The sequence below is a fragment of the Melospiza melodia genome, chromosome 25 (genome assembly GCF_035770615.1).
Source record: "Melospiza melodia melodia isolate bMelMel2 chromosome 25, bMelMel2.pri, whole genome shotgun sequence".
NCBI classification, from domain to species: Eukaryota; Metazoa; Chordata; class Aves; order Passeriformes; family Passerellidae; genus Melospiza; species Melospiza melodia.
This window is the reverse complement of record NC_086218.1, coordinates 4,894,075-5,026,394: the sequence shown is the minus strand read 5'-3', so window position 1 is coordinate 5,026,394 and position 132,320 is coordinate 4,894,075. Positions and strand designations below refer to the sequence as shown.

The 132,320-nt window shown below is 56.2% G+C and overlaps 1 long non-coding RNA gene and 1 pseudogene across 1 annotated transcript; both read left to right on the top strand.

The window, feature by feature from the left end:
- Window positions 1-13,396: 13,396 nt before the first annotated feature.
- LOC134429437 (Fc receptor-like protein 4) lies at window positions 13,397-69,195 on the top strand (annotated as a pseudogene).
- A 32,676-nt stretch (window positions 69,196-101,871) lies between these two features.
- On the top strand, window positions 101,872-102,485 carry LOC134429438 (uncharacterized). The gene is made up of 3 exons (XR_010030589.1): window positions 101,872-101,958; window positions 102,346-102,367; window positions 102,458-102,485. It is a non-coding gene; the product is annotated as an uncharacterized LOC134429438 (long non-coding RNA).
- Window positions 102,486-132,320: the final 29,835 nt, after the last annotated feature.

Here is a 132,320-nt window from a genome sequence, read left to right as displayed (position 1 = left end):
ATTCACAGCCACTGCTGGGGACAGAGGGGACACATTGGGGTCATCCTGACCTGCAGGAGTCCTGAACACCCTGGTGACCCTGTGTGACCCCACCTGTGACCCAGAGCGAGCCAGGTGTCACCTCCAGGGCCAGCTCTGGGCTGAGTGCCTGTAACATGTGGTGCCCGTCCTGTCCCAGCTGGTTGGTGGCCACGCACTGGTAGGTGCCCGAATGTCCCACATCGATGTCCCTGAGCTCCAGGAGGGGACCCTGGGCCACCTCCTGCCCATTGTGCAGCCAGGTGAAGGTGACAGGGGCTGAGCCCACCTGCACTGAGCAGCGTAGGGTCACGTTGTCACCTGCATGCACCTGGTGTGCCAGGGGGCCGGGAGTGATGGTGGCATTGGCAACGGGCACTGCGGGGACAGAGACAGGGCTGGCACCTGGCGAGGTGGGATGGGGATGCGGTGGGTGGGGTCATCCCCAGCCTGATGGTCCCGCTCACCCAGGATGGTGACATTCAGGGGGTCACTCTCGGCCACGCTGTTCCCGTCACTGACCCGGCACTGGTACTGGCCGCTGTCATTGTCCCCAACGTGGAGCAGCTCCAGGTGGGGGCCGGTGCCCAGCAGTGCCCCCGAGCCCTCCCGGTGCCAGGAGAAGGACAGGGGACCTGTCCCTACAGCCACCTCACAGCTCAGCACCAGGCTGTCCCCGAGTGCCCCCTGTCCCCCAGGGGGCTGCGCTGACAGGGACACCCCCGAGGGCGGGACCCCTGCGGGAGAGTGGGACACCAGGGGACAGTGAGGGACCCGGGGGGTGTCAGGGAGGGGCAGGGGAATTCCAGTGAGGGAGAGGGGGTGCCGAGATTGGGGGAGGGGGGCTTAGAAAGGAACCCCGAGAGATGATAAGGGGGTCAGGGAGGGAACACCTGGAGAGGGAGGTGGGCAACTCCAGGACGGGTATGGAGACCATGGGGGGGGATGGTGAGACTTGAGCAATGTGCAGAGACCTCAGAGAGGGGTGGAGGGACCCAGGGATGAGGGAGGGGACCCAACGAAGGATGGAGGGAAACAGAAGCCAGGAATGGGGGGAGCTTAGGAGCGGCCCGGGGCAGGGATGGCAGGACACAGAAAATGCACCAGGGAAGGATGAGGGTACCCATGTACGGGCTGGGGGTCCCGAGGAGAGACCCGAGAAAGGCCGGGGGGGGGGGGGGGAGGGAGGGATCTGGAAAAGGTTGGGTGCCCCAGAGCAGGCGTCAGGGAGGGCTGGGAGATGCCAGGCAGTGTGGGGGTCCCGAGGCATCTGTGGGGGCTCCCCGTGCCCATCCCCGCACTCACTGCACACCGTGACGAGGAGCCAGTTGCTGCTCTTCTGCACTGACCCTCCCTGGGAGTGCACCTCACAGCCATAATTCCCCGAGTGGGAGACCCTAACAGCGGGCACGAGCAGCTGCGGGGACCCCTGTGGGTCCCCCACCACCTGCCCATCCTGACAGAACACGTGCAGGAGGGGGGCTCGGGGCCGCAGGGGGCTGGGGGTGCTGAGGCACCTGAGATTCATGGGGGACTACTCTTCAGTGAGCTCGCGGGGACCCTCCAGCTCTGGGACCGAGAAGAGCTCAGGGAAGGAGAGGAGAGGTGAGGACTGTGAGTCTGAGTGCACTGGGAAGTGGCTTTGGGGTTGTCAAGATATTGGAGTTGCAGCCGTGTGGGTGCTCACCATGCACTGTCACTGTCACTGCTGCTGACTGTGACTGCCAAGACCCCACCAAGCCCTCACATCTGTAGTGGCCGCTGTGGTGCAGCTGCAGAGGTGAAAGGGACAGCACACTCCCCTTGAGGGACCCCCTGAGATCTTCTCCTCCCGGTAAAATCGCACCCTGGTGAGATGGTTTTCCTGCCGGCACTGGCAGCGCAGTGCCAAGGTGTCCCCCTCCAGCAGTGCCCGCGCTGGCACCTGCAGCACCAGCTGGTCTGTGGGACAGGAAGGTCACATCTCACTGATGAGACTGTTCTGAGGTGGGTGCCCATAGCACTGGGGACATCTGGGTGCTCTGGGGTGCTCATGGGTGCACTGGGATGTCCCTGTGTGCAGGGGACTGGCTCTTGTCACACGAGGGGTGTGAGGCCATCCATGGAATGGAGCCCACCCTTACCGCTCTGGGGACCCAATGATCATTCAAGGCCTCCCCTCACCATCTAAGACTGTCAAGGGGGGGCTGCGCCCAGTGCCGGGTCTGTCACATGTGTAGGTGCCACTCTCGGTGACACTGAGGCGGTTGTGTCCCTCCTGCCACCAACGCTGCCCATCCTCGTACCAGGTGGTGGCACCGGCAGTCGCCAAGCCCTGGCAGGTCAATGTCACCCGGTCCCACAGCACCGCCGGCCTCCAGGGGGGCTCCACCAGGAGCTGGGTAATCTGGGCACCTGCAGAGGACACCAGCCTGCCAGAGCCACTGTGGGGGTTGGCACAGCAGGGTGAGAACATGGCATCCCCTGAGGACTCACCAGTGATGCCGAGGGTCTGGGCTGGAAGGGAGAAGGGACAGGGCTCAGTGGGGGTGTCACCATGGGGACAGAGGCACATGGGGTACAGGGTGTGGGGGCTGTCCACGAACTGTCCCCATGGGGCCAGATGCTCTTGTGGGAAAGTGTGTGGGTGGTCCCCAGAAGTCTGGACAGGCAGGGGGACATGTCTGTGTCACAGCCACCCGTGCACCACATCCCTGTGGCACAGACACCTTGGGAACCGGGAGGCCGAGGCCACCCCAGGCTGAGGCAGAACATGGGGACACTGAGAACACCCCAGGTACGAGGACACCATGGACACAGCCCATGCTGGCCCAGGTCACCCCCACCAGCTCATGATCCCATCCCCGTGATCCCATCCCCATGGCCACATCCTCATGGTTCTTGTCCCGGCATTCCAGTTCCCTTGTCCCTTTCCCCGGAGCTGCCTGAGCCAAAGGTGCCAGTCCCCACATCCCCATCCCCAAATTCCTGCCCCTGTTCCTGTCCCCAAAGCCACCCTACATCCCCAGCCCTACCCAGGTCCATTGTGTGTAACATGGACTGGCTCTTCTGGCCTTGGGGACCTCAGGGGACCCCACAGCCTCCCTGTGCCCCCTTCCCTCCCCATCCCCAGGGTATCATGCCTGTGCCCAGGGCACTCACCCCACAGGAGCAGCGCCACCTTCCTGGCCATCCCGGTGTCCCCAGCCATGTGCACTGGCTGTCACTCGCTGCTGTGGCCACCGCTCCCCTGGGTGGCGGCTCTTCGGATGAAGGGGAATGAAGCGAGGTGACGTCTCGACCTCATTCGTAGGTGGCCCTTGATGGGGGCAGGGTGGGGACATGCTGGGGATAGGCTGGGGACATGGGTAGGTGGGACAAAATGGGTCATGGGGTTCCCAGGAGTTGGGAATTTGGTGGTTTTGGGGAGGCAGGAATGGGGTCACTGGTAAATGGGGTCCTGAGGAGGGGGGATATCCAGCAATGGGGGTGCCATTGGAATGAACGTCTCCATACCTGGGGGGACTCAGGGATGGGAGTCCCAGGGGAATGTGGGCTCCAAGGATTTCAGTTCATGGGATGGGAGAATGGAGGGTCCTAGGAAGATTTCAGGGGATGGAATGAACGGGAAGGGGTTCCTTGGGAATGGGGTGCTGGGCCATGGAGATGCTAGGGAATGTCAGTGTTGGGAGGGGGGCTGCAGAGAGAGTGGGACATAAGGAATGGAGGTCCCATGTTTCCGTTCCCAGGGAAATGGGGGAGCCAGGGGTGGGCAGTGGCTGGGTGAGCCCATGGGTTGCAGCTCCTTCCCTGGGTGCTTCAGATTTTGGGGTGACCCAGAGCCAGCACCAGCCCCACATGGTGCCGGTTTCCAGGGTGTCACCCCAGACAGATTCTGAGCTGCTCTGGGTCTGTGTCCCCCAGCCTCCAGTGATTTTTCCCTCTCTTTATTCCATTTCCATCATTTTACCCCTCAATTTCACAACTCCCCAGTTTGTGCCTTGGTGGTCCTTGGGGGCATCTGGAGCAGGGAACAGGCTGGGGGAAGCCCAGGGTGGGGGAAGCCCAGGGTGGGGGAAGCAGGGGTGAGGGGTCTTCAGGGAGGGCTGGGGAGGCTGTGGGGGATGGGGGAGTACAGCTTTTACCGCCCAACACTTGCACTTTCTGTCTCCTGCAGAAGAAGAAAAAGGCCATTTGACACCTTTGTCACATGGGGGGGAATGGTTCTGTCCTTAGGGGGCACATCCAGGGGGCTCCTGTCCTGAGGGGATCCTGTCCCAGGGGGAACACATGCTGGGGAAGAGGGTCCTGTCCTGGAGCTTGGCGGCTCCGGAGGGGTCCAGACTTCGCCATTCTTGCTTGTCCTCTGCTGGATCGGAGCCAGCAAGAGCAGCTGGGGAATGGAACCCTGAGCAGGAAGGAGGCCCCAAACTCCTGCTCCTTGAAGCCAGTGGCCATCCAAGGGTGGGGCCCAGCCATGGCCCAGCCCCACTGCACAGGGATGGCCATTGCCCAGCCCTGCTCTGCCCAGCCCCAGGTGGCAGCCAGGACCTGAGGGTCCCCCCTGCCCCCTTGGCTTTGATTCTGGCAGCTTTAGAGCTGCAGCAGAGGTGAGAATTCTGTGGGGTCGGAAAAGGCCTGCCTGTGGTTTGCTCAGCCCTGCAAGAAGCACAAAGCCCAAAGGGAGCCCAAGCAGTGGCTCTGTGAAAGCCTTTGATGGTTTTCAGAGCAGGGCTGGCTGGAAACCCTCCCGGCAGGGGCAGCTTGGGAGAACCAGCCTGGAAATGCAGCAATTGATCCTTTGTTCGTCTTTGTAAGGGACAGAGAGAACCACAAAACTACTGCAAATGGCACAACAATATGCCAACAACCTGCCTGGGAACCTCTTTCTTGAATAAAATCTGCAGCCTTGAGGAACCTCATGGAAAGAATGCTTGGATTCCGACTTTGCCCACAAAAATAGAGAGAAAAGTGTGGATGTATCGGTCAGTGGCTCTACCCATGGCCATGGTGGGGCTTGGTGGAATGCTCCTGTGTGGATTCCAGGTGGCCCCAAAGCTGCTCCATCCTTGCCCTCCTCACCTGAGTGAAAGGCTGAGGGTTTGCAGGAATTGTGGTGTAAAGCCACCAGAGGTGCTGCTGTGCACTCAAAACCTGCCTGGGGTCAGGTGCTGCCTTCCTTCCATAGGGGATCATGGAGAGCAGTCACGGGTGTTGCGCAGGGTGTGTGCCTGGCCCTGGGACACTGCTACGCTGCCAGCGGGCACTGGGATCCAACCTGCTGCCTTAGCGGATTCTGCCCGCTGCCCGTGGTGGTGCCGGGAGTGATTGGTGCCCATGAGTTTGCAAAAGGAGTGATTTCCCCTCCTCCCCCCTGCCCGAGGCCGCCATGGCCCCTGAGGGGATGGAGCTGGACCGGGGCGCCCCCTGCTGGCCGGGAGTGCTCCCTGCAGCGCCCCCTGCTGGCCGCGGTTATAACTGCCAGAAAAACCAACAGCGCTGAGTGGGAGGGAATGTTCTGATTTTGTGTTGTTCATTCTATTCTGCTTTATAAATTTCAGAATAAGGAGCTGTTATTCCTTTCCTTGCACTATTGCCTTGAAGCCCCATGATTTTTGAAATTTAAAAAATTTTAGAGATAGGTTTTCTTTCTATTCCAGGAATGCTTCCAATTTCCTTTGCAGCTATTTTTCATTTAAATTAGTTGTCAAATCCTTTCTTCCAGACTGGATGGGACCGACACCTTTTAGAGCAGGCATGGTCAGGGACTTGGCCACCTTTTAAGCCTGCTGGGCCACCAAGGGCCCTTTAACCAAATGGCACTTCTGGTCATGTGATTGCTCAGGAGATGGCTTTGTCAGAGGGCACACTGTCCCCAGTGTGCCATGGCTGACAGACCGGTGGACAGACAGGGCCCTCTCTCACCAAAAGCAGGGCCTGACCCACCCCTGCCAAACACAGGTGCTGCAAAGTATCTCCAGATATTAAACTTTTCCTGTCTCTGACAACCCAACCTGTGCCATGGCCTGATCCCAACTGCCCTGTGAAAGGCAGAGGCTCAGCAACACCAACAGTGCCTTTGTGCCATCATCTTGTGGGAAACAGGGCAGAGGAGGTATTTGGGACAGGGGACAAGAGAATCCAGAGCCTCCTGAAGGCCACTTCGGCAGTCAGAGCAAGGAAGGTCCTGGGCCTTGCCAGGTTCCTCTTGTGGTGGAAACATGCTGGGGACAGTGTCTGGGATTTGTTCCTTTAGTGGCTTTCCCTGAAAATCGTTCCTTGTGCGACAATTTATACTCTCAACAATGTAGCTGTTGCTGTTGGTTTTATTCTCTCTCATTGCTGTTGGGATCTTTGTGCCTCCACGGGGAGTGGGAGGGGCAGTTTATTCTGACAGCACACACATGAGTGTGTGCCTATGGGTGGGGACCCCCAGTGCCCCCCAGATTCCCCCAGTGTCACAGCACATTCCCATAGATGTCACCAGGTTCCTGCAGTCGCCCCTGGGGTCCCCGCAGCTCTGCGTAGGTCACCTGGGGATCCTGGAGGGTGGTGGCATGGGGGGACGCTGCAAGAGACACGGGCTGTCGGATCTGGGTGGGGTGACACTCGTGGGTGACGTGTCCCTCTGCTTGTGTCCCCCCCGTACTCAACCCCTGCCCTCTTGGTGACCACGATGTGTGTGTACAGCACCTCCCCCTCCTCTGGGGGGGTCAGGGGATCTGGGGGGGCCCTGAGGGAACACAGGGGATGTGGGGAAGGGAATGGGAGGGTTTGGGAGATTGGGATAAAAAAAAGAGAGTGTGGTTTGATCCCCCCACTCACCTTTCCTGCTGCTTCCTGGCAGCTGCAGAGGAAAGAGGGGAGGGGTGACTGTGGGGTCCCCAGGGCTCTAAATCCTCTCAGGATTCCCGAACTCCCATGGGACCCTCAATTTCTCACAGGACGGCCAAGCTTCTCTGAAGCCCTCAAGAATTCATGAACTTCTCCAGCGCCCCCGAATAAACTCAGCCTCGAGAACCCAAAGCCCGGATGGGATAGAGACCCACAGATAACCCCCAGGGCCCCTGAAAGAACCCCCAACATCCCTGCAGGACCCTCCAGTGTCCCCCCAAACCTTCCAGGACCCCCAGGCAAGGTCACATCTCTGGGGCTGTGGGTGCTGCCCTATCGTTCCCCAACTCTGGGGGCCTCTACAGCTCCCTAGGACCCCCTGTCCCCACCCGTGGCACCCACAAGGTGCCACTGGTACCAGGCCACAATGACACCCACAAGCAGGAGCAGGAAAAAGAGGGCCCCACTGACCCCTGCGGCCACTGCAAGAAACAGACTCTGATGTGTCCCCCATTCCCCCATGGGTCCTGCATTCCTGGTGACCTTGTGTGATCCACACAGTGTTACAGTGTCCCTGTAACACTGTGTTTTCACCGTCAATTCCAGCTCAGGGCTGAGTGCCTGGAACACGCGGTGCCCGTCCTGTCCCAGCTGGTTGGTGGCCACGCACTGGTAGGTTCCCGAATGTCCCACATCGATGTGCCTGAGCTCCAGGAGGGGACCCTGGGCCACCTCCTGCCCGTTGTGCAGCCTGGTGAAGGTGACAGGGGCTGAGCCCACCTGCACCATGCAGCGCAGGGTCACGTTGTCACCTGGGTGCACCTGGTGTGACAGGGGATGATGGCTGATGGTGGCATTGGCCACGGGCACTGTGGGAACACAGACAGGGTTGAGGCCATAGGGAGGGGTTGGCAGCCAGTGAGGGGGGATAGGGACAATGGGGATGGGGGTGATGGGGAATGTTGGGGATAGGGTCACATCAGGGATGGGTGAGGGGACTGAGGCAAAGGTGGGGGCACACAAGAAAGGGGAACATGGACGTCCCCAGCCATGGAACCCGAGGCATCTGTGGGGGCTCCCCATGCCCATCCCCGCACTCACTGTGCACAGTGATGTGGAGCCGGGTGCTGCTCTTCTGCATGGCCCCACCCTTGGAGTGCACTTGGCAGCTGTAATTCCCATAGTGGGAGACCCCCACGGTGGGAACCAGCAGCTGCAGGGACCCCTGCAGGCCCCCCACCACCTTCCCGTCCCTATAGAACACATGCAGGAGGGGGGCTTGGGGCCGCAGGGGGTTGGGGGCTCTGAGGCAGCTGAGAGTCAGGGGGGACCCCTCAGTGGGCTGGGAGGCCCCCCCCCAGCACTGGGACCATGAAGAGCTCAGGGAAGGAGAGGGGAGGTGAGGACTGTGACTCTGAGTCCATTGGGAAGTGGCTTTGGGGGTGTCAGAAGATTGAAGTTGCAGCCGTGGGGGTGCTCACCACGCACTGTCACTGTCACTGGTGCCGACTGTGCCCACGGTGACACTTTGGAGTCCACCCAGCCCCTGCAACTGTGGGGGCCACTGTGGTGCAGCTGCAGGGGGGACAGTGACAGCTCGGTCCCATTGAGGGACCTCCCCACTTCCTTGTCCCAATTGTAGAATTGCACTCCAGTGACCGGCATGTCCCGCCAGCGCCGGCAGCGCAGTGTCACTGTACACCCCTTCAGCAGCTCTCACGACGACACCTGCAGAACCAACTGGGCTGCCAGACACGGGGGTCCTGTCACATTGGGGGTCCCATTTTCATGGGGATCCCCCCATGGGATCACACTCAGAGCACCAGGGATGTCCAATTCCAACATGGGTTCCCCCACACTGGGATGATCTGGGATGCTCACCATGCACTGTCCCTGTCACCGGTGCGGACTCCTCCCACTCCAAATATCCCGCCTGGCTCTTGCAGTTTTATTGGCCACTGTGGTTCAGCTGCAGAGGGGAGAGGGACAGCTCAGTCCCATTGTGGAGCCCTTCCAGTTCCTTCCCCTCACGGTAGAAGGACACCGAAGTGACCGGGTTGTTCCATCGACCCCGGCAGCGCAGTGTCACCGTGTCCCCCTCCAGTAGTGCCTGTGCTGGCACCTGTAGCACCAGGCAGTCTGGGGGACAGAGAGGGCCTCTCAGACCTGATGGCACTGGGATCTCCCTATTGTGTCACAACCAGTGCATCAGGGGTTCCCAATTACCACATATTTTACCCAACTCTGGGATGGTCTGTGACGTCCCCAGAGCAGGGGACAGGCTCTGGTCACACAGGAGGTGACCCATGGAACAGAGCACACCCAGAGCCCTTGAGGTCTCTGTGGGTGCCAGGCTGGGGACACCCAAACCCCACACACCGTCTAAAAAGTTCACAGGTGGGCTGAGCCCAGTGCCGGGACTGTCACACCCGTAGGTGCCACTCTGGCTGACAGTGACGTGGTCCTGTCCCTGCTGCCCCCAACACCACCCATCCTTGTACCAGGTGATGACTTTGGCAGTCCCCAAGCCCTGGCAGGTCAGTGTCACCCGGTCCCATAGCACCGCCGGCCTCCAGAGGGGCTCCACCAGGAGCTGGGTGATCTGGGCACCTGTGGGTGACAGGACACAAGCCTGCCAAGCCCAATGTGGGGCTGGGGACAGCGGGGTCAGGCCATGGCATCCCCTGAGGACTCGCCAGCGAGGTTGAGGGTCTGGGCTGGAAGGGAGAAGGGACAAGGCTCAGTGGGGATGGCACCATGGGGACAGCATTTCTTGCGGGAAAGTGTGTGTGGGTGGTTCCCAAACAATTTTGAGTGGAGGGGGACATGCATGTGTCACAACAACCCGTGCCCCACATGGCTGTGGCACAGACATCTTGGGAACAGGGACACTGAGGCCACCCTGGGCTGAGGAAGAACATGGGGACACCGTGGACACCCTGGGCACAAGGACACCATGGACACAGCCCATGCTGGCCCAGGTCACCCCCACCAGCTCATGATTCCATCCCCATGATCCCATCCCCATGGACACATCCTCACTGTTCTTGTCTCCTTCTGTCCCTGCATCCCAGTTCCCTTGTCCCTATGCCCAGAGCTGCCTGAGCCCAAAGGTGCCAGTCCCCACATTCCTGTCCCCACATCCCCATCCCCAAATTCCTTCCTCCCTGTTCCTGTCCCCAAAGGCACCCTATATCCCTAGTTCCACCCAGGTCTGTGTGTAACATGGACTGGCACTGCTGGCTTTGGGGACTTCAAGGGACCCCATAGGCCCCCTGTTCCCCTCCCCTCCCTATACCTGGCGTGTCAGGCCCGTGCCCGCGGCACTCACCCCACAGGAGCAGCACCACCTTGCCGGCCATCCTGGTGTCCCCAGCCATGTGCACTGGCTGTCACTCGCTGCTGTGCCCACCGCTCCCCTGGCTGGCGGCTCTTTGGATGAAGGGGAAGGCAGAGAGGTCACATCTCAACCTTATGCATAGGTGGCCCTTGGTGGGGGCAGAGTGGGGACAGGCTGGGGACACGGCGGGGACAAGGCTGCATAGTCTGAGGACATTATGGGGGATGGTGTTGCCAGGAGTGGGGGGCTCAAGGGATATGGGGAACCAAGGATGGGTGTCCAGGAGAATAGGGCACCAGGGGAATTGGGTCTCCGTGCCTGGGTGGTTCCAGGGCTGGAGGTGGTGTGGAAACATGTTTCCCAGGGATTTGGGGTCATGGCATGTGGGTACCAGGGTTTGGGGTTCAGAGGGAAAAGGAGATCCTCAGGAACAGGGTTTCTGGGGGAAGAAGTAGCCCATGGGATGGCATGAAGGCAATGGGGGTGCTGGGCAAATGCACTCCTGGGATGGGGGTCTTCAGGGACAAGAGACCAAGGCAATGGGGGTCCCATGGTTGGGTTCTCAGGAGAATGGGGGTGCCAGGGATGGGCAATGGCTGGGTGGGCACAGGGGTCAAAGCTGCTTCCGGGATTGCCTCAGATTTTGGGGTGACTCAGAACCCAGCACATTCCCCACAGTGCTCGTGGCCAGGGGGGCAACCCAGGGTTGTCCTGGGAGGTTCTCAATCTCTGCCCCACACACTCCTGGGCTTTTTCCTGTCACTCCCATTTCCTGGCTCAGCGACCTCAGCAAACATGTGATGACCATTTGGCTGAGACAAAATTACACATCCATAGAATAAAGGCAAGAATCTTTTCCCACACCATTATTTTCCCAATACAAAATAAATCAAACTCACAAGGTATAAAATTAGCTGGTTTATAGAATACTTTGAATCATTGCTTTCCCAACAAGTCACTCACAATGAAAACACAAACAAATCACAAAGAAATGAGATTTTTTTTTCTCCCTGTAGGAGCCCCTTGCTGCATCCAACAGCAGCATTTGCTTGTGGATACCACAGAGTGCGTGGAATCTTCCTGAGTATCCAACAGCACCATGGGATTGTTCCCTGCCTGCTTGGCAGTAACCCAGCCCCTAAGGAAGCCTTTTGTTGAGCCATATTTAGGAATTATCCCAATTTATCTCATTCCCACCCTGAAACTTAAGTGACTTCCCATGGATTCAGCTCCCAAAAGGGGAGAAGCTCTGTCCATCCGTGGGACAGTGCACAGGAATCTGTGGAAATGCCCCTGTGTGTCTCAGGGTCTGATTCCCTGGTAAATCCACTCCAGCCTGCCCTGAATTCCCCTGCCTGGGCATTCCCTGCTCCTGCTGTGACATCCCTGTTCCCCAGCCCCTTGTGTGCAGCTCCTGCTCAATATTTCCACAATTCCCCTCTCTTCTGATGTGCATATCCAGAATGAAAACATTCTTTCGTGAAGGTCCCAAAGGGCTGCAGGTTTTGTTCAAGTAGGAGGGTCCAGGTCAGGTTGTTAAGCAGATTGTTGTTGTCTTTGCAGTAGCTCTGGGGCTCTCTCAGTCCCTTGCCGAGAGGGAAAAAATGATCAATTGCTGCATTTCTGGACTGGTTCCCACACAGCTGCCTTTGCATGGGGAGTTTCCAGTCAGCCCTGCTCTGAAAACCACCAAAGGCCCTCACAGAGCCACTGCTTGGGCTTCCTTTGTGATTTTGTGCTTCTTGCAGGGCTGAGCAAACCTCAGGCAGGCCTTTCCCCCCCCACAGAATTCTCACCTCTGCAGCAGCTCTAAAGCTGCCAGAATCAAAGCCAAGGGGGCAGGGGGGACCCTCAGGTGCTGGCTGCCACCTGGGGCTGGCCAGAGCAGGGCTGGGCAATGGCCATCCCTGTGCAGTGGGGCTGGGCCATCGCTGGGCCACAGCCTTGCATGGACAGGGGTCCCCAGGATGTGCCACCCCTGGGACAGGCACCCGGCAAGGAATGTGCAGGGACATTTCTGAAACTGCCACCCATGGGGACAGGACACCCCATGCCAGGATGTGTCACCCCCTGGACTGGTTTCCCCCAGGTCATCCCCACAACAGGGATCTCACAGGGCAGGATCCTCCTGGATGTGCCCTCCCAGGGCAGACACTGCCTCCCTTTGCCCTCTGACTCTCAGCACAAACAGCCTCTTCCTTTTTGTCCAGGAAAAAGAAAATGAAAGTGTTAAGGGGGCAGAGCCCAGCACCTCCAATCCCCACAGCCTCCCCACCCCTCCCTGCTCTCCTTACTCCCCATTATCCCCCTCCCCTGGCTGCCTCCAATGCGTTCCCTGCTCAGGTGATTCCTGGGATTGCTGAGCCAGGGACTGGGGTTGAGGGGACATGGCATAAAAATGAGGAAAATAAGGAAGAAAACAGAAATAAAGAAAGAAAAATTCAAGGGCAGGGGAGGGCACAGAAGCAGAGCTACCCAGGACCCCCATGTGATACCTGCACAGGAAACGAGCATGCCAAGGGGGCAGCACCTGGCCTCGGGTCACCCCAAAATCTGAGGCACCCAGGGAAGGAGCTGTGACCCCCATGCCCCCCCAGCCACTGCCCACCCTGACACCCCCATTCCTCTGGGACCCCAATCATGGAAATCTGATTTCCTTTTGTCCCTCCTTCCCTAAAACCCCTTCCCTGGACTGCAGTTCCTCACAATCTCCTACCCCAAAGAACCCCATCGTGGTAATTCCAGTCCCTGGGAGCCTCATTCCCTTGGGGACATTGATTCCACCAGGGTCCCCATTCTCACAGGGTTATCCTTTCCCCTGGCACCTCCATTCCTCGGTCCCCATCCCATGATCACAAATCCCTGGAGGCCACATTGTTCTGGCACCCTCATTCCCAAGTTTGAGTCCATCCATCCACTGGGAACCCCATTCCCATGGGACCCCATACCTGGGCACCCCATTCCTCTGGAGACCTATTTCTGGCTCCCTACACCACCTCAGGCTCCAAATTCTGGCCCCACCATGTCCCACCATCACCCCCATGTCCCACAAGGGCCCCACCCTGCCCCCATCCTGTCCCCAGCCTGCCCCCCCACCAAGGGCCACCTACATGTGGGTACGGACGTGACCTCGCTTCCTTCCCCTTCATCCAAAGAGCCACCAGCCAGGGGAGCGGTGGCCACAGCAGCGAGTGACAGCCAGTGCACATGGCTGGGGACACCGGGATGGCCGGGAAGGTGGCGCTGCTCCTGTGGGGTGAGTGCCCTGGACACAGCCCTGACACCCTGGGGATGGGCGCTGGTGAGGCAGAGACTGGTGGGGAGGGGGCATAGGGGGGCTGCAGGGTCCCCTGAGGTCCCAAAAGGCCACAGAGCCAGAGCATGAGGTGACCAAGGCTGTGGAGACAGGAGAGGGGGGACAATATTGGGGGGACAGGGATCTGGGGAACTATCATGGGGCTGGTGGTGGTGACCACTGCAACCACTGCTGAGTCTCCATTTCTGGGTGTCCAATGTGTCCCCATATCCTAACTGAGCAGGGGCTAGCCGGTGTGTCTCTGTCCCCAAGGGGTACTTGCCACACTATGACAGTTTATGGACAGCCCCCACACCCAGTCCCTCACTTCCAATGTCCCTGTGATGCCACCGTCACCCAGCCCTGTCCCTTCTCCCTTCCAGCCCAGACCCTCGGCCTCGCTGGTGAGTCATCGGGGGATGCCATGGCCCTTCCTGCTGTTCCCAGCCCCACACTGGCCCTGGCAGGCTGGTGTCCCCTGTCACCCACAGGTGCCCAGACCACCCAGCTCCTGGTGGAGCCCCCCTGGAGGCCGGCAGTGCTGTGGGACCGGGTGACACTGACCTGCCAGGGCTCGGGGACTGCCCAGGCCACCACCTGGTACAAGGACGGGCGACGCTGGGGGCAGCAGGGACCAGACCACTTCACTGTCACCGAGAGTGGCACCTACACGTGTGACAGAGCCGGCACTGGGCTCAGCTCCCCCATGACAGTCTCAAATGGTGAGAGGGGTTTGGTTGTCTCCAGCCTGGCACCTGCAGGGACCTCAAGGTCTCTGGGAGTGCTCTGCTCCATGGGTCACCTCCTGGTGTGACCAGAGCCCATCCCTTGTACACGGGGAGATCCCAGAGCATCTCAGAGTGGAGGGACCCCAGTTCTGGATTCAGGGAACCCTGCTGCACTGGATGTGTTCCAGTTCGAGGGTCCTTGAGAAAACTGAATGCCACAGGTGTCCTAAGACTCCCATGTTCCACAGCCCGACTGGTGCTGCAGGTGCCGGTGCAGGAGCTGCTGGAGGGGGACACGGTGAAACTGCGCTGCCGGCGCTGGGAGAATATGTTGGTCACTGGGGTGCGATTCTACCATGGGGACAAGGAGGTGGAGAGGGCCCTCAGTGGGACCGAGCTGTCCCTGTCCCCTCTGCAGCTGAACCACAGCGGCCGCTACAGCTGCAGGGGCCAGGTGGACTCCAAGGTGGCACCGTGGGCACACTCGGCTTCAGTGACAGTGACAGTGCATGGTGAGCACCCCACAGCCACCACCCTGACACCCTCACAGCCCCTCCCTAGGGACTCAGGCTCACAAATCTCCCTCCCCTCTCCTTCCCAGAGCTCTTCTCAGTGCCGGTGCTGGAGAGTCCCCCTTACCTTACTGTGGGATCCCCCCTCACTCTCAGCTGCCTCAGCACCCCCAGCCCCCTGCGGCCCAGAGCCCCCCTCCTGCACGTGTTCTACTGGGATGGGCAGGTGGTGGGGGGCCCGCAGGGGTCCCCGCAGCTGCTGGTGCCCGCCGTGGGTTTGTCGCACTCGGGGAATTACAGCTGCCAGGTGCAATCCAAGGGTGGGGCCGTGCGGAAGAGCAGCGCCCGGCTCCGCCTCATGGTGTGCAGTGAGTGTGGGGATGGGCACGGGGAGCCCCTACAGCCTGCTCAGGCACCCCTGCCCCATCTGGGGATCCGCATAACTACCCGGGTCCCCTAACCTTTTCTGGGTACCTCACCAGATCCCCTAGCTCTATGTGGCAACCCCCATCTTTCTGGTAATCTTTTTCCACATCCCCTCATTCCTGCTTGGATCACCCTCTGTGTCCCCCCATTCCTCACTGGGATCCCTTCATCTGTCCCTGATTCAACCTCAGCCCTCTCTGATCTCCCTCCATGGTCGTCAGGTCTCACCATTCCCTCCCTGGTTTTACATACTCTTCCTGGTGTCTCCCCATCTTCCTCTCCAGGTTACTCATCCTTGAGCCCTCCATCATTCCTTGGGGTCCTGTTCCAAGCCCCCCTCCTATCTCTGTGCCTCCTTTTCCTCACTGGGGTCCCACTTCCCCTCTCCCATCCCTCCCCACCACGGGTCTCTCACTGTTCCCTGAGGTCCCCCCATCCAAGGGGTCCCACCCTTGGGGGTGTCCCTGTCAGTGCAGCCCCCAGGGGACAGGTGGCATGCAGGGACTGACTGGTCCTGAGCTACGTGATGGCTGCGGGTCCCCTGTCCTTCTCCTGGCAGTGGGAGGGCTTGGGGGCACTGCTGGGAACTGGCCCTTGCCTGGAACTGTGCCATCCTGGGGACAATGACAGCGGCCAGTACCGGTGCCGGGTCAGCGACAGGGACAGCGTGGCCGAGAGTGACCCCCTGAATGTCACCATCCTGGGCAAGCAGGACCCTCGGACTGGGGGTGACCCCTCCTATGGCACCCCCATCCCACCTGCCAAGTGCCAGCCCTGTCTCTGTCCCCACAGTGCCCGTGGCCAATGCCACCATCACCCCTGGTGCCCTGTCACACCAGGTACATGCCGGTGACCCCATGACCCTGCGCTGCTCAGTGCAGATGGGCTCAGCCCCTGTCACCTTCACCTGGCTGCACAACGGACAGGAGGTGGCCCGGGGTCCCCTTCTGGAGCTTGGAGCTGTTGATGTGGGACATTCGGGAACCTACCAGTGCGTGGCCACCAACCAGCTGGGACAGGACGGGCACCGCGTGTTCCGGGCACTCAGCCCAGAGCTGGTCCTGGCTGTGACAGCGCGGGGACACAGGGACACAGGTGGGGTCACACTTGGTCACACGGGGGGTGCAGGACCCCTGGGCTTCTGGGTGACACCAATGTGTCCCTCTCTGTCCCCAGCAGTGGCTGTAGGGCTCAGTGGGTCCCTGCTGTTCCTGCTCCTGCTCCTGGCTGTCATCGGGGGCTGCTACCAGTGGCACTGCTGTGGTGGGTCACAATGCGGGGGGATGGGGTTCCCAGGGATTGGGGTGAAGACCCCCCAGCGTATGGGGGCCATAGAGTGTCACCAACAGCTCCTGACTTGGGAGAAACTGAGCCTGTAGAGACCTCAGCTTGGGGTCCTGGGTGATTTGGGGAGGTTGTGTGGGGTTGTGCAGGGAAGTTGGGGGTTCTGTCAGGGGTTTTGGGGGAGTTCTTGGGACTCTGAGGTCTCAGTGGTTTGAAAGGTTGGTTTAAGGTATTTTGGGACTTTCAAAGATGCTTGAGGGTCCCAGGGACAGTCAGGGGTCCCGATGGTGTTCAGAAGCCCTGAAAACCCCAGAGTCACCCCTCATGCTTTTCTTTTGCAGCCCTCAGGAAACAGCAAGAAAGGTGAGTGAAGGACTCCAGGTTTGAACCTCCATTTTACCCCCACAACAAAACCCTCCCATGCCCACAGACGCCCACTTATCCCTGCAGGCCTCCCCCAGAGCCCGCGGCCCCCCCAGAGGTGGGGGAGGTGCTGTACAGTGATGTCGTGAGCACCAAGAAGGCAGGTGGTGAGTACAGATGGGACACGGGGGACATCACCCATGGGTATCACCCACAATCCAGGTCCCACAACCGGCATCTCTCACAGGGGCCCCCCGCGCCACATCCCCCCAGGTGACCTATGCAGAGCTGCCAGGACCCCACAGGAGGCAGCAGGACACCAGTGACATCTGCGAGAACGTGCTGTGACACTGAGGGCACAGGGGGCACTGGGGTCCCTGTCCAAGGGCATCCCCAGCTCCCATGGGTGCCCATCATGCCCAGGGAGTGGCCATGAGTGGGGGCTCCCATGTGGGGCTGCCAGGCTCCCTGTTCAAGTGCTCCCAGTGCTCCCAGTACCCCCAGGGGCTCCTCATTTCCTCCTCTGCTACCAGGAGGCACAGGACCCTTGTCCCTTTTACTGGACCCAAATATCAGCTTTTTGATTAAACCAGAAGAAACGGTTTTTGTTTGTTTAGCTCTGCCCTGTTTGGCTCAGGAAGGAGGAGGGTCCCACCTGGTTGGTGAACCAATACTTCTCAGTTTTCAAGATTCAGAATTCAAAGGGTCACAAAAGGAACAATTTCCAGGGAAAGCACCCAACAAGGAACAAACCCCAGAGGTTGCCTCTGGCACGATTCCTCCACCAGGAGGAACCTGGCAGGTCCCAGAACTTCACTGCTCTGATGGCCAAAGTGGCATTTAGGAGCCTCTGGATTCTCTTGTGCCCTGTCCCAAACCCCTCCTCTGCTGTGTTTGCCCAACAATGATGTCAGAAAGGCCCTGTGGGGGTTCCAGAGCCTCCCCCTTTTCCAGGGCAGTCAGGATCAGGCCATGGCACAGGGTGGGGGGTCAGAGACAGGAAAAGTTTGATGTCTGGAGACATTTTGGAACACCTATGTCTGGCAGGGGTGGGCCAGACCTTGCTTTTGCTGAGACAGGGCCCCATCTGTCCATCAGCCTGTCATCCATGGCACACTGCAGACACTGTGACACTCTGCCAAAGCAAGCTTCTGAGTGGCCAGGAGACCACTGTGTCACCATGTGCCAGCTGGGGAGAGGGCGCTTGGTGGCCCAACTAGCTTAAAGGGCAGAGCATGAGGTTGCCTAGTTCCTGACCCTGTTGAGGTCTCTGTCCCATCCACACTGGAACCCAGGATTTGACCACTCGTTTAAATGAGAAATATTTGCCAAGGAACGTGGGAATCTTCCTGGAATGGAAAGAAGACCCATGCCTAAAACTTATATTAATTTCAAAAATGATGGGTCTTCCAGGCCAAAGTTGGAGAATGAATACCAGCTCTTTACTGGGAAATTTATAAACCTGAAGAGAACAAACAACACAAACCCAGAACTTTCCCTCCTGCTCAGCACTGTTGGTTTTTGTAGCAGTTATAACCGCAGCCAGCAGGGGGCGCAGCAGGGAGCACTCCCGGCCAGCAGGGGGCGCCCCGGTCCAGCTCCATCCCCTCAGGGGCCATGGCGGCCTCGGACGGGAGGGAGGAGGGGAAATCGCTCCTTTTGCAAACTCACGGGCACCAATTGGTCCCGGCACCACCACCGGCAGCGGGCAGAAGCCGCCAAGGCAGCAGGTTGGATCCCAGTGCCCACTGGCAGTGTAGCTGTGTCCCGGGGTCAGGCACGTGCCCTGCACAACACCCGCAACCACTGTCTATGATCCCGGAGGGAAGGAAGGCAGCGCCTGACATGTCTCAGGTCCACAACATCACTTCTGATTGCTTTACAGCCTTTCATTCCCTTTTCCTCCTTCAGCCTGGGCACAGCAGCTCTGGGAATGTTGAATTTCCCTGGGATGCTGAGGAAAGCTCGTGCTCGGTGCTGACTCTGCCAGGGCTCCTCAGGCGGCTGCAGAGTGCATTTGGATTTCCTGCTCCTCCTGGGCCCCTGCTGGTTCTGACACAGCCGCTGCAGGACAGGAAGAGGAGAGCAGAGGCACAGCCCTGAGGGCTCTGCAGCTGCAGCTGGAGCACAGAGATAGCCAGGGCTGGGAGCTGTGCCTTGAGAGGGCAAAATGGGGCTAAATTGGAGCTGTTTGGGCCAATGCCCCTGTTCTGCTCCAGACGCTGCAGACCCTTCAGGAGGTGTTGTAATTATTGTTGGGATTCCTGAAGGTCTGCTGTGTTTCTAAAGCATCCCAGTGCACAAACAGAGGGCTCCGCTGTGTCTCCCAGGGATTTTGGAATTCTGTGGCTGAGGCGGGAGCGGCTGGAGCAGGTGGCCCACAGGAGCAGCACCTGGCCATGCAGGTAGAGTAGGAGTTCCAGGAATTTCGCAGGGTGCTCAGGTGAGGCCCATGGGGGCTGGGCCATGGTGGGACACAACTTGCCATTCCTGCTCCCTCCAGATTTTGAGACAGAGCAGTGACACCCATAAGTCTCCGAAACCCCACAGGGTCTAGGCGCAGCCTCAAAGGAGTCCCAGCCCAGGCCTTGGGGATGATTTGGATACTCCCGGGCTCGTTCCTGACAAACGGCAGTGCTCCAGGAGCAATCAGCACATCCCGAAGGAGCAGCCTGGGGCTGCTGGAGCCCGAGTGCTGTAGGCAAGGATGGCGTGAGGGATCCGGGCCCCGCTCAGCGGGCGCTGCCCCAGGAATATCTCATCCAGCAGGAGCTCGGCAGCCTCTGCCGGTGTCGGCCCCGGGGCTGTCGGGGGGCGCGGCCGGAGGGGCCGGGGGGCAGCGGGTGGGAGGGGCTGGGATGGAGGGACCAGGACCCCACTGGGGAGCTCCAAGCGTGGAGGGAGGGAAACGGCGGAGGGGAGATCCCGGGACAGGGGGGAGCAGAGACCCTGCGGTGGGGTCTGTGGAAAGGAGGGACAGCAATGGTGGTCCTGGAGCACCAGGAAGGGGTCCAGCTGCCATCGTGCTGCGAGTGCCGGGACGGTCACAGGGTGTCTGAATCGACTGTGGCAGCGTGTCCAAAGCCACTGTCGCGATGTGTCGGGACTGAGCGTTGCCAGGGTAAGGCCCCCACAGCTCCGGGAAGTGGAGCGGTACCCTGGAAGGTGTGCAGCAGGGGTGGGGCAGAGCCCTGTCTATTCTCTGCGCCCTGTGCGGGTGAGGAGGGCAGGGATGGAGCAGCTTTGGGAACACCTGGAATCCAGACAGGGTCCCTTCCCACCACGGCCGCGGGTTAAAACCCCTGCTTGACATTTCCATCCTTTTCTCTCTTGTCTAAAGAATGAGCCAGAACCCAAAAATACTTTTTGGGATGTTCTAAAGGGCTGCAGGTTTGAGACAGGAAGGAGGAGGAGGGTCCTGGTCAGACTGTTGAGCAGATGGTTGTTGTCTTTGCAGGATTTTTGGGTCTCTTCCAGTCCCTTGCCTAGAAGGACAAAATGATCAATTGCTGCATTTCAGGACTGGTTCCCCCACAGCTGCCTTTGTAGGGGAGTTTCCAGTCAGTCCTGCTCTGAAAACCACCAAAGGCCGCCTCAGAGCCACTGCTTGGGCTCCCTTTGAGGTTTGTGCTTCTTGCAGGGCTGAGCAAACCACAGGCAGGCCTTTTTCCCCCACAGAATTCTCATCTTCGCCATATGTGAAAAACATGTTCTCTCTCCCGTGAAAATTTTTGAAGTTTAAAAAAGGACAATAGGAGGCAAGGACCATAGAACAAAGAGTAAAGGTTGTTATGGGCGGGTGCATTTTGGCACTCAGCCAAGAGCACACTGTTCTCTTCGGTGATACCTCTTAGATACCTTTTCCCTTACATCAGCCTGTTGCATATTCATCTACACTTTGTCATGGTTTTGGCCTGGCACAGAGCCAGTGCCCCCATGAGTATACCTTCTCCCTGGTGTCTGCTGTGAGAGTTGACCAGGAATAAGCAAAGCAGGCTCCAGCTTGAACATAAAGAAAACTTTATTACCTAAAGTACAAGAAAAGAAAAAAAAAAAAAAACAAAACTATAAGATAAAAAATTGAAAGCCTTACAAAAATCACTTTCCTCCTTCCCACCACCAAAATTTCCCAATCCGATACATTCCCCCAAATCACCAACTGCCCAGTCTGGCACCACCCTTTAGAATACTCAAACTTCAGTCCATGAAGAGGAGAGGAGTCTTTCTTGCACCATAGGCTTCCCCTGGAAACACGTTCAAACCTCGTGTGCTTCCATGTCACTCGGAACCCCCTGGAAAATCCTTTTGCCATTTGTGACATCTTCCTTCCATGCCCAGTGCTCTCACCACTGTGCATGGACCAGAGTCGCTTTTAGGGTTGTCTTTTAAGGATGCCTTGTCTCACTCCAAAAAGGCACAGTCTTTGCTTTGGGACATCTGTCCCCCCCATTTTTTTCCAACCACCTGGGGCCGAGGGGTACCCACAATGAACCCTCCTGGTTCTGAGGCACTGCCTCCCCCTAAGTGCAGTCTCTGTGTCACAGGAATATAACGAAGTCTATGGCTACACAAGAAAAGTCCAGCCAAAAGGCCACTCCAATCATCTCTCTCTCCACTCAGCCAGCCTTCTCCACGTCTTTTGGGCCAGGTCCTTGGTTATCTCATCTCTCATCTCTCTTCTTATCCAGCTCTGAGGAGGATCAGCATTTTTGCAAGGTCCCAGTCATGAAAGAAAGGGGTTAAAAATTCAGTCTCTGAATTTTTCCTGAGAGTTTCTCTTGGGACTTCGAGGCAAAGAGGTCGGATCTCCCTCCCCCGTCCAGCTGCTGCTGCTGGGCGGGGGAGGGGCAGCCATGTGATAGGCCTGGGGCTGGACAGAGATGGGGGGGGTGAGGAGGCCCTTGAGGATGGAAGGGTGGCGGAGCACCAAGAGACATCGGGCAGCCAGCCCCCCCCCACCAGGAGAGAGAGAGGGAGAGCCGGCGACGGAATGTGATAGCAGCCGGCCCAGGAGGAGAAGGGAGGAGTGTGGTGAGAAGGTGCCTGGCAGGGCAGTGTGGGAGTGCTGGAGCTCTCCAAGAGAATGAAATTTTTAACCCTTTCCTTACATGATTGAGACCTTGCAAAAATGCTGATCCTCCTGGAGCTAAATAAGAAGAGAGATAAGAGATGAGGTAACAAAGACTAGGCCCGAGTGAAGTGGAAAAGACTGGCTGAGTGTAGGGAGAGATGACGGAGTGGCCTTTTGGCTAGACTTTTCTTGTGTAGCCATAGACTGGACCATTCTTATTCCTTTGACACAGAGACTGCATTTAGAGGGAGGCAGTGCCTCAGAACCAGGAGGATTCAGTGTGGGTACCCCTCGGCCCCAGGGGGTGAAAAAAATTGGTGGGGACAGATGTCCCAAAAGAGAGACGGTGCCTTTTTTTGGAGTAAGACAAGGCATACTTAAAAGACAACCCTAAAAGCAGCTCTAGTCCATGCACAGGGGTGAGCGCACTGGGCATGGAAAGAAGATGTCACCATGGCAAAAGGACTTTCCAGGCGGTGCTGAGTGACATGGAAGCACATGAGGTTTCAGCGTGTTTACAGGAGAAGCCTATGGTGCAAGAAGGACTACTCTCCTCTTCATGAACTGAAGATGCCGTACTGGGAGTTAGTGATTTTGGAGAATGTATTGCATTAGGAAATTTGGTGGGGGGGGAGGAGGAAAGTGCTTTTGTAAGGTTTACATTTTTTTTTTCCGTTATAGTTTTTTTCCTCTTCTTTTATTGTAGTTTAGTTAATAAAGTTTTCTTTATTCAAAGCTGGAGCTTGCTTTGCTTATTCCTTGTCACATCTCACAGCGGACACCAGAGAGAAGGTATTCTGGTAAGAACACGAGCTTTGTGCCAAGCCTAAACCATGACATTTGGTGAGAGGGACAAAGTGATCAATTGCTGCATTTCCGGACTGGTTGCATGACAGAGGCCCTGCACGGGGCCTTTCCAGCCAGCCCCACTCTTAAAACCATCAAAGGCCCTCACAGAGCCGTTGCTTGGGCTCCCTTTGGGGTTTGTGCTTCTTGCAGGGCTGAACAAACCACAGGCAGGCCTTTTTCCCCCACAGAATTCTCACCTCTGCAGCAGCTCTAAAGCTGTCAGAATCAAAGCCAAGGGGGCAGGAGGGACCCTCTGGTCCTGGCTACTACCTGGGGCTGGCCAGAGCAGGGCTGGGCAATGGCCATCCCTGTGCAGTGGGGCTGGGCCATGGCTGGGCCCCACCCTTGGATGGCCACTGGCTTCAAGGAGCAGGAGTTTGGGAGCTCCTTCCTGCCCGGGGCTCCATTCTCCAGCTGCCCTTGCTGGCTCAGATCCTGCAGGGGACGAGCAAGAATGGGGAAGTCTGGAAACACCAGGAGCTGCCATCCCCCAGGACAGGAGCCCCTTGTCCAGCATGTGTCCCCCCTGGGACAGGATCCCCCCAGGACAGGAGCCCCCTGTATTTGCCCCCCCCCAGGGCAGAACCCTCCTCCCATGTGACACTCAGCACAAACGGCCTCTTCCTTTTGCTACAGGAGAGACAAAGTGAAAGTGTAGGCAGGGGGAAAGCTGACTCCTCCATCCCCCACAGCCTCCCCAGCCCTCCCTGCAGACCCCAGACCCCTGCTTCCCCCACCCTGGCTTCCCCCAAATCATTCCCTGCTCAGGAGCTCCCCAGGATCATCAAGGCATGAACTGGGAGGTCATGAAATTGAGGGATAAAAGGAAGGAAATGGAAATGAAGAATGGGAAATGCCCCTGGAGATTGTGCTGGCACAGACCCAGAGCACCTCTGAATCCCCTCTTGTTGCCCCCCCAAATCACGGGCAACCCAGCAGGCAGCTCTAGCCCCTGAGTCTTCCCAAAATCTGAGGCACCCAGGGAAGGAGCTGTGACCCACATGCACATCCTGTCACAGTCCATCCCTGGCAAACTCATTCCCCTGGGAAGCTGACCATGGGACCCCCATTCCTTCTCTCTCCCCTTCCCTGGGACCCCCATACTAGAGCTGTCATTGCCCAGGATCTCCATGGCCCAGGACCCCATTCCCAAGGAACCCTCTCCCATTTATTCCTTCCCCTGAAATCCCCCTTTCTACTGGGACCTTAATTCTCCCAGGTCCCCAGATTCCCCCTGCACCCCATCCCTGGCACAAAAATCCCCTGATGAAGGATTTATTACTAATAAATTTATTACAATTAAAATTTTTTCTATATACCCTTTTAAATTTTTAATCACTTTACCTTTCTCCTAGTCTCATTTCAAAACAAATAAGAAATAAATACTTTCTGATAAATGCACTAATAATTAACCAACACTAAACCCACAACATTAATTATTACATTAACTGAAATATCTCAAATTAGCAAACGAAAACCATGAAAACCAAATCCCTGAAGCCCATCTTCCCCTGGGACTCCCATCCCTGAGTCCCCCCAGCCCTGGGGACCCCCATTCCCATGGCACCCCAACCCCCGTGACTCCCCCTCCTCATGACCCCAATTCCCCATAGACCCATTTCCTGGACCCCCATTCCCCTGGACACCCATCCCTGGCTCCCCAAACCCCCTGAGCCCCCCTGCTCCTGGGAAGCCCATGTCCCACTGACCCAGAGACAGCCTTGTCCCCAGCATGTCCCCACCCTGCCCAGAGCCTGTCACCAGCTTATGGCCACCCTGCCCCCACTAGGTGCCACCTACACATGGGGACGAGATGTGACCTCGCTTCCTTCCCCTTCATCCGAAGAGCCGCCACCCAGGGGAGCGGTGGCCACAGCAGTGAGTGACAGCCAGTGCACATGGCTGGGGACACTGGGATGGCCGGGAAGGTGGCACTGCTCCTGTGGGGTGAGTGCCCTGGGCACAGGCCGCACTGATAGTACCCTGGGGATGGGCGCTGGTGAGGCAGAGAGTGGTGGGGAGGGGGCACAGGGGAGCTGCAGGGTTCCCTGAGGTTCCCAATGCCAGCAGAGCCAGAGCATGAAGTGACCGGGGTCATGGGGTGGCCGTGGGGACAGGAGAAGGTGAACAGGGCTGGAGGGATAGGAATGTGGGCAGAGGCATCCTGGGGCTAGGGCAGCTGTGGGGACAGGGACACAGGGATGCAGGGATGCAGGGACAGGGAGAAGAAGACAAGCACAATGTGCATGGGCCATGGAGACAGAGGCCATGGGGCTGGCGGGGGAGACATGTGCTAGCACAGTGTCTCCATCGGGACATCTGTGCCACACCAATTCTCTCAGGGGGACAGTTCAGGGGCAGCCCCTATGCCCATTCCACAGTGAGTGTGGCATAACTGTCCCCATGGTGCCACACTCACTGAGCCCTGTCCCTTCTCCCTTCCAGCCCAGACCCTTGGCCTCGCTGGTGAGTCCTCGGGGGATGCCATGGCCCAACCCCGCTGTCCCCAGCCCCACACTGGCCCTGGCAGACTGGTGACCTATGTCACCTGCAGGTGCCCAGACCACTCAGCTCCTGGTGGAGCCCCCCTGGAGGCCGGCGGTGCTGTGGGACCGGGTGACACTGACCTGCCAGTGCTCAGGGAACACTCGTGTCACCACCTGGTACAAGGACGGGCAGCGCTGGAGGCAGGAGAGACACACCCGCCTCACTGTCACTGAGAAAGGCAACTACATGTGTGAGAGACCCGGCACTGGGCTCAGCCATCCTGTGACAGTCTCAGATGGTGAGGGAAGTTTGGGTGTCCCTATCCTGGCACCAACATTGACCCCGGCGCTCTGGGTGGGCTCTGCTCCATGGGTGACACACCTCCTGTGTGACCAGAGCCTGTCCCCTACTCTGGGGGCATCCCAGAGCATCCCAGTGCTGGCAGACCCTTTTTGTGGATTTGGGGATCCCTGGTGTGCTGTGTGTGAGCCAATATGGGGGTTGCGATGGCATTGGGACCCGCCAGGTCCCCGCAGTGTTACAGGACCCCCGTGTCCCACAGCCCCATTGGTGCTGCAGGTGCCGGCACAGGCACTGCTGGAGGGGGACACGGTGACACTGCGCTGCCGGTGCTGGTGGGACAACCCGGTCAGCTCAGTGTCCTTCTACCACGAGGAGAAGAAACTTCAGGAGCTCCGCGATGGGACTGAGCTGTCCCTGTCCCCTCTGCAGCTGCAACACAGTGGCTGCTACAGCTGCAGGGACTGGGTGAAATCCACGGTATCACGAGGATGGGAGAAGTCAGAATCAGTGACAGTGACAGTGCATGGTGAGCATTCCACAACTGTCACTCCAACCCCCCCACAGCCCGTCCCTAGGTACTCGGGCTTGCAAATCTCCCTCCCCTCTCCTTTCCAGAGCTTTTTATGGCGCCGGTGCTGGAAGTTCACTCTGAGCCCACCAATGGTTCCCCCCTGACTCTCAGCTGCCTCAGCACCCCCAGCCCCCTGCGGCCCCGAGTCCCCCTCCTGCACCTGTTCTACCTGGACAGGCAAGTACTGGGGGACCACAGAGGTCCCCACAGCTGCTGGTGCCCGCTGTGGGGGTCTCCCACTCGGGGAATTACAGCTGCGAGGTGCGCTCCAAGGGGGGGACCGTGCGGAAGAGCAGCACCCGGCTCCGTGTCACGGTGCGCAGTGAGTGCGGGGATGGGCACGGGGAGCCCTCACTGCCTCCTCGGGTGCCCCGCCTGGGTACCTCCATTACTACCCCATTCCCCCCATCCCTCACTGCGTCCATTCACCCATCTCTGAGTCAACCCCACCCCTCTCTGCTGTTTCCCCGCAGTCCCCAAGTCCCACCATACCCTCTCTGGGTCTCCATACCCGCACTGGGGTCCTCCCATCTCCCGCTCCATGTGTCCCATCATTAAACCCCCCATCCTTCCTTTGGGTACCTATCCAAGCCCCTCCCCCCCCGCAGCTCTGCACCTCCTCTTGTCTCCCTCACCGGGATCTCCCTGCCCCTCCCTGACCTCCCCCCAAGTCCCTCAATGTCCCTGGTGTCACCCCCTCCCGCAGGGGTTCTGCCCTCGGGGGTGTCTCTGTCAGCACAGCCTTGTGCTGAGCTGCACGGTGGCCACAGGGACAGGTCACTTGTCCATTTCCTGGTACCCGGGAGGGCTCAGGGGCACCACTTGGCACGGGCCCCACCTGGAGCTGCACCACACTGGGGACAATGGCAGCGGCCACTGCCAGTGCGGGGACAGCATGGCTGAGAGTGTCCCCCTGAATGTCAGTGTCCTTTGTGAGCGGGACCCTCAGACTTGGGTGACCCCACCCATCGCACCCCCATCCACCTCACCAGGTGCCCTCAGCCCTGCCTGTGTCCCCACAGTGCCCGTGGCCAATGCCACCATCACCCTCAGTCCCCTGTCACACCTGGTGCGCTCAGGAGACAACGTGACCCTGCGCTGCTTGATGCAGGTGGGCTCAGCCCCTGTCACCTTCACCTGGCTGCACAATGGGCAGGCGGTGGCCCAGGGTCCCCTCCTGGAGCTCAGGGACATCGATGTGGGACATTCGGGCACCTACCAGTGCATGGCCACCAACCAGCTGGTGGGACATGATGGGCTCGGTGTGTTCTGGGCACTCAGCCCTGAGCTGGCCCTGGAGGTGACAACTGGCTCACCCTGGATCACAGGTGAGGTTAGAGGTGGGGTTACCAGGGAGTCCAGGACCCCTGGGGTGATGTGCGATCCTGATATGTCCCCCTCTGTTTCTTGCAGTGGCCGCAGGGGTCGGTTGGGCCCTTTTGTTCCTGCCCCTGCTCGTGAATGTCATTGTGGCCTGGCACCAGTGGCACTGTGTGGGTGGGTGACAATGGGGGGATAAAGGTTGTGGAGAGAGGTGGGAACGCGCCCAAGAAGGGGGGCCATAGGGCGGCACACAGAGCCCCTAAAGTGGGAGAGGCTGAGCCCACAATGACCATTGCTCAGAGCCCTGGGGAGCTGTTGGAGGGTCCTGCAGGGATGGTGGGGGTCCTATCAGGGGTCCCCCTTTCTGCCAGGCTCATGGTTCTGGGGGCTCAGGGTGTTGGTGCATGTGGGGTGGTTCAGGGATATTAGTGGGGGCATCAGGGATACTGGGGTGCCTGGGGAGAATTGTGTGTCTGGTGGTGGTTCAGCATTGCCAAGGGTGGATGGGGGCCCCTGGGTCTCCAAAGTCACCCCTCCAGTTTTCCTTTGCAGATGCCAGGAAGCACCAGCAAAGGTGAGTGCAGCCTCCAGCCATGATACGCCTTTTACCCAAACTCCCAGCACCTCCCATCCCCTTCCACACACCTCCTTATTCCCACAGGGCCCACCCAGACCCCCTGGCATGCACAGTGGAGGATCCTCAGGAGACGTACACGGAGCTGCAAAGGCAACTGTGGGAATGCAGTAACATCTATGACAATCTGCACCAAAAGTTGTGATGCTCTGGGAAGCGGGAGGCACTGGGTGACACTGGGGGTGCTCCCTCCATGGCTCCTGTGGTTGCCCATCCTTCCAAGGGAGGTGGTCATGGCCCAGGGGGAGGCTACACACAGGGAACCCTCTACTCCCCATTTCCTCTCCCAGTACCCCCAAGGGCTCCCACATCCCTTTGCTCGTACCTGCAGGGGCTCCCCAGCCCCATCCAAGTGCCCAAGTACCCTCAGGGACTGCCCCATTCTCTCCCCACAGTGCTTGCAGTACACCCAGGGCTTCCCCATTCCCCCTCCCACTACCCTTGTCCCATCCCGCTGTTAATGGGGAAGTCGGGGAGGATTCTTGCTGAAAGGTTTCTCGGGTGAAAATGAAGCACAAAAGTGGCAATATTATATCTGAGAACTGTTTATTGATAAAGGAGGGTAAGTGTTCTTACTGAATGTGGAGAGAAGGGAGTAGAAAGGGACAAGGATAGAGGGAGAAACAGAAGACAGAGACAGCGTTACCACAAGGAGCCCGGGTGCTCTGTGGGCATCAGCTCGGCAGATTGAGTGTGCGTGCTGCAAGCCAGGGTTAGCCCACATGGCTTTTGTGATTGTCTGGGCGTGATTTCCAAGGACGGCACCTGCGTGTCTCTGGCATGGGCGAGCGATGGCTGCAGGCTGGCTGCTGCGGGCTGGTGCTGCGGCACTGGTGGCTCTGGGCTGGCTGTCGCGGGCTGGGGCTGCGGTGGGCAGGTGCAGCAGGCTCGGTGCTGTGGGCAGCAGGGGAAACGCGGCAGAGGCAGCGGGTGGGTGCAGGCAGCATCCGCTCCATTGGGGAGCAATGAAGGAATGTCCTGGACGAGCAGGAATGAGCTGCCTCATGGAAGCAGCACAGGAAAGAATGGATAGAGGCAGGGGAGAAGGACCACCGGAGGAAAACGCAAGGGAGGGGATTGTCGATGATATTTTTACCGGATGTCCAGGAGGAATGATGCATCTGACCCCACCTTCTCAGAAGGCTTATTAAGTACTTTATTATACTATATTATTCTATATTATATAACATTACATCTAAACTGAATCTGCCAAGCACTCAACTGCACTCCACTGAACACAATCTCATGACTGTCTGTCGACAGTCCCCACACACACACACCTGGATTCAAATGGTCAGTGAATCAAAACACTCACACCAGAATCCAATCACAAATTCCCTTCAGGTAAACAATCTTCCACAATGCATTCCGCATGTGAACAGCACAGGAGCAGAAAATGAGATGAGAATTGTTTGGATCATTCTTTGCTTCTCTCACTGCTTCTCCCAGGTTCAGAGAATGTGAATCCCACAGGGGAGGAAGGCCAAACTGACCCTCTGTGCAAGCCCCTGATCCCTGCAAGAAACCCAAAGCAAAACATTCCTGTTGTGTCACAGTTTGCTGCTTTTATTTGCAAAGGCTCCTCCCACAGCCTGATTTCTGGGGCATTTTTTCATAGATATTTTTCCTCAGGCATCTGTCCCACCAGCCAGTGGGGGTCACTCACAGCCCGATCACTGCAGCTTTCTCTCCCCTGATTGTCTGTTGTGTGAAGCCTTGCCAGGGACAGGGTTCCTAGCACATGTACAATGACAGAGTCATTTTTCACCTCAGGTATAGCATATGTTGAGACATAAATCAAAATCAGATTTGATCCTCTTAACCCCAGTGTGCTTAGTGGCTCTGCAATCCCCATCCCAGTGCGCCACTAAGGTGGCTTACTGGTGCCCATCCCAGTTCCAAGGGGGCACAGGATCTGGTTCCCTGCTCCTGGCACAAAAATGCAGCTCTTTGGTTAAACTGGCAGAAATGGAGTTTCTTTGTTCAGCTCTGTCAAGGAAGCTGAACAAGGTGGGAACCTCCCTTGGAATGGAAAATACAATCCCCTTCTCTCTGAACTATTAACACTTTGAAATTACAGGGCTTTTAGGTAAAGATGTGGGAACAGGAATAACAGTTCTTTACTGGCATATATTCACAGAAACAAGTTAATGGAAGTTGACTTTTACTGGATATTATATGAATTGATATTACATTATTGATTATACTGTTGAATAAATATTGCGATGTTGTTCAGATAGTGAAAAGTATTGTGGAGTGGCTGATGTTGTTGTGATGGCCATCCAAGGGTGGGGCCCAGCCATGGCCCAGCCCCACTGCACAGGGATGGCCATTGCCCAGCCCTGCTCTGGCCAGACCCAGGTGGCAGCCAGGGCTCGAAGGTCCCCCCTGCCCCCTTGGATTTGATTCTGGCAGCTTTAGAGCTGCAGCAGAGGTGAGAATTCTGTGGGGGCAGAAAAGGCCTGCCTGTGTTTTGCTCAGCTCTGCAAGAAGCACACAACCCAAAAGGAGCTCAAGCAGTGGCTCTGTGAGGGCCTTTGATGGTTTTCAGAGCAGGGCTGGCTGGAAATCCTGCCCTCCAGGGGAGGCTGTGGGAGATCCCATCTAGAAATGCAGCAATTGATCATTTGTTCATCTTGGTAAGAGAGTGAGAGACCTCCAGCACTACTGCAAGTCCCACAACAATCTGCTCCACAAGCTCACCTGGACCCTCCTTCTTGAACAAAACCTGCAGCCTTCTGGAACCTCATGGAAACAATGTTTGGGCTCAGGCTGTGGCCATCAAAAAAGAGGGAAATGTTTGGAAATGTCGCACAGGGGCTATTGCCCTGGCTGTGGCAGAGCTCTGGGGAGTGACCTTGTGTGGATTCCAGGTGTCCCCAAAGATGCTCCTTCCCTGCCCGCCTCGCCTAACTGAAAGCCTGAGGGTTTGCAGGAATTGTTGTGTAAAGCCACCAGAGGGGCTGTTGTGGACCCAAGACCTGCCTGGGGTCAGGTGCTGCCTTCCTTCCATTCAGGATCATGGATAGCAGTCACAGGTGTTGCGCAGGGCATGTGCCTGACCCCGGGACACTGCTACGCTGCCAGTGGGCACTGGGATCCAACTTGCTGCCTTGGCAGCTTCTGTCCACTGCTGGTGGTGGTGCCGGGAGCGATTGGTGCCCGTGAGATTGCAAAAGGAGCGATTTCCCCTCCTCCCTCCCGTCCGAGGCCGCCATGGTCCCTGAGGGGGTGGAGCTGGACCGGGGCGCCCCCTGCTGGTTGGGAGTGCTCCCTGCAGCGCCCCCTGCTGGCCGCGGTTATAACTGCCACAAAAAGAAACAGTGCTGAGCGGGAGGGAAAGTTCTGGGTTTGTGTTGTTTGTTCTGTCGTGGTTTATAAACTTCCCAGAAAACAGCTGTTATTCCTTTTCCTACACTTTTGCCTGATATCCCCAAAATCTTGGAAATTAAAAAGGAGGTTTAGAGATGGGTCTTCTTATTCCAGGAAGGTTCCTACTTTCCTTGGTAGATATTTCTCATTTAAATGAGTTGCCAGCTGCTGGGTTCCAGTATGGATGGGACAGACACCCGAAGAGGAGACTCGGTCAGGCACTTGCCCACCTCATGCTCTGCCTTTTAAGCCAGCTGGGACACCAAGGGCCCTCTTCCCAGGCGGCACTTCTGGTCACCCGGCCACTCAGGAGCTGGCTTTGGCAGAGCGTCACACTGTCCCCAGTGTGCCACAGCTGACAGACTGATGGACAAATGGAGCCCTGTCTCACCAAAAGCAAGGCCTGACTCATCCCTGCCACACATAGCTGTTCAAAAATGCCTCCAGACATGAAATTTTTCCTGTGTCTGGCACCCCACCCTGTGCCATGGCCTGATCCTGGGTGTCCTGGAAAACGGGGAGGCTCTGGAACCCCCACAGGGACTTTGTGTTATCCTGATGTGGGGAACATGGAAGAGAATATGTTTGGGACAGGGGAGAAGAAAATCTAGAGCCTCTTGAAGCCCGATTTGGCCATCAGAGCAAGGAAGGTCCAGAGCCCTTCCAGGTTCATCTGGTGGAGGAAACATGCTGGGGGAAATGTCTGGGATTTGTTCCTTATTGGTGACTTTCCCTGGAAATCGTTCTTTGTGTGGACTTGGACTCTGAGCCTTGTTTCTGTTGCTGTTGGTCTTATTCTCTCTGGTTGCTGTTTCAGGAAACTGTACTTCTCTCAGCCCTTTGGGACCTTTGTGCCGCCATGCGGAAGGAGAGGTGCAGTTTTTAGTTGCAGCACACACAAGTGTGAGTGCCCATGGGTGGGGACCTCCAGTGCCCCCCAGTTCCCCCCAGTGTCACAGCACATTCCCGTAGATGTCACCGGGTTCCAGTGGTCACCCCTGGGGTCTCCGCGGCTCCGCGTAGGTCACCTGGGCATCCTGGAGGGTGGTGGCACGGGGGGACGCTGCGAGAGACACGGGCTGTGGGATCTGGGTGGGGTGACACTCATGGGTGAGGTGTCCCTCTGCGTGTCTCCCCCGTGTACTCACCCCCTGCCCTCTTGGGGACCACGACGTGGGTGTACAGCACCTCCCCCTCCTCTGGGGGGATCCGGGGATCCAGAGGGGCCCTGAGGGAATAAAGGGGATGTGAGGGAGGGGAATGGAAGGTCTTCGGGGTCAGGGTAAAATGAGAGAGTGTGGTTAGAGCCCCCCACTCACCGTTCCTGCTGCTTCCTGGCAGCTGCAGAGGAAAGAGGGGCGGGGTGACTGTGAGGTCCCAGAGGCCTGACCCCGCTCAGGATGTCTGAACTCCTATGGGACCCTCAATTCCCCTCAGGACCCCCAAACATCCCTGAAACCCTCCAGAATTCAGGAACATCCCCAGTGCCCTCGACCAACTCAGCCTTAAGAACCCAAAGCCTGGCAGGGACAGAGACATTGTGATACACCTGGGGCTCCTTAAAGATCTCCCAACATCTCTGCAGGACCCTCCAGTGTCTTCCCAAACCATTCAGGACCCCCAGACATGGTCACAATTCTGGGGCTGGGGGTGCTGCCCTATCGCTTCTCAACTCTGGGAGCCTCTACAGCTCCCTGGGATCCGCGTCCCCCCATTGTCACCAACCCACACGGTGCCACCGGTGCCAGGTCACAATGACACCCACAAGCCGGAGCAGGATGAAAAGGACCTCACCGACCCCTGTGGCCATTGCAAGAAACAGAGGGGGACACATCAGGATCACCCATTAGCCCAGGAGACCGGCACTCCCTGGTGATCCCCTGTGACCCCACATGTGACCCAGGGTGAGCCAGGTGTCACCTCCAGGGCCAGCTCAGGGCTGAGTGCCCGGAACACGCGGTGCCCGTCCTGTCCCAGCTGGTTGGTGGCCATGCACTGGTAGGTGCCCGAATGTCCAACATCGATGTCCCCGAGCTCCAGGAGGGGACCCTGGGTCACCTCCTGCCCGTTGTGCAGCCAGGTGAAGGTGACAGGGGCTGAGCCCATCTGCACCGAGCAGCGCAGGGTCACGTTGTCACCTGCACACACCTGGTGTTACAGGGGACCGGGAGTGATGGTGGCATTGGCCATGGGCACTGTGGGACAGAGTGGCACCTGGTGAGGTGAGAAGGGGGTGCCGTGGGTAGGGTCACCCCCAACCCGAGGGTCCCTCTCACTCAGGACGGTGACATTCAGGGGGTCACTCTCGGCCACGCTGTCCCCGTTGCCAACTCAGCACCAGTACTGGCTGCTGTCATTGTCCCCAACATGTCCCAGCTCCAGGTGGGGGCCGGTGGCCAGAAGTGCCCCTGAGCTCTCCCAGTGCCAGGAGAAGGACAGGAGGCCTATCCTCATGGCCACCTCTCAGGTCAGCACCAGGCTGTCTCCCAGTGTCACCTGTCTCCCGGGGAACTGCGCTGACAGGGACACCCCCAAGAGTGGGACACTTGTGGATGGACACAGAAGGGATTGGGGGACCCAGGAAGGATGGGAGACAGAGAAGGGAATGGAAGGGATTGGAGGGAAGCAGAGAGGATCCCAGTGAGCAGAAGGGGACCCTGGGAGTCATGTTGGGACCTAGGGACAATGGTGAGACCGCATGGGAAGGTGCAGAAACCAAGGGATGGGGAACCACAAGAGAGACTGAGGAGTCTCAGGGAATGATTTGGGGTTTATAGATAGGCTGGAGGACCCATGGAAGGAAGGGAGAGCTGAGGGTGGAGCAGAGACCTTGGGAAGGGTGGGGAATCAAGGGAGGGATGGGAAGGACAAAGAGAGGGATGAGGGATCAGGAGGGGGAACCGGGCAGTCACGGGGGAAACCAAGAGGGACTTGGGAAATTTTGGGTGACTCAGGGAGGAGAAAAGGGAGGGATGAAGGATTCAGGCAGTGATAGGAAATCCTTGGAGGATGTTTGGCTTCCCTGTCCCCATCGTTGCACTCACTGTGTACTGTCACTGTAACCCTCTTTGACACACTCCACTTTGACACCACTTTGCTCACCCGGCCCTCACAGTGCTAGTTGCTGCTGTGGTGCAGCTGCAGAGGGGACAGGGACAGCTCGGTGCCATCACGGAGCCCCTGCAGTTTCTTCCCCTCAGGGTAAAATGACACCGAGATGACCGTGTTGTTCCGCCAGCTCCGGCAGCGCAGTGTCACCGTGTCCCCCTCCAGCAGCATCTCTGCTGGCACCTGCAGCACCAGCCCGTCTAGGGGACAGCGGGGTCCTGTCATACCTGATGGCACTGGGTTGCCCCCATAGGGTGCACCAGGAGTCCCCAGTTCCAACAAAGTGCTCCCCCACAGTGGGATGTTCTGGGATGTCCCCAGAGCAGAGGACAGGCTCTGGCCACACAGGAGGAGACCCATGGAACGGAGCCCACCCAGAGCCCTCGGGGTCCCTGCAGGTGCCAGCTAGGGACACCTGAAGCCCCCTCACCATCCAAGACTCTCACAGCAGGCCTACGCCCGGTGCCGGGTCTGTCACAGGTGTAGGTGCCACTCTTTGTGACAGTGAGGCGGTCAGGTCCCTGCTGCCTCAGCGCCGTCCATCCTTATACCAGGTGGTGGCACTGGCGGTCTCTGAGCCCTGGTAGGTCAGTGTCACCCGGTCCCACCACAGAGCCGGCCTGCAGGAGCTGGGTGGTCTGGGCACCTGCGGGTGACAGGGGACACCAGGATGCCAGGGCCAGTGTGGGGCTGGGCACAGCAGGGTGGGGCCATGGCATCCCCCGAGGACTCACCAGCAAGGCCGAGGGTCTGGGCTGGAAGAGAGAAGGGACAGGGCTCAGTGGGAGTGGAACTGCAGGGAGAAGAGCAGAGGGGCAAGGGGTGTGAGGGCTCTCCTCAAACTGTCCCTCTGGGGACAGCAGTTCTTGTGGGAAAGTGTGTCTGGGTGGTCCCCAAAAGATTTGGAGAGGCAGGGGGATATGTCTATGTCACAGCCACCCGTGCATCACATCCCTGTGGCAGAGACACCTTGGGACCATGGACACTGAGGCCACCCTGGGCTGAGGCAGAACATGGGGACACTATGGACACCCTGGTCATGAGGACACCATGGACACAGCCCATGCTGGCCCAGGTCACCCCCACCAGCTCATGATCCCATCCCCATGATCCCATCCCCATGGCCACATCCTCACTGTTCTTGTCCCCTTCTGTCTGTGAATCCCAGTTCCGTTGTCCCTATGCCCAGAGCTCCCTGAGCCAAAGGTGCCAGTCCCGACATTCCTGTCCCCACATTCCCATCCCCAAATTCCTGCCCCCTCTTCCTGTCCCCAAAGCCACCCTACATACCCAGTCCCACCAAGGTCCACTGTGAGTAACATGGACTGGCACTGCTGGCATTGGGAACCTCAGGGGACGCCACAGGCCCCCTGTGCCCCCTCCCCTCCCCATCCCCAGGGTGTCAGGCCTGTGCCTGGGGCACTCACCCTACAGGAGCAGCGCCACCTTCCCGGCCATCCTGGTGTCCCCAGCCATGTGCACTGGCTGTCACTCGCTGCTGTGGCCACCGCTCCCCTGGCTGGCGGCTCTTCGGATGAAGGGGAAGGAAGCGAGGTCACATGTTGTCCATATGTGGGGATGGCCCTTGGTGGGGGCAGGGTGGGCACAAGCTGGGCACAGGCTGGGGACAACGCTGCATAGTCTGGGGATGTGGTGGGGGATGTTGTTGCCAGGAGTGGGGGTTTCAGGGGATGTGCGGAACCAAGGATGGGTGTCCAGGAGAATGGGGGTCCAGGGGAATTGGGGTCTCCATGCCTGGGGACATTCAGGGATGGGGGTGCTGTGGGAACATAGTCCCCAGAGATTTGGGGTCATGGCATGTACGTGTCAGGGTTGGGGTGCAGGGGGAAAAAGGGGACCCTCGGGAATAGGGGTTCTGCAAGAAGAAGCAGCCCATGGGATGGGATCAAGGCAATGCCAGTTATGGGATGGGGGTACCCAGGGAGGAGAGAAACCAGGGTAATGGGGTCCCATGGTTGAATTCCCAGGGGAATGGGGGTTTCAGGGCTGGGAAGTGGCTGGGTGGACACAGGAGTCACAGCTCCTGCCCTGGGTGCCTCAGATTTTGGGGTGACCCAAAGCCTAGCAAAGCCAACCTGGGGTGCTCCTTTCCTGTGCAGCCATCACATGGGGGGGGCCTGGATAGCTCTGCCTCTGTGCCCTCCCCCGCCCTTGAATTTTTCCTCTCTTTATTTCTCTTATTTCCTTATTTTCCTCACTTTTGTGGCAGGGGCCCTCATACCCAGTTCCTGGCTCAGCAATCCCAGGGAGCACCTGAGCAGGGAGTGGGTTGGGGGGAGATAGCGGAGGGGAAAAATTGGGTTTAGGGCGTGCCAGGAAGGGTGGGGAGGCTGTGAGTGATGGAGGTGTTGGGCTGTGCACTCTCAACAGTTTCACTTTCTTTTCCTTGGAAAAGAGGGAAGCGGCCTATTGTGCTGAGAGTCAGATGGGAAAGGGAGGGGGTTCTGTCCTGGTGGGGCACATCCAGGAGGGTCTTGTCCTAGAAGGATCCTGTCCCAGGGGGTGACACATCCTGGCATGGGAGTCCTGTCCCAGGTGGTGGCAGTCCCAGAAATGTTCCTGAACATTCCTGGTCGGGTGCCTGTCCCAGGGGTGGCACATCCTGGGGACCCCTGTCAATGCAAGGCTGGGGCCCAGCCATGGCCCAGCCCCACTGCACAGGGATGGCCATTGCCCAGCCCTGCTCTGCCCAGCCCCAGGTGGCAGCCAGCACCTCAGGGTCCTCCCTGCCCCCTTGGCTTTGATTCTGGCAGCTTTAGAGCTGCTGCAGAGGTGAGAATTCTGTGGGTGGAAAAAGGCCTGCCTGTGGTTTGCTCAGCCCTGCAAAAAGCACAAACCCCAAAGGGCGCTCAAGCAGTGGCTCTGTGAGGCCCTTTGATGGTTTTCAGAGCAGGGATGGCCGGAACCCACCCCTGAAGCTATGAGGGAACCAGCCTGGAAATGCAGCTATTGATCATTTTGTCCCTGTCCCCAAGGGACTGAGAGAGCCCAACAGCTACTGCAAATCCCACAGCAATCTGCTCAACAGCCGGACCTGGACCCTCCTCCTCCTACCTGCCTTGCCATGGATGGACAGTGGCCGCATGCCCCGCACCCACCACAGCCGCTCTCTCACTGCCCTCCACACCTGGATGGGGAGAGAAAATTGAGCAAAGGGTTCCTGGGTTGAGACAATGACCAGGAGAGATCACTCATCAAATCCTGTCACGGGTAAAACTGCCTATGATTTAGAGATATGAATTGAATTTATTGCTGACAAAATCAGAGCAGGAGAAGGATAAGTCAAATAAACCCTTCAATACTCCTTCCCCCTCTTAAGAATAACTATGTAGTCATTGGCTTTCTCTATTTTATTGTTTTTTTGTCAAAATATTTTGATACAATACAGTTTGTAATCACTTTTTAACTGCTTTTGATACACCACAATTTGTCAGCCCTTTTACCCTAATCCCTGTGTCGAACATATATTTTAGTGTGATAAATAATATAGTTTAGGCTCTCACAAAAGATCAAGATAGAGACAATGTGCTGTGTGTTACATTAACTGTTGCATAAGTAGTTAATGCCTTTATTTGTGTGACTAAGTGACAATGATAAGAATAACTCAGATAATTTTGTGAAATAGCTAATGTTGATTTAATGTACTGGTGAGGTATCTCATCTGTGTGAGAAGAACACATTGAAAAGTAGCAGGTAAATAAACATCAAAAGAAAGAATGCAAAGAGGAATTTACCACTGACTCTTCTGTTATCAAGAACTGTCAAACCACAGAACAGGGGGGCCTTGTGAGGACATAAAATATGTAAATTTAATCTGCACTATGGCATGTACTTTATGAAAATGAATCAAGGGTCAAACCAAGCAAAAGGATTTCTGGAACATGTGAACTGAAAAGAATGTTTGAATATGTATAACCCTCCTGAGTATGCATTTCACCAATACAATGGAAAGGTATGTAGGAAGAATTGTTGTAGTTAACAGTGTGCCTCTGACAGTTGCCAAGCACTCAGCAGGCTGTTTACTGTCCCTTTTATCCCTTATTAAAGATTTACAAATTTGAAAGAGTGAGCCTTGTTTCTCACACAGTTGACCAAAAAATTGAATTTTTGGTACAATAAGAGGGAAAAACGTTCTGTGCTCCTCCAGCACTGGGAGGGGGAATGAGGAGCCCCGTGGGGTGTTGTGAAGGGGAATAAGAGACCCCTGAGGGGAATCGATGACCCCAGTGCCCCCCAGTGCCCCCTGTGTCACAGCACATCATCGTAGTCACAGGGGTCCCGCTGTCCCTCCTGGGGTCCCGACCGCTCCATGTTTTTCACTTGAGGATCCCGATGTGGGGCAGGGCTGGGGGACACCCATGGGGACCCTGAGAGTGACACCATCGGTGCAGACCTGGGTGGGGGTGACACTCGTGGGTGACATGTCCCTGTCCCCCCCCTACTCACCTTCTGCCCACTCGGTTCACAGCCCCCTCCTCTGGGGGAGTGGTCTAAGGGGGATGGGGAGTGGGAAAGGGGGAGTCCCAGCCCAAGCGCCCCACTCACCTGTCCTGGAGCTTCCTGGTGGCTGCAAGGGAAAGGGGAAGATGTGACCAGGGGGAGCCCAGGATCCCTAAACCTTCCTGGGACCTCAGCAGCTTCAACCACCCACGGGGCCCTCAAATCCCCACTGCAGCCCCAATTCCCAATGGACCCCTGATTCCCCCTGAACACTCTGATCACCTCTGAATCTCGCAGAACTTCAGCATCACTGCAGTTCCCCCTGTCCCCCAAGGGAGCCTGTTGTCTTTGCGGTAGTTCTTGGGCTCTCTCAATCCCTTGTGCAAAGGGACAAAAAGATCAATTGCTGCATTTCCAGACTGGTTTCCCCACAGCTGCCCCTGCCGGGGGGTTTCCAGCCAGCCCTGCTCTGAAAACCATCAAAGGCCCTCACAGAGACACTGCTTGGGCTCCATTTGGGGTTTGTGCTTCTTGCAGAGCTGAGCAAACCACAGGGAGGCTTTTTTCCCCCACAGAATTCTCACCTCTGCAGCAGCTCTAAAGCTGCCAGAATCAAAGCCAAGGGGGCAGGGAGGACCCTCAGGTGCTGGCTGCCACCTGGGGCTGGCCAGAGCAGGGCTGGGCAATGGCCATCCCTGTGCAGTGGGGCTGGGCCATGGCTGGGCCCCAGCCTTGCACTGACAGGGGTCCCCAGGATGTGCCACCCCTGGGACAGGCACCTAGCCAGGAATGTGCAGGGACATTTCTGGGACTGCCACACCTGGGACAGGACACCCCCCATGCCAGGATGTGTCACCCCCTGGGACGGGATCCTCCCAGGACCCAACCCCAGATGTGCCCCCCAGGAGAGAACCACCCCCGTTTTCCCATCTGACTCTCAGCACAAACAGCCTCTTCCTTCTTGTCCAGGACAAAGAAAGTGAAAGTGTTAAGAGAGCACAGCCCTACTTCTTCATCCCCCACAGTCTCCCCACCCTTTCCTGCACCCACCATTCCCCATTTTCCCCCTCCCCTGGGTCCCCCCAACCCCTTCCCTGCTCAGATGCACTCCAGGATTGCTGAGCTAGGAACTGGGGGTGAGGTAATATGGCAAAAAGTAAGGAAAATAAGGAAAAAAGAGAAATAAAGAGAGGAAAATGTCAAGGGCAGGGGAGGACACAGAGGCAAAGATACTCAGGATCCCCATGCAATGCCTGGCCAGGAAATGAGCACCCCGAAAGTGATTTTTTGGCATCCCATGTCACCCCAAAATCTGAGGCACTCAGGGAAGGAGCTGTGACCCCTCTGTCCCCTCAGCCACTGCCCATCCCTGACACCCCCATTACCCTGGGAACTTAAACCTTGGGACCCCATTTCCTTCCGTCCCACCTTCCCTGAGACCCCCATCCCTGGACTGCAATTCCCCAGGATCTCCAACCCCAAGGAACACCTTCCCAGTAATTCCAGACCATGGGACACCCCTTCCCTTGGGGGCCTTCATTCACCCAGGGCCCCCAATCTCACAGGGACCCCTTTTTCCCCGGCACCTCCATGCCATGGCCCCTATCTCATGATTACAAATCCCAGGAGGCCACGTTGTTTTTGGACCCTCAGCCCCAAGTCTGAGTCCACCGAAACCCTGGTACCCCCATTTCCCTGGGACCACAAATACCTGGGCATCCCATTCCCCTGAACACCCATCCCTGTCTCCCTGCATGGCCTCAGACACCAAATTCTGGCAACACAATGTCCCCACCATGTCCCACCATCCCCCCATGTCCCACAAGTTCCCCACCCTGCCCCCATCCTGTCCCCACCCTGCCCCCACCAAGGGCCACTTACACGTGGGGACAGATGTGACCTCGCTTCCTTCCCCTTCATCCGAAGAGTCGCCAGCCAGGGGAGCGGTGGCCACAGCAGCGAGTGACAGACAGTGCACATGGCTGGGGACACCAGGATGGCCGGGAAGGTGGCGCTGCTCCTGTGGGGTGAGTGCTCCAGGCACGGGCTCAGAGATGAGGAGGGGAGGGGTCACAGGGGGGCTGCAGAGTCCCCTGAGGTCTCCAATGCCAGCAGAGCCAGAGCAGGGCATGGAGCCCAGTGTGACCAGAATTGTGGGGTGGCTTTAGGGACAGAAACGGGAACTCGTGATGGAGACAGGAACAGGGACATAGAGATGTTGGGGCAAGGATGTGGCAGAAGAGCCTTGGGGCTTGGGTAGCTGTAGGTACAGGGACAAGGGAACAGGGATGCAGGGACAGGGACAAGGGCCACGTAGCATGGAGATGGGCCGGGATGACAGATGCCATTGGAATGGGATCATGGGTCCAGGGCCATGGGGTTGTGGCCATGGGGACAGGTACTGTAGAGCTGTGGAGGGGGCCAGTGCAAACAATAGGATGTCCACAGTGTCCCCATGAACCTCAACCAGCCCTGTCCCTTCTCCCTTCCAGCTCAGACCCTCGGCCTCACTGGTGAGTCCTTGGGGGATGCCATGGCCCCACCCCACTCTCCCCAGTCCCACTCTGACCCTGACAGGCTCGTGTCCCCTGTCACCCGCAGGTGCCCAGACCACCCAGCTCCTGGTGGAGCCCCCCTGGAGGCCGGCGGTGCTGTGGGACCAGGTGACACTGACCTGCCAGGGCTTGGCGACTGCCAGTGCCACCATCTGGTACAAGGATGGGCAGCATTGGGGGCAGGAGGGAAGCAACAACTTCACTGTCACTGAGAGTGGAACCTACATGTGTGAAAGACCCGGCACTGGGTTCAGCTGCCCCCTGAACGTCTCAGACGGTGAGGGCGGTTTGTCTCCTCAGCCTTGAACGCACAAGAACCCCGATGACTCTGGTGGGCTCCACTCCATGGGTCACCCTCTGGTGTGATCAGAGCCCATGTCCTACACACAGGGACATACCAGAGTATCCCAGTGCTGTGGGACCCTTGTGTTGAAATTGGGAAAACCTGGTGTGCTGGCTGTGACCCAGTATGGGGGTCCCAGTGACATCAGCACCCTCTAGACCCCTGTGATGTGACGGCACCCTCTGTCCCACAGACCAGGTGGTGCTGCAGGTGCCAGCGCGGGCACTGCTGGAGGGGGAAACGCTGACACTGCGCTGCCAGTACAGGCAGGAGAAGTCAGTTGATTCGGTGTTCTTCTACCGTGAGGAGACAGAACTGGGGGGCCTCTACAATGGGACCGAGCTGTCCCTGTCCCCTCTGCAGCTGAACCACAGAGGCCGCTACCGCTGCAAGGCCTGGGTATCACAGGGATGGGAGGAGTCAGCGCTGGTGACAGTGACAGTGCATGGTGAGCACCTCACATCTGCTAACACGACAGCCCCACAGCCCCTCACCAGGGACTCGGGGTCACCATTCCCACAGTCCCCCATCTCCTCCCCTGAGCTTGTCTGGATACCAGTGCTGGAGGGTCCCCCCAAGCCCAGCCTGGGGTCCCCTGTGACTCTCCGCTGCCTCAGCACCCCCAGACCCTGCAGCCCCAAGCCCCGCTCCTGCACGTGTTCTACCCGGACGGGCAGGTGGTGAGAGGCCTGCAGGGGTCCCCGCAGCTGCTGGTGCCCACCGTGGGGGTCTCCCACTCAGGGAATTACAGCTGCCAGGTGTGCTCTGAGGGGATGGGCATGCGGAAGAGCAGCGCTCGGCTCCACATCACGGTGCGCAGTGAGTGTGGGGATGGGCACAGGGAGTCCCCACATCCTCCTCGGGTCTCCTGCCTGGGTACCTCCATGTCCCCAAGACACCTTTCTTGTGTCCCTCCGCCTCTGCCCTGTGTCCCCTCATCCCTGCGTGGTGTGACCCCATCCTCAACATCCCCCATCACACCCACCCCCTTGTCCCTACCCCCCCACACCAGCTGCCAGCCACTCCCTGTGGCCTCAGCCCTGTCTCTGTCCCTGCAGTGCCCGTGACCAATGCCACCATCACCCTTGGTACCCTGTCACACCAGGTGCATGAAGGTGACAACGTGACCCTGCGCTGCTTGGTGCAGGTTGGCTCAGTCCCTGTCACCTTCACCTGGCTGCACAATGGGCAGGAGGTGGCCCAGGGTGCTCTCCTGGAAATTAGGGCCGTCAGGGTTGAACATTCGGGCACCTACCAGTGCATGGCCACCAACCAGCTGGGAGAGGATGGACACCGTGTGTTCCAGGCACTCAGCCCCGAGCTGTCCCTGTTGGTGACACCATGGGGACACGGGGACACAGGTGAGGTCACACAGGGTCATTCAGGATTGCAGGATCTCTGGGGTGATGGATGATCCTGATGTGTCCCCCACTGTTTTTTGCAGTGGCCGCAGGTGTTGGTTGGGCCCTTTTCTTCCTGCTGCTGCTCGTGGGTGTCATTGTGGCCTGGCACCGGTGGCACCGTGTGGGTGGGTGACAATGGGGGGACTGGGGGCCCCAGGGAGCTGTAGAGGCCCCCAGAGTGTGGGCCCGATAGGGCAGCACCCATAGCCCCAGAACTGTCACCTTGCCTAGGGGTCCTGAAGGATTTGGGGAGGTGCTGGAGGGTCCTGCAGGGATTTTGGGGGTCTTTCAGGGGCCTTGGGAGTGTTTGGTGCGTCTCTGTCCCTGCTGGGCTTTGAGTTCCTGAGGCTGAGTTGGCCCAGTGCGCTGGGGAGGCTCATGAATTCTGAGGCCCTTCAGGGATGCTTGGGGGTCCTGAGAGGAATTGAGGGTCCCATAGGGGTTCTGGAATCCTGAGAGGGGGCAGGGCCCTGGGACCCCACAGTCACCCCTTCCGTCTTTCCTTTGCAGCTGCCAGGAAGCAGCAGGAAAGGTGAGTGGGGTCTTAAACCATGAGTCCCCTTTTCCCTGCATGTCACAAGTCTCCATTGCCTCCCACACATTTTCTTTATCCCCACAGGCCTCCCCCGGATCCCCTGCCCCCCCCCAGAGGAGGGGGAGGTTCTGTACACCCATGTTGTGAGCACCCAGCAGGCGCAGCGTGAGTTCCGTGGATTGGGGTGACAGTGACACATCACCCACTGGTGTCACTTCCCCCGCCTTGGTCCCTCCAACCATTGTGTCCTGCAGGGCCCCCAGGCGTCACCAAGCACCAGTAACCCTTGGTGGCCTATGTAGAGCTGCGGGGAGCACACAGGCGACCAAGAAATCCCAGTGACATCAATGAGGTTGTGCAGTGACACTGGCAACAACTGGGGTGCACTGGGTGTCCCCACCCATGGGCACCCACTTGTGTATGTGCTGCCACTAAAAACTGCCCCTTCCTGTGGAGGCACAAAGATCCCAAAGGGCTGAGAGAAGAACAATTTCCTGAAACAGCAATCAGAGATAATAAAACCAAAAGCAACAGCAAAAAGGTTCAGAATTCAAATTTTCACAAAAAGATCAATTTCCTGGGAAAGCCCCCAAAAGGAACAAACCCTGGACATTATCCTTTGCTCAATGCCTCCACCAGAGGAACCTGTCAAAGTCTTGGAACTTCCTTGATCTGATGGCCAAAGCTGCCTTCAGGAGGCTCTGGGTTCTCTTGAGCCATATCCCAAATTATTCCTCTGCCCTGTTGCCCCCACGAGGATGTCACAAAGCCCTGTGGGTGCTCCAGAGCCTCCCCATTCTTCAGAGCAGGACAGGATCCTGCCATGGCACAGGGTGGGATGTCAAAAACAAGAGAAGTTTGATGTCTGGAGACATTTTGGAACAGCTGTGTGTGGCAGGGATGGGTCGGGCTTTGCTTCTGGTGAGATAGGGGCCCATCTATGCATCAGTCTGTCAGCTGTGGCACACTGGGGACAGTGTGATGCTTTACCAAAGCCAGAGACTGAGCAGCCGGGTGACCAGAAGTGCCACCTGGGAAGAGGGCCCTTGGTGTCCCAGCTGGCTTAAAAGGCAGAGCATGAGGTGGTCAAGTCCCTGACCCTTTCTTTCTTGGTATGTCGATCTCATCCATGCTGGAATGCGGGAGCTGGCAACTCATTTAAATGAGAAATATCTCCCAAGGAAAGTGGGAATATTCCTAGAATGGAAAGAAGACGCATGCCTAAAACTTTTATTAATTTTGAAAATGATGGGGCTTCCAGGCCAAAGTGTAGAAAAAGGAATAAAAGCTCTTTTCTTGGAAATTTATAAACCAAAACAGAACAAACAACACAAACCCAGAACTTTTGCTCCCGTTCAGCACTGTTAGTTTTTGTGGCAGTTCTAACCGCGGCCAGCAGGGGGCGCTGCAGGGAGCACTCCCGGCCAGCAGGGGGCGCTGCAGGGAGCACTCCCGGCCAGCAGGGGGCGCCCCGGTCCAGCTCCATCCTCTCAGGGGCCATGGCGGCCTTGGACGGGAGGGAGGAGGGGAAATCGCTCCTTTTGCAAACTCACGGGCACCAATCAGTCACGGCACCACCCCTGGCAGAAGGCAGAAGCTGCCAAGGCAACAGGTTGGATCCCAGTGTCCCAGGGCCAGGCACAAACCCTGTGCAACACCTGCGACTGCTCTCCATGATCCCAAATAAGAGGAAGGAAGGCAGCGCCTGACCCCAGGCAGGTCTCGGGTCCACAACAGCTCCTGTGGTGGCTTTATACTACAATTCCTGCAAACCCTCAGCCTTTCAGTCAGGTGAGGAGGGCAGGAATGGAGCAAATTTGGGGAAACCTGGAATCCATACAGGGTCACTCCCCACAGCCCCACCATTGCTGTGGGTGAGCCCGTGTTCGATATTTCTACACTGTTCCCTCATGTCTAGCAGCCATGATCAGAACCCAAAGATTCTTCTCAGGCTGTTACAAAGGGCTGCAGGTTTGAGACAGGAAGGACGACGGACCTGAGCAGGTTTTTGAACAGATTGTTGTCTTTGAAGGATATTTGGGTCTCTCTCAGAACATTGGGCAAAGGGAGAAAATGATCAATTGCTGCATTTCTGGACTGGTTCACCCGCAGCTGCCCCTGCAGGGGTCTTTCCAGCCAGCCCTGCTCTGAAAACCATCAGAGGCCCTCGCAGAGCTGCTGCTTGGGCTCCCTTTGGATTTTGTGTTTCTTGCAGGGTTGAGCAAACCACAGACAGGCCTTTTTCCCCCACAGAATTCTCACCTCTGCAGCAGCTCCACAGATTCAGAGCCCCTTGGAATCTGTCTGGGGTGACGCCCTGACTGCCGGCACCTTGTAGACGCTGTGCTGGGCCACGAATCTCCCAAAAATCTGAGGCACCCAGGGAAGGAGCTGAGACTCATGGCTCCACCCAGCTACTGCCCATTCCTGGGACTTCCATTCCCTTGGAAATCACATCATGGGAGTGCCATTTCTATATGTTTCACATTGTAGGGGACCCATATCCCAATATTTACATTCCCCAGGATCTCCATGGCCCAGTATCCCATTCCCAAAGAACCCTCTGCTATTCATTTCATCCCCTGAAATCCTCCTTTCCCCAGGACCTTGATTCTCCAATGACCCCAATTCCTATGGGACCCCTCATTCCCCCAGCATCCCCATCCCATGACCCCAAATCCCTGGAGCCCACATTCCCCTGGGACTCCCATCTCTGAGTCCTCCCATCCCTGGGGACCCCTATTCCCATGGCACCCCCTGTCCCTGGTGATTCCCCCTCTTCAGGATCCCCATTTCCATGGCCCCCATCCCTGAGACCCCCCATTCCCCTGGACACCCAGCCCTGGCTCCCAAAACTCTCTGAGCCCCCACTCCTGGGAACCCCATGTCCCACTGTGTTCCATCCAATCTTGTCCCCGCTCTGTACCCAAGCTGCCCACAGCCTGGGCCCAGCTTGTGGCCACCCTGCCCCCACCAGGTGCCACCTACGCATGAGGGTAAGATCTGACCTCGCTTCTTTCCCCTTTGGACAAAGAGCCACCAGCCAGGGGACAGCCATCCCCAGCATCAAGGGACAGCCAGTGCACATGGCTGGGGACACCGGGATGGCCGGGAAGGTGGCACTGCTCCTCTGGGGTGAGTGCCCCATGCATGGGCCTGACACTCCGGGGATGGGGAGGGGAGGGGGCACAGAGGGGCTGTGGGGTCCCCTGAGGTCACCAATGGCAGCAGAGCCAGTCCATGTTACCCACAGCAGACCTTGATGGGACTGGGGATGTATGGTGGCTTTCAGGACAAGAACAGGGGGGCAGGAATTTGGGGATGAAGGTGGGGAAAGGAATGTGGGGACTGGCACCTTTGGGCTCAGGGAGCTCTGGGAGTAGGGACAAGGGAACTGGGATGCGGGGACAGAAGGGGACAAGAACAGTTGAGGATGTGGCCATGGGGATGTGATCATGGGGATGGGATCATGAGCTGGTGGGGATGACCTGGGCCAGTATGGGCTGTGTCTGTGGTGTCCTCATGCCTGGAGTGTCCACAGTGTCCCCATGTTCTGATTCAGCCCAGGGTGGCTTCAGTGTACATGGTTCCAAGGTGCCTGTGCCACATGGACGCGGTGCTTGGGTGACACAGACATGTCTCCCTGCTTCGCAAAATATCTTTTGCGGACCACCATCACACACTTTCTACAGTAGCTGCTGTCCCCATGGGGACCGTTTGGGGAATCCATCATGCCCTGTGCCCCAGTTGGCTCTGTCCCCACAGTGCCACCCCCACTGAGCCCTGTCCCTTCTCCCTTCCAGCCCAGACCCTTGGCCTCGCTGGTGAGTCCTCGGGGGATGCCATGGCCCCACCTCGCTCTCCCCAGCCCCACGCTGGCCCTGGCAGGCTGGTGTCCCCTGTCACCTGCAGGTGCCCAGACCACCCAGTTCCTCATGGAGTCCCCCTGGAGGCCGGCGGTGCTGTGGGACCGGGTGATACTGAACTGCCAGGGCTCAAGGACAACTGGTGATGCTACCTTGTACAAAGACAAGCAATGCCTCTGGCAGGAGGAATGTGACCACTTCACTGTCAACGTGGAAGGCACCCACATATGTGACAGACCTGGCACTGGGCGCAGCCCCCCCATTACAGGCTCAGACAGTGAGGGGTTTTGGGTGTCCCCAACCTGGCACTCACAGGAACCCCAAGGGCTCTGGGTGGTCTCCATTCCATAGGTAATCTCCTGTGTGACCAAAGCCCATCCCCTGCTCTGTGGACATCCCAAGAGCATCCCAGTGTGGAGAACCCCATGTTGTAATTGGGTACCCCCGGTGCCCTGGGGTGACCCAATGGGGGAACCCTTAGGAAAACGGGACCCCCGGTGTGACAAGACCCCTGTGTCCCGCAGCCCAGTTGGTTCTGCAGGTGTTTGCACGGGCACTGCTGCAGGGAGACACGGTGACACTGCGCTGCTGGCGCTGGCGGGACGTGCCACTCACAGAGGTGCGATTCTACCATGGGGACAAGGAGGTGGGGAGGTCCCGCTATGGGGCCGAGCTGTCCCTGTCCCCTCTGCAGCTGCTCCAACGTGGCCACTACACGTGCAGGGGCTGGGTGGACACCGAAATGTCAATGTGGGCACAGTCGGTGACAGTGAGAGTGACAGTGCACAGTGAGCACCCCCACGGCTGGAACTCCAATCTCCTGACAACCACAAAAGCCACTTCCCAGCAGACTTAAAGTCACAGTCCTCACCTCCCCTCTCCTTCCCAGAGCTCTTCTCGTTTCAGATGCTGGAGGGTCCCCACGAGCCCACCGTGGGGTCCCCCCTGACTCTCAGCTGCCTCAGCACCCCCAGACTCCTGCGGCCCAGAGCCTTCCTCCTGCATGTGTTCTGCCAGGACGGGCAGGTGGTGGGGGGTCTGCAGGGGTCCCCACAGCTGCTGGTGCCCACCGTGGGGGTCTCCCACTCGGGGTAGTACAGCTGCCAGGTGCACTCCGAGAGGGGGCCATGCAGAAGAGCAGCACCCAGCTCCGTGTCACGGTGCACAGTGAGTGTGGGGATGAGCACACGGAGCCCCCATAGCCTCCTGGGGCCCCAGCGCTGCATGGGGACTCCCAGCGCTCCCTGACACCTGCCCTGTGGCCCTAACCTTTCCAAGATCTTTCCCTGGCTCCCCTCCCCCTTTCTTGTGTCTTTCTCCTGATCCCCCAGCCCTACATGGATACCCCCATCCTTCCTTGACACCTTTTCCATGTCCTGCCCTCCCAGCCCCAGGTCCCTCACCAGGTGCCCCATTCCTCACCCATGTCTCCCTATCCCTCACTGGGTCCCTTCAATCCTTCTTGCTCCCCGCCACCCCTCTCTGAGGTCCCTGTTCGTTCCCAGGTCCCACCATCCTCTCCCTGGGTCCCTATACCCTCCCTGGTGTTGCCCCACTTCCTCTCCAGGTGTCTCCCCTCCTGAACCCCCCATTCCCCTGTTTCCAAGACTCGCCATATCTGCGCCCTCTCTCCCACACTGGGGTCCTGCTGCATCTCTCAAAGTGCCCCGGGTCGCTCACTGTCCTCTGCTGTCCCCCTCATCCCAGAGGCGTCCTGCCCTCGGGGGTGTCACTGTGGGCACAAACTCCCAGGGGACAGGTGACACTCGGGGACAGCCTGGTGCTGAGCTGCACGGTGGCCACAGGGACAGGTCCCCTGTCCTTCTCCTGGCACCAGGAGGGCTCAGGGGCACAGCTGGGCACTGGCCCCCGCCTGGAGCTGTGCCACAATGGGGACAATGACAGCGGCCAGTACTGGTGCTGTGTCAGCGATGTGGACAGCATGGTGGAGAGCGACCCCCTGAATGTCACCGTCCTGGGTGAGCGGGACCCTTGGGCTGGGGGTGACCCTACCCACGGCTCCCCCCATACCACCTCGCCAGGTGCCAGCCCTGTCTGTGTCCCCACAGTGCCCGTGGCCAATGCCACCATCACTCCCAGCCCCCTAGCACACCAGGTGCGTGTTGGTGACAACGTGACCCTGCGCTGCTCAGTGCAGGTGGGCTCAGCCCCTGTCACCTTCACCTGGCTGCACAACAGGCAGGAGGTGGCCCAGGGTCCCCTCCTGGAGCTCAGGGACATCGATGTGGGACATTTGGGCACCTACCAGTGTGTGGCCACCAACCAGCTGGGACAGGTCGGGCACCGCGTGTTCCGGGCACTCAGCCCTGAGCTGGCCCTGGAGGTGACACTTGGCTCATCCTGGGTCACCGGTGAGGTCACACAGGGTCACCGGGGTGTTACTGACACCCATGGTTCAGGGTCACCTCAGTGTGTCCCACTCTATTCCCAGCAGTGGCTGTGAATGTCGGCAGGACCCTCCTGTTCCTGCTCCTGCTCTTGGCTGTCATTGGGGGCTGTCACTGGTGGCACCATGGGGTGAGTGACAATGGGGGAATTGGGGTCCTGGAGTGAGGGGAAGCCCCCAGAGTGGAGTCAGAGATCAGCAGCACCAGGGCCCCTGAGCTGGTGGACACTGAGCCTGCAGTGACCTCGACTGGAGGTCTTGGGCATGTGGGGGGAATTTGGAGGGTCTTGGTTGTGCTCCAGGGTCATCGCTGGGTGGGCTTTGAGGAACATTGGGTTGGCACTGGGAGCTCCTGGAGAGTTTGGGGAGCTCCTGGAGGGCTGTGCAGGGATGTTGGAGGACCTTTTTGTGTCCTGGGGGAGTTTGGGGGCCCCCTCCCTGCCAGGCTTGAGGTTCCGGGGACAAAGAGGGTTTGGGGCACCAGGGGATTAGGGTCCTGCGGTGGTGCAGAATTTCTGGGGGCCTCAGGGGTGTTTAGAGTGTCCAGGAAGAATCAGGGGTTCATTGGGAATTGGGGTTGAAATGGCAATTGGGGTCCTGTGGGTGATTGGAGCTGCTGAGATCCCAGGAAGGTTCAGGGGTCCCAGTGTCCCCTCGGTCACCCCCTCCCCTTTTTCTTTTTGCCACCAAGAAGCTTCAGGAGAGGTGACTGGGGGGCTCGGGCTGGGACTCCCCTTTCCCCCTCCCCAGACACCACCAGCACCCCCCTTATCCCCACAGGACCCCCCAGGAGGAGGGGGCTGTGCTCAATAACCACATCGTGGGCACCGAGTGGGCAAGGAATGAGTATGAGCAGGCAGGGACACATTTGTTTTGAGGAGAAAAGAAGAAGTACCCCACAACTTTTTCAAAGTGTTAAAGCTGGTATGTTTCTTACAGCGCTGGACGCATGCAGAGATTGCTCTCCTCAAAAAAGGCATGTGGACCTCTGAGAACTTCAGGTCTCTTTTTATCTCTCTCTCAAATACATATGCATACAGTTTCACAAGAGGTTCATACATATTCATTTTTTGGGGTTTTGCATGACATTTGCCGCTAGTCCCTTTTAATCAGAAAGAATTCCGAGGTCAGGCTGACTTGCCCTTACAGCAGTCCCTGTCTCTCTCTGTCATGTTCTGTCTTCCCCCCTTTATCTCTGTCCTTCACTGAAGTAACTTCACTGAGCTTAGGTCTTGCAGTCTGGTTAAATAACTACGGTTTCTAAACGCAGACTTTACTCAAAAATGTACATTTCACCTAAATTAAAATGGATTTCTATCCTGGAAAATTTTCATTTTGCCTCATTCTCCCCTTTCCTAAAAGAAGGAAGTAAATTCTTTTACTTTGTACAAATTCTTATGACAACAAGTGTACTTCAGTGCTTTACCATGTACGTTTCATAATGGATTATCTTAAACTTATTCTAACTAATAGTAACAAAACTACCGTAGGATGAAACAACTTATTAAAGATTCTATTTGCAGTTGGTGACTACTTAAAGACCACATCTCACCAGTGATGATATGCATTTTGTTTGATTCTTTGCAGAATTCTAGCTATTTCTTTTTGTATCACATTGGACAGTTCTCTGCTTCTTTGAGTTTTTCTTTAGGATCTTTAGTAGGTCTTGGTGCTTAATTAATTGTTTTACTAATCTAAGGTCCATTCTAATAGGAGTAGGTGATAGTCTGTGATTCATTGTGTAATTGCTTTCAATCAGCCGGTGGGATATCACTCGGTCTAAGTACGAAAAACTACACTTGATAATCTTAACAAATTACAAATACAGAAATTAGAATGATTTCTACTAGACAAAATAACATCATTGCTATCAATTTTTACAGCAGCAGAAGCAGTTCTCAGGCACACACACTCTTTTCTAGCATATACGAGCACAGTTTTTGGTCGGTGACTGGATGAACTTCGAAGTGACAAATACTCTGTTCACTGTCTAAACACATATCTTGGGCATTAATAGTATTGCTTTCACAAATGAATCTCATCTGTTCTCTAGTAATGCAGGATTCTAAGTTTACTGTCTGCACTTTTCATACATCTTTTGTGCCCACACTCTATGTTCTGAAGCGTAGAGTATTGTTTTTTCATGGTTTAATCTTAGTGCAATGATGGGATGGATAACATAAACAGTGGCATTACATATAGTAAGCACAAAGGCAGTGGCCACATTAGAAGCAGGATCATAGGTGAAATTCACCATAGTCTACCAGGATTGAAACTTCCTTTCAAAATCAATCGCATTATCTCAAACAAGTTTCTAAATTTCTGCAGGAAAATTACTTTCACCCCTTTCCCGTATGATCAGAGCTGCTGTTGTTGGCATCTATAACTGTGCTTGTATACAACTGAAAGCTAAAGACACATTATAATGAACTGTACTAAGTGCTTTTAGTTATGAACAAAAATTTGGTTAATATTTTTTTGTTTTAAAAAGTTACCACTACTGCTGGGCTGCGGCCTTTGTTATTGTAATCACGGGTCGTTGTCGTTAATGGTTGTTTTTGTATTAGTAAAAGCCCTGGCTGGGGCGAGGTAATGGCCCTTCTCCTGGGCGGGGACCTTGCCCGAAGCTAAGTTTTACCTTTCTCAGAATAGGGAAGACACCTGAGAAGGTGGGGGGGGGTTATGCAAAGTGACTCGCAAGACCAGAATGCTTTGTGGGACCCCCATCTCCAAACTCATGGAGAAACCCCAAAAACAACGAGCCACCTAAGAGTTGAGAGACTGGAGTGATGTCTGGACGTGAGGAGCCGAGTGCTGAGCCTGCAGAGATGCGGGAAACCTTCATCGTTCCTCACCCTGTCCTCGAGATCCCCCGGGTCAGGACTGGGAGAGGAGCGAGACCCAGACCGAGGCACCATCTTATGGGATCAGGAGACCCTGAAGGCTCCCAAGAAGATCTGATCCCCAGCTCTGCCCCTGGTGGACAGAGCTGTGCATATCCTCCTCCTCTGAGTCGCCCTGGGAGAGACGACGGACGCTGCAGACCCGTCGAGCCGCCCAATCCTGAGCTGATCACTTTTAATAAAGGCATTAAAAAGGAGAAGAAGTCTCCTTGGCCCTGTTTATTTCACTTTTGCTATTAACTTGTGGTCTTGGTCCCTGGCTTTTTCCTACTTTCTTACTTTGGCAGTACTTTTGAAATCTGCCACTGGCTAGTTCTTAATGCCAATAGAGATGACTGTAAAGGCTGCTTCAATTTTGTTAGGCTACCTGCTGCAGTGGTCAGTTTATTCATCAGTATTTTTGAATTAATTCCATTTAAAACTGTTAATCTTGTCCTTAATATCTCAGTTAGATCTTTTCTTATTCTGCTCTGGAGATATAGTTGTCTTTGTAACTTCATTGTCTAGCCTTCAAAGGATGTTTTTAGGAAGGAAGAGCAGGCTGGTTGGATTTTTGAGATGTTAATTTGCATTAGCAACTCAACACTTTTGAGAGACCATTCTGGATTGAATAATAGTTGTTGTTCTCTTACATTCTTTACTACGTAGGGGCCTATTTCATACACTTTAGGTTCAAGTTTGGGTAGAGTCTGAACTATTTGAGTCCTAGTATGGATTGTATAACACCCTGCTGTTGTAAAAAGTGCAGTGTCTACTTTGAATTTAAATGAAAGTCTGATAGCAACTCGAACTCCAAGGCAGGTCACTTCTACAGGCTGTATTAAGGTGAAATTACACCAACAGTCTGATTGACTTAGGCTATCACAAACTTCCTGGTGTTCATATATACCAGGAGAGGTTGAGTCACTAATTGCATCTGGTCTCTCATAAGCCCCTCCACCCCCCACCTGCCCATCCCAGTAGAACACGTGCAGGAGGGGCGCTCGGAGTCGCAGGGGGCTGGGAGGGCTGAGGCAGCTGAGAGTCAGGGGGGACCACTCGGTAGGCAGGGGGGACCCTCCAGAATCAGTGCCATGAAGAGCTCTGGGAAGGAGAGGGGAGGTGAGGACTGTGACTCTGAGTACGCTGGGTAGGGGCTTTGGAGGTGTCAGGAGATTGGAGTTCCAGCCTTGGGGGTGCTCACTGTGCACTGTCACTGCTGCTGACCGTGACATAACAAACCTCATCAAGCCCATGCAGCTGTAGTGACCGCTGTGGTGCAGCTGCACAGGGGACAGCAAAAGCTCGGTTCCCCTGAGGGAACCCCTCAGATCCTTCTCCACATGGTAAAATCGCACCCTGGTGACTGTGTTGTCCTGCCGGTCCCAGCAGCGCAGTGTCACCATGTCCCCTTCCAGCAGTGCCCATGCTGACACCTGCAGCACCAGCTCATCTGTGGGACAGGAGGGTCTCATCTCACTGAGGGGCTTGAGACAGGTCCAAGGAGGGTGCCCATGGAACTGGGAACATGTGGGTGCACTGGGATGAACTGGGATGTTACTGTGTGCCGTGCACCACACAAGGGGTGTGAGGCCGCCCATGGAGTGGAGCCCATCCCGATCTATCAGCGGGCACCCAGATGATTTAAGATCCCCACTCACCATATAAGACTCTAATGGGGGGCCTACGCCCACTGCTGGTCTGTAATATGTGTAGATGCCATGCTTAGTGACAGTCAGGTGGTTGTGTCCCTGCTGCCCCCAGCGCTGCCCATCCTTATACCAAGTTGCGGCACCGGCAGTCCCCGAGCCCTGGCAGGTCAGTGTCACCCGGTCCCACAGCACCACTGGCCTCCAGGGGGGCTCCACAAGGAGTTGGGTGGTCTGGGCACCTGTGGGTGACAGGGGACACCAGCCTGCCAGGGCCACCATGGGGCTGGCGACAGCAGGGTGGGGCCATGACATCCCCTGAACACTGACTAGCGAGGCCGAGGGTCTGGGCTGGAAGGGGGAGGGGAAAGGGCTGGGTGGGGGTGGCACAATGGGGACAGAGGCACACCGGGTTTCAGAGTGTGGGGGCTGTCCCAAAACTGTCCTTGTGTGACATGGACACCTTGGGGTCAGGAAAATCTCAACCACCCCTTTTTCAGGCACGACACAGGGACACTGTGGACACCCCTGAACTGGGGACGCTACGGCCACCCCGTGCTGGCACAGGTCACCCCCACCAGCCCCATGATGCCACGCCAAATCTCGGTCCTCCTATTATTGTCCCCACATTCCTCTCTCCTGTCTCCTGTCCCCACAGCCATGCCATGGCTCTGGTCACCTCATTCTCTGCACTGCTGGCATTGGGGAACTCAGGGGACCCCGCAGTCCCCCTGTTCCCCCTCCCCATCCCCCGGGTGTCAGGTCTGTGCCCGGGCCAATCACCCCACAGGAGCAACGCCACCTTCCCAGCCATCCCGGTGTCCCCAGCCATGTGCACTGGCTGTCACTCGCTGCTGTGGCCTCCCCTGGCTGGTGGCTCTTTGGATGAAGGGGAAGGAAGCGACGTCACGTCAGTCCCCATGTGTAGGTGGCCCTTGGTGGGCGCAGGGGGGCGACAAGCTGGGGACAGGCTGGGGACAAGGGTGGGTGGGACAAGGTGGGACATGGGGTTCCCATGAGTGGGAGACTCTGTGGGTTTGGGGAGCCTGGGATGGGTGTCCAGGGGAATGGGGGGTCCCAGCGATGGGGTCCCTGAGCAATGGGGGTCCTGAAGAGAGGGAGTCACCTAGGATGGGGTGTGGGGGGAGCATGGGAATGGGGATCCCCAGAGCTGGGGAGACTCAGGGATGGGAATCCCAGGGGAACGTGGGCCCCAGGGATTTGGGGTCATGTGGTGGGGGTTGTCCGGATGTGGCAGGTTGGGGAATGGGGGTCCTGAGAGAATGAAGGTCCTGGGGGAAGGGAGATTTCAGGGGTTGGAATGAACAGGAGAGGGTTCCTTGGGAATGGGGTCATGGGCCATGGAGATCCTGGGGAATGTCAGTACAGGGATGGGGCACTCAGGCAAGGTGGGACATACAGCATGGGGGTCGCATGGTTGGGTTCCCAGGGGAACGGAGGTTCCAGGAATGGGCAGTTGCTCGATGGACACAGGGATCTCAGCTCCTTCCCTGGGTGTCTCAGATTTTGGGGTGACTAAAGGCCAAACACTGTCCCCCTGGGGTGCTCATTTCCTTGGTGGGCATCACATGGGGGTCCTGGATAGATCTACCTCTGTGCCCTCCCCTGCCCTTGAAATTTTCCACTCTTTATTTCTTTTTTTTCCTTATTTTTCTCACTTTGAGCCAGTTCCCCTCACTCCTGGTTCCTGGATAAGCAGTCCTGGAGAGCACCTGAGCAGGGAATGGATTGGGGGGAGCCAGGGCAGGGGGAAAATGGGGAGCAGGATGGGAAGGGTGGGGAGACTGTGGGGGAAGGAGGTGTTGGGCTGTGCCCCCTCAACCCTTTCACTTTTCTTTTCCTGAACAGGAAGGAAGAGGCTGTTTGTGCTGACAGTCAGATGGGAAAGGGAGGGGGTTCTGTCCTGGGGAGGCACATCCAGGGGGGTCCTGTCCTGGGAGGATCCTGTCCCCAGGGGGTGACACATCCTGGCATGGGGGGTCCTATCCCAGAGGGGAACGGTTCCAGAAATGTCCCTGCACATTCCTGGCCGGTGCCTGTCCCAGGGGTGGCACATCCTGGGGACCCCTGTCAATGCAAGGCTGGGGCCCAGCCATGGCCCAGCCCCACTGCACAGGGATGGCCATTGCCCAGCCCTGCTCTGGCCAGCCCCAGGTGGCAGCCAGCACCTGAGGGTCCCCTCTGCCCCCTTGGCTTTGATTCTGGCAGCTTTAGAGCTGCTGCAGAGGTGAGAATTCTGTGGGGGAAAAAGTCCTGCCTGTGGTTTGCTCAGCCCTGCAAGAAGCACAAAGCCCAAAGGGAGCCCAAGCAGTGGCTCTGTGAGGGCCTTTGATGGTTTTCAGAGCAGGGCTGGCTGGAAATCCCCTCTGCAAGGGCAGCTGTGAGGGAACCAGTCTAGAAATGCAGCAATTGATCATTTTGTGCCTTTACCAAAAGGACTGAGAAAACCATAAAACTACTACAAATTCAACAACAATCTGCTCAACAACCTGACCTGGACCCTCTTTCTTGAGGGAAACTCCCAGAGAGAATGTTTGCATTCTGGATGTGCACACCAGAAGAGAGGGAAAAGTGTGGAAATATTGAGCAGGGGCTGCTCATGAGTGGCTGGGGAACAGGGGTGTCACAGCAGGAGCAGGGAGTGCCCAGGCAGGGGAATTCAGGGCAGGCTGGAGTGGATTTACCAGGGAATCAGACCCTGAGGCACACACGGGCATTTCCACAGATTCCTGTGCGCTGTCCAAGGATGGACAGTGCCTCCCTTTCTCCCTTCCTCCATGGGAATTCAGTCAAGTTTCAGTGTGGGAATGAGAAAAATGGGAAGAGTTCCTAAATGTGGCCCCAAGAAAAAGCTTCCTTCAAGGCTGGGTTACTGCCAAGCAGGCAGGGAACAATTCCATGGGGCTGTTGGACACTCAGGGAGATTCCACACTCTGTGTTATCCACAAGCAAATACTGCTGTGGGATGTACCAATGGGCTCCTAAAGGGAACAAGAAAGTCTCATTTTTTTGGGATTTATTTTTGTGTATATTGTGCTAGATTGGTCGGGAAAGTAATGGATTCTCTAAACCAGAGCGTTTTATACCTTGTCAGTTTTATTTTTGCTGAGTTTGTTCTTTATTGGGAAAATAATGGTGAGGGAAACATTTTTGCTTTTATTCTATGGATGTGTAATTTTGTGTCAAGCAATTGGGCATCCAATGTTTCATGGGATGGCTGACTCAGGAAATGGGGGGACCTTACCCAGGGGTGTGTGGGGCAGGGACACAGAGGCTCCCAGGGCAGCCCTGGGGTGCCCTAGTCTGGGGACTGTGCTGGGCTCTGGGTCATCCCAAAATCTGAGGCATCCCATGAAGGAGCTGTGACCCCTGTGTCCACCCAGCCGCTGCCCATCCCTGGCACCCCATTCTCCTGGGAACTCAACTTGGGACCCCCATTGCCTTGGTCTCTCCTCCCTGGGCACACCTATCCCAGGACTGCCATTGCCCAGCACAACCATTGCCTTGATCCCATCCCATGGGCTGCTTCTTGCCCCAGAACCCCTATTCCCGAAGGTCCTCTTTTTCCCCCTGCACTCCCAACCCTGGCACCCACATGCCATGACCCCAAATCCCTGGGAACCATGTTCCCACAGCACCCCCATCCCTGAATGTCCCGAGGCATGGAGAACACAATTCCCCTGGACCCCCATTCGCCTGGACACCCATCCTTGGTTCCCCTCATTCTTGAGACCCCTACTCCTGGCAGCACCATCCCCACCATGTCCCCCGACTATCCCATCATGTCCCCAGCCTGTACCCAGCTTGTGGCCACCCTGCCCCCACCAAGGGCCACCTACACGTGAGGACAGACGTGACCTCGCTTCCTTCCCCTTCATCCGAAGAGCCGCCAGCCAGGGGAGCGGTGGCCACAGCAGCGAGTGACAGCCAGTGCACATGGCTGGGGACACCGGGATGGCTGGGAAGGTGGCGCTGCTCCTGTGGGGTGAGTGCCCCCGGGCACAGACCTGACACCCTGGGATGGGGAGGGGAGGGGGCACAGGGGGGCTGTGGGGTCCCCTGAGGTCCCCAATGCCAGCAGAGCATGGAGACCAATATGACCAGAGTTGTGGGGTGGCCGAACAGCAACAGGAAGAGTGGAACCGAGATGTGAGGACAGGGAGAGGAGGATGGAGTTGTGAGGACAAGGATGTGGCAGAAGGACCCTTGGGGCTGGGGCAGCTGCGGGGACAGTGACAGGGACACCGCCATGCAGGGGCAGGGACAAGGGGACAAATACCATGTGTTTTTACCATGGGACAGGTGCCAATGGAATTGGACCATGGGCACAAGGCCATGGGTGTGTGGCTGTGGCACTGGTGGGGATAACGTTTGTGAGCATGGGGAACCCATGCCTTAGTATGGGTTGACTGCTGTGTCCCTGTCCTTGAGACATCTGTGCCACACCAGTGCCCCCACTGAGACCTTTCAGGGGCAGCCCCCATGGCCAGGTTCCCCATGCTGCTGTCTCTGCAGTGCCACCCCCACTGAGCCTTGTCCCTTCTCCCTTCCAGCCCAGACCCTTGGCCTTGCTGGTGAGTCCTCGAGGGATGCCATGGTCCCATCCCACTGTCCTGAACCCTGCACTGGCCCTGGCAGGCTGGTGTCCCCTGTCACCCACAGGCACTCAGAACACCAAGATCCTCGTGGAGCCCCCCTGGACACCACCTGTGCTGTGGGACCAGGTGACACTGACCTGTCATGGCTCAGGGACTGCCAGTGCCACCACCTGGTACAAGAAGGGGAAGCGCTGGTGGGAACCAGGACTCGACCGTTTCACTGTCACCCTGAGTGGCACCTACACTTGTGACAGACCCGGCAGTGCACTCAGCCCCCCTGTGAACATCTCAGATGGTGAGGGTGTTTGGGTGTCCCCAGCCCAGCAGCCACGGGGACCCCGAGGGCCCTGGATGGGCACCACTCCATGGGTCACCTCCTGGAGTTACCAGAGCCCGTCCCCTGCCCTGAGGACATCGCAGAGCTTCCCAGTGTGGGGAAAACCATGTGGGACCTGGAGTCCCCTGTGTGACCTAATGGGGGCGTCCCAGTGCCAAGAAGTGTGACAGGACCCCTCTGTCCCCCAGACTGGCTGGTGCTGCAGGTGCCAGCACGGACACTGCTGGAGGGGGACATGGTGACACTGCGCTGCCGGGGCTGGCGAAACAACCCAATCACCTCAATGTCCTTCTATCATGAGGAGAAGGAACTGCGGGTGGTCTCCAATGGGACTGAACTGTCCCTGTCCCCTCCGCAGCTGAAGCACAGCGGCCACTACCACTGCAAGGGCTGGGTGAATCCCTGGGGGTGGCAGGAGTCAGCACCAGTGACAGTGACAGTTCAGGGTGAGCACCCCACACCCCCCACCCCGACAACCCCAGAGATCCTCCCAGGCACTCAGGATCATCAATCCCCCTCCCCTCTCCTGCCCTGAGCTCTTCCTGGTGCTGGAGGGTCCTCCCAACCCCTCTCAGTGGTCCCCCTCTGACTCTCAGCTGCCTCAGCACCCCCAGTCCCCTGCGGCCCCAAGCCCCCCTCCTGCACGTGTTCTATCAGGACGGGCAGGTGGTGAGAGGCCTGCGGGGGTCCCCGCAGCTGCTGGTGCCCACCGTGTGGGTCTCCCCCTCAGGGAATTACAGCTGCCAGGTGCGCTCCGAGGGTGGGGCTGTGTGGAAGAACATCACCCGGCTCCACGTTGTGGTGCGCTGAGAGTGCAGGACTGGACACAGGGAGCCCCCATAGCCTCCTTGAGTGCCCTGCCTGGGCACCTCCATGTCCCCCAGACACCTTTACCAGGTCCTGCCATCACTCCTTGTGTCCCCTTGCTCCTCCATGGTGTGACACCATCCCTGACATCCCCCACCACACCCATCCCCCTTTCCCTATTATCCCATTCCTGGCTGCCAGCCCCTCCTTGTGGCATCAGCCCTCTCTGTGTCCCTGCAGTGCCTGTGGACAATGCCACCATCACACCTGGTGTCCTGGAGGTGACACCGCCGGAGACTGCGACATACAGGGACACAGGTGGGGTCACACAGGGTCACCAGGGTGTGCAGGACCCCTGAGGTGATGGGTGACCCTGATGTGTCCACCTCTGTTCTTGCAGTGGCTGCCGGGGCCGGAGGGGCCCTTTTGTTTCTGCTCCTGCTCATGGGGGTCATTGTGACCTGGCACCGGTGGCACCGCGTGGGTGGGTGACACAGGGGGAATGGTGGTGCCAGGGAATTGTAAAGGTCCCCAGAATTGGTCAATGATACGGTGGCATCCACAATCCCAGAGTTGTGATGTGTGCTGGGGATGCTGCAGAGCTTGGGAGATTCTGGAGGGTCCTGAAGGGATGTTGGGGGTTTTTTCAGGGGCCCTGGGGAGTGTTTGTGGGGAGGGTCTCTGTCCCTGATGGGCTTTGGATTTTTGAGTTTGAATTGATTCGGGGAACTGAGGATGTTCATGAATTCTGGGGTGCTCTAGGGATTCTTGGAGGACCTGTGGAAGACTGAGGGTCCCATGGGAGTTCAGAAATCCTGAGATGGGTCAGGGCCCTGGGGACCCCACAGTCACCCCTCTCCTCTTTCCTCTGCAGCTGCCAGGAAGAAACAGGAAAGGTGAGTGGGGGACTCAAACCACACTCTCCCATTTCACCCCAATACTCAAGACCTCCCATTCCCTCCCCTATATCCTTTTTATTCCCTCAGGGCCCACCCAGATCCACCAGCCCCTCCAGAGGAGGGGGAGGTGCTGTACACACACGTCGTGGTCACCAAGAGGGCAGGGGGTGAGTACGGGGGGGACACGAGCAGAGGCACACGTCACACACGAGTGTCACCCCACCCAGATGCCAAAGCTTGTGTCTCTTGCAGTGTCCCCGCATGCCATCACCCTCCAGGATCCGCAGGTGACCTACACGGAGCTGCGGGGACCCCAGGGGCGACCGCGGGAACCTGGTGACATCTACAGGAATGTGCTGTGACACTGGGGGGAACTGGGGGGCACTGGGGTTCCCCACCCATGGGCACCCACTCGTGTGTGTGCTGCCACTAAAAACTGCCCGACTCCCTCCCCATGAAGGCACAAAGATTCCAAAGGGCTGAGAGAAGAACAATTTCCTGAAACAGCAATGAGAGAGAATAAAACCAACAGAAATAGTAACGAGGTTCAGAGTTCAAATTGTCACACAAGGAACAATTTCCAGGGAAAGCTCCCAATAAGGAACAAATCCCTGACATTTCCCCCTGCACGTTTCCTCCACCAGATGAACCTGGCAGGGCTCTGGACCTTCCTCACTCTGATGGCCAAAGTGGCCTTCAGGAGGCTCTGGATTCTCTTGTCCCCTGTCCCAAACCCCTCCTCAGCTGTGTTCCCAAATCAGGATGTCACAAAGGGCCTGTGGGGGTTCCAGAGCTTCCCCTTTCCCAGGGCAGTCGGAATCAGGCCATGGCACAGGGCAGGGTGTCAGAGACAGGAAAAATTTGAAGTCTGAAGACATTTTGGAACACCTGTGTGTGGCAGGAGTGGGTCAGGCTTTGCTTTTGGTGAGACAGGGCCCTCAGGTTCTGTCCATCATCTGTCAGCCATGGCACACTGGGGACAGTGTGACACTCTGACAAAGCCAGCTCTTGAGTGGCCGCGGGACCAGAAGTGCCACTTGGGGAGAGGGCTCTTAGTGACCCATCTGGCTTAGAAGACAAAGCATCAGGCGGCCAAGTCCTTGACCATAACTTCTCTTAGAGTGTCTATCACATGCACACTGGAACCTGGGAGTTGGCAACTCATTTAAATGAGAACTATCATCCAAGGAAAGTGGGAACATTCCTGGAATGGAAAAAAGACCCATGTCAAAATTGTTTTGTAATTTCAAAAACTATGAGGCTCCTAGGCCAAAGTGTAGGAAAAAGAATAACAGCTCTTTACTAGGAAATTTATAAACCAGAAACGAACAAACAACACAAACCCACAACTTTCCCTCCCCCTCAGCGCTGTTAGTTTTTGTGGCAGTTTTAACCGCATCCAGCAGGGGGCGCTGCAGGGAGCACTCCCGGCCAGCAGGGGGCGCCCCGGTCCAGCTCCATCCCCTCAGGGGCCATGGGGGCCTCGGACGGGAGGCAGGAGGGGAAATCGCTCCTTTTGCAAACTCATGGGCACCAATCAGTCCCGGCACCACCACTGGCAGCGGGCAGAAGCCGCCAAGGCAGCAGGTTGGATCCCAGTGCCCACTGGCAGTGTAACAGTGTCCCGGGGCCAGGCACACGCCCTGCGCAACACCCACAACAGTTCTCCATGATCCCAAATGCAAGGAAGGCAGCACCTGACCCTAGGTAGTTCTCGGGTCCACAGCAGCACCTCTGGTGGCTTTGTGCCACAATTCCTGCAAACCCTGAGCCTTTCACTCCTTTTTCCTTTTTCAGCCCTGGTAGAGCATCTCTGGGATTGTTGAATTGCCCTGGGACATCGAGAAAGGCTGGTGCTCGGTGCTGGCTCTGCCAGAGCTCATTTGGACTTCCTGCTCTTCCTTGGCCACTGCTGATCCCCACACAGTAGCCCCAGCTGAAGGAGGAGAAGGAGTGCAGATCCACAGCCCCGAGGGCTCTGCAGCTGCAGCTGGAGCACAGGGAAAGCCCAGAATGGGACCATTGCCTTGGGACAACAAAATGGGGCAAAATTGGATCTGTTTCGGTCAATACCCCTGTTATGCTCTGGGAGCTGCAGACACTTAGAGAGTTGTTGTAATTAGGGACGGGATTCCTATAGTTTAGCCATTCTCCTGAAACATCCCTGTGCACAAACACACAGCCCTGCTGCCTCTCCTTGGGATTTTGGGATCCCATGGCTGAGGCAGGAGCGGCTGGAGCAGGTGGCCCACGGGAACAGCACCTGGCCATGCAGCTGGAGCAGAAGCACTGGGAATTCTGCAGGGCACTCAGGAGAGGCCAGGCCGGGCCATGGTGGGGCATCACTTGCCATTCCTGCTCTCCCCAGATTTTGGGACAGAGCAGTGACACCCATCGGGCTCCCAAACCCCTCAGGGCTCAGGCGCAGCCTCACAGGAGGTCCTGGCCCAGGCCTTGGGGATGATTCAGGTGCTCCTGGGCTCATTCCTGACAAAGGGCAGCGCTCCAGGAGTGGTCAGCACATCCCGAGGGAGCAACCCAGGGCTGCTGGAGCCCGGGGGCTGTAGGCAAGGATGGTGTGAGGGGGCCGGGCCCCGCTCAGCCGGCACTGCCCCAGAAACGTCTCATCCTGCAGGAGCTCGGCAGCCTCTGCCGGTGCCGGCCCCGGGGCTGTCGAGGGGCGCGGCCGGAGGGTCCGGGGGCAGCGGGTGGGAGGGGCTGGGATGGAGGGACCGGGACCCCACTGGGGAGCCCCGAGCATGAAGGGAGCAAAACGGTGGAGGGGAGGCCCTGGAACAGGGGGGAGCAGAGACCCTGCGGTAGGGTCGGTGGAAAGGAGGGACCGCAATGGTGGTCCTGGAGCACCGGGAAGGGCCCAGCTGCCATCGCGCTGCGAGTGCCGGGACGGTCACAGGGTGTCCGAACTGACTGTGGCAGCATCCAAAGCCACTGTCGCGATGTGTCGGGACCGAGCGTTGCCAGGGTAAGGCCCCCACAGCTCCGGGAAGTGGAGGGGTACCCTGAAAGGGGTGCAGCTGGTATGAGGCAGAGCCCTGTCTATTCCCTGTGCCCTGTGCAGGTGAGGCGGGCAGGGATGGAGCAGCTTTGGGAACACCTGGAATCCAGACAGGGTCACTCCCCACAGCCCCTTCACAGCCATAGGGCAGAGCCACTGCTCAATATTTTCTACATTTCCCACTTATCTGGCAGCCGAGCCAGAACCCAAACTTTCTTTCCAAGACATTCCAAAGGGCTGCAGGTTTTGTTCAAGAAGGAGGACCAAGTCAGGTTTTTGAGCAGATTGTTGTGGCATTTGCAGTAGTTATCGGGCTCTCTTAGTCCCTTGGAGACAGGGATTAAATGATCAATTGCTGCATTTCCAGACTGGTTCCTCCACAGCTGCCCCTGCAGGGGGGGTTTCCAGCCAGCCCTGCTCTGAAAATCATCAAATGCCCTTGCAGAGCCACTGCTTGGGCTCCCTTTGGGTTTTGTGCTTCTTGCAGAGCTGAGCAAACCACAGGCAGGCCTTTTTCCCCCCACAGAATTCTCACCTCTGCAGCAGCTCTAAAGCTGCCAGAATCAAAGCCAAGGGGACAGGGGGGACCCTCAGTTGCTGGCTGCCACCTGGGGCTGGCCAGAGCAGGGCTGGGCAATGGCCATCCCTGTGCAGTGGGGCTGGGCCATTGTTATAGGTAAAAGTTAAGTTAAAATAGGATATAGTTCAATTATATTGTATTAATTATATTATTTGTATTATGTCAAAGGGGGGAGGGCTTATTAGAATGTGCTAGAAGGGTCCAGGGTATGGTGAAACAAGGGTCTGATGGGGCAAGGCAAGGTCGAAGAGAGATTGGATGAAACATCTGACCAATCATTCGAAGTCCTGCAGAAATGATTGGTCCAGAATGAACGGCGGTAAAGACCGATGAGAAGCCTGGAAATGGACCAATCATCATGAGGATCCAAAATGCACCAATCCTGGACTCGAAGGGGAGTATAAATGTGGGGAGTTCATTTGGGTTGGGGCTTTTCTTCTTTTGGGATATCTGTTGTTTGGGAGAACCTGGTGCATGTGGGGTGAGGGCGCTGTTTTAGTTTTTAGCTTGCTGTGTGGGTGCCTGGGCTTATCTTGGGCACTCCGTTCCTTGTAGGTATTTTAATAAACGAGAACCTCTTTCTCTGGATAAAGTTTGGCCTTGTTCCTATCCATAACACCATGGCTGGGCCCCACCCTTGGATGGCCACTGGCTTCAAGGATCCGGAGTTTGAGAGATCCTTCCTGCCCCGGGTCTCCATTCCCCAGCTGCTCTTGCAGGCTCACATCCTGCAGGGGACGAGCAAGAATGGAGAAATCTGGACCACCCCTCCGGAGCTGCCATCCCCCAGGAATGGACCCCCTTGTCCATCATGTGTCCCCCCCTGGGATAGGATCCCCACATGACAGAACATCCTCCCCCCCCCCTCCCCCCCGCCGTGTGACACTCAGTACAAATGGCCTCTTCCTTCTTTGGCAGGACAGAAAAATGAAAGTGTTGGGGGGCACAGCCAGACACCCCCATCCCCCACAGCCTCCCCAGCCCTCTCTGTAGACCCTTCACTGTTACTTGCCCCACTGTGGGGTTCCCCCAACCCATTCCCTACTCAATTGTTTCCCCGAATAATCAAGGAACAAACTGGGGTGTTGTGAAATTGAGGAATCAAAGGGAGGAAATGGAAATGAAGAGTGGAAAAAGCCCCTGGGAGCTGGGGGCACACTGACTGAGAGCCCCTCGGAATCTCCCTGGGGTGACCCCCAGGACATCAGAACACTTTGGGGGCTGTCCTGAGCTGTGGGTCACCCCAAAATTTGAGGCACTCAGGGAAGGGGCTCCAAATCACAGACCCACTGAGCCACTGCCCATCCCTGGCACCCCCATTCCCCTGGGAACCCAACCATGGGACCCCCATTCCTTCAGTCCCCATGTCCCAGGGACCCCATGCCAGTACTCACATTCCCCAGGATCTCCATGGCCCAGGACCTCATTCCCAAGGAACCCTCTCCCATTCATTCCATCCCCAGAAATCCCTCTTACCCCAGAACCTTGATTCTCCCAGGAACCCCCATGCCCACTGGATCCCTCATTCCCCCTGGTACTCTCATCCCTAGGTCAACTATCCCTTGACCCCAAATCCCTGGAGCCCTCATTGTTCTGGGACTCCCATCCCTTAGTTCCCCCAGCCCTGGGCACCCCCATTCCCATGGCACCTCCATCCCTGGTGACACCCTCTTCTCAGAAACCCTATACCCAGGGACCCAATCCCTTGGGCTCCCCATTCCCCTAGAACCCATCCCCGGCTCACCAAACACTCTGTGCCCCTCATTCCTGCTAAGCCCATGTCCCACCTTCTGGCACTCTGTCTTGTCCCCATCCTGTCCCCACCCTGCCCACAGCCTGTCCCCAGCTTGTTGTCACCCTGCCCCCACCATGTGCCACCTACACATGAGGATGAGACCTGACCTCTCTTCCTTCCCCTTTTGCCAAAGAGCCACCACCCAGGGGACAGCCACCCTGGCAGCGAGTGACAGCAAGTCCAGATGTCTGGGGACACCGGGATGGCCGGGAAGGTGGCGCTGCTCCTGGGGGGTGAGTGCCCTGGGCATGGACCTGACACCATGGGGATTGACCCCAGTGAGGCAGAGACCACTGGGGAGGGGGCACAGGGAGAGGGAGAACATGTCAGTCACTGAGGTACGATTCTGCTATGAGGACAGAGAGGTGTAGGGGTCCCTCAATGGGACTGTGCTGTCCCTTTCCCCTCTGCAGCTGAATCACACTGGCCACTACTGCTGTGGGGGCAGGGTGAGCTCCAACGTGTCCTCATGGGCACTCTCAGTGCCAGTGACAGTGACAGTGCACAGTGAGCACCCCACAACTGGAGCTCCAATCTCCGGACCCCACCACCACCTCCCAGCAGACTCACAGTCACAGTCCTTAGCACCCCTCTCCTTCCCAGAGCTCATCTCAGTGCCAGTGCTGGAGGATCCCCCAAGCTCACTGTGGGGTCCCTCCTGAATCTCAGCTGCCTCAGCACCGCCAGCCCCCTGCGGCCCTGAGCCCCTCTCCTGCACGTGTTCTACTGGGACGGGCAGGTGGTGGGGGGCCTGCAGGGGTCCCCGCAGCTGCTGGTGCCCGCTGTGAGGGTCTCCCACTCGGGGAATTACAGCTGCCAGGTGCGCTCCGAGGGGGGGCTGTGCAGAAGAGCAGCGCCCGGCTCCACATCACGGTGCACAGTGAGTGCGGGGATGGGCACGGGGAGTCCTCAGAGACCCCCCGGGTCCCCGTCCTGGGTACCTCCATGTCCCCCTGACGCCTTTATTGTGTCCCTTCACATCTGCCCTCAGTCCCTTCACTCCTCTGTGGTGTGACCCAATACCCAAAGTCCCCCATCACACCAATCCCCCCGTCCCTATCCCCCCACCGCAGCTGCCAGCCCCTCCCTGTGCCTCAGCCTTGTCTTTGTCCCCACAGTGCCCGTGGCCAATGCCACCATCACCCTAAGTCCCCTGTCACATCAAGTGCACGCAGGTGACAACATGACCCTTCTCGGTGCAGGTGGGCTCAGCCCCTGTCACCTTCACCTGGCTGCACAATGGGCAGGAGGTGGCCCAAGGTCCCCTCCTGGAGCTCAGGGCTGTTGATGTGGGACATTCGGGCACCTACCAGTGCATGGCCACCAACCAGCTGGGACAGGATGGACACCAGGCTCTCAGCCCTGAGCTGACCCTGGAGGTGACACGTGGGTCACCCTGGGTCACAGGTGGGGGTCACACAGGGTTACTGGGGTGTTCAGGACCCCCAGGGTTCAGGGTGACCCTGGTGTGTCCCCTCTATCCCCAGCAGTGGCTGTGAATGTTGGCAGGACCCTCCTGTTCCTGCTCCTGCTCCTGGCTGTCATCGGGGGCTGTCACTGGTGGCACCACAGGGGTGGGTGACAATGGGGGGGGGGGATTGGGGTCCTGGAGTGAGGAGGAGCCCCCAGAGTGGACGCAGAGATCAGCAGCACCAAGGGCCCCTGAGCTGGGGAACACTGAGCCTGCAGTGACCTTGGCTGGGGGTCCTGGGGGATATGGGGGGAATTTGGAGAGTCTTGGTTGGGCTCCAGGGCCATCCCGGATGGGCTTTGAGGAACATTGCAGTGGCATTGGGAGTTCCTGGAGGGTTTGGAGAGCTCCTAGAGGGCTGTGCAGGGATGTTGGAGGATCTTTTTGGGTCCTGTGGGAGTTTGGGGATCCCCCTCTCTGCCATGCTTGGGGTTCTGGGGGCTCAGAGGGTTGGGGGCACCAGGGGGACTGGGGGCACTGCGGTCATACAGAAGTTCCGGGAAGTTCAGGGGTCATCAGAGTGTCCTGGGGGAATCAGGGGTCCATTGGGAATCAGGGCTGCGGTGGGGATTTGGGGGTCCCGTGGGTGGTTGGAGCTGCCGAGGTCCCAGGAAGAATCAGGGGTCCCGGTGTCCCCACGGTCACCCCCTCCCCTTTCCCTTGCAGCCGCCAGGAAGCTCCAGGACAAGTGAGTGGGGGGCTCGGGGTAGGACTCCCCGTTCCCCCTCCTCAAACACCATGCAGACCCCCCCATCCCCACAGGATCCCCCTGGAGCAGGGGGCTGTGCTCAGCACCCACATCATGGGCACTGAGTGGGCAGTGGGAGAATTCCAGGGTGGTACAGGGACACATCACCAACATGTGTCACCCCCCCTACCAGGTCCCCACAACCAGTGTCACTCTCAGGGCCCCCACAGGTGTCCCCCAGCCCTGCCCCACCTCGGGATCCACAAGTGACTAACATAGAGCTGTCGGGACCCCAGGAGGGACAGCGGGACCCCTGTGACTACGAGAGCGTGCTGTGACACTGGGGGCACTGGGGGCCATTGGGGGCATCGATTCCCCTCAGGGGTCTCTTCTTCCTTTTCACTGCACCCCATGGGGCTCCTCATTCCCTCTACCAGTTTTGGAGGAGCACACAACGTTTTTCCGTCTTATTGTACTCAAAATTCAGTTTTTTGGTCAAACTGTGTGAGAAACAAGGCTCACTCTGTACATTTCTTAAATGGTTAATGAGGGATAAAAGGGTCAGTAAACAGCGTGCTGGGTGCTTGGCAACTGCCAGAGGCACATGGATAACTACTGCAATTCTTCTTACATACCTTTTCATTGTATTGGTGAAATACATACTCAGGAGTGTTATACATATTCAAACATTCTTTTCAGTTCACATGTTCCAGGAATCCTTATGCTTGGTTTGAGCCTTGATTCATTTTCAAAAAGTACATGCCAAACTGCAGATTAAATTTATATATTTCATGTCCTCACAAGACCCCCCTGTTCTGCGGTTTGACAGTTCTTGATAGCCCAAGAGTCAGTGGTAAGTTCCTCTTTGCATTCTCTTTTTTGATGTTTATTTATTTGATACTTTTCAATGTGTTCTTCTCATACAGATGAGATACTCCACCAGTACATTAAATCAACATTAGCTATTTCACAAAATTATTTTACTTATTCTCACCATTGTCACTTAGTTACACAAATAAAGGCATTAGCTACTTATGCAACAGTTAATGTTTCAAGGCACATTGTCTCTATCTTGATATTTTGGGAGAGCCTAAACTATAATGTGTTTATCACACTAAAATATATGTTCTCCACAGGGATTAGGGTAAACAGGCTGACAAATTGTCAAATCAAAAGCAGTGAAAAACTGATTACAATCTGTATTATATCAAAATAATTTGGAAAAACCAATAGAATCGGGAAAGCCAATGACTACATTGTTATTCACAACAGGCAGAAGGTGTATTGAAGGGTTTATCTGACTTATCCCGCTCTGATATTGTCAGCAATAAATTCAATTCATATCTCTAATTCCGAGGCAGTTTTACCCGTGACAGGATTTGATGAGTGATCTCTCCTGGTCCTTGTCTCAACCCAGGAACCCTTTGCTCAATTTTCTCTCCCCATCCAGGTGTGGAGGGCAGTGAGAGAGCGGCTGTGGGGGGTGTGGGGCATGCGGCCTCTGTCCATCCATGGCAAGGCAGGGAGGAGGAGGAGGGTCCAGGTCAAGATGTTGAGCAGATTGGTGTGGGATTTGCAGTAGTTTTGTGGTACACTTAGTCCTCTACCAAGAGGAGCAAATGATCAATTGCTGCATTTCCAGACTGGTTCCCTCACAGCTGCACCTGCAGGGGAGGTTTCCATCCATCCTTGCTCTGAAAACCATCAAAGGCCCTGGCAGAGCCACTGCTTGGGCTCCCTTTGGGGTTTGTGCTTCTTGCAGGGCTGAGCAAACCACAGGCAGGCCTTTTTCCACCCACAGAATTCTCACCTCTGCAGCAGCTCCACACACCCAGACCCCCTCAGAATATGTCTGGGGTGACCCCCAGGCCACCAGCACCTGGTGGAGGCTGTGCTCAGCCCTGGGTCACCCCAAAATCTGAGGCACTCAGGGAAGGAGCTGGGACCTATGGGTCCACCCAGCCACTGCTCATCCCTGGCACCACCATTCTCCTTGAAATCAAATCATGAGTACTCCATTTCTTATGTCCCCACCCTCTCTGAAACCCATATCCCAGTAGAGATATTCCCCAGGAACTCCATGGCCCAGGAGCCCTCATTCCCAAGGAACCCTCTCCTACTCATTCCATCCCCTGAAATCCTCCTTTACCCAGGACCTTGATTCTCTCCGGAACCTCCCATTCCCATGGGAACTCCCATTCCCCCAGCATCCCCCTCCCATGACCCCAAATCCCTGGAGCCCACGTCCCCCTGGGACTCCCATCCCTGAGTCCCCTCAGCCATGGCAACCCCATCCCCAGTGACTCCTCCTCCTCAGCTCCCCCATTTCCAAGGACCACAATTCCTTAGGGACCCCCCATTCCCCTGGACACCCATTCCTGGGACCCCAAACCCCCTGAGCCCCACACTCCTGGGAACCCCATGTCCCACTGTGTCACCTCCAGCTTTGTCCCCATCCTCTCCCCTCCCTGCCCACAGCCTGTGCCCAGCTTGTGGCCACCCTGCCCCCACCAAGGGCCACCTATGCATGACGTGACCTCACTTCCTTCCTCTTTGGCCAAAGAGCCACCACCCAGGGCAGAGTCACCCCTGGCAGTGTGTGACAGCCAGTCCACATGGCTGGGGACTGCCGGATGGCCGGAAAGGTGGCACTGCTCCTGTGAGGTGAGTGCCCCGGACACGGGCCTGACACTCCAGGAATGGGCAGGGAAGCGGGCACAGGGGGGCTGTGGGATCCCCTGAGGTCCCCAATGCCAGCAGTGCCAGTCCATGTTACCCACAGTGGACCAGAGTGGGAACAGGGATGTAGGGTGGCTTTGGACACAGGAACAGGGAGGCAGGAATTTGGGGATGGGGATGTGAGGACAGGAATGTGGGGACTGGCATCTTTTGGCTGAGGTATCTCTGTGCATAGTGAGAAGTAAATGGGAATACAGGGACTGGAGGGGACAAGAACAGTGAGGATGTAGCCATGGGGATGGGATTATGAGCTGGTGGGGGTTACCTGGGCCACCATGTGCTGTGTCTGTGGTGTCCTCAGGCCCAGGGTGTCCACAGTGACCCCATGTTCTGCCTCAGCCCAGAGTGGCCTCAGTGTCCCTGCTCCCAAAGTGTCTGTGCCTCATGCATGTGGTGCACGGGTGGCTGTGACACAGACATGTACCCCTGCCTCTCAAAATCTTTTGGGGAGCACTTCCATGCACTTTCTCAAAAGAACTGCTGTCCCCATGGGGACTGTCCTCACACCCTGTACCCCTGTGCTGCTGTCTCCCTGTTCCACCCTCACCCAGCCCTGTCCCTTCTCCCTTCCAGCCCAGACCCTCGGCCTTGCTGGTGAGTCCTTGGGGGATGCCATGGCCCTACCATGCTGTCCCCAGCCCCACGCTGGTCCTGGCAGGCTGGTGTCCCCTTTCGCTCACAGGTGCCCAGACCACCCAGATCCTGGTGGAGCCTCCTGGAGGCTGGCGGCGCTGTGGGACTGGGTGACACTGACCTGCCAGGGCTCGGTGGTCGCCGGTGCCACCACCTGGCACAAGGACAGGCAGCACTGGTGGCAGGGACAGAACACCGCCAGTGTCACCGAGACTAGCCACTACATTTGTGACAGACCCGGCAGTGGGCTCAGCCTCCCTGCAAGAGTCTTAAACGGTGAGGGGATGTTTGGGTGTCCCCAGGCTAGCACACGCAGGGACCCCGATGACTCTGCGTGGGCTTCGCTCCATGGGTCACCTCCTGTGTTACCAGATCCTGTCCCCTGCTGAGGGGACATCCCAGAGCATCCAAGTGTGGGTGGAAATTGTTTTGGAATCGGGGAGCCCTGTGAACAGGGTGTGATCCAATGGGGGTGTCCCAGTGCTCTCCCCCAGACTGGCTGGTGCTGCAGGTAATGGCACAGGCACTACTGGAGGGGGACACGGTGACACTGCTCTGCCAGGTCTGGCAGGACAGCACGTTTACCTCGACGTCCTTCACCGAGAGGAGATGGAACTGGAGGGTGCTCCGTGGTGGGACCGAGCTGTCCGTGTCCCCTCTGCAGCTGCACCACAGTGGCCACTAAATGTGCAGGGGCTGGGTGGGATCCTGGGGGTGAAAGGAGTCAGCGCCAGTGCCAGTGACAGTGCAGAGTGAGCACCCTACAGCCACCACCCTGACACCCCCACTGCCCTTCCCCAGAGACTCGGGTTCTCAAATTTCCCTCTCCTCCCCTTCCCAGAGCTCTTCTCGGTGCCGGTGCTGGAGGGTCTCCCTGATCCCACCGTCGGGTCCCCTCTGACTCTCAGCTGCCTCAGCAGCCCCGGCCCCCTGCAGCCCTGAGGCCCCCTCCTGCACGTGTTCTACTGGGACAGGCAGGTGGTTGTGGGCCATCAGGGGTCCCTGCCGCTGCTGGTGCCCACTATGGGGGGCTTCTCCTCGAAGAATTCCATCTCCGAGGGCGGGGCCATGCCGAACAGCAGCACTCGACTCTGCATCACGGTGCCCAGTGAGTGCGGAGATGGGCACGGGGAGCACCCAGAGAGCCCCCAGGTCCTCTGGTTGGGCACCTCCGTGTCACCCTGAAATATTTCTTTTGTCCCCCCACCTCTGCCCTGGGTCCCCTCACTCCTCCGCGATGTGACCCCATCTCCAACATCCCCCACCACACCCATCCTCCTGTCCCTATCCCCCCACATCAGCTTCCAGCCCCTCCCTGTGCTCTCAGCCCTGTCTGTGTCCCCGCAGTGCCCGTGGAAAATGCCACCATCACCCCCAGTGTCCTGGAGGTGACACCGTTGGACACAGGGACACACAGGGACACAGGTGGGGTCACTTAGGTACACCAGGGAGTGCAGAACCCTTGGGGTGATGGGTGATCCTGATATGTCCCCCTTTGTTTCTTACAGTGGCCGCAGGGGCCAGTGGGGCCCTTTTGTTCCTGCTCCTGCTCGTGGGTGTCATTGTGGCCTGGCACCGGTGGCACCGTGTGGGTGGGTGACAATGAGGGATGGGGGTCATGGAGAGGGGTGTGAAGGGCCCCAGAGAAGGGGGGCCCATAGGGTGGCACCCACAGCCCCTGGCTTGGGAGGGGCTGAGCCCTCAGTGGCCATGGTTCAGAGCTGTTGGAGGGTCCTGCAGGGAGGTTGGGGGTTCTGTCAGGGGTCCCCCTCTCTGCCAGGCTCAGGGTTCTCGGGGCTCAGGGTGTTGGTGGAAGTGTGGTGGTTCAGGGATAGTGGGAGGGTATCAGGGATACTGGGGTGCCTGGGGAGAATTATGTGTCTGGTGATGGTTCAGCATTCCCAAGGTTGGATGGGGGCCCCTGGGTCTCCAAAGTCACACCTCCAGTTTTCCTTTGCAGATGCCAGGAAGCACCAGCAAAGGTGAGTGCAGCCTCCAGCCATGATTCACCTTTTACCCAAACTCCCAGCACCTTCCATCCCCTTTCCCACACCCCCTTATTCCCACAGGGCCCCCCAAGACCCACTGGCACTCCAAGTGGAGGATCCTCAGGCATTGTATGTGGAGCTGCAAAGACAACCGTGGGAACCCAGTGACATCTATGACAATCTACACCAAATGTTGTGATGCTCTGGGAAGCGGGAGGCACTGGGTGACACTGGGAGTGCTTCCTCCATTGCTCCCGTGATCGCCCATCCTTCCAAGGGAGGTAGTCATGGGTCAGGGGAAGGCTACACCGGGCACCCTGTGCTCCCCATTTCCTCTCCCAGTACCCCCCAGTACTCCCCCATTCTTTGCCGGTACCTGCAGGAGCTCCCCAGCCCCATCCAAGTGCCCAAGTACCCTCAGGGACTGCCCCATTCTCTCCCCACTACTGTGCTTGCAGTACACCCAGGGCTTCCCCATTCCCCCTCCCACTACCCCTGTCCCATGCCACTGGAAAAGGGGGAGTCGGGGAAGATTCTTGCTGAAAGGTTACTAAGGTGAAAATGAAGCACAAAGATGGCAATATGATATCAGAGAACTGTTTATTGATAAAGGAGGGTAAGTGTTCTTCCGAAGGGGGAGAGAAGGGAGTAGAAAGGGAAAAGGATAGAGAGAGAAACAGAAGACAGGGACAGCGTTACCGCAAGAAGCTCAGGCGCTCTGTGGGCATCAGCTGGGCAGATGGAGTGTGTGTGCTGCAAGCCAGGGCGAGCCCACATGGCTTTTGTGAGTGGCTGGGCGTGATTTCCAAGGACGGCACCTGCGTGTCTCTGGCATGGGCGAGTGATGGCTGCAGGCTGGCTGCTGCGGGCTGGCTGCGGGCTGGTGCTGCGGCACTGGTGGCTCTGGGCTGGCTGCCGCGGGCTGGGGCTGCGGTGGGCAGGTGCAGCAGGCTCGGTGCTGTGGGCAGCATAGGAAACGTGGCAGAGGCAGCGGGTGGGTGCAGGCAGCATCTGCTCCATTGGGGAAAGCAATGAAGGAACGTCCAGGACAAGCAGGAATGAGCTGCCTCGGGGAAGCAGCAAAGCAGGGAAGAACAGATGCGGACAGAGAAGAAGGACTACCGTGAGGAAAAGGCGGTGTGGGGGCAGTATCAGTGGTATTTTTGCCCAACGACCAACAGGAAGTATGCATCTGACTCCATCTTTTCAGAAGGCTAAAGTGTATTATATTACATTACATCTAAACCAAATCTGCCAAGCACTCATCTGCACTCCACTGCACACAATCTCATGACTGTCAGCCAACAGTTCCCCACACACACACACATCTGGATTCAACCGGTCAGTGAATCAAAACACTTACACCAGAATCCAATCACCAATTCCCTTCAGGTAAACAATCTTCCACAATTCATTCCACGTGTGAACAACACAGGAGCAGAAAATGAGATAAGAATTGTTTAGATCATTCTTTGATTCTCTCACTGCTTCTCCCAGGTTATGAGAATGTGAATCCCACAGGGGAGGAGGGCCAAACTGACCCTCTGTGCAAGCCCCTGATCCCTGCAAGAAACCCGAAGCAAAACACTCCTGTTGTGTCAGAGTTAGCTGCTTTTATTTGCAAAGGCTCCTCCCACTGCCTGATTTCCTGGGTATTTTTTCATAGATATTTTTCCTCGGGCATCTGTCCCACCAGCCAGTGGGGGTCACTCATAGCCTGATCAGCTTTCTCTCCGCTGATTCTCTGTTGTGTGAAGCCTTGCCAGGGACAGGGTTCCCAGCACATGTAAAACCCACAGAGTCATTTTTCACCTCATGTGCAGCATATGTTGGGACATAAATCAAAATCAGATTTGTTTCTCTTAAGCCCAGTGTGCTTAGTGGCTCTGCAGTCCCCATCCCAGTGCTCCCACTAAGGTGGCTTACTGGTGCCCATCCCAGTTCCAAGGAGGCACAGGACCTGGTTCCTGCTCCTGGGACAAAAATGCAGCTTTTTGGTTAAACTGGCAGAAATGGTGTTTCTTTGTTCAGCTGTGTCAAGGAAGCTGAACAAGGGGGGAACCTCCTATGGAATGGAAAATACGACCCCCTTCTCTCTGAACTATTGTAATTTTGAAATTACAGGGCTTTTAGGTAAAGATGTGGGAACAGCAATAACAGTTATTTACGGGTATATATTGACAGAAACAAGTTAATGGAAGTTGACTTTTACTGGATATTATATGAATAGATATTACATTATTGATTATACTGTTGATTAAATACTGCGATGTTGTTCAGATAGTGAAAAGTATTATGGAGTGGCTGATGTTGTTGTTGTGGCCATCCAAGGGTGGGGCCCAGCCATGGCCCAGCCCCACTGCACAGGGATGGCCATTGCCCAGCCCTGCTCTGGCCAGCCCCAGATGGCAGCCAGGACTCGAAGGTCCCCCCTGTCCCCTTGGCTTTGATTCTGGCAGCTTTAGATCTGCTGCAAAGATGAGAATTCTTTGGGTGGAAAAAGGCCTGCCTGTGGTTTGCCCAGCCCTGCAAGAAGCACAAAACCCAAAGGGAACCCAAGCAGTTGTTCTGTGAGGGCCTTTGATGGTTTTCAGAGCAGGGCTAGCTGGAAATTCCCCCCTGCAGGGGCAGCTGTGCAAGAAACCAGTCCAGAAATGCAGCAATTGATAATTTTGTCCCTTGCAGCAAGGGTCTGAGATAGCCCCAAAAGCCTTGCATATCCCGCAACAATCTGCTCAACAACCTGATCAGGTCCCTCCTCCTTCCTGCCTCAAACCTGCAGCCCTTTAGAATGTCCTGGGAAGAGTGTTTGGCTTCTGGCCATGGCTGCCAGAAAAGAGGGAAAAGTGTGGAAATATTGAGCTGTGGCTCTGGCTGCAGCTGTGGTGGGGCTGCGGGGAGGGATGCTGTGTGGATTCCAGGTGTCCCCAAAGCTGCTCCATCCCTGCCCTCCTCACCTGATCGAGAGGCTGAGGGTTTGCAGGAATTGTGGTGTAAAGCCACCAGAGGTGCTGCTGTGGACCCGAGATGAGCCTGAGACCAGGCGCTGCCTTCCTTCCATTCAGGATCATGGAGAGCAGCCACGGGTGTTGCGCAGGGCGTGTGCCTGCCCCCGGGACACTGCTACGCTGCCAGTGGGCACTGGGATCCAACCTGCTGCCCTGGCGGCTCCTGCCCGCTGCTGGTGGTGGTGCCGAGACCGATTGGTGCCCGTGAGTTTGCAAAAGGAGCGATTTCCCCTCCTGCCTCCCGTCCGAGGCTGCCATGGCCCCTGAGGGGATGGAGCGTGGCCGGGGCGCCCCCTGGTGGCCGGGAGTGCTCCCTGCTGCGCCCCCTGCTGGCCGCAATTATAACTGCCACAGAAACCAACAGCGCTGAGGGGGAGGGAAAGTTCTGGGTTTGTGTGGTTGGTTCTGTTCTGGTTTATAAATTTCCCCGTGAAGAGCTGTTATTCCTTTTCCTACAGTTCTGCCTAGAAAACCCATCATCTTTGAAATTATAAAGAGTTTGTGATATGGGTCTTCTTTCCTTTCCAGGAATGTTCCCACTTTCCTGGGCACACAATTTTCATTTAAAGGAGTTGCCAACTCATGCATTTCAGTGTGGATGGGACAGACACCCCAAGAGAAGAAACAGTCAGGGACTTGGCCACCTCATGCTTTGTCCTTTAAGCCAGTTGGACCACCCAGGGCCCTCTCCCCAGGTGGCACTTAAGGTCACCAGGCCACTCCAGAGCTGGCTTTGTCAAGCGTCACACTGTCCCCAATGTGCCATGGCTGACAGACTGATGGACAGATGGGGCCCTGTCTCACCAAAAGCAAGGTCTGGCCCAGCCCTGCCACACATAGCTTTTCCAAAATGTCTCCAGAAATCAAATTTTTTCTGGTCTCTGAGACAGCACCCTGTGCCATGGCCTGAACCCAACTGTCCTGGAAAAGGGGGAGGCTCAGGGACCCCCTCAGGGCATTTGTGAGATCCTGGTGTGGGGAACATGGCACAGGAGGGGTTTGTGACAGGGGACAAGAGAATCCAGAGCCACCTGAAGGCCACTTTGACCATCAGAGCAAGGAAGGTCCAGGGCTCTGCCAGGTTTCTCTGGTGGAGAAAACGTCATGGGGGAGGGGGTGGGGGGAGGGTTTGGGGATTGTTCTTTGTTGGTGGCTTTTCCTGGAAACTATTCCTTGTGTGACCATTTGGACTCTGAACCTTGTTGCTGTTGCTGTTGGTTTTATTTGCTCTCATTGCTGTTTCAGGAAATTGTTCTTCTCTCAGCTCTTTGGGATCTTCGTGCCTCCATGGGAGCAGCAGGGAAATGGGCAGCAGCCCGTGTTTTTTTGTGGCAGTGCAGAACTGGGGAATCCCATTCCTAAAGCCCCACAAAGCTGAACAAAAACCATCTCTGCCAATTTAACCAAAGAGCTACATTTTGGAATAAATAAGAAGGAAATGGGTCAGGTGCTCCCTGGAACTGGGAGGAGCCTGGGAAGCCATGGGTATACTGGGAGCACTGGGAGGGGGAAAAGGGGAGGACTAGGGGCCCTGTGCAGCCCCCCTGACACGTGATCATCACCACAGGCAGGATGGGCCACCATGGGAGCCATGGGATGGGGACTCCCATTGTACCCCATTGTCACAGCGCATTCTCATGGATGTCACTGGTGTCCTGCAGTCACCCATGTGGTCCTGGCAGCTCTGTGTGGGTCACCTGGGGGTCCTTGGGGGGGACAGTAAGAGACACCTGGCTTGGTGTGACACCCATGGGTGACATGGTCGTGTCCCCACCCATCCCCCATACTCACCCCCTGCCCCCTCATGTCCAGCCTGTCCCCCCCCCTCCAGGGGATAAGGGGGTTCTGGGGGCCCCTGGGGGGATAAGGGGGGTTCTGAGGGGCATCTGGGGAAGGGGTCAGGGAAGAGCCATGGCTGGAACACCCCACTCACCTGTCCTGGGATTTCCTGAGAGCTGCAAGAAAAAGAGGATGGGCTGATCATGGGGTCCCCTGGGCCTCAACCCCACCTGGGACATTTAAATGCCCACTGGAGCCCTGAGCCCCCACCAGACACTGATTTCTACTGGACTCCCAGGCCCCTGCACCCAAAAGCACCCCTGAGCAGCCCCAGAACACCTGAGGCACCCAGGTACTCCAACCCCCTCCCCAGGAACCCTGAACCACTGAGCACACTCAAGCCTCAAGGAACCCCAAAAATGGAATTCAGGGAAGACCCCAAACTGCTCCAGGATCCCTGAAGAGCTCTCCACATCCCTGCACAACTCTCCAATACCACCCTAAAAGCCCCCAGGAGATCCCAATGTCACGCCAATACTCCTCAAGGCCCTTCCTGGGACAGCCCAGGACCCTCTGAAAGGCCCCCAAAGACAAGGTCACTGGGGGCTCAGCTTCCTCCAGCTCAGGGGCTTTGGGTGATGCCCCAACTACCCCCCCAGTGTATGGGGCTTTCCCCCGATTCTTGTAGGACCTTGTGCCACACCTATTGTCACTCACCCCAGTGGTACCACCAGTGACAGCCCTCGATGACGGCCAGGAGCAGGAGCAGGAACAGGAGGGTCCTCCCAACATTCACACCCACTGCTGGGGACAGAGAGGACACATTGGGGTCATCGTGAACTGCAGGAGTCCTGACCACCCTGGTGACCCCATGTGACCCCACCTGTGACCCAGGGTGACCCACGTGTCACCTCCAGGGCCAGCTCAGGGCTGAGTGCCCAGAACACGCAGTGCCCGTCCTGTCCCAGCTGGTTGGTGGCCACGCACTGGTAGGTGCCCGAATGTCCCACATTGATGTCCCTGAGCTCCAGGAGGGGACCCTGGGCCCCCTTCACCTCCTGCCCATTGTGCAGCCAGGTGAAGGTGACAGGGGCTGAGCCCACCTGCACTGAGCAGCGCAGGGTCACGTTGTCACCTGCATGCACCTGGTGTGCCAGGGGGCCGGGGGTGATGGTGGCATTGGCCACGGGCACTGTGGGGACAGAGACAGCGCTGGCACCGGGCCAGGTGGGATGGGGGTGCTGTGAGTGGGGTCACCCCCAGCCTGAGGGTCCCGCTTTCCCAGGATAGTGACATTCAGGGGGTCACTCTCGGCCCCTGTTACTGATTACTGACTGTTAACACTGTCCCCGTTACTGATCCGGCACCAGTACTGGCCGCTGTCATTGTCCCCAATGTGGCGCACCTCCAGGTGGGGCCCGTTCCTGGCAGTGCCCCTGAGCCCTCCCGGTGCCAGGAGAAGGACAGAGGACCTGTCCTCGTGGCCACCGTGCAGCTCACCACCAGGCTGTCCTCGAGTGCCACCTGTCCTCCGGGGGGCTGTGCTGACAGGGATACCCCCAAGGGCGGGACACCTGCAGGAGCGGGGGGACAGCTGTGGACAGTGAGGGACCTGGGTGGTCGGGGAGGGGCAGGAGGATACCAGTTAGGGAGAGGGGGGACAGAGATGGGGGGGGGGATTTTAAAAAGGGGGATGGGGGGTTCTGGGAAGGGAATCCTGAAGAGGGATGGGGGTGACACCAGGGAGGGTTTGGGGACACGGGGAGACCATGGTCGGACCTGGGGAATGTGTGGGGACTTCAGAGGGGGGTGGAGGGATGCAGGGAGGGGTCAGGGGATCCAGTGAGGGATGAGAGGACACAAGCCAAGAATGGAGGGACCTGAGGAGGGACCCAGGTCAGCAATGGCAGGACAAGGAAAAGGTGCCAGGGAAGGATGGGGGTACCCATGTGGGGTCCGGGGAGGGACCAGAGAAAGGAACAGGGAAGCCAGGGAGGGATACGGGAAACTTAGGTGCCACAGGTCAGATGTCAGGAAGGACTGGGAGTCCCCAGGCAGGGCTGGGGGAGCCGTGGAGGCTGTGGGGGGCCCCCGTGCCCATCCCCGCACTCACTCTGCGCAGTGATATAGAGCCGGGCGCTGCTCCTCCGCATGGCCCCACCCTCGGATTGCACCTCACAGCTGTAATTGCCCGAGTGGGAGACCCCCACGGCGGGCACCAGCAGCTGTGGGGACCCCTGTGTGTCCCCACCACCTGCTCATTCTGGTAGAACACGTGCAGGAAGGGGGCTCAGGGCCGCAGGGGGCTGGGGGTGCTGAGGCAGCTGAGGGTCAGGGGGGACCCCTCGGTGAGCTTGGGGGGACCCTCCAGCACTGGGACCGAGAAGAGCTCTGGGAAGGAGAGGGGAGGGGGATTTTTGAGCCTGAATCCCTGGGGAGGGACTGTGGGGGTGTCAGGGTGGGGGCTGTGGAGTGCTCACCATGCTCTGTCACTGTCACCGGCACTGACTGCCATGACTTCTCTGATGTCCCGAATTTCACCCGGCCCTTGCAGCTGTTGCTGCCACTGTGGTTCAGGTGCAGAGGGGGCAGGGACAGCTCGGTGCCATCAAGGAGCCTCCCCAGTTCCTTTCCCTCTAGGTAGAAGGACGCTGAGGTGACCGTTCTGTTCCACGAGATCCGGCAGCGCAGTGTCACCGTGTCCCCCTCCAGCAGCGCCTGCCCCGCACCTGCAGCACCAGCCAGGCTGGGGGACAGAGGGGACCTGTCACACCTGATGGCACCAGGACCCCTGCATTGTGTCACACCCAGCACACCAGGGGTCTGCAGTTACCTCACGGTTTCCCCCACTGTGGGATTCTCTGGGATGTCCCCAGAGCAGGGACAGGCTCTGGTCACACAGGAGGTTCTCCATGGAGCGGAGCCCACCCAGAGCCATTGGAGTCCCCGTGGGTGCCAGGCTGGGGACACCCAAACCCCCCTTACGTTGTAAGACTATCACGAGGGGGCTGCGTCCAGTGCCGGGTCTGTCACACCAGTAGGTGCCACTCTCGGTGACAGTGACGCGCTCCTGTCTCTCCTGCCACAAGCGCTGCCCGTCCTTGTACCAGGTTGTGGCACCGGTGGTCCCCAAGCCCTGGCAGGTCAGTGTCACCCGGTCCCACAGCACCGGTGGTGTCCAGGGGGCCTCTACCAGGAGCTGGGTGGTCTGAGCACCTGTGGGTGACAGGGGACACCAGACTGCCAGGGCCACCAGGGAGCTGGAACATCAGGGTTGGGCCATGGCATCCCCCGAGAACTCACCAGTGAGGCCGAGGGTCTGGGCTGGAAGGGAGAAGGGACAGGGTTGGGTGAGGGTGACACTCCCGGGACAGCAGCACGGGGGCATGGAGTGTGGGGCGGTTCCTGAAATGTCTCAGTGGGGGTAGAGGAGTGGCACAGATGTCTTGAGGACAGAGACACAGCAGCCCGCCCTTGCTCAGGCATAGAGACACTGTGCTGGCACAGGTCATCCCTGACAGCCTCAGAGCCACATCCCCATGGCCCTGTGCCCATGGTCCATTTCCGATGGCACCTGTCCCCATGGCCCATCAACATGGTGTTTGTCCCCTTGTCCCTGTCCCTGCATTCCTGTGTTCCTGTCCTGGTCCCCACAGCTGCCCCAGCCCCAAGGTTCCTTCTGCCACATCCTTGTCCCCACATCTTCATCTCCCTGTCCCCACATTCCTGTCTCCTGTTTCTGTCCCCAGAGCTAACCCACAACTCTGGTCACACTGGGCTCCATGCCCTGCTGGCATTTTGGGACCTAAGGGGACCCTGCAGCCCCCCTGTGCCCCTCTCCCCTCCCCATCCTCGGGATGTCAGGCCCGTGCCCGAGGCACTCACCCCACAGGAGCAGCGCCACCTTCCCGGCCATCCCGGTGTCCCCAGCCATGTGCACTGGCGGTCACTCATTGCCAGGGGTGGCTCTCCCCTGGGTGATGACTCTTTGGCCAAAGGAGAGGGAAGGGAGGTCAGGTGTCACCCTCATGCGTAGGTGGCACCTGGTGAGATCAGGGATGCCACAAGCTGGGGACAGCCTGTGGGCAGGGTGGGGATAGGATGGGGACAAGGCTGGGTGGGACACAGTGGGACATGGGGTCTCCAGGAGTGGGGTCTCAGGGGGTTTGTGGATGTGAGGATGGGTGTCCAGGGGAATGGGGGGTCCCAGGGATGGGGTCCCTGGGAATGAGGGTGCTGAGGAGGGGGAGTCACTGGGAATGGGGCTCCCCACAGCTGAGGGGTCTCAGGGATGGGAGTGCCAGATGAACATGATTTCCAGGGATTTGGGGTCATAGGATGGGGATGCTGGGGGAATGGGGGATCCTGTGGGAATGGAGGTCCTGTGAAAATCAAGGTCCTGTGGGAAGGGAATTTTAGGGATGGAATGAACAGCAGAGGGTTCCTTGAGAATGAGGGATCCTGGGGAATGTGAGTACTGGGATACGGGTTCCAGAGAGGGGGAGACATAAGAAATGGGGTACCCATGATTTGATTTCCAGGGGAATGGAGGTGCCAGGGATGGGCAGTGGCTGGGTGGGCCTATGGGTCTCAGCTCTTTCCCTGGGAGCCTCAGATTTTTGGTGACCCAGGGCCCAGCACAGCCCCACAAGGCGCCAGCAGCCTGTGGGTCACCCAAAACAGATTCTGAGGGGTTCTGGGTCTGTGAAGCTCCTGGAGCAGTGGTGAGAATTCTGTGGGGGAAAAAGGCCTGCCTGTGGTTTGCCTAGCCCTGCAAGAAGCACAGACTCCAAAGGGAGGCCAAGCAGTGGCTCTGCAAAGACATTTGATGGTTTTCAGAGCAGGGCTGGCTGGAAACCTCTCGCTGGGAAGGGCAGCTATGAGGGAACCAGCCCGGAAATGTGGCAATTGATCATTTGTTCCTCTTTGTAAGGGACAGAGAGAACCACAAAACTACGGCACAATCCACAACATTCTGCTCAACATCCTGACCTGGATCCTCCTTCTTGAACAAAACCTGCAGCCTTCTGGAACCCCATGGAAAAAATGTTTGGGTTTGGGATGTGCCCGCCCGATAAAAGGGAAAAATGCAGAAATACTGGCAGGGGCTCTGCCCCATGGCCGTGGTGGGGCAGTGCGGAGGGATTCTGTCTGGATTCCTGGTGGCCCCAAAGGTGCTCCTTCGCTGCCCTTTTCGCCTGAGTGAAAGGCTGAGGATTTGCAGGAATTGTGGTATAAAGCCACCAGAGGTGCTGCTGTGGACCTGAGACCTGCCTGGGGTCAGGTGCTGCCTTCCTTCCATTCGGGATCATGGAGAGAGTTTGTGCGTGTTGCGCAGGGTGTGTGTCTGGCCCCGGGACACTGATACGCTGCCAGTGGGCACTGGGATCCAACCTGCTGCCCTGGCAGCTTCTGGCCATTGCCGGTGGTGGTGCCGGGACCAATTGGTGCCCGTGAGTTTGCAAAAGGAGTGATTTCCCCTCCTCCCTCCCGTCCGAGGCTGCCATGGCCCCTGAGGGGATGGAGCTGGACCGGGGCGCCCCCTGCTGGCCGGGAGTGCTCCCTGCAGCGCCCCTGCTGGACGCGGTTTTAACTGCTACAAAAACCAACAGCGCTGAGTGGGAGGGAAAGTTCTGGGTTTGTGTTCTGTTCTGGTCTATAAATTTTCCAGAAAAGAGCTTTTATTCCTTTTCCTGTACTTTTTCCTGGAAGCAACACCATATTTGAAATTACGAAAAGTTTTAGACACGGGTCTCCTTTCCATTCCAGGCACGTTCCCACTTTCCTTGGCAGATAATTCTCATTTAAACCAAGACACCAACTCCTGGGTTCCAATGTGGATGGGACAGACACCCCAAGAGAAGAGAGGTTCAGGGACTTGGCCACCTCATGTTCTTTCTTTAAAGCCAATTGGGCCACCCAGGGCCGTCTCCCCTGGTGGCACTTCTGGTCACCTGGTCACTCAGGACCTGACTTTGACAGAGCATCACACTGTCCCCACTGTGCCATGGCTGACAGACTGGTGGACGTTTGGGGCCCTGTCTCAGCAAAAGCAAGGCCTCACCTACCCTTGCAACACAGCTGTTCCAAAATATTTCCAGACATAAAACTTTTCCTGTCTCTGACAGCTGGTCCTGTGCCCTGGCATGATTGTGACTGCCCTGGGAAAGGAAGAGGCTCTGGAACCCCCACAGGTCCTTTGTGAGATCCTTGTGTGGGGAAAAGGGCAGAGGAGGGGTTTGGGACAGCAGACAAGAGAATCCAGAGCCTCCTGAAGGCCACTTTTGCCATCAGATCAAGGAAGTTACAGGGCCTTGCCAAGTTCTACTGGTGGAGGAAACGTGCTTAGGGGAAATATCTGGGGTTTGTTCCTTATTGGTGGCTTTCCCTGGAAATTTGTGTGACAATTTTGACTCTGAATCTTGTTGTTGTCGCTGTTAGTTTTATTCTCTCTAGCTGCTGTTTAAGGAAATTGTTCTTCTCTCAGCCCTTTTGGATTTTTGTGTCTCCATGGGGAGGGAGAGGCACATTTTTTAGTGGCAGCACACACATGAGTGGGTGACCATGGGTGGGGACCTCCAGTGCCCCCTAGTTCCACCCAGTGTCACAGCACATTCCTATAGATTTCACCGGGTTCCCGCGGTCGCCCCTGGGGTCCCCGCAGCTGCACTTAGGTCACCTGGGGATCCTGGAGGGTGGTGGCACAAGGGGACACGGCGAGAGACAGAGGCTGTGGGATCTGGGTGGGGTGACACTCGTGGGTGACGTGTCCCTCTGTGTGTGTCCCCCCCGTACTCAACTCCTGCCCTCTTGGTGACCACGACGTGTGTGTACAGCACCTGCCCCTCCTCTGGGGAGGCCGGGGGATCCGGGGGGGTCCTGAAGGAATAAAGGGGATGTGGGGGAGGGAATGGGAGGGCTTGGAGGTTTGGGTAAAATGGGAGAGTGTGGTTTGAGCCCCCCAGTCACCTTTCTTGCTGCTTCCTGGCAGCTGCAGAGGAAAGAGGGAAGGGGTGACTGTGGGGTCCCCAGGGCCCTAAGCCCTCTCAGTATTCCTGAACACCCACTGTACCCTCAATTCCCCTCAGGACCTCCAAGCATCTCTGAAGCCCTCCACAATTCATGAACATCCACAGTGCCCTCGACCAACTCAGCCTCAAGAACCCAAAGCCCAGCAGGGGCAGAGACTCCCAGATACCCCCAGGGCTCCTGAAAGAACCCTCAATATTCCTGCAGGACCCTCCAGTGTCACTCCAAACCCTTCAGGACCCCCAGACATGGTCACAGTTCTGGGGATGTGGGTGCTGCCCTATCGCTCCCCAACTCTGGGGGCCTCTACATCTCCCTGGGACACCTGTCCCCCCATTGTCACCAACCCACACGGTGCCACCGGTGCCAGGTCACAATGACACCCACAAGCAGGAGCAGGAACAAAAGTGCCCCACCGACCCTTGTGGCCACTGCAAGAAACAGAGGGGGACGCATCAGGATCACCCATTAGCCCAGGAGACCAGCACTCCCTGGTGACCCCTTGTGACCCCACCTGTGACCCAGGGTGAGCCAGGTGTCACCTCCAGGGCCAGCTCAGGGCTGAGTGCCTGGAACACGCGGTGCCCGTCTGGTCCTAACTGGTTGGTGGCCACGCACTGGTCGGTTCCTGAATGTCCCACATCGATGTCCCTGAGCTCCAGGAGGGGACCCTGGACCACCTCCTGCCCATTGTGCAGCCAGGTGAAGCTGACAGGGGCTGAACCCACCTGCACTGAGCAGCGCAGGGTCATGTTGTCACCTGCATGCACCTGGTGTGAGAGGGGACCATGGCTGATGGTGGCATTGGCCACAGGCACTGTGGGGACAGAGACAGGGCTGGCACTGGGCGAGGTGGGATGGGGGTGCCGTGGGTGGGGTCAACCCCCAGCCTGAGGGTCCCCCACTCACCCAGGAGTGTCACCCAGGTGACATTCAGGGGGTCGCTCTCAGCCATGCTCTCCCCGTCGCTGACCCTGCACCAGTACTGGCCGCTGTCATTGTCCCCAACGTGGTGCACCTCCAGGTGGGGGCTGATGCCCACCAGTGCCCCTGAACCCTCCCGGTGCCAGGAGAAGGACAGAGGACCTGTCCTCACAGCCACCTCACAGCTCAGCATCAGGCTGTCTCCCAGTGTCACCTGTCTCCCGGGGGGCTGCACTGACAGGGACACCCCCAAGAGTGGGACCCCTGTGGATGGACACAGAAGGGATTGGGGACCCAGGAAGGGTGAGAGACACGGGAGGGAAAGGAAGGGATTGGAGGGAAGCAGAGAGGATCCCAGTGAGCAGAAGGGGACCCTGGGAGGCATGTTGGGACGTAAGGACTTTGGTGAGACCCCATGGAAAGGTGCAGAGACCCAGGCAGAGATGGGGAACCACAAGAGAGACTGAGGAGTCTCAGGGAATGATTTGGGGTTTATAGATAGGCTGGAGGACCCATGGAAGGAAGGGAGAGCAGAGGGTGGAGCAGGGACCTTGGAAAGGGTGGGGAATCCGGGGAGGGCTGGGGAGGACAAAGAGAGGGATGAAGGATCAGGAGGGGGAACTGGACAGTCATGGGGGAAACCAAGAGGGACTTGGGAATTTTTGTATGATCCAGGGAGGAGTAAAGGGAGGGATGAAGGATTCAGGCAGTGATAGGAAATCCTTGGAGGATGTTGGGCTTCCCTGTGCCCATCGTTGCACTCACTGTGTACTGTCACTGTCATCGTCTTCGACATGCTCCACTTTGACACCACTTTGCTCACTCGGCCCTCACATTGGTAGTTGCTGCTGTGGTGCTGCTGCAGAGGGGACAGGGACAGCTCGGTGCCATTGTGGAGCCCCTCTAGATTCTTCCCCTCATGGGAACTGAGTCCCCTCAAGGGACTGAGAGAGCCCCAGAACTACTGCAAATCCCACAACAATCTGCCCAACAATCTGACCTGGACCCTCCTCCTCCTCCCTGCCTTGCCGTGGATGGACCGTGGCCGCATGCCCCGCACCCACCACAGCTGCTCTCTCACTGCCCTCCAAAGTTCGATGGGGAGAGAAAATTGAGCAAAGGGTTCCTGGGTTGAGACAAGGACCAGGAGAGATCTCTCATCAAATCCTGTCATGGTAAAATGACACCGAGGTGACCGTGTTGTTCCGCCAGCTCCGGCAGCGCAGTGTCACCGTGTCCAACTCCAGCAGCGTCTGTGCTGGCACCTGCAGCACCAGCCCGTCTAGGGGACAGAGGGGTCCTGTCGTACCTGATGGCACTGAGACCCTCTAATAGGGTGCACCAGGGGTCCCCAATTCCAACAGGGTTCCCCCACAGTGGGATGTTCTGGGATGTCCCCAGGGCAGGGGACAGGCTCTGGAAACACAGGAGGTGACCCATGGAGCGGAACCAACCCAGAGCCCTTGGGGTCCCTGCAGGTGCCAGTCTGGGGACACCTGAAGCCCCCTCACCATCTGAGACTCTCACAGCAGGGCTACGCCTGGTGCTGGGTCTGTCAAAGGTGTAGTTGCCTCTCTCGGTGACAGTGAGGTGGTCCTGTCCCTGCTGCCCCCAGTGCTGCCCGTCCTTGTACCAGGTGGTGGGCCCTGGCAGGTCAGTGTCACCCTGTCCCACAGCACTGCCGGCCTCCAGGGGGGCTCCACCAGGAGCTGGGTGGTATGGGCACCTGTGGATGACAGGGGACACCAACCTGCCAGGGCCAGTGTATGGCTGGGGACAGCACGGTGGGGCCATGGCATCCCCTGAGGACTCTCCAGTGAGGGACCTGAGGAGGTTTGAGGAGGGACAGGGAGACCCCATTGAATTAGAAGGAGTGCAGAAATTGGGGGGAGCTTGGAAAGGAAGCCCACAGGGGATGGGGAGTTCAGGGAGGAGACACCTGGAGAGGGAGGAGCTGACAAAAGAAAGGGGACCCAGGGAACCACGGAGGAAATGGTGGGATCTGGGGAACTTGCAGGGATCTCAGAGAGGGGTGGGGGGACCCAGGGAGGGGTGAGAGGACCCAGTGAGGGATGGGGGGACACAAGCCAGCAATGGGGGACCTAGGAACATACCTGGGGCAGGTATTGCAGGACACAGAAAAGATGTCTGGGCTGGAAGGGAGAAGGGACAGGGCTGGGTGGGGGTGGCTTTGCAGGGAAAACAGCACAGGGGAAAGGGGTGTGTGGGATGTCCCAAAATTGTCCCTCTGGGGACAGCAGTTCTTGTGGGAAAGTGTGTCTGGGTGGTCCCCAAAAGATTTGGAGAGGCAGGGGGACATGCATGTGTCACAGCCACCCGTGCACCACATCCCTGTGGCACAGACACCTTGGGACCATGGACACTGAGGCCACCCTGGGCTGAGGAAGAACATGGGGACACTGTGGACACCATGGGCATGAGGACACCATGGACACAGCCCATGCTGGCCCAGGTCAACCCCACCAGCTCATGATCCCATCCCTATGATCCCATCCCCATGGCCACATCCTCACATTCTTGTCCCCTTCTATCCCTGAATCCCAGTTCCCTTGTCCCTAAGCGCTGAGCTCCCTGAGCCCAAAGGTGCCAGTCCCCACATTCCTGTCCCGCCATCCCCAAATTACTTCCTCCCTCTGTCTGTCCCCAAAGCCACCCTACATCCCCAGTCCCACCAAGGTCCACTGGGGTTTACATGTACTGGCAATGCTGGCATTGGGGACCTCAGGGGACCCTGCAGCCCCCCTGTGCCTCCTCCCCTCCCTATCCCAGGGTGTCAGGCCCATGCCTGGGGCACTCACCCCACAGGAGCAGCGCCACCTTGGCAGCCATCCTGGTGTGCCCAGCCATGTGCACTGGCTGTCACTCGCTGCTGTGGCCACCGCTCCCCTGGCTGGCGGCTCTTCGGATGAAGGGGAAGGAAGCGAGGTCATGTCCGTCCCTACGTATAGGTGGCCCTTGGTGGGGGCAGGGTGCCAACGAGCTGGGGACAGGCTGGGGACAAGGCTGCATAATCTGGCGACATAGTGGGGGATGGTGTATCCAGGAGTGGGGGGCTCAGGGGATGTGGGGAACCAAGGATGGGGTTCCAGGAGAATGGGGGTCCAGGGGAATTGGGGTCTCCATGCCTGGGTGGATTCACAGATAGGGGTGCTGTGGGAACATGGTCCCCATGTATTTGGGGGCATGGCATGTGGGTGCCAGGGTTGGGGGTGCAGGGGGAAAAAGGGGACCCTCGGGAATAGCGGTTCTGAGGGAAGAAGCAGCCCATGGGATGGGATCAAGGCAATGGTGGTGCTGGGCAATGGCAGTCCTGGCATGGGGGTCCCCAGGGAGGAGAGACGAAGGCAATGTGGGTCCCATGGTTGGGGTTGCCAGGGGAATGGGGGTTTCAGGGATGGGCAGTGGCTGGGTGGGCACAGGGGTCACAACTTCTTCATAGGTTGCCTCAGATTTTGGGGTGACCCACAGCCTAGCAAAGCCAACCTGGAGTGCTTGTTTCCTGTGCAGCCATCACATGGGGGGTCCTGGATAGCTCTGCCTCTGTGCCCTCCCCCGCCCTTGAATCTTTCCTCTCTTTATTTCTCTTATTTCCTTATATTCCTCACTTTTGAGACAGGGGCCCTCACCCTCAGTTCCTGGCTCAGCAATCCCGGGGAGCACCTGAGCAGGGAGTGGGTTGGGGGGAGATAGGGGATGGGAAAATTTGGGTTTAGGGCGTGCCGGGAAGAGTAGGGAGGCTGTGGGTGATGGAGGTGTTGGGCTGTGCCCTCTCAACAGTTTCACTTTCTTTTCCTTGGAAAAGAGGGAAGCGGCCGTTTGTACTGAGAGTCAGAGGGCAAAGGGAGGGGGTTCTGTCCTGGGGGGGCACATCCAGGAGGGTCTTGTCCTAGAAGGATCCTGTCTGAGGGAGTGACACATCCTGGCATGGGGGGTGTCCTGACCCAGGGGTGGCAGTTCCAGAAATGTCCCTGCACATTCCTGGCTGGGTGGCGTTCCCAGGGGTGGCACATCCTGGGGACCCCTGTCAATGCAAGGCTGGGGCCCAGCCATGGCCCAGCCCCACTGCACAGGGATGGCCATTGCCCAGCCCTGCTCTGGCCAGACCCAGGTGGCAGCCAGGACTTCATGGTCCCCCTGCCCCCTTGGCTTTGATTCTGGCAGCTTTAGAGCTGCTGCAGAGGTGAGAATTCTGTGGGGGAAAAGGCCTGCCTGTGGTTTTCTCAGCCCTGCAAAAAGCACAAACCACAAAGGGAGCCCAAGCAGTGGCTCTGCGAGGGCCTTTGATGGTTTTCAGAGCAGGGATGGCTGGAAACCCCCCCCTGCAGGGGCAGCTGTGGGAGAACCAGTCTGGAAATGCAGCAATTGATCATTTTGTGCCTGTGCCCAAGGGACTGTGAGAGCCCCAGAACTACTGCAAATCCCACAACAATCTGCCCAACAATCTGACCTGGACCCTCCTCTTCTCTGCCTTGCCTTGGATGGACAGTGGCCACATGCCCCGCACCCACCACAGCCGCTCTCTCACTGCCCTCCCCACCAGGATGGGGAGAGAAAATTGAGCAAAGGGTTCCTGGGTTGAGACAAGGACCAGGAGAGATCACTCATCAAATCCTGTCACGGGTAAAACTGCTTATAATTTAGAGATATGAATTGAATTTATTGCTGACAAAATCAGAGCAAGATAAGGATAAGTCAAATAAACCCTTCCATACCCCTTCCCCCTGTTATGAATAATTTTGTAGTCATTGGCTTTCACTAATATATATTTTTTTCAAAATATTTGATACAATACAGTTTGTAATCACTTTTTAACTGCTTTTGATGCACCACAATTTTTCAGCCCTTTTACCCTAATCCCTGTGTAGAACATATATTTTAGTGTGATAAATAATATAGTTTAGGCTCACACAAAAGATCAAGATAGAGACAATGTGCTGTGTAATATAACATTAACTTTTGCAGAAGTAGCTAATGCCTTTATTTGTGTAACTAAGTGACAATGGTGAGAATAAGTAAAATAATTTTGTGAAATAGCTAATGTTGATTTAATGTACTGGTGGAGTATCTCATCTGTATGAGAAGAACACACTGAACAGTAGCAAGTGAAAAAACATCAAAAGAGAGAGTGCAAAAAGGAATTTACCCCTGACTCTTCCATTATCAAGAACAGTCAAACCACAGAACAGGGGAACCTTGTGAGGACATAAAATATGTAAATTTAATCTGCACTATGGCATGTACTTTATGAAAATGAATCAAGGGTCAAATCAAGGGTCAAACCAAGCAAAAGGATACCTGGAACATGTGAACTGGAAGGAATGTTTGAATATGTATAATCCTCCTGAGTATGTATTTCACCAATACAATGAAAATGCATGTAAGGAGAATTGTTGTAGTTAACAGTGTGCCTCTGGCAGTTGCCAAGCACCCAGCAGGCTGGTTACTGTCCATTTTATCCCTTAATAAACATTTACAAATTTGAAAGAGTGAGCCTTGTTTCTCACATAGTTTTACCAAAAAATTGAATTTGGGTACAATGGGAGGGAAAAACGTTGTGTGCTCCCTCAGCACTGGAAGGGTAAATGAGGAGCCCTGTGGGGTGCTGTGAAGAGGAAGAAGAGACCCCTGAGGGGAATCGATGCCCCCAGTGCCCCCCAGTGCCCCCCGTATCACAGCACGTCATCGTAGTCCCGGGGGTCCGTTGCCCCACGTAGGGTCCCAACAGCTCTGCATTGGTCACTTATGGATCCCGAGGTGGGGTAGGACTGTGGGACACCCGTGGGGACCCTGAGAGTGACACCAGTGCAGAGCTGGGTGGGGGTGTCAGCTGTAGGTGACATGTCCCTGTCCCCCCCTGTACTCACCTTCTGCCCACTCGATTCACAGCCCCTTACTCTGGGGGAGTGGTCTAAGGGGGATGGGGAGGGGGAAAGGGGGAGTCCCAGCCTGAGCCCCCCACTCACCTCTCCTGGAGCTTCCTGGTGGCTGCAAGGGAAAGGGGAGGAGGTGACCAGGGGGAGCCCAGGATCCCTGAACCTTCCTGGGACCTCAGTAGCTCCAACCACCCACGGGACCCCCAAATCCCCACTGCAGCCCCAATTCCCAATGGACTCCTGATTCCCCATGAACACTCTCATCACCTCTGAATCTCCCAGAACTTCTGCATCACTGCAGTTTCCCCAGTCCCCCTGTTGCCCACAACCCTCTGTGTCCTGAGAACCCCAAGCCTGGCAGGGAGAGGGACCCCCAAAACACGACCAGGACCCAAAAAGATCCTCCAACATCCCTGCACAGCCCTACAGGACCTCCCCAAACACTGCAGGATCTCCCAATGCACCACAATCTTTCTATGTTCCTCAAAGTCGATCTGGGGATGGCCCTGGAGCCCAACAAAGACCCTCCAAGTTCCCCCCAAATCCCCCAGGACCCCCAGCCAAGGTCACTGCAGGCTCAGTGTCCCCCAGCTCAGAGGCCCTGAGTGCTGCTAATCTCTGTCCCCTATCTGGGGGCTTCCCCTCACTCCAGGACCCCCGTCCCCTATTGTCACCCACTCCGGCAGTGCAACCAGTAACAGCCCCCGATGACAGCCAGGAGGGGGAGCAGGAACAGGAGGGTCCTGCCGACATTCACAGCCACTGCTGGGGACAGAGGGGGACACACTGAAGTGACCCTGAACCAGGGGGTCCTGAACACCCTGGTGACCCTGTGTGACCCCATCTGTGACCCAGGGTGAGCCAGGTGTCACCTCCAGGGCCGGCTCAGGGCTGAGTGCCCAGAACACATGGTGCCTGTCCTGTCCCAGCTGGTTGCTGGCCACGCACAGGTAGGTGCCTGAATGTCCCACATCAATGTCCCTGAGCTCCAGGAGGGGACCCCAGACCACCTCCTGCCCGTTGTGCAGCCAGGTGAAGTTGACAGGGACTGACCCCATCTGCTCTGAGCAGCACAGGGTCACGTTGTCACCTGCATGCACCTGGTTTGCCAGGGGACCGGTGGTGATGGTGACATTGGCCACGGGCACTGTGGGGACACAGACAGGGCTGGCACTGGGAGAGGTAGGATGGAGATGGGGGTGCTGTGGGAGTGGTCATCCTCAGCCCAATGGTCCTGGTCTCCCAGGACGGTGACATTCAGGGGGTCACTCTCGGCCACACTGTCCCCGTCGCTGTACCCACACTGGTACTGGCCGCTGTCATTGTCCCAAGCGTGGCCCTGCTCCAGGTGAGGGTGGTGCCCAGTGGTGCCCTCGAGCCCTCCCAGTGCCAGGAGAAGGACAGGGGACCTGTCCCCATGGCCACCGCGCAGCTCAGCATGAGGTTGTGCCCCAGTGCCACCTGTCTCCTGGAGGACTGCACCCACAGTGAGAGCAGGACCCCTGCCAGAGTGGGGTGACCGCAGGGGACAATGGCGGCCTGTGGGGGGCAGGTGGGAGAGGGGAAGGGGGACCCCAGTGAGGGAGGGGCGGCGCAGAGATAGAAGGGCGCTTGGAAACACACCCGGAAGGAAGGATGGAGGGTTCAGGGATCTGTCATCTGGAGAGGAAGATGGGGAGACCCCAGGAAGGGTATGTAAAGACAGGGAGGGAATAGTGAGACCTGAGGACCATGGGGGGAGATCAGAGAGGGCTGTGGTTAAACCAGGGAGAGATGAAGGGATCCCAATGAGGAATGGGGGGACACAGAGGGTGATCCCAGCAGTAATGAGAGGATGTGGAAAAAGATTACAAGGGAATAGGGGGTACCCACATAGATGTTAAGGTATCCGGTGAGATACCCAGGAAAGGATGGGGGACCCTGGCATTTACGGGGGAACCCAGGCAGTGTGGGGGACCCAGGGAGGCTGTGGGGGATCCCCGTGCCCATTCCCGCACTCAGAGCACACCGTGATGCGGAGCTAGGAACTATTCTTCTGCACGACCCCACCCTCGGATTGCACCTGGCAGCTGTAATTCCCTGAGTGGTAGACCCCCACAGCGGGCACCAGCAGCTGCGGGGACCCCTGTGGGCCCCCCACAACCTGCCCATCCCGATAGAACACGTGCAGGAGGGGGGCTCGGGGCCACAGGGGGCTGGGGGTGCTGAGGCAGCTGAGAGACGGGGGGATCCCACGGTGAGCTTGGAAGGACCCTCCAGCACCGGCACCAAGAAGAGTTCTGGTAAGGAGAGGGGAGGGAGATTTGTGAGCCTGAGTCCCTGGGGAGGGGCTGTGGGGATGTCAAGGTGGCATCTGTGGGGTGCTCAGCGTGCCCTGTCTCTGTCACTGGATCCAAGAGTGCCCATGGTGCCACCTCAGAGTCCACTCAGCCCCTGCAGCTGTAGCGGCCATCGTGGTTCAGCTGCAGGGGGGACAGGGACAGCTCGGTCCCACTGAGGGACCTCTCGACCTCCTTGTCCCCATGGTAGAATTGCACCCCAGTGACCGACATGTTCTCCCAGCGCCAGCAGCGCAGTGTCACCGTGTCCCCCTCCAGCAGCTCCTGTGCCAGCACCTGCAGCACCAACCGAGCTGCGGGACACGGGAGTCTTAGGATACCTGGGGCATTCCATTTTCTCAAAGAACCCATGAACTGGAACATATCCATTGCACCAGGGGTCCCTGAATCCAGAACTGGGGTCCGTCTGCTCTGAGATGCTCTGGGATGTCCCCGTGTGCCGGGGACAGGCTCTGGTCATACCAGGAGGTGACCCATGGAGCAGAGCCCACCCAGAGCCCTCGGGGTCCCCGCAGGTGCCAGGCTGGAGACACCCAAATCCCCCTCAACATCTGAGACTGTCACTGGGGGGCTGAGCCCGGTGCAGGGTCTGTCACATGTGTAGGTGCCACTCTCAGTGACAGTGAACCGATCACGTCTCTCCTGCCTCCAGCGTCACCCGTCCTTGTACCAGATGGTGGCTGTCCCAATGCCCTAGCAGGTCAGTGTCACCCGGTCCCACAGCACCGCCGGCCTCCAGAGGGGCTCCACCAGGAGCTGGGTGGTCTGGGCACCTGTGGGTGACAGGGGACACCAGCCTGCCAGGGCCAGTGTGGGGCTGAGAACAGCAGGAAGGGCCATGGCATCCCCCGAGGACTCACCAGCAAGGCCAAGGGTCTGGGCTGGAAGGCAGAAGGGACAGGGCTGGGTGAGGGTGGCATCACAGGGACATTGGCAGGGAGGGACTGGGTGTGGGAGCTGTCCATAAACTGTCATAATGTGGCAAGGACCCCTTGGGGACAGACACACACCGGCTAGCCCTTGCTCAGTTAGGACATTGGACACCCGGAAATGGAAACTCAGTAGTGGTTGCAGTGGTCACCCCCACCAGCCCCATGATAGTTCCCCAAATCCATGTCCCCCCATTATTGTTCCCCCTCGCCTGTCCCCACAGCCCTGGTCACCTCATGCTCTGCCTCTGCGGCCTTTCAGGACCTCAGGGGACCCTGCAGCTCCCCTGTGTCCCCTCCCCACCAGTCTCTGCCTCACCAGGGGCCATCCCCAGCGTGTCAGGCGCATGCCCGGGGCACTCACCCCACAGGAGCAGCGCCACCTTCCCGGCCATCCCAGTGTCCCCAGCCATGTGCACTGGCTGTCACTCGCTGCTGTGGCCACCGCTCCCCTGGCTGGCGGCTCTTCGGATGAAGGGGAAGGAAGCGAGGTCATATCTTGTCCCCATATGTAGGTGGCCCTTGCAGTGGGCAGGGTGGGGACAGGATGGGGCAGGGTAGGGACCTTGTGGGACATGGAGGGGCCAGAATTTGGAGTCTGAGGTGGTGTAGGGTGCCAGGGATGGGTGTCCAGAGGAATGGGGTGTCCAGGGATTGGGTCCCATGGGAATGGGGGTCCCAGTGGATGGATGGACTCAGACTTGGGGATGAAGGTGCCAGAACAATATAGCCTCCTGGGATTTGTGATCATGGGATGGGGGCCAAGATATGGGTGTGGCAGGGGAAAGGGGAACCCTGTGGAATGGGGGGTCCTGGGGGAATCAATGTCCCCAGGGAATGGGGCTCCCAGGGACTGGAATTACCAGGATGGGGTTCTTCGGGGTCAGAGATTGCGAGGGACTGCAGTCCAGGGAAGGGGTCTTAGGGAAGGAGGGACAAAAGGAAATGGGATTCCCATGCTTAGGGTCCCAGAGGAATGGGGGTGTCAGGGATGGGCAGTGGCTGGGGGAGAATGGGGGTCACAGCTCCTTCTCTGGGTGTCTCAGATTTTGGGGTGACCCGTGGCCAACTGCCGCCCCCTTGGGATGCTCGTTTCCTGTGCAGGTATCACATGGGGGTCTTGGGTAGCTCTGCTCCTGTGCCATCCCCTGCCCTTGATCTTTTCTTTCTTTATTTCTGGTTTCTTCCTTATTTTCCTCACTTTTATGCCATATCTCTTTAACCCCAGTCCCTGGCTCAGCAATCCCAGGAATCACCTGAGCAGGGAACGCATTGGAGGCAGCCAGGGGAGAGGGATAATGGGGAGCAATGAGTGCAGGGAAGGGTGGGGAGGCTGTGGGGGATGGAGGTGTTGGGCTGCGCCCCCTCAACACTTTCACTTTCTTTTTCCTGGACAAAAAGGAAGAGGCTGTTTTTGCTGAGAGTCAGAGGGCAAAGGGAAGCAGTGTCTGTCCTGGGAGGGCACATCCGGAAGGGTCCTGCTCTGTGAGGTCCCTGTTCTGGGGGTGATCTAGGGGGACCAGTCCAGGAAGTGACACATCCTGGCATGGGGTGTCCTGGGGGTGGCAGCCCCAGAAATGTCCCTGCACATTCCTGGCCGGGTGACTGTCCCAGGGGTGGCACATCCCGGGGACCCCTGTCAATGCAAGGCTGGGGCCCAGCCATGGCCCAGCCCCACTGCACAGGGATGGCCATTGCCCAGCCCTGCTCTGGCCAGCTCCAGGGGGCAGCCAGCACCTGAGGGTCCCCCCTGCCCCTTGGCTTTGATTCTGGCAGCCTTAGAGCTGATACAGGGGTGAGAATTCTGTGGGTGGGAAAGGCCTTGCTGTGGTTTGCTCAGCCCTGCAAGAAGCACAAACCCCAAAGGCAGCCCAAGTAGTGGCTGTGTGAGGGCCTTTGATGGTTTTCTTAGCAGGGCTGGGTGGAAATTCCCCTCTGCAGGTGCAGCTGTGCAGGAACCAGTCCGGAAATGCAGTAATTGATCATTTTGTGTCTTTGCCCAAAAGACTGAGAGAGCCCCAGAACTACTGGAAATCCCACAACAATCTGCTTAAAAGTCTGACCTGGACCCTCCTTCTTGAACAAAACCTGCAGCCCTCTGGAACCTCAGAGAGAGAATGTTTGTTATCTGCATGTGCACAGCACAAGAGAGGGGAAAATGTGGAAATACTGAGCAGAGGCTGTACACAAGGGGCTGGGGAACAGTTGTGTCACAACAGGAGCAGGGAGTGCCCAGGCAGGGGTATTCATGGCAGGATGGAGTGGATTTACCAGGGAATCAGACCCTGAGGCACACATGGGCATTTCCACAGATTCTTGTGCACTGTTCCAAGGATGGACAGAACTTCTCCCCTTCCTCCATGGGAAGTCAATCAAGTTTCAGAGTGGGAATGGGGAGCAAAATGGGGAGAGTTCCTAAAGATGGCCCAAGAAAAGGCTTCCTGAAGGGCTGGGTTGCTACCCAGCAGGGAGGGAACAATCCCATGGAGCTGTTGGACACTCAGGGAGATTCCACACTCTCTGCTATCCACAAGCAAATGCTGCTGTGTGATGCACCAAGGGGCTGATAAAGGGAAGCAAAAAGTCTCCTTTCATTGGGATTTGTTTGTGTTTTTATTGTGAGGGACTTGTTGGGAAAGCAATGGATTCTACAAACCAGAGCATTTTGTACCTTGCCAGGTTGTATTTTACTGGGAAAATAAGTGGTGTGGGAAAGAGTTTTGCTTTTATTTTATGGATGTGTAATTTTGACTGAACCATTTGGGCATCAAGTTTTGCCTGGGATGGCTGAGCCAGGAAACTGGGAGAGCTGACCCAGGGGTGTGTAGGGCAGGGGCACAGAGACTCCCAGGACAGCCCTGGGGTGCCCCAGGGTGGGGGCTTTTCTAGGCTCTGGGTAATCCCAAAATCTGAGGCACCCCATGAAAGAGTTGCGACCCCTGTGCTCACCCAGACACTGTCCATCCCTGAAACGCCCATTCCCCTGGGACCCCCATTGCCTTGGTCTCTCATTCATGGGGACCCCCACCCCAGCAGGGCCATTGCCCAGCACCACCATTCCCTTGCTCCCATCCCATGGGCTGCTTCTACCCCCAGAACTCCTATTCCCAAGGGTCCCCTTTTTCCTCCTGCACTCCCAACCCTGCAACGCACATGCCATTACCTCAAATCCTTGGGGACCCTGTTCCTACAGCACCACCATCCCTGAATGTCCCCAGGCATGGAGACCTCAAAACCCCTGGACCCCCATTCTCCTGGACAGCCATCCTTGGTTCCCCACATCCCCTGGGCCCCCCCCCCCCCCGTCCTGGGAACAGCATCCCTCTCCATGTCCCCAGACTATGCAGCCTTGTCCTCAGCCTGTGCCCAGCTTGTGGCCACCCTGCCCCCACCAAGGGCCACCTACACGTGGGGACGGATGTGACCTCGCTTCCTTCCCCTTCATCCGAAGAGCCGCCAGCCAGGGGAGCGGTGGCCACAGCAGCGAGTGACAGCCAGTGCACATGGCTGGGGACACCGGGATGGCCGGGAAGGTGGTGCTGCTCCTTTGGGGTGAGTGCCCCGGGCACAGGCATGATACCCCTGGGATAGGGAGGGGAGGGGGCACAGGGGGACTGTGGGGTCCCCTGAGGTCCCCAATGCCAGCAGTGCCAGTCCATGTTACCCACAGTGGATCTTGGTGGGACTGGGGATGTAGGGTGTCTTTGGGGACAAGAAGAGGGGGTGGGAATATGGGGATGGGGATGTGAGGACAGGAATGTGGGGACTGGCACCTTTGGGCTCAGGGAGCTCTGCGAATTGGGGAAGGGAACTGGGATGCTGGGACAGAAGGGGACAAGAACAGTGAGGATGTGGCCAGGGGGATGGGATCATGGGAATGGGATCGTAAGCTGGTGTGGGTTACCTGGGCAAGCATGGGCTGTGTCTGTGGTGTCCTCGTGCCCGGAGTGTCCACAGTGTCCCCATGTTCTGCCTCAGCCCAGGGTGGCCTCAGTGTCTCTGTTCCCAAGGCATCTGTGCAACAGGGATGTGATGCATGGGTGTCTGTGGCACAGACATGTCCCCCTGCCTCTCCAAATCTTTTGGGGACCACCCATACACACTTTCTGACAAGAACTGCTGTCTCCATGGGGACCACAGTTTGGGGAGAGCCCCCACACCTCATGCCCCCATGCTGCTGTCTCTGCAGTGCCAGCCCCATCAAGCCCTGTCCCTTCTCCCTTTCAGCCCAGACCCTCGGCCTCGCTGGTGAGTCTTCAGGGGATGCCATGGCCCCCCTCTGCTGTCCCCAGCCTCACATTGGCCCTGGCAGGCTGGTGTCCCCTGTCACCCACAGGTGCCCAGACCACCCAGCTCCTGGTGGAGCCCCCCTGGAGGCCGGCAGTGCTGTGGGACCGGGTGACACTGACTTGCCAGGGCTCAGGGACTGCCGGTGCCACCATCTGGTACAAGGATGGGCAACGCTTATGGCGACAAGGAAGTGATCACTTCAAGCCCAAGACGAAAGGCACCTACCAGTGTTGCAGACCCAGAACCGGGCACAGCCTGCCTGTCAGCGTCTCTGAGGGTGAGGAGGATTTGAGTGTCCCCAGCCTGGCACCCACCTTTTAGGGTTCTGAGTGGGCTCTATTCCATGGGTCACCCCCTGCTCTGGGGACATGCCAGAAAATATCAGTCTGGGGGTAACTGTGTTGAAATCAGGGACCCCAGTGCACTTGATGTGAACCTGTGTGGGGATCCTGGTGCCATCGGGTGTGACAGGAGCCTTCTGTCCCCCAGACTGGTTGGTGCTACAGGTGCCGGTGAAGGCGCTGGTGGAGGGGGACACAGTGAAACTGCGCTGCCGGGGCTGGCGGAACAACACGGTCACCTCAGTGTCCTTCTACCACGAGGAGAAGAAACTGCAGGAGCTCCGCGATGGGACTGAGCTGTCCCTGTCCCCTCTGCAGCTGCATCACAGTGGCCGCTACAGCTGCAAAGGCTGGGTGAACTACTGGGGGTGGAAGGAGTCAGCTCCGGTGCCAGTGACCGTGACAGTGCATGGTGAGCCACCCACAGCTGCCACCCTGACACCTCCACAGCCCCTCCCCAGAGACTCGGGGTCACAAGTCTCCCTCACCTCTCCTTCCCTGAGCTCTCCTTGGTGCCGGTGCTGGAGGGTCCCCCTGAGCCCACCCTGCTGTCCCCCCTGACTCTCAGCTGCCTCAGCACCCCCAGCCCCCTGCGGCCCTGAGCCCCCCTCCTGCACATGTTCTACCAGGATGGGCAGGTGGTGGGGGGCCCGCAGGGGTCCCGCAACTGCTGGTGCCTGCCGTGGGAGTCTCCCAGTTGGGGAATTACAGCTGCCAGGTGCGCTCCTACAGGGGGGCGTGCGGAAGAGCAGTGCCTGGCTCCGTGTTACGGTGCTCAGTGAGTGCTGGGATGGGCACGGGGAGCCTCTCGGAGTCCCCTGCCTGGGTACCTCCATGTTCCCCAGACACATTTCTTGATTCCTTCCATCACTCTCCATGTCCCCTCACCCCTCCGTGGCGTGACACCATCCCCAACATCCCCAACCACACCTATCCCTGCCCATCCCCATGCCCCCACTTCGGCTGCCAGCCCCTCCCTGTGGCCTCAGCCCCATCTCTGTTCCCGCAGTGCCTGTGGACAATTTCACCATCAGCCCTGGTGTCCTGGAGGTGACACCACAGCATAAACAGACACACAGGGAAACAGGTGGGGTCCCTCAAGTTCGCAAGTGAGTGCAGGACGCCTGGGGTTGTTGGGCGACCCTGATGTGTCCCCCTCTGTTTCTTGCAGTGGCCGCAGGGGTCTGTGGGGCCCTTTTGTTCCTGCTCCTGCTCGTGGGTGTCATTGTGGCCTGGCACCAGTGGCACTGTTTGGGTGGGTGACAATGGGAGTACAGGGGTCCCAGGGAGCTGTAGAGGTTCCTAGAGTTGGGGAGCAATAGGACAGCAGCCACAGCCCCAGAATTGTGACCTTGTCTGGGAGTCCTGTTGGGTTTGGGGAGGTACTGGAGAGTCCTGCAGGGATGTTGGGGGTTCTTTCAGGGGCCATGGGGATGTTTGGGAAGGGTTTCTGTCCTGCTGGGCTTTGAGTTCTTGAGGCTGAGTTGGTAAGGGGCACTGGTGAGGTTCATGGATTTTGGGGTGCTTCTGGGATACTTAGGGCATCCTGAGGGGAATTGAGGGTCCCGTGGGTGTTCAGGAATTCTGAGACGGTTAAGGGCCATGGGACCCCGCAGTCACCCCTTCCCTCTTTCCCTTGCAGTTCCCAGAAAGCAGCAGGAAAGGTGAGTGGGGGGCTCAAACCACACCCTCTCACTTTACCCCAACCTCCAAGCCCTCCCATTCCGTCCCCCACATCCCCTTTATTCCCTCAGGGCCACCCCGGATCCCCCAGCCCCCCCAGAGGAGGGGGAGGTCCTGTACACCCACGTCGTGGTCACCAAGAGGGCAAGGGGTGAGTACAGGGGGGACACACGCAGAGGGACACGTCACCCACAAGTGTCACCCCACCCAGATCCCACAGCCCGTGTCTCTTGCAGGGTCCCCCTGTGCCACCACCCTCCAGGATCCCCAGGTGACCTACGCGGAGCTACAGGGCCCCCAGGGACGACCACGGGAACCCGGTGACATCTACGGGAATGTGCTGTGACACTGGGGGGACTGGGGGGCACTGAGAATCCTGACCCATGGTCACCCACTCGTGTCTGTGCTGCCACTAAAAACTGCCCCTCGCCCTTTTGTGGAGGCAAAAAGATCCCAAAGGGCTGAGAGAAGAACAATTTACTGAAATAGCAGCTAGAGAGAATAAAACCAACAGCAATAGCAACAAGGTTTTGAGTCCAAATGGTCACAGAAAGAACGATTTCCAGGCAAAGCCACCCAAAAAGGAACAAACCCTGAACACTTCCTTAAGCATGTTTCCTCCACCAGAGGAACCTTGAAGGGCCCTGGACTCTCTTTGCTCTGATGGCAAAAGCTGCCATCACGAGGCTCTTGATTCTCTTTTCCCCTGTCCCAAAACCGTCCTCTGACATGTTCCCCACACAATGCTCTCACAAAGGCCCTTTGGGGGTTCCAGACCCTCCCATTTTCCAGGGCAGTAGGGATCAGGCCATGGCGCAGGGCTGGATGTCAGAGACAGGAAAAGTTTGATGTCTGGAGACATTTTGAAACAGCTGTGTGTGGCAGGGGTGCATCAGGCCTTGCTTCTGCTTAGAAGGTCCCATCTGTCCATCTGTCTTTCAGCCATGGCACATTGGGGACAGTGAGAGGCTCTGCCAATGCCAGCTCCTGAGTTTCCAGGTGACCAGAAGTGCCAGCTGGAAAGAGGGCTCTTGGTGGCCCAACTGGCCTAAAAGCCAGAGTATGAGGCAGCCAAGTCCCTGACCATGTCTGCTCTTGGGGTGTCTGTCCCATCCACTCTGGAACCCAGGAGTTGGCAACTCATTTAAATGAGAAATATCTGGCAAGGAAATTGGGAGCCTTCCTGGAATAGAAAGGAGACCCATGTCTAAAATTATTTAAATTTGAAAAAGAATTTGGCTTTCAGGCAAAAGTGCAGGAAAAGGAATACCAGCTCTTTACTGGGAAATTTGTAAACCAGAACAGAACAAACAACACAAACCCAGAACTTTCCCTCCTGCTCAGCACTGTTGGTTTTTGTGGCAGTTATAGCCGCGGCCAGAAGGGGGCGCTGCAGAGAGCACTCCCGGCCAGCGGGGGGGGTGCAGGGAGCACTCCTGGCCAGCAGGGGGCGCTGCAGGGAGCATTCCCGGCCAGCAGGGGGCGCCCCGGTCCAGCTCCATCCCCTCAGGGACCATGGCGGCCTCGGGCAGGCGGGAGGAGGGAAAATCGCTCCTTGTGCAAACTCACAGGCACCAATCGGTGCTGGCACCACCACCGGTAGCGGGCAGAAGCCACCAAGGCAGCAGGTTGGATCCCAGTGCCCACTGGCAGCGTAGCCATGTCCTGGGGCCTGGCACACGCCCTGCGCAATACCTGTGACTGCTGTCCATGAATCCAAATGGAAGGAAGGCAGCACCTGACACCAGGAAGTTCTCGAGTCTACAGTAGCAGCTCTGGTGGCTTTGTGCCACAATTCCTGCAAACCCTCAGCCTTTCACTCCTTTTTCCTTTTCCAGCCCTGGTACAGCAGCTCTGGGAATGTTGAATTGCCTTGGGATTGTCATCACTGACCGCCTGAGGAAACATGGTTCTCAGTGCTGACTCTGCCAGAGCTTGTCCGGGGCCACCAGAGGAGTTTGGAGTTCCTGCTCTTCCTTGGCCACTGCTGATCCCCACACAGTAGCCCCAGGGGAAGGAGGAGGAGAAGTTGAGCAGAGCCACAGCCCCAAGGGCTCTGCAGCTGCAGCTAGAGCACAGGGACAGCCCAGGCTGGGAGTAGTGCCTTGGGACGACAAAATGGGGCAAACTTGGATCTGTGTTTGTCAATGCCCCTGTTCTGCTCTGGGAGCTGCAGACCCTTACGGAGTAGTGGAAATTAGGGACAGGATGCCTGTAGTTTATCCATGCTCCTAAAGCATCCCTGTGCACAAACAGAGGGCTCCGCTGCCTCTCCCAGGGATTTTGGGATTCTGTGGCTGAGGCGGGAGCAGCTGGAGAAGGTGGCCCACGGGAGCAGCACCTGGCCATGCAGGCGGAGCAGGAGCGCCGGGAATTCCACAGGGTGCTCGGGTGAGGCCCACGGGGCAGGGACATGTTTGGGCACCACTTGCCATTCTTGCTCCCCCCAGATTTTGAGACAGAGCAGTGACACCCATCTGGCTGCCTAACCCCTCAGGGCTCAGGCACAGAATCACAGGAGGTCCCAGTCCAGGCCTTGGGGATGATTTGGATACTTCTGGGCTCGTTCCCAACAAAGGGCAGCACTCCAGGAGCGATCGGCACATCCCGAAGGAGCAACCCAGGGCTGCTGGAGTCTGAGTGCTGTGGGCAAGGACGGCGTGAGGGAGCCAGGCCCCGCTCAGCTGGCGCTGCCCCAGGAACGTCTCATCCTGCGGGGGCTCGGCAGCCTCTGCCGGTGCCGACCCCGGGGCTGTCGGGGGGCACGGCCGGAGGAGTCGGGGGACAGCGGGTGGGAGGGGCCGGGATGGAGGGACCGGGACCCCACTGGGGAGCCCTGAGCATGGAGGGAGCGAAACGGTGGAGGGGAGACCCCGGGGCAGGGGAGAGCAGAGACCCTGCGGTGGAGTCTGCGGAAAGGAGGGACCGTACTGATGGTCCCGGAGCACCGGGAAGGGGCCCAGGTGCCATCGTGCTGTGAGTGCCGGGACGGTCACGGGGTGTCCGAATCAACTGTGGCAGCGTGTCCAAAGCCACTGTCGTGATGTGTCGGGACTGAGCGTTGCCAGGGTAAGGCCCCCACACCTCCGGGAAGTAGAGGGGTGTCATGGACATTTTTTCATAAAAATCCTCTCTTTGGGATTTTTCCTCTTCTGAGGAAAAATCTGTGACCTCAGAAAGAGAATGTAAACAATAATAATCTGCTGATGTGAAATGCAATAGGTGCACCTGTGATTGGCTCATGTTCCATGTTTACAATTAAGGGCCAATCACAGGACCACGCTCCTGAACCGATTCACAGAGAGCTCTCTCGTGTTTAGATTCTTATTCTATTCTTAGCTTAGCAGCTTCTGAACTTTTCTCTCTATTCCTTTTAGTATAGTCTTAAGGTATTATATATAATAAATTAATAAATCAAGCCTTCTGATCATGAAGCAAGATTCTCGTCTATCTCTCTCAACCTGAGGAACACTTGCAAAGCCCTGTTGTGGAAGGGGCTAGCAGCGGGCCTGTTAGCTAAAAGAGTGAGAAGTAAGAAGAAGAAGAAGCTGATAAGGAGCTTTCTCCAAGGCTGTAACCAAGGAGATTGAGAGAAGGAAGATAAGAGCATTCTGCAGCTGGATGAAGCATTTTTAGAAAGTTAGGTGGAATCAGAGTAACTTTTCACCAATGGCATGGTATTGAATAATTGTGGCCAATAGCTAAGGTAGAGGAAGGGTAAACAACTGGAAAGTGTATAAAAGAACAGCCATTTTCATTAATAAACTGTTGCCAAGTGTTACCAACTGAGACTGCTTGTGGTCTCTGCTTTATGTCGTGACCGCCTCGACTGCGACATTTTGGAGACGCCGACGTGATAAGAACATAGTCGGTGGGGGCCCATACGGGGTCCTAGCAATTGTCAACCGCGACCCACTGGGACGTAGTGGGGGAGGCGGCGTTGGTGCAGCTGAGAGTGGCAGGTGGAAGCCACAGGGAGGTCCGGACCTGATTCTCTTCAATCAAGACACCTGGAAGTAGGTGAGCCACCAACTAGTAATCATGGGACAAAATTTATCTAAAGAGGAAGAAAGTGTTCTGTCTACATGGAAAGTTTTGTTAAGAAATAAGGGAATTAATACGTCAGACTATGAGCTTCGAAATATATTGCTGTGGGCTAAATCACAGAATTTTGGCACTGATCCCAACACAGCATTTAGTGTTAAGGCATGGAAGAAAGTCGGGGACAGACTTTCGCAAGTTATTCGAGCGGGAGATAAAACAGCTGTTGATTTAGCAGTAACCTGGAACTCGCTCTTTGAGGCTTTAAAGGAATGGAGAATAGAGAGAGAAACGGAGCAAGATGCGGACGAAGAGTCAGGGCTGATACCTGACGGGGGGGCTGAGGTAGAAGGGGGCTCTGATGGGAAACTTGGTGAAGAAAGTTCGGATGCCATGGGAGTTACCTGGCATGCTGCCAGAGCTTCTGGGAAAGCTGCCAAAGCTTCCGGGAAGGCTGCCAGAGCTTCTGGGCTGGGTGCCAAGGCTTCTGGGAAAGCTGCCAAAGCTTCTGGGAAAGCTGCCAAGGCTTCTGGGAAAGCTGCCAAAACTTCTGGGCAACCTGCCCTAGCCTCTTCTTATCAGACTCCTAAGCCTTCTTATCTCACACCTGCGCAGCAGCTCGAGATGGTGCCTGTATATACTACACCGCTACGCCAGTTAGCTGAAATGTCTTTAGCAGAGAGAAAGGTCCAGCCATCTGCCCCCCCCACTTCCCTCCTCTCTGGTCCAGCCGTCTGCCCCCCCGCTCCCCTCTGAGATGCTTGAACAACCTGCAAGGCCATATCCTCCTTTACCTGACAGTGACAACAACAGTGAGTCAAGTGATGAGTCGCCCGCAGTAACACCTGAGTTGGGGCAGGGAGCTCTGGTCTCTTCATCTCCTAAGAGCTCTAGTCTTACTGCCCCATGGACTTTGCCTCCATGCCAAGTCACTGTGCTTCCTCGACACCCTCAGGAGTTTTGGGAATTTGTTAGGAGGAAAGCAGTTGAAGAAAAGAACTGGGACATCATAGAAAGGTTAGGTGCTCCAAGAGTACCTCAGGAGCACAGTGCCATTGCAAATGTTGCTTGTGATAACCCTATGGCTTTTCCAGTTTTCAAAGCAGCTCCTGGAGCAGGACAGAACGACAGTCATCATGTCTTCGCCTGGAGGGTTGTGCAAGACCTTCAATCAAAAGTAGCTCAAAATGGTATTAATTCCTCAGAGGTAATGCAATTAATACGTGTGATTAATGCAGATTTACTTGCACCTTATGACATCACTCATCTTGCTACAATTCTATTCCAGCCAGTACAATATGGTGTATTTCAAGAAACTTGGAGGCGAGTGGCTGAGCGCACTGCTTTAACAAATATGCAGTTGCCTCAACACAACCCTCGTCATGCTGTGGGTGTTGATGCCCTAATGGGCTCTGGGCCTTTTGCTAATCCAGATTTACAGGCAAGGTGGGATCCTTTGATTTTGGCACAAGCTCAGCAAATTGGCATGAGTGCCTTAACTAAAACAATGGAAATGGCAGCTCCAAAACAGAAATATGTTACTATACAACAAGGAACAAGAGAACCATTTTTGCAGTTTGCAGAAAAACTTGCTGCCGCTATTGAGAAACAAGTAGATGATGAAACTTTGCGAGACAAATTGTGTGTACAATTGGCTAAAGAAAATGCAAACCCAGATTGCAGAAAGATTATTGATACTTTGCCTGGGGAACCCATCTTGTCTGAAATGGTTACCGCTTGCTCGAAAGTTGGTTCAGTCGAGCATAAAATGGCAGCTCTTGCTGCAGTGTTAAGACCTTCAGCGAAGTGTTATAATTGTGGACAACAAGGGCACGTAAAGTCACAGTGTACTGTCCAGAAAACAACATTTAGGCCAAGTGCAAGTAGCGATGTTGTATGCAACCGTTGTGCTAAATCTGGGCACTATGCTAAGCAATGCAGAAGTAGATATCATGCAAATGGTCAGCTATTGCCGGGAAACCCAAAGAGGAGCGCGAAGGGGCGCGTGGGGAAACAAATACCCCAACAACCACAACAGCAAATGCTGGCCTTCCCAGCCCTGCAAAGCTACCCATTTGCGAACAATTCTCAGGGGCAACAAGCGGGTCCGCAGGGATTGATATACCCACTGCTGACACAGTAACCATTTTAACAAAAGAAATATGTAAAGTGCCTCTTGATGCCTATGGTCCGATAGGACGGGGATTGAATGTGTTTTTGACAGGGAGATCAAGTACTACACTTAGAGGTATTCATGTGCATCTAGGGCTTATTGATGCTGATTATTTAGGGCAGATTCATGCTATGGTATCCATTGATGACCCTCCTGTCACTATTCAGAAAGGAACTTGCATTGCTCAGCTTGTACCTTTTGTGAGTTCTGTTCCAAATGCAGTGGACCGAAGTCACGGCACAGGAAGCTTTGGATCGACAGGAGTACCTCAAGTGTTTTGGACTGAGAAAGTAACAGAGAGCTGTCCAGAAAAGACATGCACTCTCACCGCCAGTGGATGTCATCCAGGAACTATATCAGTAACAGGTTTGATTGACACTGGAGCAGATGTCACAATACTCTCACGACTTTGCTGGCCTCAATCGTGGCCTCTCACTCATGCAAGTTTTGGACTCCTCGGGTTGGGTGGTGCTACAACAGGTGGCCTGTCAGCCATTGTAATTAATGTGAAACATCCTGATGGCCAACAAGCTAACATCAGACCCTATGTTGCCGATACTCCTCAAAGTTTGTGGGGACGAGATTGTTTATCTCAATGGGGTGTCAAAATTACTACAGATTTTTAATGGGGGCCACTGTGTTGCAGGGCAATGAACGTCCAGTTGTACCCCTGACAGATAAGGTTGACAGATAAGCCTGTCCGGGTTCGCCAGTGGCCCCTGACTACTGAAAAGCTTACTGCCCTGCAAGAATTAGTTACAGAACAATTACAAGCAGGACACATTGAGGAATCTTTCAGTCCCTGGAACACCCCCGTTTTTGTAATAAAAAAGAAAATGGGAAAATGGAGACTTTTACATGATTTACGGCAGATAAATGCTGTAATGGCAACAATGGGAGCTTTGCAACCAGGCCTTCCTACACCCACGATGATTCCACAAGAATGGCAAATAGTTGTCATTGATCTAAAAGATCGTTTCTTCACTATTCCATTGGCTGAGCAGGACAAAGAAAAATTCGCATTTACGGTGCCTTCTATAAATCATGCTGAACGTGATAAAAGATATCAATGGAAGTTACTCCCACAAGGCATGAAAAATTTGCCAACTACTTGTCAATGGTTTGTGGCACAGGCCTTGTCAAAAGTCCGGGAGCAATTTAAAAACTGCTGCTGCTATCATTACATGGATGATATCTTGTTGGCATCGGACAACAAACAACAGTTGTCAGCTCTTAAACAATGTGCTGTGACAAATTTGAAAGACTTTGGCTTGATTATTGCTCCAGAGAAAGTGCAGGAACACATGCCTTGGAAATACCTAGGTATGTTGGTGACCAACACTCAAGTTATGCCTCAACCTGTAAAGTTAGACATTGATGTTAAAACTGCTACTGATGTACAGAAATTGGTTGGTTTAATAGGTTGGATTCGATCATATTTAGGCATAACTAATCATCAGATGCAACCATTGTTTGAACTGCTGTCAGGCATCACTTTCTCCACTGATGAGAGGCAATTGACCTCAGCGGCAAAAAAGACCCTAGAAGAAGTTGAATTAGCCCTAGCACACAAATTTGTTAACAGGATAGATCCCTCTGTTGGTGTTCAATTTTTTATTTTGAAAGACCATGAAATACCATGTGGAATACTGTGTCAATGGAATGATAATTGGGAAGATCAGTTGCATATTCTGGAATGGATATTTTTATCTTTCAGATCTTGGAAAACAGCTCCAGGACTTTATGAGCTCTTTGCAGATATTATCATCAAGGGTCGCAGGCGTTGTCATGAGATTTTGGGACAGAACCTGTGACCATTGTGATACCTGTGCAACAGTGGTATTTTGAATGGTGCTTTCAAAATAATAATGAATTGCAATCTGCCTTATCTTGTTTTACAGGCCAAATCTCGTATCACTTGCCTTCTCATCCTGTTCTAACACTGACTAAAGAGATTCCTTTTGAAGGCAAGCAAATTTGTTCCAGTGGAAGGTATAACGGTTTTTACAGATGGGTCCGGGAAAACCGGAAAAGCAGCTGTGGCTTGGAGAAAGGATGATCACTGGGAATATCAGACAGTAATTCAGCAGGGATCTCCTTAACTGGTTGAACTTTCTGCTGTTCTTTTGGCTTTTACTTTGTTTCCTGGTTCTGTAAACATAGTTACTGATTCAGTTTATGTTGCAAATTTGGTTAAGCATTTAGATCAAGCAGTGTTGTATAATATTCAAGAGAAACCATTGTTTACTATATTAGTGAAGTTGTGGACAGTTATTGGTGCTCGAAAACATTCTTACTTTATCATGCACATTCGCAGCCATACATCATTACTGGGATTTTTTGCTGAAGGCAATGCCTATGTAGACTCTTTAGTAGCTGCTGCTCCAATCAAAACTGTACCCAATGTGTTGCAGCAGGCAATTTTATCCCATCAATTTTTTCATCAGAGTGCTCAAGCTTTACAGCAGCAATTCAAATTGTCTACTGCCGAAGCAAAATCTATTCTTTCCTCTTGTCCCGACTGTCATATGACTCATGTCACTCAGTATTATGGTACCAACCCTAGAGGTCTTTCTGCGTTAGAAGAATGGCAAACTGATGTTACAAAAATGCCAGAATTTGGTCGCTTTAAGTATGTTCATGTTACAGTTGATACTTTTTCTCACGCAATGGTTGCTTCAGCATTCACAGGAGAGAAAACTCGAGATGCTATTCGCCATTTTTATCATGCCTTTTCTGTTCTAGGTGTTCCATGTCATGTAAAAACAGATAACGGCCCAGCATATGCTTCACGGAAAATGCAAGCATTCTTTCGTGCTTGGGGCATTGAGCATTCAACAGGTATTCCACATGTCCCCACGGGCCAAGCAATTATTGAAAGAGCTCACGGACTTCTTAAATGTCAGGTTCAAAAACAAAAAGGGGGAATGCAACAGGAGTCTCCTCAAGTGAGATTAGATAAAGCTATTTATGTGTTAAACTTCTTGCATCCCCTGACTCACAGTTATCTCCAATCTTTTGCCATTTTTCTTCTTTGAATTCTAAGCAACCAAATTTCCATAGAAATGTCAAGGTATGGGTCAAGGATTTGATTACTGGTATATGGTCTGGTCCAGTGGAACTGGTAACCTGGGGAAGGGGTTATGCTTGTGTTTTGACAGATAATGGTCCTCGATGGGTTCCTGCTCGCTGTGTTAAACCTTACCTAGAGCGTGCGGGAAAGGACAGGATCGATGGCTCCGCAGCTGAAGCAGAACGTGCGGATGACACTGGCTAAGACCATACATCAGTACTTGAAGATGGATGAAGGAAGAATGGGAATTTTGTTGATGGTTGTGATTGTGATTTTGTGTGTCCCCTCTCTGCTTGGGTTTTTGCAAAGGGCCCTGCAAAAATCCATAGCAGCTGTATTTACAGGTCAAAAGCAAAAAAGGGGGAATTGTGGAAGGGGCTAGCAGCCGGCCTGTTAGCTAAAGGAGCGAGAAGTAAGAAGAAGAAAAAGCTGATAAGGAGCTTTCTCCAAGGCCATAACCAAGAAGATCGAGAGAAGGAAGATAAGAGCATTCTGCAGCTGGATGAAGCATTTTTAGAAAGTTAGGTGGAATCAGAGTAACTTTTCACCAATGGCATGGTATTGAATAATTGTGGCAAATAGCTAAGGTAGAGGAAGGGTAAACAACTGGAAAGTGTATAAAAGATCAGCCATTTTCATTAATAAACTGTTGCCAAGTGTTACAAACTGAGACTGCTTGTGGTCTCTGCTTTATGTCGTGACCGCCTCGACTGCGACACCATGTAACAGAGGGGTACCCTGGAAAGGGCGGGGCAGGAGCAGGGCAGAGCCCTGTCTATTCCCTGTGCCCTGTGCAGGTGAGGAGGGCAGCAATGGAGAAGCTTTGGGGCCACCTGGGATCCAGACAGGGTTCCTGCCCACAGCCCCACCACGGCTGCGGGATAAACCCCCTGCTCAACATTTCCATCCTTTTCTCTCTTGTCGCACAACTGAGCCAGAACCCAAAAATACTTTCTGGGATGTTCTAAAGGGCTGCAGGTTTGAGACAGGAAGGAGGAGGAGGGTCCTGGTCAGATTGTTGAACAGATGGTTGTTGTCTTTGCAGGATTTTCGGGTCTCTCCCAGTCCCTTGCCTAGAAGGATTAAGTGATCAATTACTGCATTTCTGGACTGGTTCCCCCACAGCTGCCTTTGTAGGGGGAGTTTCCAGCCAGCCCTGCTCTGGAAACCATCAAAGGCCCTCTCAGTGGCACTGCTTGGGCTCCCTTTTAGTTTTGTGCTTCTTGCAGGGCTGAGCAAACCACAGGCAGGCCTTTTTCCCCCACAGAATTCTCACCTTTGCAGCATGTGAGAACCACGTTCTCTCTTCTGTCAAAATTTTAAAAGTTTAATAAAGGACAATAGGAGACAAGGGCCATAGAGCAAAGGTTGTTATGGGTGGGTGCATCTTGGCACTCAGCCAAGAGCACACTCTTCTTTTCGGGGATACATCTTAGATACCTTTTCCCTTACATCAGCCTCTTGCATATTCATAGACACTTATGCATAGAAAACTTTTCCCCCAAACTAATTTACATTCCAAGAATTGTTTAGCTGGGCTCCTACTTGGATCTGCCTTTTTAGAGCATTATTCCTCGGTTGTGCTTTTAGCCGTTTTTTATCATCATCTTCATTTCTGGGCCTGGGTCCACACTGTCTTCAGGCAGTGAGTGCTGATAGTTGGCATATCTGTAGCAGGTGTCCTCATCCTGTCTTCATCAGATGTTATCCCATCCAAGCAGGCATTTTAACACAAGCATCCTTATATCAGCTATTTCACAAAACTTAATTAACAACAGACATAAAAACTATATCTTTGTAACAAAGTTACATTAACATTACATATATAAATTCCATTTTAACATTTGTAAAATTCCAGTTATGTAATATGTATTTACAATACTTGGTGAGAGGGACAAAGCGATCAATTGCTGCATTTCTGGACTGGCTCCCCCTCAATGCCTCTGCAGGGGGGTTTCCAGGCAGCCCTGCTCTGAAAACCATCATAGGCCCTCGCAGAGCCACTGCTTGAGCTCTCTTTGGGTTTTGTGCTTTTTACAAGACTGAGAAAACCACAGGCAGGCCTTTTTCCACCCACAGAATTCTCACCTCTGCAGCAGCTCTAATGCTGCCAGAACCAAAGCCAAGGGGGCAGGGGGACCATCAGGTGCTGGCTGCCACCTGGGGCTGGGCAGAGCAGGGCTGGGCAATGGCCATCCCTGTGCAGTGGGGCTGAGCCATGGCTGGGCCCCCACCCTTGGATGGCCACTGGCTTCAAGGAGCAGGAGTTTGGGAGCTCCTTCCTGGCTGGGGCTCCATTCCCCAGCTGCTCTTGCTGGCTCAGATCCTGCAGGGGATGAGCAAGAATGGAGAAGTCTGGAAACACCAGGAGCTGCCATCCCCCAGGACAGGAGTCTCTTGTCCAGCATGTGTCCCCCCTGGGACAGGATCCCCCCAGGGCACAAGACCCCCACCTCCCGCTCATGCGACACTTAGCACAAATGGCCTCTTCCTTCTACTGCAGGAGAGAGAAAGTGAAATTGTTGGGGGGGCACAGCTGGACAACCCCACCCCCACAGCCTCCCCAGCCCTCCCTGCAGACCCCTCACCCCTGCTTCCCCCACCCTGAGCTTCCCCCAGCACGTTCCCTGCCCAGGAGCTCCTCAGGATCATCAAGGCATGAACTGGGAGGTTGTGAAATTGAGGGATAAAAGGAAGGAAATGGAAATGAAGAACAGAAAATGCCCCTGGGAGTTGGGGGGGACACAGACTGAGAGCAGCTCTGAATCCCCTCTTGTTGCACCCCCAAATCATGGGCAACCCAGCAGGCAGCTCTAGCCGCTGGGTCACCCAAAATCTCTAGGCAGACAGGGAAGGAGCTGTGACCCACATGCACATCCTGTCACTGTCCATCCCTGGCAAACTCATTCCCCATGGAAGCTGATCATGGGACCCTCATTCCTTCTGTCTCCCCTTCCCTGGGACCCCCATACTGGGGCCTCCATTTCCCAGGAACTCCATGGCCCAGGACTCCATTCCCAAGGAACCGTCTCCCATTCATTCCATGCCCTGAAATCCCCATTCCCTCCAGACCTTAATTCTCCCAGGTCCCCCCATTTCCCCTGCACCCCATCCCTGGCACAAAAATCCCCTGATGAGGGATTTATTACCATTACAATTTATTACAATGAAAAAATTTTCTTATATACCCTTTTAAAGTTTTAAATGTACTTTACCTTTCTCCTAGTCTCATCTCAAAACAAAAAAGAAATAAATACATTCTGATAAATGCACTAATAATTAACCAACACTAAACTCACCACAATAATTATTACATTAACCAAAATATCTCAAATTAGCAAACCAAAACCATGACACCAAATCCCTGGAGCTCACCCTCCCCTGGGACTCCCATCCCTGAGTCCCCCCAGCCCTGGGGACCCCCATTCCCACGGCACCCCCATCCCCTGTGACTCCCCCTCCTCATGACACCAATTTCCCACGGACCCATTCCCTCGACCCTGACTCCCTGGACTCCCATTCCCATGGACACCCATCCCTGGCTCCCCAAATCCCCTGAGCCCCCCTGCTCCTGGGAAGTCCATGGCCCACCTATCCAGAGACAGCCTTGTCTCCAGCATGTCCCGACCCTGCCCACAGCCTGTCCCCAGCTTGTGGCCACCCTGCCCCCACTAGGTGCCACCTACACATGGGGACGAGATGTGACCTCGCTTCCTTCCCCTTAATCCGAAGAGCCGCCAGCCAGGGGAGCGGTGGCCACAGCAGTGAGTGACAGCCAGTGCACATGGCTGGGGACACCGGGATGGCCGGGAAGGTGGCGCTGCTCCTGTGGGGAGAGTGCCCTGGCCATGGGCCGCACTGGTAGTACCCCGGGGATGGGCTGTGGTGAGGCAGAGAGTGGTGGGGAGGGGACACAGGGGAGCTGCAGGGTTCCCTGAGGTTCCCAATATCAGAAGAGCCAGAGCATGAAGTGACTGGGGTCATGGGGTTGCCGTGGGGATAGGAGAGGGTGAACAGGGCTGGAGGGATAGGAATGTGGGGAGAGGCATCCTGGGGCTGGAGCAGCTGTGGGGACAGGGACACAGGGATGCAGGGATGAAGGGACAGGGAGAAGAAGACAAGCACAATGCGGATGGGCCATGGAGACAGAGGCAATGGGGCTGGTGGGGGAGACCTGTGCTAGCACAGTGTCCCCAATGAGACATTTGTTCCACACCAATTTCCCCAGGGGGATATTACAGCGTCCTGAGTGGGTCGCTGAGGGTGAGAGATGGACGAGAATCTTGTTTCTTGATCAGAAGGCTGGATTTATTGATGTATGATATATAATATATTATGACTATACTAAATAGAATAAAGAGAGAAAATTGCAGAGCTGCTAGATAAGCTAAGAATAGAAAGAAAGAATCTATAACAAACTTGTGTCCAGGGACTCTGTCCCTAGCTTGTTCCTGTGATTGGCCCTTAATTATAAATATGGGAACATGAACAAATCACAGGTCTAAATAAGTGCATCCTATTGCATTTCACAGCAGCTGATAACAATTGTTTACATTCTCTTTCTGAGGCCCTTGCTTCCCAGAATATGCAGAAATCTGAAAGAAAGGATTTCTGTGAAAAAATGTCTGCGACAGGGGGACAGTTCAGGGGCAGCCACTACGACCCATTCCCCCGTGCTCCACTGTCCCCATGGTGCCACAATCACTGAGCCCTGTCCTTTCTCCCTTCCAGCCCAGACCCTTGGCCTTGCTGGTGAGTCCTCGGGGTTTGCCATGGCCCCATCCTGCTGTGCCCAGCCCCACACTGGCCCTGGCAGACTGGTGTCCCCTGTCACCCGCAGGTGCCCAGACCACCCAGCTCCTGGTGGAGCCCCCCTGGAGGCCGGCGGTGCTGTGGGACCGGGTGACACTGACCTGCCAGGGCTCAGGGACCACTGGTGTCACCACCTGGTACAAGGACGGGCGGCGCTGGAGGCAGGAGGCACACAACTTCCTCACTGTCCCTGAGAGAGGCAACTACACGTGTGAGAGACCTGGCACTGGGCTCAGTCCTCCTGCGAGAGTCATGGATGGTGAGGGAGGTTTGTGTGTCCCCATCTTGGCATCAGCAGTGACCCCAGGGTTCTGGGTAGGCTCCACTCCATTGGTGAACTCCTTTGTGACCAGAGCCTGTCCCGTGCTCTGGGGACCCATGAGGTGTAACAGGACCCCCGTGTCCCACAGCCCCATTGGTGCTGCAGGTGCTGACGCGGGCGCTGCTGGATGGGGACACGGTGACACTGCGCTGCCGGCTCTGGCGGGACAACCCAGTCAACTCAGTGTCCTTCTACCATGAGGAGAAGAAACTTCAGGAGCTCCACGATGGGACCGAGCAGTCCCTGTACCCTCTGTAGCTGCAACACAGCGGCCGCTACAGCTGTGGGAGCATGATGAAATCCAGGGTATCATGGGGATGGGAGAAGTCGGAATCAGTGACAGTGACAGTGCACGGTGAGCACCCCACAGCTGCCACTCCAACCCCCCCACAGCTGCCACTCCAACCTCCCAACAGCCCCTCCCTATTTACTCAGGCTCACAAATCTCCCTCCCCTCTCCTTTCCAGAGCTTTTCACGGTGCTGGAGCTGGAAGTTCACCCAGAGCCCGCCAATGGGGCCCCCCTGACTCTCAGCTGCCTCAGCTCCCCCAGCCCCCTGCAGCCCCGAGCCCCCCTCCTGCACGTGTTCTACCAGGACGGGCAGGTGGTGGGGGGCCGGCAGGGGTCCCCGCAGCTGCTGGTGCCTGCTGTGGGGGTCTCCTACTCGGAGAATTACAGCTGCCAGGTGCACTCCGAGGGGGGGACTGTCCAGAAGAGCAGCGCCTGGCTCAGTGTCACGGTGCGCAGTGAGTGCGGGGATGGGCACGGGGAGCCTCACTGCCTCCTCGGGTGCCCCGCCTGGGTACCTCCATTACTGCCCCATTCCCCCCATCCCTCACTGCGTCCATTCACCCATCTCTGAGTCAACCCCACCCCTCTCTGCTGTTTCCCCGCAGTCTCCAAGTTCCACCATACCCTCTCTGGGTCTCCATACCAGCACTGGGGTCCTCCCATCTTCCGCTCCACGTGTCCCGTCTTTAAACCCCCCATCCTTCCTTGGGATACCTATCCAACACCCCCCCGCCCCAGCTCTGCACCTCCTCTCGTCTCCCTCACTGGGCTCTCCCTGCCCCTCCCTGACCTCCCCCCAAGTCCCTCAATGTCCCCTGGTGTCACCCCCTCCCGCAGGGGTTCTGCCCTCGGGGGTGTCTCTGTCAGTGCAGCCTTGTGCTGAGCTGCACGGTGGCCACAGGGACAGGTCACCTGTCCATTTCCTGGTACCCGGGAGGGCTTGGGGGCACCGCTTGGCACTGGCTCTGCCTGGAGCTGTACCACACTGGAGACTAGGACAGTGGCCACTACCAGTGCGGGGACAGCATGGCTGAGAGTGTCCCCCTGAATGTCAGTGTCCTTTGTGAGCGGGACCCTCAGACTTGGGTGACCCCACCCGTCGCACCCCCATCCATCTCACCAGGTGCCCTCAGCCCTGTCTGTGTCCCCACAGTGCCCGTGGCCAATGCCACCATCACCCTCAGTCCCCTGTCACACCTGGTGCGCTCAGGAGACAACGTGACCCTGCGCTGCTTGATGCCGGTGGGCTCAGCCCCTGTCACCTTCACCTGGCTGCACAATGGGCAGGCGGTGGCCCAGGGTCCCCTCCTGGAGCTCAGGGACATCGATGTGGGACATTCGGGCACCTACCAGTGCCTGGCCACCAACCAGCTGGTGGGACATGATGGGCTCCGTGTGTTCCGGGCACTCAGCCCTGAGCTGGCCCTGGAGGTGACAACTGGCTCACCCTGGATCACAGGTGAGGTTAGAGGTGGGGTTACCAGGGAGTCCAGGACCCCTGGGGTGATGGGCGATCCTGATATGTCCCCCTCTGTTTCTTGCAGTGGCCGCAGGGGTCGGTTGGGCCCTTTTGTTCCTGCTCCTGCTCGTGAATGTCATTGTGGCCTGGCACCAGTGGCACTGTGTGGGTGGGTGACAATGGGGGGATAAAGGTTGTGTAGAGAGTTGGGAACGCGCCCAAGAAGGGGGGCCATAGGGCGGCACACAGAGCCTGTAAACTGGGAGAGGCTGAGCCCAAAATGACCATTGCTCAGAGCCCTGGGGAGCTGTTGGAGGGTCCTGCAGGGATGGTGGGGGTCCTATCAGGAGTCCCCCTTTCTACCAGGCTCATGGTTCTCGGGGCTCAGGGTGTTGGTGCATGTGGGGTGGTTCAGGGATATTAGTGGGGGCATCAGAGATACTGGGGTGCCTGGGGAGAATTGTGTGTCTGGTGGTGGTTCAGCATTCCCAAGGGTGGATGGGGGCCCCTGGGTCTCCAAAGTCACCCCTCCAGTTTTCCTTTGCAGATGCCAGGAAGCACCAGCAAAGGTGAGTGCAGCCTCCAGCCATGATACACCTTTTACCCAAACTCCCAGCACCTCCCATCCCCTTCCACACACCTCCTTATTCCCACAGGGCACCCCCAGACCCCCTGGCATGCACAGTGGAGGATCCTCAGGCGACGTACATGGAGCTGCAAAGGCAACTGTGGGAATGCAGTAACATCTATGACAATCTGCACCAAAAGTTGTGATGCTCTGGGAAGCGGGAGGCACTGGGTGACACTGGGGGTGCTCTGTGGTTGCTCACATGGCTCCTGTGGTTGCCCATCCTTCCAAGGGAGATGGTCATGGCCCAGGGGGAGGCTACAGACAGGGAACCCTCTACTCCCCATTTCCTCTCCCAGTACCCCCAAGGGCTCCCCCATCCCTTTTCTCGTACCTGCAGGGGCTCCCCAGCCCCATCCAAGTGCCCAAGTACCCTCAGGGACTGCCCCATTCTCTCCCCACTACTGTGCTTGCAGTACACCCAGGGCTTCCCTATTCCCCCTCCCACTACCCCTGTCCCATCCCGCTGTTAATGGGGAAGTCGGGGAGGATTCTTGCTGAAAGGTTTCTAAGGTGAAAATGAAGCACAAACATGGCAATATTATATCAGAGAACTGTTTATTGATAAAGGAGGGTAAGTGTTCTTACTGAATGTGGAGAGAAGAGAGTAGAAAGGGAAAAGGATAGAGAGAGAAACAGAAGACAGGGACAGCGTTACCACAAGGAGCCCGGGTGCTCTGTGGGCATCAGCTCGGCAGATTGAGTGTGTGTGCTGCAAGCCAGGGTGAGCCCACATGGCTTTTGTGAGTGGTTGGGCGTGATTTCCAAGGATGGCACCTGCGTGTCTCTGGCATGGGCGAGTGATGGCTGCAGGCTGGCTGCTGCGGGCTGGCTGCGGGCTGGTGCTGCGGCACTGGTGGCTCTGGGCTGGCTGCCGTGGGCTGGGGCTGCGGTGGGCAGGTGCAGCAGGCTCAGTGCTGTGGGCAGCACGGGAAACGCGGCAGAGGCGGTGGGTGGGTGCAGGCAGCATCTGCTCCATCGGGGAAGAAATGAGGGAACGTCCAGGACGAGTAGGAATGAGCTGCCTCATGGAAGCAGCACTACAGGAAAGAATGGATAGAGGCAGGGGAGAAGGACCACCGAAAGAAAAGGCAAGGGAGGGGATTGTCGATGATATTTTTACCGGATGTCCAGGAGGAATGATGCATCTGACCCCACCTTCTCAGAAGGCTTATTAAGTACTTTAGTATACTATATTATTCTATATTATATAACATTACATCTAAACTAAATCTGCCAAGCACTCAGCTGCACTCCACTGAACACAATCTCATGACTGTCAGCCCACAGTCCCCACACACACACACCTGGATTCAATTGGTCAGTGAATCAAAACACTCACACCAGAATCCAATCACAAATTCCCTTCAGGTAAACAATCTTCCACAATGCATTCCACTTGTCAACAACACAGGGGCAGTAAATGAGATAAGAATTGTTTGGATCATTCTTTGCCTCTCCCAGTGCTTCTCCCCGGTTCAGAGAATGTCAGTCCCACAGGGGAGGAGGGCGAAACTGGCCCTCCGAGCAAGCCCCTGATCCCTCCAAGAAACCCAAAGCAAAATGCTCCTGTTGTGTGACAGTTAGCTGCTTTTACTTGCAAAGGCTCCTCTCACAGCCTGATTTTCCTGGCACTTTTCCCCAGACATTTTTCCCAGGCATCTGTCCCACCAGCCAGTGGGGGTCACTCACATCCCGATCACTGATGCTTTCTACCCCTGATTCTCTGTTGTGTGAAGCCTCGCCTAGGACATGGTTCCCAGCACATGGACAGCCCACAGAGTCATTTTTCACCTCATGTGTAACATATGTTGAGACATAAATCAAAATCAGATTTGGTCCTCTTTACCCCGATGTGCTTAGTAGCTCTGCAATCCCCCTTCCAGTGCTCCCAATGAGGTGGCTTACTGGTGCCCGTTCCAGTTGCAAGGGGGCACACGACCTGGTTCCCTGCTCCTGGGACAAAAATGCAGCTCTTTGGTTAAACTGGCAGAAATGGTATTTCTTTGTTCAGCTGTGTCAAGGAAGCTGAACAAGGTGGGAACCTCGCTTGGAAAGGAAAACACGACCCCCTTCTCTCTGAACTATTATAACTTTGGAAATTACAAGGCTTTTAGGTAAATATGTGGGAACGGGAATAACAGTTCTTTACTGGTAGATATTGACAGAAACAAGTTAATGGAAGCTGACTTTTACTGGATATTATATGAATTGATATTATATTATTGATTATACTGTTGAATAAATATTGTGATGTTGTTCAGATAGTGAAAAGCATTGTGGAGTGGCTGATGTTGTTGTGGTGGCCGGGAGTGCTCCCTGCAGCGCCCTCCGCTGGCCGCGGTATAACTGCCACAAAAACCAACAGCGCTGAGCGGGAGGGAAAGTTCTGGATTTGTGTTGTTGGTTCTGTTCAGGTTTATCAATTTCCCAGGAAAGAGCTGTGATTCCTTTTCCTACACTTTGGCCTGGAAGTCAGATCATCATTGAAATTAAAAAAAAAATCTGAGATGGCTTTTCCATTCCAGGAATTTTCCCCAGTTTCCTTGGCAGATATTTCTCATATAAATGAGTTGCCAACTTCTGGGTTCCTGCCTGGATGGGACAGGCAGCCCATGAGCAGATAGGGTCAGGGACTTGGCTAGCTCATGCTCTGCCTTTTAAGCCAGTTGGGTCACCAAGGGCCTTCTCCCCAGGTGGCACTTCTGGTCATCCAGCCACTCAGGAGTTGGCTTTGTCAAAGCGTCACACTTTCCCCAGTGTGCCACGGCTGACAGATGATGGACAGACTGTTGTGGTGTGCTGTAATGTCCCATTTTAGACGTCCAGGTCACTTCCCCAGGTGTGCCTGTACCTCTCTCCCTTCCCCCTTGCCCCCATGCTGAGTGAGTCCTGTCAATCAGGCTCAACATTCCAGCAAGGCGTCGTGTGATTGGTCAAGTTCAAAGGATGCCCCTCAGGCCCAGGCGTCATTGGCCTGACTGGGTGTCATCTTCCCCTGAGACCCTGCCCCTCTCACCGGGTTGGTGGCTCACCTGTACCTCCCCTCCCCCTGTCCCTGAGCTTAAAAAGGTCATCAGACCATGCAGCAAAGATTTCTGTTGGAGCAGTTGCTCACGTTCAAACCTCTGTAACCATGGAATAAACCTCTGGACATTAAACCCTCCAGCAGAATACTCTCCCTTTTCTCTTCACCATCACCTGAAGCCATTTCTCCTGAGGTAAACGAGGTTCCTAACAAGCCTGGACTTGTTCAGTGCCCAGCTGCAATCTCCAGCAAGCCAAGGTGTCTCTGGGGTGATACACCGCAGTTGCTGCCTTTGGCCCAGCAGCGAGGGTCAGACTGGCCCAGGCACAATCTAACTGGTAATATTGGGAGCCATATTCTAATATTTGTCGTCCCTGAGGCGAGCTAAGTGACTCTGCAGCCTGAGACGGACTCGCAGCTCCTCGGAGAAGCTTCTGGCAGCCGTGCGTCCAGCTGAAAAGGGCTTTGGTTGCATCGCCCTCAGCTAGAGACTTTGGGAATATTCCCAGAAGAAGTTTCGTGGACTGTTCGGCACCTCTGGAAAGCCCAGCTCTTTCTGGTGAGCAGATTTTCCAGAGGGAGGACAGGGTAGTCTTTCTTGCCCATAGAGAGGTACTGTTCCGGTGTGGAGACCTGCCTTAGACCCCAGCCAGCTACAGCTTCCATTTTGAGTGAGTATCTCTGCTCTCGGTAGAGCAGAAGCTCATAAACAGACTCTGCCGTGAGTTCTGTTCCTTTTTTTTGCCTTTGAATCTTTGGCTGCGCAGCCCCACAGACGGGAATTCATTGCGTTCTAGCTTTTAGCTTTCTGCTGCGTGTGTTACTCTCTTTTGGAATTCGCCCCGGAGTGGGAGTGCTCTCTGCCCTTCCCCCCGGATCTGCAGCGCAGCGTGCTCGGCTCTCACCACGTGGTCGGGGGATCCCTCTCTCTCTCTCTCTCTCTCTCTCTCTGTGGGGGAGGGGGGTCTCTCGGCTCTCCTGCCGCGGGGGATCCCTCTCTCTCTCTCTCTGTGGGGGAAGGGGGGGTTCTCTGCACATGCAGCGCGGGGGGCTCTGGTTTCGGCTTGCCACGTGGCGTGGCTGCTCTCTCTGTTCCGCGGGGGGGCTGCATTCCACGGCGGGGGAGGCTTTGTTTCCACATCGGCTCGGCAGGGCGTGCCCTGCTGCTGCTGCCCGGGAATTTTAAAAGCAGTATATACAGCTGCATTGTGAAGCTTTTGTTGGCTCGTTATCGCTTTCCTATCTGTGTTTTTTTTTTTTTAGAAATCGGTAGCTGATTTTAGCTTTGTTTTTGGTCAGGCGGGATTTAGTACTTTGCTTTTTTACATCTAACATGGGTTCAAAACTCAGCATTGTACAAAAAGGGATGTATTATAATATTATTAGCATTTTAGACAGTGGTAATGTTAAATTCTCAAAGGGAAAATTGAAACAGTTTATAAGATGGCTTTTCCTCCACTTCCCACAAATCTCCCCTGAAGAAATTCACAATATTCAATTCTGGGATAAAGTTGGGAATGAATTGATAACCTTAGGACAATCTGGCAATGCACCCTCAGCTAAATTTGTGTTTTGGTGTTTACAAATTCAAACAGCATTGCTCAAACAAAAGGAAATGGAGAAAAAGCCAAATGTAAAGCCATGTACCTCTGCTCTCCCTGTTTCTCCCTCTCCTAGCTCTAAAACCCCTAAACCTCTTTCCCCAAAACTTGGTATTTTAAAGAGAGCACACTCATTGGGAAGTCGACTCCCAGAGTCTGTTGAAATGCCTGAGTTGCCCTGTCCACAAGGCCCTGGCCAGGCTGCGTGGAACCTTCCCCAATCCATTGTGTCCCATCCTCTGAAACCCAGAGCACGTGTCAGCTTTCCAGAGAGCAGTGATGCCCAAAATGGCCCCCAGTCCCTAGGGGGTCCACAAGATGGTGGATGCCACGTGGCATCTTCCCAAACCTGGTCTTCTTCTTCCCAAAATCCTCTTAAGCATCCCGAAACTCCAGCCCCATCCCCCTCTCCTCCTGTTCCTCGTGATACCTTTCCCCCTCCCCCTCCCTTTCCTGCAATACCCTCAGCTCCACCCCTCTACTCCTCCCAGGGGGCATCTGCTGACATGATGTCACCAGGTGTCCCCGCCCCCTTCCTGCCCCTTGACCTCACCCCTTGTTCCCACGGTGTCCCTGCCCCCTGCTTGCCCCCTGACCCCGCCCCCTGTTCCCCCGGTTTCCCCGCCCCTTGCTGGCCCCCTGTCCCCGCCCCCTCCCTGGGTTCCCACGGTGGGGACACACCCACTGCCATTCCCCAAACCTGTAGCTGTGATCCCAGTGCTTCCAATTCAAGGGATACAGAGCAGGGAACGGCAGACCTAATGCATAGTCCCATGTTGTCACTGGCTCCTGTTACCTTTCAGCCTGCTGCTCAGGGGGGAGCAGCTCCAACTGCTAATTGCAGTTCTTTTGGACGACAATTGATTAAAGAGATCTGTAAGTCTCATAAAGAATATGGTCCACACAGTCCATATTTCCGTGGCCTTTTAAATTCTGAACTGAGTAGGACTGTGGTGATTCCACGTGGTTTAAAACAGCTTTTTTCCTGTCTCATGACCTCCACGGAATTCAAATTATGGGAAATAGCATGGAAACAAATGCTGAATGATGCTCTCCCAGGCTTGCATGCTGATCCAAACACAGCCAAAGACAACAGTGGTAACCCTATCACCATTGAGCACCTCTGTGGTGAGGGCCAATGGTCTTCTCCCTCGATCCAAGCTACTGCAATTCCTGCAGAAACACTTGAGAAAGTAAAAGAAGCAGCTGAAAAAGCATTCTTTTCCCTACAACCTGAGGGGCCTTTTGAGCCCTATAGTAAAATTAAACAGCTATCATCAGAGCCTTTTTTGAAATTTGTAGAAAGGTTAACTAGAGCTATTGAAATACAAGTTAAAAAAGAGAATGCTAGGGAAGCAATTTTAGAGGAAATGGCATTTACAAATGCAAATAAACAGTGTCAAGCGGCAATCCTGAGCCTTCCTATAGAATCTCACCCCACACTAAAAGATATGCTTCTAGTCTGTAACAGGAAAGAGCCTCTGATGAGTGTGGCTGAAGCTACGGAACCAAGGCTGCTGCCAAGACCACCTCAGCGCGTCGCCGTTGCCAGCCCTGCGCCTTTTCCCTCAGCACAGCAGTACCCTGGGCAGCAGCGGAGACCAGCAATGGCTGAGCCCACAAAACCATGCCTGCTTTGTAACAACCTAGGGCACTGGAGTAACCGGTGCCCCCTGAAAAGGGAATTTGATGAATTTAGAAATGGCAGGGGAGGAGAACTACAAGCCCTGCCTGGGGGTCAACAACAACAAAAAAACTGAAAAGGGAGCGCCCGCCTGCCAGGCGTGCAGACACAAAAAGAGCAGGCCAAGGGAATAAGGGTAGCAAAACAAATCAAGCGCGCGATAATATTAATGTTTGTGTAAGTGAAGCAGGTGCTTCAAAGACTGTGTATGATTTAGATGATCCTGTGTTAACCACGTCTTCTGTCAATGAGCCTTACAGGTTGCAGCTGACAGAGTCACTCCACCTGGAGGACACTGACTGGCATTTTGTCTCTGTTAATCCTGAACAGAAAGGTACTTGGAACCGAATTCATTGTAAGTACATCGTCATTGGGGACACCAAACACACACCACAAGAGATCAGAATTGCTCCGGGAATGACAACATCAGATCCTGAGCAATTCGTTCTCGGCCTGCATTGTTTCCACCCACCCCTGTTTCTTCCCAAGGGACAAATTGTTGCACAAGCTATCCCTGTGCCATCTTTACCTGAAAATATCGAAAAACAAGGGCCCACAGTCGCCCAGGTCCCACTTATTGGGAAAAACAAACCCAAATTATGGTGTAATGTCAGTGGGGGTGGGGAGTCTAAACGCATTGAGATGCTTGTAGACACAGGTGCAGACTGCACGGTGATGCCAGTACAAGACTGGCCAGCACGTTGGCCTTTGCAAAATGTTGCAGGTCATCTTCGAGGTGTAGGAGGTCTGCAATTGGCAAGACAATCCAAAAGCATTATTCAATTTGAGGGACCAAGCGGACAATTGGCAAATATCCGTCCATTTGTGTTAGATTTTTCGGAACCTTTGTTAGGGAGAGATTTAATGGCTCAGTGGGGTGTCACAATTGATATTCCAGACTCTCCACAGCATATTTGTACAGCAGTCATTGAACAACAGCGCTCCACCCAAAAACTGAAGTGGAAAACAGACAAACCAGTTGATATAAAACAGTGGCCGCTCAGTAAACAAAAAATAAAGGTGCTGGAAGAACTAGTGGAAGAGCAACTAAAAAAGGGCCACATTGTGGAGACCATGTCCCCATGGAACTCTCCAGTGTTTGTCATCCAAAAAGCTGACCAAAAGAGATGGCGACTCCTCTGCGACCTCCGACAAATTAATAATGTAATTGAAGATATGGGTTCTCCCCAACCTGGTATGCCATCCCCAACAATGCTTCCCCAAGATTGGAAACTGGCTGTTATTGATATTAAGGATTGTTTTTTCCAAATCCCCTTGCACCCTGACGATGCACCGCGTTTTGCATTCTCCGTCCCTTCCATTAATATGGAATCACCTATGAAAAGGTACCATTGGACCGTTCTTCCTCAGGGATTAAAGGTATCTCCAGCTATCTGCCAGTGGTATGTCTCTTCCCTGCTTTCCCCAGTACATGCAGCTGCAGAGAAGGCCATCATCTATCATTACATGGATGATATCCTTGTGTGTGCCCCCAATGATGATTTACTCACGCATGCGCTTGACCTAACGATCGATGCATTGATTGTTGCAGGGTTCGAGCTCCAGGAAAAGAAAATTCAAAAGATGCCACCTTGGGAGTATTTGGGCTTAGAAATTGGAAATAGGACCATTGTTCCTCAAAAACTAGAAATCAATCCAAGGATCAAGACCCTTGCGGATGTCCACAAGTTGTGTGGGTCTTTGAATTGGGTAAGACCATGGCTCGGTCTGACTAACGAAGACCTTGCCCCTCTTTTCAATTTATTGAAAGGGGGAGAGGACCCAGGTGCTCCTAGGTCTATTACCCCAGAGGCACGGAAAGCTCTAGAAAAGGTTCAGATTGCAATGTCCACAAGACAGGCCAACTGATGCCGGCCTGACCTGCCATTCAAATTTATCATTCTAGGTAAGTTGCCACACCTCCATGGAATTATTTTCCAGTGGGAGGAAAAACAAACACCTAAGGCAAAGGACACACCAAAAAAGGACCGGGACCAGAGGGACCCTCTCTTGATCATAGAATGGGTTTTCTTCAGTCACAAAAGGTCCAAGAGACTGACAAAGCCTCAGGAGCTGGTAGCAGAACTGATCCGGAAAGCAAGGACCCGGATCAGGGAGTTAGCAGGATGTGATTTTAAGTGCATTCACATTCCAGTTGAGTTAAAATCAGGTCAAAATACTATGAAAATACTGGAACAATTGTTTCAAGAAAATGAAGTGTTGCAGTTTGCTCTGGATTCCTACTCAGGACAAATTTCAGTAGTGTGGCCCGCTCACAAATTGTTCGAACAAGATGTTCAATTTACCTTAAAATTGAGAAGTGCTCTAAGTAGGAGACTTTTAAAAAGGGCTCTAACTGTCTTCACAGATGCATCCGGGAGGTCCCACAAGTCTGTTATGACTTGGAAGGATCCTCAAACCCAGCAGTGGGAGACAGACATTGCTGAGGTGGAAGGTTCACCTCAGGTTGCTGAATTGGCTGCGGTTGTTAGGACCTTTGAAAGGTTCTCAGAACCATTTAATCTGATTACAGACTCTGCATACGTGGCAGGAGTAGTATCCAGGGCAGATCAAGCAATACTGCAAGATGTGTCTAACATCACACTTTTCTAATTGCTCTCAAAACTGGTAAAGTTAGTCACTCACCGAGAGCAACCTTTTTATGTGATGCATGTCAGGTCACACGCTGACTTGCCAGGGTTTGTCGCTGAAGGCAACAGAAGGGCAGATGCTCTTGCTGCACCTGCAGTGATGGCCACTCTCCCAAATGTTTTTGAACAGGAAAAAATCAGCCACCAGCTTTTCCACCAAAATGCACCTGGCCTGGTTTGTCAGTTTAACATCACTCGAGAACAGGCCAAAGCGATTGTGGCCCCATGCCCAAATTGCCAACAACATGCACTCGCTACAGTGAGTACGGGAGCAAACCCAAGGGGACTGAACAGTTGTGAACTGTGGCAAACAGACGTAACACACATACAGTCTTTTGGACGGCAGAAATATGTTCATGTTAGTGTAAATACCTTTTCTGGAGCGGTCTATGCTTCTGCCCACACAGGAGAATCATCTATCGATGCTATTAAGCACCTTTTACAGGCTTTTTCTTTCATGGGCATCCCCAAGGAGCTGAAAACTGATAATGGGCCTGCTTACAAATCCAAGGAATTCGGGAGCTTCCTGCAGCAATGGGGAGTAGAGCACAAAACTGGCATCCTCTACTCCCCTACAGGTCAAGCCATTGTAGAAAGAACTCACTGTGATATTAAAAGGGTCCTGGACCAGCAACAACAGTTCTGAAGGTGGAACCTCCCCACATCCGGTTATCCAGGGTGCTATTCACAATCAATTTTCTGAATTGTTCTTTTGACAGCCTGAACCCACCCATCCTACGCCACTTTGGGAGGAGCAATCATAGGTTAATGAAAGAAAAACCTCCAGTTTTAGTAAAGGACCCTGAGACTTGGAAAATGGTGGGACCTTACAAACTGGTTACTTGGGGACGTGGATACGCCTGTGTGTCCACCCCCTCTGGTTTAAGGTGGGTTCCTTCCAAATGGGTAAAGCCCTATGTTGCCAAGGTCTCAGAGAAATCCACAGAAGCACCCCAGGTTGCTCATGCTGCCTGGAGAAGAAAACGCCGCACGTGTTCTCTGGAGGAAATTCCATTTAAGCCTCCTATCTGGAATAGTTTGTAATATATGTTTGTTTCAAGTTTTTGTACCAGTTTAGATCCCACTGTTCATGTGTAGCCTCGAGACGCCATGAGACCGAGCCTGCTTCTCGTCCTACTCGTGATCATCCCACCTGTCACCTCCTGCATAGTGCCGCAGCCCAAACCACATATGGACTACCTTGACAGAGGCTCCCGGACATCAACAGAGAAACTGACAACGGGCTGAATGGACTGTTCAAAGGCTGGGGACTCTCGGGCTGGTTGGGATCTATTCTGAAAACTGTTTTTAGTGCTGTTTATTTTCGTTATTGTAGTTGTTAGCATTGTTTTTGGACTAATCAAACGCATGGTCCTCAAGTTAATTTCAAGCTCATCTCCCCCTCCTGAGGTCTACCATTTGGAAGCCCTCAGTGCTCCAATAGATGACCTGGAAGCTTCAGTGGAAAACACTCACCCTCCTGTAGAGGAAGAACTGGTTTGCCAACCATGGTTTAGCAATCATTCTGCACCACAAACACAGTCCTCTTCTTTTTAAACAAAACTAGGGGGAGATGTTGTGGCGTGCTGTAATGTCCCATTTTAGACTTCCATGTAACTTCCCCAGGTGTGCCAATACCTCTCTCCCTTACCCCTTGCCCCCATGCTGAGTGAGTCCTGTCAATCAGGCTTAGCATTCCAGCAAGGCATCATGTGATTGGTCAAGTTCAAAGGATGCCCCTATGTCCAGCGGTCATTGGCCTGACTGGGTGTCATCTTCCCCTGAGACCCTGCCTCTCTCACCTGGTTGGTGGCTCACCTGTACCTCCCCTCCCCCTGTCCCTGAGCTTAAAAGGTGAATCAGATCATGCGGCAAAGATTCTGTTGGAGCAGTTGCTTGAGTTCAGACCTCTGTAACCATGGAATAAACCTCTGGACATTAAACCCTCCAGCAGAATCCTCTCCTTTTTCTCTTCACCATTGCCTGAATCCATTTCTCCTGAGGTAAACGGGGTTCCTAACAAGCCTGGACTCGTTCAGTGCCCAGCTGCAACCACCAGCAAGCCAAGGTATCTCTGGGGTGATACACCGCATTTGCTGCCTTTGGCCCAGCAGCGAGGGTCAGACTGGCCCAGGCACAATCTAACTGGTAATATTGGGATTTATATTCCAATAACAGATGGTGCCCTGTCTCACCAAAAGCAAGGCCTGACCGACCCCTGCCACACACAGCTGTTCGAAAATGTCTCCAACTTCAAATTTTTCCTGTCTCTGTCACCCTGCCCTGTGCCGTGGCCTGGTTTTGACTGCCCTGGGAAAGTGGGAGGCTCAGGAACCTCCTCAGTGCCTTTTTGAGGTCCTCGTGTGGGGAACATGGCAGAGGAGGGGTGTTGGGACAGGGGACAAGAGAATCCAGAGCCTCCTGAGGGCCACTTTGGCCATCAGAGCAAGGAAGGTCCTGGGCTCTGCCAGATTCCTCTGGTGGAGGAAACGTGATGGATGGGAAGTGTTCGGGGATTGTTCTTTGTTGGTGGTTTTGCCTGGAAATCGTTTCTTGTGTGACAATTTGGACTCTGAACCTTGTTGCTGTTGCTGTTGGTTTTGTTCTTTAATTGCTCATTCAGGAAATTTTTCTTCTCTCAGACTTTAGGGATCTTTGTGCCTCCATGGGGAGCGGTAGGGAAAGGGGCAGCAGCCCCTGGGTTTTAGTGGCAACACAGAACTGGAGAATCCCATTCCTAAAGCTCAACAAAGCTGAATAAACACCATCTCTGCCAATTTATCCAAAAAGCTGCATTTTGGACTAAATAAGAAGGAAATGGGTCCTGTGTCCCCTAGCACTAGGACGAGGCTGGCAAGCCATGGGTGTACTGGGAGCACTGGGAGGGGGAAAGGGGAGCACTGGGTGCCCTGTGCAGACCCCCTGACTTGTGGCCATCACCCCAGGCCGGATGGGCCACCATGGGAGCCATGGGATGGGGACTCCCAGTGTCCCCCATTGTCACAGCACGTTCCTATGCATGTCACCAGTGTCCTGCAGTCACCCATGTGGTCCTGGCAGCTCTGCATGGGTCACCTGGGGGTCCTTGGGGGGGGACAGGAAGAGACACCTGGCTTAGGGTGACATCCATAGGTGACATGTCCATGTCCCCACCCATCCCCCATAGTCACCCCCTGCCCCCTCATGTCCAGCCCCTCCCCCACCTCCAGGGGATAAGGGGGTTCTAGGGGCTCCTGTGGGGATAAGGGGGGGTCTGAGGGGTGTCTGGGGAGGGAGTCAGGCAGAGTCATGGCTGGAACTCCCCACTCACCTGTCCTGGGATTTCCTGAGAGCTGCAAGAAGAAGAGGATGGGGTGATCATGGGGTCCCCTGGGCCCCAACTCCACCTGGGACCTTTAAATATCCACTGGAGCCCTGAGCCCCCACCAGACACTGATTTCTACTGGACTGCCAGGCCCCTGCACCCCAAAGCACCCCTGAGGAGCCCCAGAACACCTGAGGCACCCATGTACTCCAGCCCCCTTCCCAGGAACCCTGAACCCCTGAGTACCCCTCAAGCCTCCAGGAACCCCAAGAATGGAATGCAGAGAAGCTTCCAAACTGCTCCAGGATCCCTGAGGATCTCTTAACATCCCTGCACAACTCTCCAACACCTCCCTAAAAGCCCCCAGGAGATCCCAGTGTCACCCCAATATTCCTCAAGGCCCTTCATGGGACAGCCCAGGACCCTCCAAAAGACCCCCAAGCAAAGGTCACTGGGGGCTCAGCTTCCTCCAGCTCAGGGGCTTTGGGTGATGCCCCAACAGACCCCCAGTGTGTAGGGCTTCCACCCAGTTCCTGTAGGACCTTGTACCCCCCGCATTGTCACCCACCCCGGTGGTGCCACCAGTGACAGCCCCCGATGACAGCCAGGAGCAAGAGCAGGAACAGGAGGGTCCTGCCGACATTCACAGCCAGTGCTGGGGACAGAGGGGACACATTGGGGTCACTCTGAACTGCAGGAGTCCTGAACACCCTGGTGACCCCCTGAGACCCCACCTGTGACCCAGGGTGAGCCAGGTGTCACCTCCAGGGCCAGTTCAATGCTGAGTGCCCGGAACACGCGGTGCCCGTCCTGTCCCAGCTGGTTGGTGGCCACGCACTGGTAGGTGCCTGAATGTCCCACATCGAT